At 46.1% G+C, this 143,560-nt stretch overlaps 5 protein-coding genes, 1 long non-coding RNA gene and 2 pseudogenes across 16 annotated transcripts; 1 reads left to right on the top strand and 7 right to left on the bottom strand.

The window, feature by feature from the left end:
- Positions 1–13,606: 13,606 nt before the first annotated feature.
- LOC114449580 (NLR family CARD domain-containing protein 3-like) lies at positions 13,607–21,504 on the bottom strand (annotated as a pseudogene).
- A 5,621-nt stretch (positions 21,505–27,125) lies between these two features.
- Positions 27,126–32,242, bottom strand: LOC114449584 (immune-associated nucleotide-binding protein 13-like). 3 transcript variants are annotated; one of them, XM_028427384.1, is made up of 5 exons: positions 32,193–32,242; positions 31,793–31,870; positions 31,256–31,335; positions 28,052–29,180; positions 27,126–27,853 (listed from the first exon to the last, which is right to left on the bottom strand). In XM_028427384.1, exons 4-5 carry the CDS (start codon positions 29,101–29,103, stop codon positions 27,433–27,435), a joined length of 1,473 nt encoding a protein of 490 aa, XP_028283185.1. In that variant the 5' UTR covers positions 29,104–29,180; positions 31,256–31,335; positions 31,793–31,870; positions 32,193–32,242; the 3' UTR covers positions 27,126–27,432. The 3 variants fall into 3 exon arrangements, with proteins under 3 accessions (XP_028283185.1, XP_028283182.1, XP_028283184.1); XM_028427381.1 differs by having other exon boundaries at positions 27,126–29,180; XM_028427383.1 differs by lacking the exon at positions 32,193–32,242 and adding an exon at positions 31,966–32,027 and having other exon boundaries at positions 27,126–29,180.
- A 1,441-nt stretch (positions 32,243–33,683) lies between these two features.
- Positions 33,684–34,549, bottom strand: LOC114449612 (uncharacterized). The gene is made up of 3 exons (XR_003672007.1): positions 34,221–34,549; positions 33,893–33,941; positions 33,684–33,773 (listed from the first exon to the last, which is right to left on the bottom strand). It is a non-coding gene; the product is annotated as an uncharacterized LOC114449612 (long non-coding RNA).
- A 1,908-nt stretch (positions 34,550–36,457) lies between these two features.
- Positions 36,458–49,602, top strand: LOC114449586 (neoverrucotoxin subunit alpha-like). Its single transcript, XM_028427386.1, has 3 exons — positions 36,458–36,562; positions 47,513–47,620; positions 48,030–49,602. Exons 2-3 carry the CDS (start codon positions 47,521–47,523, stop codon positions 49,496–49,498), a joined length of 1,569 nt encoding a protein of 522 aa, XP_028283187.1. The 5' UTR covers positions 36,458–36,562; positions 47,513–47,520; the 3' UTR covers positions 49,499–49,602.
- Positions 49,603–60,829: 11,227 nt separating this feature from the next.
- On the bottom strand, positions 60,830–124,459 carry LOC114449773 (uncharacterized). The gene is made up of 4 exons (XM_028427608.1): positions 124,430–124,459; positions 67,363–67,470; positions 63,749–66,969; positions 60,830–60,937 (listed from the first exon to the last, which is right to left on the bottom strand). Exons 2-4 carry the CDS (start codon positions 67,460–67,462, stop codon positions 60,830–60,832), a joined length of 3,429 nt encoding a protein of 1,142 aa, XP_028283409.1. The 5' UTR covers positions 67,463–67,470; positions 124,430–124,459.
- On the bottom strand, positions 84,783–88,945 carry LOC114449583 (neoverrucotoxin subunit alpha-like; annotated as a pseudogene).
- On the bottom strand, positions 122,671–140,934 carry slc39a6 (solute carrier family 39 member 6). Of its 9 annotated transcripts, none has more exons than XM_028427377.1 (13): positions 140,555–140,571; positions 139,493–139,859; positions 138,851–139,046; positions 138,263–138,755; positions 138,020–138,176; positions 137,832–137,933; positions 137,341–137,510; positions 137,056–137,244; positions 136,846–136,930; positions 136,165–136,569; positions 135,981–136,061; positions 135,659–135,849; positions 134,992–135,144 (listed from the first exon to the last, which is right to left on the bottom strand). In XM_028427377.1, exons 3-13 carry the CDS (start codon positions 139,042–139,044, stop codon positions 134,992–134,994), a joined length of 2,220 nt encoding a protein of 739 aa, XP_028283178.1. In that variant the 5' UTR covers positions 139,045–139,046; positions 139,493–139,859; positions 140,555–140,571. The 9 variants fall into 9 exon arrangements, 8 of the variants coding, with proteins under 8 accessions (XP_028283172.1, XP_028283178.1, XP_028283180.1 ...); XM_028427379.1 differs by having other exon boundaries at positions 139,493–139,772; XR_003671998.1 differs by lacking the exons at positions 139,493–139,859; positions 140,555–140,571 and adding an exon at positions 122,671–122,681 and having other exon boundaries at positions 133,220–135,144; positions 138,851–139,485.
- Positions 125,371–132,522, bottom strand: LOC114449771 (zinc finger protein 709-like). Its single transcript, XM_028427606.1, has 5 exons — positions 132,306–132,522; positions 130,293–131,617; positions 129,444–129,453; positions 129,184–129,384; positions 125,371–127,180 (listed from the first exon to the last, which is right to left on the bottom strand). Exons 1-5 carry the CDS (start codon positions 132,478–132,480, stop codon positions 126,027–126,029), a joined length of 2,865 nt encoding a protein of 954 aa, XP_028283407.1. The 5' UTR covers positions 132,481–132,522; the 3' UTR covers positions 125,371–126,026.
- Positions 140,935–143,560: the final 2,626 nt, after the last annotated feature.

Genomic DNA, 143,560 nt, shown 5'->3' with positions numbered 1-143,560 from the left:
CCTGGACCTGCTAGCTGACTCCACCGCTTCCAGAATTTATCAACCTCGATCTGGATCGCTCTCAGTCGCACTGCAAAGCTCTGACCAGAGCTTCCGTGGGTGACCCCTGAGGGCCGTGAAGCGCTGATACGTTTTTAGGAATCCTTCTGTGGACAGATCTTCCACTATATCTGCATGCATAGCTCTGGAAGCCATACAACTGAATACCACCCCCCACACTTTCATCTTTGTTCTCCGTTTTACGGCATCTCTGATGACATATGGGCCGAAGAGGTCCAGTGTCGTGAACTCGAAAGGTGCAGCAGGCTTAGTCCGTTCAAGTGGAAGCTCACTCATTACCTGTTTGCACATCTTTGCTTTGGTTTTCCGACAGTGCATGCAAGAGTCGATGATGTTCCTAGCAATCCTTGGCCCCTGTACTACCCATGCTCTAGTAGGGGTGGGCAATACTGAAGATTTCAGTATCGATCCGATACCAAGTAAATACAGGATCAGTATCGCCGATACCAATACCGATACCGATACTTTTACTTTGAAATTTCATGATCATAAATAATTATTTTTTGCCTTCTTTTTTGCCTTTAAATAGATTATCGTGATTAGCAGAATAATAATACACAAGAAACATTTGTTAAGTAAATCAAGCTGCAAACAAAAGTGCAGAACTGTTTGAAATTTTAACTTCACAATCATGTCAGCAATGCTCCTTGTGACAGCCATGGCTCTTTGTGAATCATGTAGGTGAAACAGCATGACTAAGATACTTTTATAAAAGTTTAACACCTATCTGCATGGAGCCTAAATATGAAGAATAAAGATCCTTCAACAGTTATCACCAAAGCATAATCATATTAATCATACTGAAATACATATCATTATATAAACTTATATAATTACATTATTAGATATATTTTGGAATTTGAGAAAAACGAGATTTATTTCAGGTGGTGATATGACAGTTCAGTCATTCTGCTAAAATTGCATGTCTTATTACTGCACTCAGAAAGACAATATTAATTCATGCTGCAGATTACTGAATCTAAACCTTCACTTTTTTAAATCATCTACCTGGATATTTATGAGTGTTTTGCAGTAAAGCCTTTGTCAGTGACCACTGTCTCTGGTTCATGTTTGGGGATCTGCCTCTTCCTCCTCCCTCTGTTTACTCTGCAGCTCGAGGTCTTTGGGCTGGGAAATGAGTTGTGTTTCCACAGCGGCAGGTCGCTTTCCTGCACCTCACAAGTAGCAGTTTCTTCTTCTCGTCTGTCGCTGTGAAATAACTCCAAACAGCGCTCCTCTTCCTCTCTGCTGTCTCCAGCACGCTAGCTGCACTTTACAGCCAATCAGGAGCTCCGTCTGCTCCGGCCGAGTGGAGAAGGAGGGGGAGGGGCGGAGTGTGCCTGCGCACTGAGCAGAGTGAGAGAGGAGCGCTGTTTGCACCGCGAGTAAAGTTGCTGAAGATATAGAAGAGAAACTTCCACAGAAATATCGATCTAATCACGCCAGTATCGAGTAATTACTGATCCTAACGTTGGTATCGATACTATCGATATTTAGATCGATTCGCCCACCCCTATGCTCTAGACCTTACCCGAAGAACTGTACCCGCAACACCTTCGTGGTTAGTTTCATGGGCCTCCCGTGTAAGAAGGGTGCTGACCCACGCGTTGTAGGGAAGTAGGGGTACTCCAACCCTCTCATGGGTAATAGCTTGAACCCTGCCATAGCATCTTAGGAGCCCTGAAGTTTCATCCCTGCTAACGACGAGCCTATCCAGTTTCGCCACAGGAAACGTTACACCTTCCTGGGCTGCCAGGCACAAGTCTTGGAATGCAGACTCGAGTTCTTCCACTGTCGGTACTACCTCCCACTTTGACGGTGCGGAGGCTCTCCCAATACAGGCCAACCACTTCTTCACAGCTCTGCGGACATAACCTACTACTACACAGAGTTTAACTAGAGAACTGAACCTCGATGGGTCTACTTGATCCACAAGACCAGCTCCCCACAGCATCTCTATCCTTTTTATTCCAGCTGAGATTTTCCCATCTCCTGAGAACTCAGAAGCTCCGTTACCACTATCAATACCCGCCGTAGCTTTGCTACCAGGGTCATCTGGGTTTGAAGCTTCCTTGATCTGAGCCCTGGTTAGGACTGCCGAGAATGCCTTTCTCTGAAGTTTGCTTACTATCTCTCTAGTACCGGCTGCCACCTCTGAGGCACATTTCATGGGCCAGGTTTCGACAGGAGTGGACAGGAAGTCAGGACCCCTCTGCCATACAGAGTCCATGTCCAATTGCTCAGGAGAGCATTCCCTCGTGACCATATCAGCCACATTGACTTCACCTGGGATCCACCACCAGTCACCAGTCACAATAGCATAGTCCTCAATCTCATCCTCAGGTGAGTCTCTCCACAAGAATCGATGCACATGGACCTCTTGCTCCTCCAACCATACCGAGTTATACATCTTTGTGATGTCCCCAATGGCTGCGTGCACACCCTCGCGGAATCTTAAAAGCACTGCTCTGATGGGATTAAGGACGTCTGGGCCTTTAAGTAAAATGCCGTTCATGCTAACCGCACCAAACTCCTGACTGCTGTTCCATACGAGACGTACTGGCGTAGTCACTGAGTGTGGATTAGGTGCAATTAGACGGCTCACCCACCACGCAGGTCCTTTCCAACTGTCCATCACGTTCTTGGTGAGTTTAATAGCGGCCCCTCTCGCCACCATCTCGTGGACTTGTTTTTTGTAGGCTTCTTTCCACAGGGGGTCTTTCTTGAGCCGTTTCTCTGTCCTTAGAAATGTTGCTTTCACAGCCTTCCGGTTGTTGGGAAGAGAAGCTGGGTCTTCTTTCCAAGGATACTTAGCATCCCAGTGAGGTTGGTTGCTGTGGGCGTCACTCTCCTTGAAGGTCAGGCCCGCCCTTATTATCTCCAGCTCCTTCTCGTCGGCTAGGGACATCTCCTTTCCTCCTGGTGGACATTTTCCACAACGACATCCTCCACAGACGGGAACACAGGAAGCTCCAATGCTGTCCCGTTTTAACCACTCAAGGACCTCCTTATTGCACGCCGCGGTTCTATGAACCTCCACTGAGTTTCCTTGCTTCTCGTGGTTTCCCATTTTTCTCACACAGTGCTCCTCCACTTTGACAGCGACTGCCCTCATGGAGTGTGCGAAGTGCGTCTTCGAGCGTTGTGTGGTCACCTCCACTCCTTCAAAGAGGTCAGGATGCGCGCCACTCACAGTCTTGCCTAGAGGACCATCCCACAGCACCAGGTCACCAGTTCTTTGCAAGCTTTGTGGAGCTAGGCGGCCTTCTCTTGCACTGATTAGTAGATCAATCTTCTCTGGGCGAGCTAGTTCTCCTGGCTTAACTTCAGGGAAAAACTGCTCCAGTTGTCCAGAGGTCACCACGTGATCCACTTTAGCAATGTCTTCCAACCCATAGCAGATCATCTCGTGGAACTTTAAGGTTCTTCGTGGGGTCCACACCTTTATCGTCACAAGATATCTTTTTGTTTTAACCCGCACCTTCATTTTGCCCACACCATACACAACAAGTGCGATTGTCTCGCCAACCAGTCCGAGTCTTTCTGCAGCATCATGTGTGATATAATTGGTATCAGAGGCTAGATCAAGCAAAGCTCCAAGGCTGTCCCCTCTCTTTGTCGTGACAGGTACGAGCATCATAAGGACTGGATGCTCCCTTAAACCACTCCGTTCTATCCGGCCTTTGCCAGAACATGCTTTTGACATTGCCTTGTTTGTGCAGGCTCTTCGGACAGCTTCCAACTGGTGGGGAGTCAATCCTAACTCGGCAAACACAGCCTCTTGTTCCTTTGTTGGACCACGAGGTCCTCCTTTTTCCTCTATTTTGGTTTCCCTCTCAGGGGTCTCCTTCCTTTTCGATGCTTTAGGACAGAGGAAATAGTGGTGATCTGCCAGCGTGTCACCTATATTGCACTCCTCCTTCCGGCAGAGAAACCTAGGAGTGCAGATGTCGTCGCTCTTGTGAACGTTCAGGCATTTTACACAAGCTTTTGCCCTTTCCACATGTGACCTTTTCTCTGACAGATTGGCCTTCCTGAAGGTTTTGCAGCGAAACAGTTTTCCTCCATGTTCCTTATCACCACACACAGAACATGGCACCTGCTTAGGGTTTCTTTTGGTTTCACATGCTGTTGTCTTAGTGAACGACTTCTTGACTTTCTTTCGTTCATCTAGCTTCTCCCGGTAACTTGGTCTCTCAGGAGCATTGGTAGACCATGGCTTGCTGGGTAGTAACTGCTCCAGTCTCACAAGTAACGACTTTTGGTCCCTCAAGAACAGCAAGAGTACGTTGAAACGGTTCCCTGGGTGAACCTGGTTAACAGGGTTACCTGCATACATGAGCCACTCTCTTTTCATGGTGTCAGGAAGCTTGCTTTCCACAGAACGAATCACTAACCGGTTATGTATGACGTCTTCACACCCCAGATCTGTGAGGTCCAGTACTGCCCGCTCCACTGCTAGGATTAACTCTAGCGTCTCTCGTGGCTGGTGATTCTTCACAACCGGGCGGGACTGTAGCTCCAACATGATCTCATCAGCCGTTTGCGCTCTGTCACCATAACGGTCTTCCAGCTCTCTGAATATCTCATTTGCATCTCTACAACGCAACAGTCTAAGTTCGCGTTTTACGTCATCACCCACACTGTCTAGCAAATGAAGCTTCTTACAATCCAGTGACCCTGTAGGTTCTGCTTGTGCCTGGATACGCTCCCACTCAGCTTTCCAACGCCAGTAGTCCCTCCTATCCCCGGAGAACTCTGGTAAACTTATAGGTGTCAACCTTACTTTAGGTCGAGCCCATTGATAGCTGTTGTCTACCCCAGTGTATACCCCCAAGCCACTATGAGGAAAGCTACACCCTTGCCCCATACTAATATCGACAGGTGGAGCTGTGTGAACACTCGGGAGTTGTGGCGTGCTAGTGCGGGCCGGAGGCTGGGCTAAATCATTGTTAGGCCCACGGCCAGCCTGCTGCGTCTGCCCGGTGGGTTGTGGGGTCTGTTGTGGGAGGCTGAACATGGCAGCTGCAAACCCACCTGGAGGTTGACCGCCAGGGGGCAGGGTTGCAACAGTAGGACAGGTGGAACTGGGTGGCATAGTAGTGGCAGGGGCTACTGGTTGGGTGAAGGCGGTGTTACCAGCAACTGTGATACTGTCGTTAGCTGGCCCGGCATGCCCACTGGCTACAAAGGCACTACTGTCGTCTTCATCATCCCACTTATCCTCCAGTAGCTCCTTTTCCTCTTCCAAACATAAAAAGAGCATCCATTTGATCCTCCCATGCGGTTGATAATCTTTCCATGCATACACAGCGCTCTTAAGCTTCTGGAGTTTCCTATTCAGTCTATAAACTTCTGGATCTTGCTTCTTCCACGAGTCACTCTGATCCTTCTTGAGCGCCTCAGCCCGATCAAAAGCTACCTTATACTGCGTCACAAGAACATCTATGTCTGGCTCTGCATACTTAGACCACAGGATTTCCAAGACTGAGCGCTCGGTTTCCGCAAACTTTCGCTCATTGGCATCTCTCTTCGCCAGGGCACCCTGTGACTCACTGTTGTCATCTGCTGGGTCTATTTGCCCCCATGCTTCAATGTACTCATTACTAGCATCAAGGAGTTTCTCGTATTCGTCTCTCAGTTTTGCTAATTCACCTGACAAATCAGCTTCATTTAAACGGCCAGCACTGACGCTGAGGCGGTTTACTCGTCTTGTAAAGCTCCACTGTGCGTTAGCAAGCACTTGCTTTAAGCTCTCTAAATCAGGTGCGTTATCCATCATTTTTCCTCCAGACTACTGACTTGTAGCTGAATGGTCTCACTGTTACTGTCCACAGCTTCGCTGTGGGCTGATATCCTTTTGCAGAGTTGAATCACTATGTCACAGTTTATTTTCAGATTAGCTACAGCTCAATAGCAGCCCTTCTGTCTAGCAATCGCCACGTTGTGAGCTCCGTAGCTTCCAGTAATCAACACAGCTTTACTCACTACTATGATGATTACTCCGCCTTCCAACGGTCCCGTTAGCTCTTGCCTTCAGCTCTCCCGTTGTAAGACGTATTTGACGGTAGTTTCCTTCCGGGTCTTCGGTCCCGTCTGGTGATCCCCGTCTGTCGCTCTCCGCTCGGGGCTCGTGTCTTCTCTTGCACGGCTCCGACCGCGGTTTTATAACTGTCCAGATTTACTCTTCGATAGTCTCCCCTCTGGATGGGTTGTCGGAACAAGCACGGCGGATACAACTCGTAGTTTCCTCACTCTTTATTTCACACTCACACACTACATGAATTGTGAGTTGGACGAACTTCCAACTGAACATTTAGTAACCTTTAGCTGAACTATTAGCAACGTTTAGGTTGCATTAGCTACGTTAGCTACGTTAGTGGTTAGTTTTTTAGGTTAGGTTACGTTAGGTTATAAAACCGACGCTTCGTGCCGGCTCCAACAGGCAATCAGAAATAATAAACAAACCGTTGCTACGGTTGCTCTTTTAAGCAACAACGTTGCTATGGCTACACTACAAACATTGTTGCCATAGCTGCACCACAACTGCACTTACTCCGCAGTTGCGTCATTCATGTATGTGTCTAACAGTCATGAACATCTATTACAGTCAAACACACTTTCTTTAACTTCCTACACTTACATCAGGAAATAAAGTTTCTACTGGAAAATCCTACAGTGAGCTGCTCTCCCTGAATACACTGTTCAGTCATGACCTTCATGAATACTCCATAACTACAGCAAAACACAGTGAACGGAAGTTAAGATGACTCGTCTGCAAACATCGCTTCAGGTTTGTTGTGTTTTTACCACTGATAGTCGCTCCACCGTCCTGTTTGTCTTGACATCAAACGTGTCCGTGTGTCTGTTCTTCTCCTGTTTTGTGTTACCATGCATGAGGATGCCTTCTTCCAGCATCGCGGGGTAACGTCCTTACGCAGAGAGATCACTTCTGATTGGCTCTGTGCCGCCGTCTCCTGATTCGTCCCTCCCGTCCACAAACAAAATCTGCTCTGATTGGATCTCATCTCCATCAATAATTTTGTCTCGTTTTTATTCGTTGATGAAAGTGTCAATACATTTCGTCTTCGTTTTTGGCACCGTGCGTTAGTTTTTATTTAGTTATCGTCTCGTTTTTATCAGCAAAAAAAGGTCGTTAACGAAAACTATGACGAAAATGATTCGTCAACAAAATTAACACTGGATCACAACAATATTATTAACAAAAAAAAAACACGGAAAAAACAAGGAACAGGGAATGGCTTTTTTTCCAAATTGAAACCGAGATCAGTCATAACTGTTACATTAAACACAGACATGATAATAATAACTAATAAATCATTTTCACTGTCACAACAGGATGTTTCTGAAAACCTGTTCAGCAGAACGCTGTGAGATTCTGAGGCTGATCTCTGGACTCTGAGAGGCCTCGGAGTTAGAAACGAAACCAAGATCATTGTTCAGATGTGACCTGTGTGAATTCCTCAGGTGTAGATGAAGCAGAGCATGAGTTCCTTCCTCATTCTTCACCACTCACAGAACACACCCTGTATAAAAACCTGTTTCACTGCAGTTTAAAGGAAACAAAAATAAGTCCAAACCAAAGCCGCCCTGCTTTAAGGTGATCAACATTCACAGTGCTGTCAGTAGTTAGAAAACATTTCTTTAAGGTCTTTAGGTCTTTAAAGTCTTCAGGGCTCAAATCTGTTCAAAGAAGACGCTTCATCTGCTCCTCCGATCAATGAGAGGGAGAGAGAATACAAAGGAAGCACACAAGTATGACTCGGGGTCATGATGCCTGCTCACCTGAACAGGTTTACTGACTATAACTCACATCAGGATGGAGCAGGAAGCAGCAGGAACAACAACCTTTTCTAACAGCTTTATTAATCATCATCAAGTCGACCAGCTTCCTGTCACACATGTAGCTCTTAGCGTAAGTTCAATCAGGAAGACTCCGTTTCCCATCATTCACCATTTATCCCGATCCGCTCCTAATCTCTCTCCCTCTATCCCTCACTCCACTGCTCCCCCTCTCTTCCCCCACTTAGTCAGACACTGAATAGAAAGCGCCTCCCTCACCAATCAGCTGTCACTTTCTGTCCCTCTCCTGACCAATCACAGCTTAGCACGAAATTTAAGTCTCCATCTCCTCTCCAGCTTTCTTCTGATCGAACCCGGCAATCCTCCTCCACCCCAAGCACCACCAGATCCACGCCAGTTCAGGCCTCCTATCTCCTGCCCTCCAGCTCTGCACCACCACCAGGCCTAGACCCCGGGGGGATCTTCTGATCCAGCGGCCTCCCCTCTTGCAGTTTCCCCCTCTTCGGATGTGGTCTTCATGGCGAGGTCTAGGACGCCAATGCACATTCAAACTCTGTACTTAATAAATCTTTCTCATTCAGTTCGCTGAGTCTCTCATGATTGAAATGTCTATGGGGGCGCCGCCATCTTGCATGTGGCAAAAGTGGAGCGAACCTCTGTATAGACGTGTGTGTGTGTGTGTGTTCATATGTTCGTAAATGTTCATCAATGTCAATATAAAAAATTATTTATGACAACGGGAATCAGATTATATAAAATAACAATGAGAAATGTTGTCTTTGGTGCTGGTTTGATTTCCAAATATGTTACTGTTTGTGTGTGAATGGATCAATGACGGACATCAGCTTAAACACTTCGTAGAACGCTTCATTGTGTTAGTTTAGTGGTAAATTTGCCACATCCAATATGGCGGTCAGGCTTACGTGCCGCAGCGACGGGCCGACCCGCTCAATGAGGCGTCTAGGAATATATGTCTGTGGGCTCCCCCTCCCCTTCGACATGTGCATATATCCACGTGAAGGCCCACGCCCTGTGCACTTCGGTTTTGGTCCTGCCTAGCTTTGCTTTCCCCGCTTGCTTTTATAAGGTCACATTGTTCTATTATTGGGATAGGTGGTGTTGAAGTAATCCAAAAGTAACTGAAAGTAATCAAGTTACATTACTTGAATATTATGCTTCTTGGATTGTCTTACTTAATACATGTTTTAACAGGTAACTAGTAACTGTAGCAGATACATTTTTAGGGTAACTGTCCTAACCCTGCATATCTGTTACATTAAACACAGACATGATAATAATAACTAATAAATCATTTTCACTGTCACAGCAGGATGTTTCTGAAAACCTGTTCAGCAGAACGCTGTGAGATTCTGAGGCTGATCTCTGGACTCTGAGAGGCCTCGGACTTAGAAACGAAACCAAGATCATTTTTCAGATGTGACCTGTGTGAATTCCTCAGGTGTAGATGAAGCAGAGCATGAGTTCCTTCCTCATTCTTCACCACTCACAGAACACACCCTGTACAAACCTGTTTCACTGCAGTTTAAAGGAAACAAAAATAAGTCCAAACCAAAGCCGCCCTGCTTTAAGGTGATCAACATTCACAGTGCTGTCAGTAGTTAGAAACCATTTCTTTAAGTCTTCAGGGCTCAAATCTGTTCAAAGAAGACGCTTCATCTGCTCCTCCGATCAATGAGAGGGAGAGAGAAAACAAAGGAAGCACACAAGTATGACTCGGGGTCATGATGCCTGCTCACCTGAACAGGTTTACTGACTATAACTCACATCAGGATGGAGCAGGAAGCAGCAGGAACAATAACCTTTTCTAACAGCTTTATTGATCATCATCAAGTCGACCAGCTTCCTGTCACACATGTAGCTCTTAGCGTAAGTTCAATCAGGAAGACTCAGTTTCCCATCATTCACCATTTATCCCGATCCGCTCCTAATCTCTCTCCCTCTATCCCTCACTCCACTGCTCCCCCTCTCTTCCCCCACTTAGTCAGACACTGAATAGAAAGCACCTCCCTCACCAATCAGCTGTCGCTTTTCCCTCTCCTGACCAATCACAGCTTAGCACGAAATTTAAAAGTCTCCATCTCCTCTCCAGCTTTCTTCTGATCGAACCCGGCAACCCTCCTCCACCCCAAGCACCACCAGATCCACGCCAGTTCAGGCCTCCTATCTCCTGCCCTCCAGCTCTGCGCCACCACCAGGTCTAGACCCCGGGGGGATCTTCTGATCCAGCGGCCTCTCCTCTTGTGTTTTCCCCCCTCTTCGGATGTGGTCTTCATGGCAGGGTCTAGGACGCCAATGCACATTCAAATTCTGTACTTAATAAATCTTTCTCATTCAGTTCGCCGAGTCTCTCATGATTGAAATGTCTATGGGGGCGCTGCCGTCATGCATGTGGCAAAAGTGGAGCAAACCTCTGTATAGACGTGTGTGTGTGTGTTCATATGTTCGTAAATGTTCATCAATGTCAATATAAAAAATGATTTATGACAACGGGAATCAGATTATATAAAATAACAAGGAGAAATGTTGTCTTTGGTGCTGGTTTGATTTCCAAATATGTTACTGTTTGTGTGTGAATGGATCAATGACGGACATCAGCTTAAACACTTCGTAGAACGCTTCATTGTATTAGTTTAGTGGTAAATTTGCCACATCCAATATGGCGGTCAGGCTTACGTGCCGCAGCGACGGGCCGACCCGCTCAATGAGGCGTCTAGGAATATATGTCTGTGGGCTCCCCCTCCCCTCTCGACATGTGCATATGTCCACGTGAAGGCCCACGCCCTGTGCACTTTGGTTTTGGTTCTGCCTAGCTTTGCTTTCCCCGCTTGCTTTTATAAGGTCACATTGTTCTATTATTGGGATAGTATTGAAGTAATCCAAAAGTAACTGAAAGTAATCAAGTTACATTACTTTACTATTATGCTTCTTGGATTGTGTTACTGAATACATGTTTTAACAGGTAACTAGTAACTGTAGCAGATACATTTTTAGGGTAACTGTCCTAACCCTGCATATCTGTTACATTAAACACAGACACGATAATATTAACTAATAAATTATTTTCACTGTCACAGCAGGATGTTTCTGAAAACCTGTTCAGCAGAATGCTGTGAGATTCTGAGGCTGATCTCTGGACTCTGAGAGGCCTCGGACTTAGAAACGAAACCAAGATCATTTTTCAGATGTGACCTGTGTGAATTCCTCAGGTGTAGATGAAGCAGAGCATGAATTCCTTCCTCATTCTTCACCGCTCCCAGAACACATCCTGTACAAACCTGTTTCACTGCAGTTTAAAGGAAACAAAAATAAGTCCAAACCAAAGCCGCCCTGCTTTAAGGTGATCAACATTCACAGTGCTGTCAGTAGTTAGAAAACATTTCTTTAAGTCTTCAGGGCTCAAATCTGTTCAAAGAAGACGCTTCATCTGCTCCTCTGATCAATGAGAGGGAGAGAGAAAACAAAGGAAGCACACAAGTATGACTCGGGGTCATGATGCCTGCTCACCTGAACAGGTTTACTGACTATAACTCACATCAGGATGGAGCAGGAAGCAGCAGGAACAACAACCTTTTCTAACAGCTTTATTGATCATCATCAAGTCGACCAGCTTCCACCTGGCCCTCACAACACAACATGAACATGGTGACATTTCTCAGTACAGCTGAGACACCACAAACACCGACACAGCTTTGTGTTCCTGTGGCTGAGTGCTGACGCCTCCTCTCAGGCTGTTCTTCTGTCCACACTGTAAACCAGCATGATGCAGGAGCACCCAGCACTCACAGCAGGAGAACATCTGCAGAGCTTCACTCACAGAGTCCATCGGAGAACAAACCTGAGTGTCTGTTCAGAGAAAGCAGTGGACATGTTGTTGTTGACAGTTGTGTCTCTGCTGTGTGTTTCTCCTGCACCGTCCATGCTGACAGCACAACAAACAGCCTTCACTGCAAACCTTCACACATCAGACAGCAGCTGAGCGTCTGCAGGTTTTCTCCACACACAACTTTCCATTTCATCCATTACAACCAACACAACAGCACCCCCTGCTGACAGAGTCTGTGCTGCACAGCCTGACAGCAGCTGAACTACTTCCAAGTCACAATGAGTTCAAAGAAGAAGGAGCTTTTTAAAGTGGTGCTTCTGTTCTGTCGAATAACAGCACATTCTGTGTGTTACTTCCTGTTTCAGACCCATGCTCTCCATGGGCCTTCATGTGTATCTCTAAGTTTCTGTGCAGTACGTCTAACCAGCACATTGTGAACACAAAGCAGGTTCACTCTGCCTTTCTCACTGTGTTCTAACCTTCTTCACTTACTGTAGAGACTGTAGCTGCTGAAAACTAAGCCGTACAGAAAACAAACATCCAAAACATGGCAGCAGGTCGTGGTCGTGGCAATAAACAACAATGATAGAATTTAATTAGAAACTATTTACATTTTATAAACAAGCTATTTAGACCGTTAGGCCTTTTCCCCTTTCCGAAGAAGCTCTCCAAAGACGTTTGTTTTTTATTCCTTTTTGCTAGCTTGTGGGCTTAATTTTGGGGGGCCGTATCCCGTGACCGAGACAAGCGTCTGGGCAGGTGCTTAAAGGCGCAGGCGGATGAATCTGATCGATTTATAAATGAAACAGCTTTCAGACTCAGATAATGAATAATATATTTTTTGCTCAGTCTTTCTGTGCGGCCCGGTACCAAATGACCCCGGTGGTTGGGGACCACTGGTCTAGAGGACCTGGTGTGAACAGAAACAGGACCGAGGCCCCAACACAGCTGAGCTGGACCAGAAGGAGAAGCCGGTCCTCTTTGTAGTGAACTCACAGTGTGAACACAAAGAGAACTGAGTCCTGATTCTGTTGCTCCTGTTGTGTGTTTTAACAGGACCCAAACACAGACATAAGAAGTTCAACAGAAGCTGAGCTTTATTCAAAGCCAGGATCTAAATCCAAAACCCAAGCACAACGATACAAAAGACCAAGTCCAGAAGTAGACCAAAATCTACAGGAAGACAGAAGAGGAAAACTGACCGACAAAGGTAATCCAGCGGGAGGACGGGAGGACAAAGGAGGATGACACGATGGGAAGACACAGGTAAGGCAGCAGCACAGGGTAGACAACAGACCAACGACCAGAACAAAGGGGAGCACAGGACTCAAACAGACCAGGGAGACAAGACACAGGTGAACACAATCAGGAAGGAGCCGGTCATCACAGGAGGCGGAATACAAGAGGAAGTAAATTCACAGAGGAGACACAGGGAGGACAGGACTGTCAAAATAAAACAGGAAGCACGATACATCAACACATGAGGGAGGTCAGGGCAGGAAGGAAAACAATACAAAGAACCAGGATGTAGAACTAAACAGAGAACTGGCAAAAATAAAAAAAAGACCGAGTACAAGATGAACAGCTGCACTTAAAGAGTGCTGGGTCGGTTCTTTTAACAGGGACCTGGTGTGAAAACAAAGACAGGGGGCGCCTCAGCTCGGCCTCCTTCATGTACGTCTGCTAACAGACCACACAGATATGTTTCCTGACTCGTCAAGTTCCCCTTTACTGTCTCAGATGTTTTACAGTGTAAATAATGACTGTAGCTCCATTCAGTTCTTTTCATAGAGGAGTGTCTCTAGCGCCCTCTAGATGAACTGCAGACACTTTCATCAGAGCAGCAGGGACAGGAAGTGGACAGGTTCTCTGCAGGACGGCCCAGCTGCTGCTTCTCCCTGTGTGATCATCAGGACACACTCCGTCCTCTTCACCACTCCCACCTGCTGAGAGAATGAGTGTGGAGGTGAGTGAGTGTTGACAGAGACTCCCTCCATCAGCAGCATCATCCAGTATGAAGAGCAGCAGGACTTCAGTCCCGTTCAGAGCAGCAGGACTTCAGTCCCGTTCAGAGCAGCAGGACTTCGGTCCCGTTCAGAGCAGCAGTGCAGCAGCTGCTTCCTTTCAGCTCTCATGTTAACGTGTTGGAGTGAACACACTGAGCTCCGAGCTCACAGAGCTGCAGACTTTTAGCATCAGGTCTGTGTCCTCTGCAGGTCTCTCTCACAGTGGAGACAGACTGCTGAGTCATCACACAGACTTTACTGAGGACGTCCTGCTGTCCCATTTAAAGACAGAGTCTCTGTGTGCTGATGGACGTCTCCTCTGTCTCTGACAGAGAGACATGGAGGTCACCATTCTCACAGCATCACTGAGGAAAGCAGCCAATCAGAAGGCAGCAGCTTCACAGGAAACACTGGATCTGTGATACTGACTGTATTTAGTACAAATCAGCTGAAAGCAGCACAGACTGACTCCGCCCCTCTACTGACCTCACAGTCTGCAGGCTGCAGGCTGGACTCTGCTTAAGGTCCAGCAGCTGCTTCACTTCTGACTCCTTCAGGTTGTTCAGACTCAGCTCCAGCTCTGTCAGATGGGAGGGGTTGGACTTCAGAGCTGAGGCCAGAGCAGCACAGCTGATCTCTGACAGATCGCAGTCCCTCAATCTGAATAAAGAAAAACAGATGAAATCATCTCATCATCTCAATCAGATGTTTGAGGTGTTCAGATCAGCATCACTGTGTCCTCATCAACATGTCAGCACAACATTCACACACCTATCCATGTCACACAGACCAATAACATGCTGCTGACCTCAGTCTGTCACTACAGGGTCAATACTGGATCAATACTTGAATCAGCTGCATGTATTCATCAAGTAAACACTGAAACTAATCAGAGTTCAGAGGATCAGAGAGGACAAACATTCCCTTTAAGGACTCACAGAGGGACATGTTCTGTAACAAACACTGGTCTTTGTGACCACAGACTGAATTTAGAACAACTAAAGATCATTTACAGATTCATGGATGAAGCTCTGTGTGAACATCCATTAAACATCAAACATCTACAACAGGAACAGAGAACTGACCTCAGAGTCTGCAGTCTGCAGTCTGGACTCTGCAGAAACCCACACAGCTGCTCCACTCCTGAATCCTGCAGGTGGTTCCAGCTCAGGTCCAGTTCTGTCAGATGGGAGGGGTTGGACTTCAGAGCTGAGGCCAGAGCAGCACAGCTGATCTCTGACAGACCGCAGCCCCACAATCTGAATAAAGAAAACCAGATGTGAGTTTAGAAGAGAACGTTCCTGCTTGAAATCAGTCAGAGTTTCATCATCAGCTCAGAGCTGAGGAAGGTTCAGAATGTACCAAAGTCCAAACAGCTGCACCCACCGGATGGGAACCTGAGTCCTTACAGCGGCAGAACACATAATGAGAGAGAGCAGAGAGTGCTGCTGGAGCAGCATCAAAACTAGAAACCCATAAGTAACAATTGATCAGAACATAGGATATAGAGAGGAACCAGAATAACATCAGATATACAGCTGAGATCTGTGCAGTGGTGTCTTTGCATCCTACATCATGAATATCTGCAACTTTATTTATAACATGCTCTAAAAACAGCAACATATAAAAGCAGCAGAACAAACACAGTTATGGTTTGGTTCACACTCATGCAGGCTACACACTGCTGATTCACTGATCTATATGACTAATAGAATAGAATAGAATAGAATAGAATATACTTTTCTATTCTTCGATTCTTCCTGAGTTTGTTTAAATACATTAGACACAGTGTGGTGTGGTCTTCAGTTTTGTTCGTCCTGTGAGCCAGGTCGTCACAATCATCCACTCCAAGGCCGAGCCAGTATGTGAACTGCAGGGGTCCAGCTTGGGGGAGACGTTGAAGCCACAGGTCTGAAGGGGTTGGGATCCCTGGCCTGTGTAGTCTGTGGGACTGATGCTCTTTCATGTAACCTGTTTGTGCTCCCTGTGATGTCTGTCAGTCCTGACAGCTGCTCTGTGCAGTCTGAGACAAACTGGACCTAAGTCCTTCATAAACCTGATCATCAATAACAACAGAGAACTGACCTCAGAGTCTGCAGTCTGCAGTGAGGACTCTGCAGTCCAGAACACAGCTGCTCCACTCCTGAATCCTGCAGGTGGTTCCTACTCAGGTCCAGTTGTGTCAGATGGGAGGGGTTGGACTTCAGAGCTGAGGCCACGACTTCACAGTGAGTCTCTGAGAGTCTACAGCCAGAAAGTCTGTGATGACAGAAAGATCAGGAAACATGTTATTATGAAAGAGGACACTTTATATGGACTTCACCTGAGGACAGCTGGACACGTCCTGTTGGACATGTTGCTCTGCACATCAGTGGCTCAGCTCATCTGGTCTGACTGTGTTTGACATGAAACAATAATCCTCATCAGACTGTTAATCTGTGTTGTAATCTGCAGATGAAGGCAGAGAATGTGGAGTCAGTGAGGTCTGACCCACGTCTGTCCACAGAGTTACATGAGGACGTCTTCATCAGAGACACATGGTGACTGAGCCACACATGGCTCACAGCCAGACATGGCAACGTAGACCAGAACCATGTTAGTGTTAGTTATTGGCGCAGCACGCTGTCAGTCCCGCCTGACCTGACATGTGATTGGACTGTACTTCAGAGAAACGGTAGAACAGGGGTTCTCAAAGTTTTTATAGCTGAGGGCCAATTAATAACCTAACATTGATCATTTTATTGGTTTTAAAATTATTATATTATTATAATAGTAATTACTAGTAATGGGGGGGGGGGTGAGTTATATCAGGTTCACTCGTGGCTTTGAGTGAACGCGGACTAGATGAGGCAGGTGGAGTGACGTGACATAAGCTTGTTAAACTCGTGTTAAGCTCGTGTTCCTGAGGTGGCAGAAATGAGAACAAAATCCGTTTGGACTGGATGAGAAACAAGTGTGTAGAACTCCTTGTACCTGAGCTGCAGTGGGAGAGTGTGAATGTGAAAAATTCATGTCAGCTAATTGCGGGCCACCAGAATTGTTTCAGCAGGCCGCCATTGGCCCACAGGCCGCACTTTGAGAACCTAAGCTGTAGAAGAATGATAGAACCTCCCTCGAGGAGCCGCTTTTTTCTTATTTTTCAGAGCGAGGGATTCACAGATTCAGATCAAAGCAGCGAGAGAACGCTGCCAAAAAAAATCATGTGATCGCAAGGAGCAGACAAAACTCTGAAACAGCAGCGCAAAAGTACATCCGCCCAGATTTCAAAATAAAACACCACCCTTTCCACCCTCAAGTTTCAAGCATTCAGCACTTTATCTGCACATGTAATGGAGGGAGACCAGCGACACATCTGAAACTCAAAACTCACAAACACAATGTCTGCAGAGATTTGAAATATTCAGCACTCAAGTTTCAAGGTTTCAAAAGTTTTCTGCAAACTGAATGTGGTGGGAGATCAATGCCAAATTTGAAACTCTGAAAATGTATATAAGGGTGAAACGAGAGGCTCGAACCTGAAGATGTGATGATGAAAGTCTGTAATAAGCATGTTGCACTTATGAAAAATAGAAATTCAAACATAAAAATGTTGAGGAGATTCAGAACTTTTTTCAGCCTTTCAAAATATTATTCAAGGTTCAGTCTCAGAGCTGAGCATGCTTTACACGTGGAGGACGGAGTGAGCCTTCATCAGGAAGGCGTTCTCAGCTCTCTGACCTCTGACCTTTGTGAGGTCTCAGGCTTGGACCTGTCTGCTCTTTACATTCAGAGCTGTGTGAGCCTCCTGCTGTGACTCTGCACACAGACCACAACAGGGGAGAGACCATGTGACCTCCATCTTTAAATGAAGCTCTGACTGCAGTCAGGCACTTTGAGTTTTCTGATTTTGAAAACATTGATTTCCTCTCATCTGAGGCGCCGCCTGACATTTTAGCATCTTCTTTGATAATAATATTGATCATATGTTTTAAAATGTTCCCTGCTGTACACGATTATTTCCAGGAAGCACAGGAACGTCCACCTCATGTAGAGAGTGGCGGTGCAGCAGAAGCATCCAGTGGAGCTGCCTCCATCATCCACAGAGTCCTCTGATCCACATCAGACCACCAGGAAGACCAGCAGCACCACAAAATCATCTGTTAGGTCTAATCTGACGCTCAAAGCAGGAATATGACAACAACATTGTGACCAACCCGTCCTCCTACAGATCATGTGACAGAGTGAAATGCTCCTTGAAAGTGTCTGAACTTGACTTTGGAGAAGCTGTGAGAACCCCGAGTCTCCTTCATCCTCTCTGTCCTGTCTCCCTCTTCTTATCCCCTCTCTCTCTCTCTCTCCTTCATCCTCTCTGTCCTGTCTCCCTCTTCTTCTCCTCTCTCTCTCCTTCATCCTCTCTGTCCTGTCTCCCTCTTCTCCTCTCTCTCCTCTTTAATAAAACTGAATGTGTTCAGATTTGTACAGAAACACAAACAGAAGAACATCTGTCAAATGGATCAATGATTAGAAACAATAATTCAAGTCTTCATTCATTGAGCAGCTTTAAGCAGCTGAAGAATATCTGAGACAAAGACACAGCTGACACATGGACCTCTGAAGAACCACACAGTGTGGATCTGTGAAGACCTGAACCACTAATCTACACTGATTCACAGTCATCAACACACCTGGACTCACCGAGCCTTCCTGCAGTTCCTCACAGCTGGAATCAGTCTCAGTCGTCCCTCCCATGATTGTACATGTTCAGGTCCAGCTCCTCCAGAACCTCCTCTGACATCTGCAGCATGTAGGCCAGAGCTGAGCAGTGGATCACAGAGAGTCTCTTCTCTGATCTGGTCTCTGACTGCAGGAACTCTTGGATCTCCTGATGGACTGAGAGCTCGTTCATCTCCATCAGACAGTGGAAGATGTTGATGCTTCTGTCAGGAGAGATTTTAACAGTGTTCGTCTCCTTCAGGTTGTTGATGACTGTCTGGATGGTTTCTGGACCGGTCTCTGTCTGACCCAGCAGGCCTCCTAAGAGCATCTGGTTGGACTGCAGAGAGAGGCCATGAAGGAAGCAAACCACCAGGTCCAGGTGGCCATGTTTACTCTGCAGAGATTTCTCCATGACTTTCTTCAGGAAGTCATCCAGACTGGAGTGTCTGTAGTCGTCTCCCAGGAAGTCCTCCAGCCCCTTGGTGGTCCTGTTGGTGTAACAGAAGATCAGGTGGAGAGCAGCCAGAAACTCCTGAACACTCAGATGAATGAAGCAGAACACCTTGTCCTGGTACAGGCCTCTCTCCTCTTTAAAGATCTGTGTGAACAGTCCTGAGTACACTGAGGCTGCTCTGATATCGATGCCACACTCTGTCAGGTCTGATTCATAGAAGATCAGGTTTCCTTTCTGCAGCTGCTCAAAAGCCAGTTTCCCCAGAGACCGGATCATCTTCCTGCTCCATGGACTCCAGTGTGGATCTGTCTCAGCTCCTCCTTCATACTTGACCCTCTTCACTTTGGCCTGAACCACCAGGAGGTGGATGTACATCTCAGTCAGGGTCCTGGGCAGCTCTCCTCCCTCTCTGGTCTCCAACATGTCCTCCAGAACTGTGGCAGTGATCCAGCAGAAGACCGGGATGTGGCACATGATGTGGAGGCTTCGTGATGTCTTGATGTGGGAGATGATCCTGCTGGCCTGCTCCTCCTCTCTGAACCTCCTCCTGAAGTACTCCTCCTTCTGGGGGTCTGTGAACCCTCTGACCTCTGTCAACAGGTCCACACAGTCAGAAGGGATCTGATTGGCTGCTGCAGGTCTTGTGGTGATCCAGAGGCGAGCAGAGGGAAGCAGCTTCCCCCTGATGAGGTTTGTCAGCAGCACATGCACTGAGGTGGACTCTGTGACATCAGTCAGGACCTCAGTGTTGTGGAAGTCCAGAGGAGGTCGACACTCATCCAGACCGTCAAAGATGAAGAGCACCTGGAGGTGCTGGAAGCTGCAGATTCCTGCCTCTTTGGTTTCAGGGAAGAAGTGATGAACAAGCTCCACCAAGCTGAACCGTTTCTCTCTCAGCACATTCAGCTCTCTGAAAGTGAATGGAAATGTGAAGTGGACGTCCTGGTGGTCTTTGTCTTCAGCCCAGTCCAGACTGAACTTCTGTGTTAGGACTGTTTTCCCGATGCCAGCCACTCCCTGGGTCATCACTGTTCTGATTGGTTCCTGTCTTCCAGGTGAGCCTTTGAAGAGGTCTGCTGGTCTGATGGGGGTTTCTGGTCTGTCTGCTTTCCTGGATGCTGTTTCAATCTGTCTGACCTCATGGTCCTCGTTGACCCCTGCAGCCCCCCCCCCCTCTGTGATGTAGAGCTCTGTGTAGATCTGGTTCAGAAGGGTCGGCTCTCCTGCTTTAGCGATGCCCTCAAACACACACTGGAACTTCTGCTTCAGGTTAGACTTGAGTTTACGTCCACACTCTGGAGCTGCAGATCCTGAACAAACAGTAAATGTGATGAGTGACTGAACTTCCTGACAGTCTTCAGTCAGAAGTGACAGATGTGCTGCAGATGTCTGCATCATGTTAACAGCAGAGTGTGTAGATGTAAACTTCATTTCCTCTTTCCATCATGTTAAAGCTCTTAAATCCTCTTACTGCTCTGCAGACGCTCAGCCAGCTCCTCCTGCTCCATCCTCCTCAGGAAGTCCACCGTGATCTGCACAAAGGACTCTCTGCTCCTCCTCTGCTCTTCATCCTCCTCATCTTCCCTCTGGCTCTCACAGCATTCTGGGTAATCTGGTCTCAGAAGCTTCTGGATCTTCTTCAGCTCGTCCTTCACAAAAGTGAGGATGTTGTCCTCCAGCAGCTGGAACAGAGAGACACAAACATCAGGTCCATGTTGGACAGACTGACAGTCCGCTGGTCCACAAAGTGTAGTATGGAGACACAACAACACAACACATGGACCAGCAGCTGTTCTACATGTACACACCAGAAATATGGAGTCCAGCTGTGTCTGATGCTGCTGGGCAGACGGACCACCGGGAGACTCTGAGCTCTGCTGGTGGACTCTGTGGACCAATCAGGAACAGTTAGCCACATAATGTCACATGACATGACGCTGGATGGTGAGCACACATGCAGAAACAGCAGCTGCTGACAGAGTGTGTGTTCTGAGCTGAGTACACACTGCTGCGGTCTCTGTGGTCTGAGACAGGCCGTCAGGTCTGGACCTGCAGACCGTCACAGGAAGTGCTCATGCTGGACTGATCAGCTGTTGGTCCTCACGCTGTCTGCTGCTGCTCTGCAAACATGAAGCTCATCATCACAGCAGCACAAGACCACTTCCCCACAGAGACACTAGGACGGCAGCCGGACCCAGAGCAGCTGTTTAAAGAACTCAGATCTTACTGCTCCAAGGAAGACGCCTTTCCTCCTTTAAAGTTAATGATCAGCCCTTTTGAGTCATTACTCTTCATGGACACACAGCTGGGTTCTGGTCCTGGTCCTGGTCCATGAGAGTCTGGTCTCTGATGGCTCCTGGTAAACAGAGAGGAAAGCTTACGTTGGAGGTCTACAGAGTGGTTTAAGCTGCACTTGTTTCAGCCTCCATCAGTAACACAGCATCACAGCTGGGTGTGGTTTAGAACAGTGGGGGTGAGGGTCCATGCTTCTCCCTGTGTGATCATCAGGACACACTCCGTCCTCTTCATGGCCTCCACCTGCAGAGAGAATGAGTGTGGAGGTGAGTGAGTGTTGACAGAGACTCCCTCCATCAGCAGCATCATCCAGTAAGAAGTCCTGTCTCCCTCTTCTTCTCTCTCTCTCTCCTTCATCCTCTCTGTCCTGTCTCCCTCTTCTTCTCCTCTCTCTCTCCTTCATCCTCTCTGTCCTGTCTCCCTCTTCTTCTCCTCTCTCTCTCCTTCATCATCTCTGTCCTGTCTCCCTCTTCTCCTCTCTCTCCTTCATCCTCTCTGTCCTGTCTCCCTCTTCTTCTCCTCTCTCTCTCTCCTTCATCCTCTCTGTCCTGTCTCCCTCTTCTCTTCTCCTCTCTCTCCTTCTTCCTCTCTGTCCTGTCTCCCTCTTCTTCTCCTCTCTCTCTTCATCCTCTCTGTCCTGTCTCCCTCTTCTTCTCCTCTCTCTCTCCTTCATCCTCTCTGTCCTGTCTCCCTCTTCTTCTCCTCTCTCTCTCTCCTTCATCCTCTGAGTCCTGTCTCCCTCTTCTTCTCTCTCTCTCCTTCATCCTCTCTGTCCTGTCTCCCTCTTCTTCTCCTCTCTCTCTCTCCTTCATCCTCTCTCTCCTGTCTCCCTCTTCTCCTCTCTCTCCTTCATCCTCTCTGTCCTGTCTCCCTCTTCTTCGTCTCTCTCTCCTTCATCTGGAGAAGGACTCAACTGGGTGTCTCCAGAGAGAGCAGGGCAGCTCTGCAGCTTGTGATTTCAACACTATCATTACAGTAAATTAATACTAATAATGAATCATCATAACATGATTGATGAGTGTATTTGTGTGGTTGTATGTACACAGATCTAGTGATGGGTTTTCGAGGCTTTGTTGAAGCTTCGACACCTGATTCAAGAAAAAGGTTCATTACTGGAGGCTTCAATGACACAGTGCTCGAGGAGGACATCTAGTGGTGAATCAAGTGAACTGCGGTGTGTCATGGACTGGTTGGGATTTGAATTTCGTCTCGTTTGACTTCACTACCTGGGTGAATGGTTTCAGACTGACACAATAAAATACATTAAACTTTCAGGTTCACTGCACACAGTTGGTACAAAGTCACATTTGAAGTGGAAACATAATAATCAGGGCTGATCAAACATCATGATTAATCCAATTAAAATATTTAACACAATTAAAGCATTTGTGGTGGAGAACGAAGCTGGATGGTGGTGTAGGGGAATCATTGTCAGGGTCCAGGTTCAAAACTTATGAGACGCAAATCAGCAGGAGGTCCTCCACACACACACAGACACACAAACAGAGAGTTTTGCCTATGCAAGAGAAACGTGATCAATAACTTTTCTTCTACTAAAATGTACACAATGACAAATTGCGATTAACTGCGTTTAATGATATGGAATTCTTAGATATAAATAATAAAAATTAAATGTGAAATAGTTTGTGCATCTAAGTAATATAATTCACTCATATCTAATAAAAGTATCAATGTAGCTAATATATTTCTAACTGATTGATCTATTACTATATATTGATATATCTACATTAATCATATCCCTGAACACACCCGGTCCCACCAAGCGATTCACAACCCGATCCAATCACATGACTCTATACCATTCGAAGCACTCACCTGCTTCAAACGTCACTGAAGTGGTTCAAACGTCACTAGTCACGTGACCGAAGCAAGCCTCGGCACAGTGGTTCGAGACAATCACTTCATGAGCTGCCGAGCATGTGTCGGGGCCTCGGTGTCAGAGGACCGTCCTTACACAGATCTATACTGTGGTGTCGGCGTGCTGACTGTGTTCTGATGAAGAACGGGGTTAAATAAGTTCCACTTCCTTCCTCGCCCTTTAGAGCAGGGGTGGGCAATTGTTTTTTGCGAGGGCCACATAGACTTCCATAAGAAAAGCAAAGGGCCACATTTTTCATAAATAACAATATAAATCAGAGACCACTGGCACAGTATCTACCTTTATACATATGCTCCTGTTACAGTTTCATCACTGTAAGAATCTGTTGCTGTCATTTACTGGTCCCTCCTCTGTCCTCTGTGTGTGTCCATGTCTGCTCTGAGTGTGTGCTGGTTGTATGTTGAAACACACACAGTGCAGAGCAGCACAGATGATGTGAAGATATTTTTACAGAAGAAACCCATTAGAGTTAATTATAGTTCTGACAGTCGGGCAGGATCTGAGCTTTTTAAGAGCAGATGACGATGAAATGTGTCGGCTGCAGCTCCGCGGTAACATCTGAATGCACCGTGGAGCTTCTGTGTGTGTTAACGTACATTTCAGCATAGTCAGCATTTTTAAAGTGTACACAGCGACCGTGTCTCTGCAGAGAGTAGATGGGATGACGCAGCGTGGAAGAGACAAGGAGTGTGCAAGCGGGCCGGGTGTGGCCCGCGGGCCGTGCTTTGCCCGGGTCTGCTTCAGAGTGTATAGTGTAGATGATGCATGTATGTGAATGTATGTCTCCCTTTATGTTGTGGGCACATCTACCTTCACATGCCTTTATATGTCTATTGACACATGTATGAGTGTGTACATACGAACATGTGTTTTTATATTATTTGCTTTTTTCTTCCATGTATTTTTGACCTTTTCTTCTCCTGTTTCTCTTTGTTACATAATACACTACGTACCACTTACAGCCTTTGAATAAATAACTCCAATCAATCAAACCCTGTAGGAGTGAGTCTCTGCGGCAGTCGTACAGCATCCCGAGGAGGAAAGGCTGGCCGAGCGCCGGCATCACCATGGCCCCCCCACCGTCCATCCCTCAGTGTGATTATTCAAACAACACAACACACACTGATGTCCTGAAATGAAGTGAAGGTGTTCAGTTAGGCAGCCGTCATGTAACATCATGACATGACAAGATGCTGTCTGCTCAGCTTCATCACACACACTAATGCTTATTATATTACTCATGTTATGAGGACAGTAGATGATAAACATGATGCTTGTACAGCATTAGAAAATGTTTCTTTACTTACCAGAGACAGAGAAAACCAGCGCACAGCAGTGACTCAGACACACACACTGCAGTATCCTCCTCTCCTCTTATATTGGCATGGCCACTCCCTTATTGATCCACCTCAGGACCCCAGGCTGCCCAAAAGTGCCTGCATAACTACAACCCTGTTTACTCACATCTATCTGACCATAACAGTACATGTAGAGATATCCCACATCATCACTGATCACAATAATATTATTAACAAAAAATAAAAAAATCAAATTCTAAAAACACACAGGGTTCACAATAAAACATAAAACTATTAAAAGCAGCTGCTCTCAGCCAAAGTACTGAGACCAAGTGAGTCTTAAACAACGATTTGAAAGTGGACAGGCTGTTGGCAGGCCACACAGCTAGGGGCAGCGTGTTCCAGAGAGGGGGAGCTGCCGCTGAGAAGGCTTGGTCCCCTTTAGAGCTCTGATTTGATCTGGGAACCTCCAGGACCCTCAGGTTGGCTGAGCGGAGGTCTCTGGAGGCCCTGTGCAGTCTGACAAGGTCTGAGAGGTACTAACCCGTTGAGACATTTAAAAACAAGAAATCTTAAAATCAATCCCGTGCCTCCAGCAGTCCGCGTCAGGCCCAGAGTCGCTATTTAGGAGATTCAGGAGGATTCCCGATTTTGGAGTTTGGAATTCCTCACAATAATCACAAATATCCAGTTTCAAGTACAGTAGGGACAGGTAGAGAGGATAACAGAATGAACATCGATATGTCACAAACACAGATGTGATGGATACCAACAGACCTGAACTAATAACAAGGAAATTTAAAAAGACCTAGCTGCTGTTTCGTTTGTTCAGATTCGTCCTCCATGGAAAAAGTGGCCCACTCCAGCCCTGAGTGTAACCATGACGATGCTTCGTCCAATAAAGAAGCAGCACGACAGTGACACACAGGAAGTTAGACTCAGATAATGAGAGGAGGCAACACGGGGTCAGAGAGAATCCAGACTGTAAAGAGGGCTAGAGTCCAACAGAGACAACAATGAAGGCCAGACCCCTGATGACCGAGGACTGCAGGGCCCTGAGTAGTCCTGCAGGGGGAGCAGATCAGTCCAGCCTGGACTCTTTACCATCTGCTGCCCCCTTCTGTCTCAAAAAGGAAACAGCTACAAGACAAAATAAATCTGTCAGATGTCGCCGCCCTGCAGGCAGTAAACATGTACTGCTGTCTCTGTCTGAGGACTCCAGCATGACGGGTACAGGACAGACACACACTGACACACAACACACACACAACTTGAACAAACTGTTCAAGTGTGTGACGCCTCACTCACTCTTTATGTTCCAAAACATTCTCATGATAAATGAAGGACATGATGTGAAGCTGTCTAACACAGACATGAGATCCAGATCCCTTCATGTGTTGTACTTTAGGAGCTTTCATGTTAAACTGCTGCAGCACAGGACTGTGAGGGGCTCCATGGTCCTGCAGAGACCAGCAGACCCACATTGAACTGTAAAGAAGCTGCAGGCTCCAACATGTGACTGGATGTTTGGCCTGGTCCATGTTGGCCCTCTGATGAAATATTTGATGTGTAGAAAATATCCAGCAGGCTCATTGTGTCCTGTTTACAGAGTCACTGCAGGAATCAGTCATTCTACACCACGTGTTGATGATGAAACACTGGATGGAAGTGACTGGATCTCTTGCGTCGCATGCACCTGAAGTCCTGTACATACTAATTTGCTTTTTGCTTATTTTTAGTACCTATCTATCATCAGAACAGAACTCATCAATGTACAAGAACACATCAAAGAATCAAATTTTATTTTATTTATATGGCACATTTTACAATCAGAAACTGCCTCAAAGCAAAGGTCACATGATCACTGTGATGACATGATGAAAACAATGATCACAAACTTCAATGATTCAAAGATACTGACAGCATGAAGTAATCAATAATAAAACATACCTGATCAATCAGAATATAAAGGATAAACTGTGTGCTCATTAAACAACTATTAATATTTGCCACTTATCGATTACGGCGAATAGTGCCTCGTCATGATGACGTATTTTTGCGAGCCCACAATAACAATAATAGCGGAAGGCAGTGGTATTCAGTTAAATGATGCAGAGCAGCACGTTCCTAACATAAGAAAGCGCAACGAGGACACAACGCCGGCTACAGCTGTATATAGTGCCACGACATGCATTAGGTGAAGCGTGGAGCGTTGGTTGTTGCCATAGTAACTTGATTTTTGCTCGTATCAAAGGAATGAACTCCGATCTTTATTTAACGGACTCCACAGCAAGATAGGAAACATTACAACAGCGAAGTCTCCTCCAGCAGATATTGGAAAGAATTCCACTCAGCCGAGAATCTGCGATACGTTTAGTCATTGTGCAGCTTACGACCAAACTAAGCGCTGGAAGAACGTAACGTAGGTTCATTTGCACAGACACATTTTTAAACTTGAAATAATCACTGATGTGACTTTTCTGAACTTATTTGTCCTGTTTAATTTTAATGTTGATATGCACTGCTCTGTGACCTTAAGATAAGAACATTTGAAGGACAAAGTTACTTTAAATGTTTGCTTCATTATTTTGAAGCAGTTTGTGCCTTGTGTATTTCCATGGCTGGTTGGTGACTAATCACTACTTTAACCTGTTAGAATGAAGGGGTTAACTTGACTGAGGATTTGTCGGTATCATGCTAGAACACTGCCGATTTAGAGTCAAAAACATGTAAGTGTAATTGTCATCAATTAATCGTCAAATTAATCGTTATCGGCTAAATGCCACAATTAATCGTGATTCATTTTTTTGCCAATATCGCCCAACCCTAGATTTGATCCGATCATCCGAACACTGCTGCTGCTGGTCTACACCTGATCCTGGATCTGCTTCTGTGTTCTGACCTACATTTGTTTTGTGGCTTTGACTTCAGATCAAATCTTCTTTTTAGGCCTTTTGCTGGATGCTGACAGGTACTGGTCCACACAGACTGGAAAGGAGTGTGGGGGGGGGGGGGGCTGCAGCACAGGACTCAGCTTCAGTCCATGGATACTCTGCCTACTGAGGAGAAGCAGAATCCAAAGATTCCTGATGATCTAAGAGCTTCTCTCCTCTCTCTACTCTGGCCATGTACTCTGCTTTTTGTCTCATGCTGATCAGAGACTGGACTCGCTGGTTCCAGCCTGGTTTGGCCTCAGATTTCTCTCCTTCAATCAGCATGTCAATATATTCAGGAGTGGAGAGAGGGTTTGGTTTCAGTGCGATCTCTTTGAGTCTGTTCAGACATTCGGCAGAAGTCTCCATCAGTCTGACCACCTCAGCTTGTACATCATCATATTCAGCCTTCAGCCTGTCAATCACTCCCTGAACAGTTAGCTTCTCTCCTTTAGCTTCCTCGTACTTTTCTTTCAGGTCTTGTATTGTTCGTTTTTCAGTCACGTCTTCATACCAAAACCTGTACTTCTGATTATGATGTACATTCCAGATACATTTACCTGGACACTGAGTACAGTATCCATTTGATCCCATTGCACAACAATTTCTTTTATCTGAATCATTGGCATAGGCACAGTCGTCGTGACAGGTCACATGACACTGCTGACAGTTGGTGATGTATTTTCCACTACCAGAGATATCTTCTTGAAAAGGTTTTCTGACTGTGACTGTAAACTCAAACTTCTCATTTCTGCTGATCTCTGCTTCGTGCTCTTTAAGTTTCTCACTTGTCTCTTTTATCTCCTCCAGCTTGGCTAACCCGAATTTAACCTGCAGCTGCAGATTGTCCACTGAGACCTCGAGCTGCTGTCTCTCTCTGAGGACCTGCTGTGTCAGGGTCAAACTTTTAGTTTTAATCTTAGTCAGAGCAGCAAAGAACTTCTTCATGCTGCTGGTCCCCATGTCCCAAAACATCTTATCAAAGCTTCCACCATCATCATCATCATCATCATCATCATCATCACCACCTGTGCTCTTAGCTTCAGATGGGTTGTTGTGTGCAAACAGTGCTGAATTGTTGAATTTGAAGTGGACTGGTAGTCCAGCTTTTGTTTTAGGACAGGGGACATCTGACTCTGTGATGGCCTCTAGGACTGGTGGACACTGACCGTCTGCAAACGTCACCAGAACTCTGATGTTCTCTGCCACATCTTTGCCAAAGATTGAGAGCACAGAGTCAAACACGTATTTCTGTGATGGTGTGAGTCGTGCTAAAGAGGCCTGAACCACAAAACACACAGCATCAATCTCACTGACACCATGTGGATCAGAGAAGAGGTTTCTGAGCTGCTCTGTGATCAGTTTGTCTCTGTCTATGCCTCTGGTGTCTCCAAAGCCTGGAGTGTCAATGATGGTCAGAGAGAAGGGCTCTGTGAACCCGACCTGGTGGTTGATTTTGTACACGGTGACCTCAGAGGTCTGACTGTGAGCCTGTGATGTGGACTGACCCTCATCAACCAACTTAAACCGATATGAATCCTCCCATTTAACACCTAGAATGTAATTGATCATCCCATTAATGAGAGTTGACTTCCCAGCACCAGTGGCTCCCATAACCATTATGGTGCGGTTAGGTTTGTGAGGCTCCTTTCCAAAACTGAAACGTTTGCAGCCCTTTCCTTTGATCTTTTCCTCTTTAAGTGGAATTTTATAAATATCTGGAGGTCCTTCCTGCAGCAGATTGCTTTGTTTGGGACCATCAGAACCTTTGAAAAACTTTAAGAAAGCCTGCATTTTCTTGGTGTCACCAGTCCTCCACCTCCTTTTTTGTGCGGTCTGTGTCTTCTGGGTCTCTGTTCTTAGATTCAAATCTGTAAGATATGGAAACACCATCATTACAATCACATAGATTAATGCTAGTAGTGATAACTTTATATTAACATTCACACAGATAATGTACATCAGGCTCCTCAGAGTGTTTAACCACAGGTTAGGTGCTTCTGGTCATTCAATGTGCAGTAATACGACTGTTAACTGTGATCTTTACTCACAGTTTGGGTAATAAAACATTAACAGAGTACAGAGTTAAAGATCAACTTTCACCCTAACAACACATACATACAGACAGTTACATAATTACAATACAAAATATGAGTAACTGTATTCCGTTACAGTTACACTCTAAAGAGATGGTAATCAGAATACAGTTACATTGTTCTAATCAGCGGATTACACAACGGTCTGCTGGATGAAACAAGTCATGTAAAAAAATCATCTTCTTACAACAAAGATCTTGTTTACCACAGATGTCTGACTCCTGACGGTAAATAGCCATTGGAGTGAGAGCTCTTATCATCAATACAACATCTTTGATCAAAGCTAAAGTTTTTGGTTCATGTCGGCAAACTGGACAGAAAGCTGCAGCTGCAGGGGACAGAGAGGACAGAGCAGCTGGACTGATGGGGGTCAGATTCTGGGGATGAAGCGCTGCGTCCTCAGTCATGATGCCGGTATACTGTAAGTGTCACTTGAATAAATGAACTAGTTAGCTGTTTCCTGCTAGCTAACTCCGTCCAAAACAGAGGCTGATGAACATTTAAGTAGGAACATGTAAGGATGGTCCTCTGACACCCGAGGCTTCGACACATGCGCGGTAGCTCATAAAGCAATTGTTTCGAACCACTGTGCCGAGGCTTGCTTCGGTCACGTGACTAGTGACGTTTGAACCACTTCAGTGACGTTTGAAGCAGCTGAGTGCTTCGAACCATGTGATTGGTTCGGTTTGTCATGTGAATCACCAATGAACCCCAAAACAGACTTTTCTATGCATTTCAAGTATTCTTAACACAACATATGTGATTATAATTATTATAATTATTATTTTATATTATCAGTAATTATCCATGTCAAATCCCATAGCAGTGCAACTGAAATGTGATATTATTTCTAGGTCCGTCATAGTCACACTTACAGTGAAACGTAAGTGCCTGCTTTAGGAAAAATCATGTGACTTACGTCATATGAAACACTTCACTCCTTTACACAGGATCGAAACCCTGTCACTAGGTTTGTGTTACTTACTGCAATTAAACATCTAAACAATATATTAGTATAATGGTAATAACATCTTTCTTTAATATATGTACTGTATTGTGTTCGCTTGAAACCAGTGAAACCTGTAGTGGAACGAGACTGTGCATGGGCAGTCAAATCCCAAAGATCCATGAACCAATAACACACACCGCAGTTCATTTTATTCACCACTAGTCCTACTAGTCCTACTCGAGCTACTGTGTCAATGAAGCCTCGAGTAATGAACCTTTTTCTTGAATCAGGTGTCGAGGCTTCAACAAAGCCTCGAAAACCCATCACTAGGAACATGTGGCTGCAGTTAGCTGGTTTTATACATGGTAAAATGAGTCTGTTTCATGGACGACTATTTTTTTGTGTAAAATGATTTTGGGTTACATTGTTTAAAAAATATATAATTCTGACATTACGTTATGTTTCTCTAGAATAACTAATAACACTGAATGCAATCTGGACATTTTCTATTGAATGTTTTATAGCATCCTCTGTAGTCAGCAGGGACTGATCGCTGCACTCTGTCACTTAAAATGCAATTCAATGTAATCCAAGTATTCAGAATACATTACTCACACTGAGTAATGTAACGGAATACATGACAAATTACGTTTTAAGGCATGTAATCTGTATTCTGTAACTGAATACTTTTTAAAAGTATTCTTCCCAACACTGCATACCACCTTGGGCCTGACTTCAAGCATTCAATGTTTGGAATGTATATAAAATGTGTTGAAGCCACAGCACTATTTGTCTTTTGCATCATATTAATGAACACATGAAGTGAAAAGCTGTTTCATAATATTGACAGTCAGTATAACAGTGTCAGATTTAAAAATGAAGCTGATAAAGTTCAACAAACCTCTGTCGGCCGTTCACAGTGCTGCTTTACGGTTGAAGAGCTGCTGTCCAAATGCTGCTCAGGATTAACATGTCCAAAATCTTTAAAATAAAAAGAACACAGTTAAAACAGCTTTTCTCATCCAGCGTTGTAATATTAAACACTAAATACAATTCAATTTTTCACTCTTCAAATTGTAATGTTGGAATTTTCTCATTTTCTGTTCAAAATGAAGAAAAGAAGCAGAAATTCCTTCAAGGATCTTGGTCTTGACAAACACAAAAAAGGCAACAGGACATTTATTACCAGGCTTGGCTGAGCTAGTTTCCTCAATATGACAGCATACATGCAGGATAACATAGGACTCAAACAACCAGGCAGTGGAAGGGTTCTAGACAGGGCAACCATTGTATCATTATAATTAAAAGCATTTTTAGTAGTAGTGGTAACAGCCAGTTTTACTGTCTGAGTTGAACAGTCCACACACTGAAAGTAAAGTATGTGAAGATTCTCTCTTTGTATTTACTGCAGTAATCATTGATAAGGTGAAACACTTACCTCATTGATCGATCACATCAAATGTCTGTGGGTCCACAGAGGAACACTTTGAAGTGAGAGTTTCCAAATCTGATGTTTCTGGTGTGAAAAAAACAGCAAAAAGGAAGGCTGGTGATGGACCACAACAACCTAACAGTCACATTATATTATTACTAATTACAGACTTTACTTACATTTGTTTTGTTAGTTAATACAATATATAAAGCTTCTGATGGATCGTGATGGAAATCCACTATTTAGTTAAATTTAGTTTCAACTGGAACTGAAAGTGTGAACTGTAAGACTTTGATATAGAATGCAACCTTAAAAACTTTTAGATGAAATATAATCATGCAGGTAAGACTGCTGCTAATTTTAACTGCAACTAAAAAGAGTACGGTCAGAATGTACAGCAACTTACCGCTCAGAAGGGAAGGACACGCTCTGCCTCTGCAGTCGGCTGCTGCTGGGTATTTATACTGAAGAGACACACGGCGCGCGAGCGGAGACACACGGCGCGTGCACGCACACACACACACACACACACACACACGTTTAACTTTTGATGTCTTCCAGTAATTATCTTTTATGCCCGGAGGGCTGGGCTGTGTAACCACAGACATCTTGAAAGTGAAAGCAACAAAACAAAGAATTAAATTGAAACTGAAATGGGCTGTTCAGCAGCTGATGCATGTTTGGATCATAGCCTTTAAAAGTCAGAACCTGAGCAAACATCTGGCTTTCATGTCATTCACACTGTCAAGACCTCCTGATGACAAAGGCAAAAAGGCTTTCTGTTTTTGAATGTGGCAGGACTGCTGAGGTTGGCCGCAGTAAGACAGTTATTTTAAATGTATTAAAGGTCGGGTAGGAGATATCGTTCTGATTCACTTTTTGCTAGATTAGTGTAACTTCTCTTTACAATCCGAACCAATTAGTTCGGCAGTTTCGCTTTAAAATGAAGAATATGAATCATCTGTGGAAGCTATAAAACATAAAAACATCAGCCAATCCTCCGGGTGGACCCTGCGCGGAGGATTGGCTGGTTGTCACTCTCTTCCTGCTCTGTGCACCAGAGAGGTACGTGCATGATGGCCGAAGTCACAGACTGGTTGGGAGGCGTGACTTCAGGGTGAGCTCCGAGAGAAAGGGACGTGTGTTTACTTTCCAAATCTGGCTGACTGTCACTGAGTTTTCAAAATCTCCTACCCTACCTTTAAGTGCCTGCTTAGGTGCACAGATTTATAATAACACAACTGATACATCAGTCACAACAGATGATTGGCCAGCAGCTATTACAGCCTCATCACATAAGCTGAGCAGCTCTGTCTGCAGACAGTGGTGAGGTGAGTCAAATGATGTCAATAACCTCACACTTCCTGTCCAACACACACACACAGGACTCGACTCACAGCCAGTAGTTTGAAGTTTTCCAGCCCTCAGGCCTCCTGCCGAGGGCCCCAAGCAGTAGCCTCCTTTGCCTGCCAGCAAACAGCGCCTCTGGGCTCCGAGTGGCACATCTCTAATGAAGTGCTGCATCTCTAAACGTTTGTAGGGGGCGCTGTAATTGCAGAGCTGCTTATTTTCATGCCAAAAAGTGACTGTTTATCTGACAAAACACCAAAGCATAAGCCCGTGTTCAGGCTGATAAAATGGTGCAGGCATTAGCCTCAGGAGAATCAGGACAGTGAAACAGAGGCGATGCTGTGACGGGAACGATCAGAACCCTCCTGAGGTGAAATTCAGCTCGTTACTGTCAAAGCTGCAGTTCTACCTATGGCCTGCAGGGGCGGTCTCTATAAACTACTTCATTCTTGAAGCCAAATGTCTTTAGTATAGTATAAAGGTTTAAATATATTATAAAACTCTAAATTTTGCATAATTACGTGAGTGACCCCGCTTCACCTCTTTACCTGTAGTTGGAGTCTAGGCAGACTTTGACGCTACCAACATGGCGACGATTGGACCCTGCCAGGAGGACTCGGAATGGCTCTTCATAAACCTCCGGGGTGAAATCACAGAAAATGTTACATACAGTCTATGGCTGTATGTTTAGCTACATGCTAACACTAGCATGCTAGTATACAAAAATAACTATTGTTAAAGGGTTTATGGTTCTACCAGAGTCTCAAGCCACAGAGGTCGTCCTCCTGGGGGCACGACAGGAAACCTGTGGGTCACCAAAGTAAGGTTTATAAACCTGAACTTAATCAGAGACTTGTTGGTGGACTGACAGTTGGGCGTCGTTATCCTGGAGTCATTCGTCTGCCAGCACGGCTAAAAAAATAACACAGAGGGAGGCTAATCAGGGCTGAGTCCTGTTCCAGTCACTGAAATCTGTCCAATTAGGCCAACAAAAAACCCTCAGCAGTCTTTCACTATTAGAATCACGAAAATGTTGAATTTTAAAAATATGGAATCTGCCCTCAGACCTCAAAGTGTCAATCACCTCCTCTGATGACTCCCAGTGTTTTTGCCTCTCAGCCATCAGCCCTGCTTCTCTCCACAAGTCATCCTGATCAATTTGCCTCCTTCTCGCCGTCGGCCTGTCTCCATGACCCCTCCCCCTCTGTCTGTTTTTCCTGTCGACTCCGTCAAACAGCGGCAGGCTGTGCGAGCAGAGTGCCCTAAACCCCTGAAACCATCGCGCCACAAACACTCTCTCAGCCTGAAGAAGGAAGTGGAGAGGCTGCCAAAGATAAAGTGGAGCACCACAAACAAATGGAGTAAGTGAGCTCATTAATGCAGCAGTGTGGTGGGTCAGCATCCTGCCCAGGCCCGATCAGCTTTCCAACTGATTTACTTTTTTGATTCTGATTTACTTTTGAACTCTTACTGAGTTTTCAAAATCTCGTACTCTACCTTTAAAAGGTTCCATAACCTGAGGGTTATGGAACAAAAAAGCCAACTGGTAGACCTAAGAAAATTTCACCTGCACTGAGCAGGAAGACCTGACGAGCTGTCCATGAAGACACAGGCTGATCTTCCACCCAAACGAAGGCCCTCACTGATGCTGACTGAGTCTGAGCCTGATGACCATCCCTGCCCTGTGGAAGACAACATGCCTTGTTCCTGTGTCCAAGACCAAACATCCAAGCACACGCAGTGACTACAGACAGAGAAACACATGATAGTGAGCAGCACGGGGGCACCCCAGGGCACAGTACTGTCTCCATTCCTGTTCACACTCTATACATCGGACTTCAGACACTGCTCACAGTCCTGCCACCTGCAGAAGTTCTCGGACGACTCTGCCATTGTGGGCTGTACCAGCAGAGGTTGTTGTCACTCAGGAATGTCACTGAGACAAAAGAGCTGGTGGTGGACTTCAGGAAGCACCAGACACTCCCAGACCCGGTCAGCATCAAAGGTACCAACGTGGACATTGTGGACAGCTACAAATACCTGGGTATCCACATTGACCGCAAACTGGACTAGTCCACAAATGGGAGTCGCCTGTATCTCCTATGGAGACTCAGGTCCTTTAACGTCTGTCAGACCATGCTGCAGATGTTTTACCACTCGGTGGTCTCCAGCGTCATCTTCTACGCTGTAGTGTGCTGGGGCAGCAGGATGAAGACGGCCGACACCAACAGACTCAACAAGCTCATTAGGAAGACTGGCTCGGTCCTGGGAGTGGAGCTGGAGTCTGTGGTCCCCTTATACTCTCTACTTAACTGCATTTAATATAACTTGATACCTCTGGCACAAGAATTTCCTTTGGGATTAATAAAGTTTTATCTTATCTTAAGAAAGGTAAGGTGGAAGATGCAGAGGTTAAAGTCTATAAAAGTTATTTTTCATCAAGAAATCTACCTGTCATCAGGTGGTTATAATGATATAAGGATAGGGAGGAGGCAAAGTCTTTTTGGCCCCTCGTAACTCTCAAGCAAGAAGAGTCAAGACCCTTACCTTACTTAATCAATCCTGTTAAATATGAGTAGGATCATTGTTGATATGGCAGGTAGATACTTAATAGCTCTAAGCTTCTGTCTGTTGTTCAGGTAATTGTTTAATTACCAATTAACGATGAGCCAGAGTTCACACTGTTATTTCTCACGTAATCATTTTTCTTTTCAACATTTTCTACTTTTCAAAATAAGCTTCATCAATGAGCTTCATCTTTTCAAATCCTTAACCGTGTTTCAGCAAAATAAATTCAGATTGCAGATTCACATCTGCATTTAAAGCAATGCTTCAGCTGCAGCAATCAAACTTGCATTTTCTTCAGGAAATTCTTTTCTAGTTTTTGTCTTGGTCTTTTGATTAGGAGTGTATCTTATACACAACAAAAGTCAGCTCTTCTTCCTGCCAGTGTGTTAACCCAAATCTCAGCACTGGGAGTCTGTGTTACATTTGAGTGCACTCTTGAAATCTTGCATTAAAACAGAGACCATGTGAGTCTGAGCGTTGAGTTTTGTGGGACAACATGAAGATATCAGTGTAAAGAGAAAGCTTAAAGCTTGATCAAAGATAAAGATCCATTTAACTAAAGTTGTTTTTTCTGCTGCTTTCTTCTTTCTTCAGTTTTCAGCCATGTTCTATCTCTTTACAAGAAGTGAGACATTTCCAGGAAACTCAGTACAGTAAACCTGAAAGTGAAAGAAAGACACACCACCACCATTGTCGTATGTTTCCGGGAATTATCCTCTTTTATGAGCAGAGGGCTGGGCTGTGTAGCCACAGACATCTTGGGAGTGAAAGAACTGCCCCCTGGAGGTGTGTCTTGTTCACAGAGGATATAACATCTAAACGGCAGCACTCCCTCAGCAGACCGAACACATTCACTCTGTGAGTAAACAAGCTTTTTGTGTCTTTTGCATGCACCTGTTGTGTATCTGTGCTGAGTCCTTCATTTTCTGCTTACTAACCAAAGACTGACCTAAATATGTCACAAAGAGAAGCTTTTGTAGTGTGCTGGGACCTGGGAGTGTTCTGTCAGGAGGACTGGCTGACACCTGGTTCACCTGGTGGTTGCTCTATATCTAGATGCCTGGGCTGTCAGAGGCTCTCCTTCCTTTTCTCCTACATTTTGGGTTTTGCTTTGATTCCCATTCATGCAGGCCAAGCTGCAAAGACCTCTTACTCAAATCTACAGGTCATTAACTAGCTGGACCAGCTTGTTGATAGTTTAACAGTACCAGTATCAGTTCACATGTGATCAGTACTGAACCCTACCCCTGTCTGTGTTTTTACAGAAAAACTGCACATCCACCAAACTGCTGCATTTCTGTCTGCTTTTATATCAAAGACATACTGTTATAAATGTACTTTTAGTGGTTGTTAGGTTTGAACTGTGGCAGATTTTATTGACTGTTTTGTGTTTGTCTTATTTTTTTTATCATGAAATACTGTGTATGATTTAATGATTAACCTTTTATTATTTTCCTGCCTCAGCCCCTCCTCAAACAGGCTAACATACATCTACAGCTTCTACTGGCTTTAATTTGCCTCTCTGTCCAACACTTCTCACACTTCTAACACTGATGCTTCCATCTAGAACAGGGGTGTCCAGAGTCCATTCAGATTTTTTATAGTCTTAACCCCTTCCACCCCAAGCCCATTTTATGACACTTTTGGTGTCATAATAAAGGGGACACCTGGGAGATTTGCACAGTTGTGTAAGTATTAATTTGTATGCCTCTGCCTTATTGTAAATTAAGATGGCACAAAGCAGAAATGATAAAAAAAATGTCCTCGTCTGTTGAAAATTTACACTTTTACAATGAATATCTCCCTACAAATGATGTAGAGCTATGTGAGGCCATCTTTGAAATTTTTAAAGGTCTTAAAATTTAATGAACCAAACTATATATTTCAGTCACTATTGGTGTTCATCACTTCCATTTACATCATTTTTTACTTGTATACATATACATTATTACACATCTATAGGTTATAACAGATGTATAAAGCAGGGCCACGCCCACCTAATGCTAAGCTAATACCTCGACAAATATGCAGGCTCATAACTTCACAATAGACAGGTTGATTAGGATGATTGACACCTCTATCAAGGTCAGAATGGCTTATATGTGCTTGTAGTAAAGTTTCTCCTGTTTAATTTGATATGCAATATGATTGTTTTTTACATGGTTAGTACAGTGTTATATGGCTTTTATTTTTTGGGTGCATGAAAAAGCCCCCAAATTTGGGGGCCGTTGGGTGGATAGGGTTAAATGGTTTGTCTTAAAATGTGTTATTTTTGGCCAACCAGCTAAACAGAATAAATCATATAAAATCAACAGGCGATGCTTATTTATATATGACTCATTGTGTAACATGATGTTCTGAGCAGACCATTGTCAGTCACTGCCTGCGTCGTCACAGTGCGTCACACCATTGGTTACAGCAACACAGAGGGCTCTGAAGGTGTACAGCATCGGTTCAACACTTAGTCACAACTCACCACTAGACCAAAAGTGCTTATACACTGTCGTGACCTTCCCTGGTCACCCCGGATTGTCAGATTCCGTCTCCTGTATTCAGAACATTGAGTGAAAGAAAATACCCTGGGTTTTGTAGTTTCGCCTTTTGCAAAAGGGAGAACACAGTGAACACAGGCCTTTCAGTCTGCTTCACTCCCGTCCATACGTGTTCTGCCCTTCCCTAGACACAGGCTTGTTTTATTGAAAGTTGAGGTACATTTGCATAACAGATAAACAGTTCTTCAAGACCCTCGTTGGTATTCCCATATTGGGACATGTTGCCCCTTTATCTCCACCTACTAATTATCATAATTGGTCTAACATATTTATGACTATGAAACACTTTGTCCCTTCTATGTTGGATGATTTATCTTACGTCCATGCCTCCTAGTGCTTCGGCCTTCACCGCATCAAAGAGTTCCTCCCTAACTCTCTGTAAGAGTTATAGATGTGTTTTTCTCTAAGTGTAAGCATATATAATCAAATACATATGTGGTCTATATCATGTCATTGCGTAAATAACCTTGTATACTTCACAATTCCCCCTTTTGGACTCTACTAGAGTCCAACACCTAAAGAAAACCGTGACAAAGGTTATATGTATCAAAAATATAAATAAAAGATCATGAGCAATCAAACAGTAAACATGTGTTCAGAGCTAATAAAAAGTTAGTGAAAAGTTAGTGATCATTCACCATGTCTCGTTAATCTGTCCTAAGCTTGCACGCGTACCAGTAAGGTTTACACAAGAAAAATCTCCAGAGGCCACATTTGTGGAAAACACAGGACGTTTCTCAGATAGCTTGGTGATGGGGAATATAACATCCCATTCCATGCATTTTTTTTAGGGGGAACCGAGCGAGTCATAACTAGTATAAAACAGTCGGTGGTCAGAGAAGTGCCAGCTTCACCTGTAACAAAGGTCTGGGTCCCAAGCAGACCACACAATCAACTTGGAATGCATTAGCTGACTTGTTCAGCTAATAAAAGCCAATTATTCCTGTAGCCAGTGACTCCTGTAGCAACCTGAAACCATTGATCAGTAGACAAACCTTCTGTTCCTGATACAATGACAACCCCTCCTAAATTAGCATTATTCTTACCAGTCACTAAGCTCCCCTGCACTGCTGAACTCTCTGGGATTGTGGAGGTGGTTGTATTAGGCCAGGGGTGTCCAAACTACGGCCCGCGGGCCGCAGTTGGCCTGCGGCTTCTATCTTAAAATGTGTTATTTTTGGCCCGCCAGCCAAGTAAATCATACAAAATCAACAGGCAATTCTTATTTTTGTTTTTAACTCATTGTGTAACGTTTGCATCATGATTCTCTGAGCAGAACATTATCCCTCTCTCTCCGCATCATGGTGCGTCAGGCGGGGCTGCAGGGCTTGGTTGTTGGTTCCAGCTACGCTACGCAGCTAGGGCTCCGAAGGTGCAAAACACCGGTTCAGCACACAATTCACTACGAGACTAAACATGCTTCTGCATACAACCTGCTATCAGAGAGCGTCTGTACAAGTCCTCCAAAACTACGGAGCCCCTCTGTGACATGGTAAAAGAAATAAATTGTGGCCACGAATAACGTGCGCACTAAATATTATTATTATTAGTTGTAGTATAGTAGCCCTATTAGAATTCTTGGACGGGGCGCATGGGAGCGGGCTGCCCGGCCAGAGAGCAGCCTCCCCGTGCAGCAATGAGCGTCCCTCTCTGGGGAACGTGCCGGAGTACTGGGGGGCTCCAGGAGCGCAGGGGAGTGGAGCGGAGCGTCCCTCTCCCTGTGCATCGTGTCGCTCCCTGCTGCCCGGCGCGGGCAGGAGGAGTGCACGGGGAGGCTGCTCTCTGGCCGGGCAGCCCGCTCCCATGCGCCCCGTCCATGAATTCTAATAGGTGGAGCCATTAGCCATTGCTGGAGCCATTAGAGAAGTTAAAGCGACATGATGGACAGGGAGGGGGACGCTCGTTGCTCCCTGCTGCACGGGGAGGCTGCGTCCTGGCCGGCAGCCTGCTCGGGCCTTTTTACCGGCGGCTGGATAAAAGCAACTCCCCAGAAATGCGAACATTTGTAAATCATGAATTAGTTTGTGCCGTGTGAGCAGACTGTTATAAACTTTGATGTTTTACTGGAGCAGCAGAGCAGTCCGTCTTTGCTTGTTAACGTTCTCTGTTGTTAAACTGTACAGAGACTCGGCACTTCTCCCAAACTGACTCCGTTATTCAGTACGCATCTGTCGTAAGGCACGTCATCACGTTTTTATGTCTCGTTGACATGCACTACAAACAAATTACAGACCCTTTGAGATCAGCACTAAATGGCTCCCACCTAGTCTACCTGACATTTTACTGATGTCTGCTGCTCCTAAACCAGACCTGCCACATATGATCAGATCTCACCTTCACAGTAGAGTCGATAACTTGCCTGTTGCTCTGTTATCACAACCACACAGTGTCTGAATGTTTTAAATTTATGCTGTATATTCATATACATTTTCTGATCTGTTCATCTGAATGCTAAGATGTTATTTTGTTTGTTGTGTAAGATGTAACATATTACAAAACAGCATACACAGTTTTTACTGTTTAAAATAATGACATCGGGGACTGTTGGCCCTCGGAGAGTTTCGCATTATCGAATCTGGCCCTCCCTGAAAAAAGTTTGGCCACCCCTGTATTAGGCGGACTATGTGTTCGCCAAAATCCCACCTTCCAACAGGGGTCATGACCTACAAACATAGCACAGACAAGGAACCATGTGCCATTCTGTGTTTCGGGAAGTATTAGTGGAGTTAGTGCATGGATCGAATATTGCAGTGTGTTGACCTATCTGTAGCAACACATAGACCGTCAGGAGGAATAGAACCACAACCATGATTATAACCAATAGGATAATATAAAAATAATATAAGTGACGAGTAGAACAGTATACAGATTAATATGAAAATTAATATGTAGTATTACACCTCTGTCCAAGGAACTCGCAGTGTAACCAGAAGATCAAAGAAACTATGAACAACCCTAATATGGTTATTCCGTTCCGATAAACAGTACCAAAGGCATGCTTCAGTCCCAACATAGCCTCCACCTGCTGGAGGTCTTTATGTTTGAAATGTGTTCCATTGTCAGATCTGATTTTTTCAGGAAAACCATGTCTAGGGATGTAGGTGTTAATCAGAAATTTAATGACAGTTATGCTGTCCTCCCTTTTCGCAGGACAGGCTTCTGGCCATCCTGAGTATGCATCAACACACATCAAAATGTATCTGAATCCCCTCACAGAGTTAATCATGTCAGTGTAATCAATGATGATTTCTTTGCCCGTCTTGGCCTCTAGTGGGTAGTGTCCTGCTTTGGTTTGATGGTTAGTCTCGGATTGTATTTAATACACTGATCACATGTTCAAATTAAATACCACCAGTGCTCCAGATTTCTTAACATCTGAGCTACCCCCACATGGCCTACCCCATGTGCTTCTTCCATAGCAGTTTGTCTCAATCCAGGTGGCAGTATGGGTCGTCCATCCTCCATACTCCTCCTGTGTCAGTTGCCCCCCTCGCTCTCCACAAAGTCTTTTCCTGTGGAGAGGCTTTGTTTTGTAGTTGTGTTAAGTCATTCCAGTCAACAGGGGGAGGTAAGTCCGTTTCTGAGCACATCAAAATCATCTGTTCAACATAGCCTGCTGCCTGCTTTGCTGCCTGATCTGCTGCATTATTTCCTCTGGTGATCCCTGTCAGCGCCTGTTCCATGACCTTTGCATTTTATTACAGCTAGCTTGCTAGGCAACAACAGGACTTCTGCAAGTTCTCTCATTTCTGCTTCATGTTTTATGGGTTTGTTATCTGCAGTCAGAAATCCTACTCTCAGCCACTGGCCCAACTCCACATGTACTGCTCCTGCTGCATATGCTGAATCAGTGAAAATTAATGTGTTGTCCTTCCCCTATTTTGAGTGCTTCGATCACTGCTCTCACCTCTGCTCTCTGTGCTGACTGCTGTCCCTCCAGTCTTTCTGCTTTTAGCGTTCTCATCTCTTCCCGTGTGTCTTCAACAACTGCGTATGCCGCTCTGAGTCCTTCTGTGTCATGTCTGAAGCACCCGTCTGTGAACAGATTTCTAACCTCTGTTAGTGGTGTGGCCTGTAAATCCATTCTGACTTTTTCATCTCTGATTACCCTCTCTACACATGTATGTGGCTCTCCAGCTCCTATCTGCTCTGCCATGTTTATACCATCATGTGTGAAGGTAATGTTTGGTGCTTCCAAAATCTTGCTCATTCTCCTCTGTCTCAGTGGGGTGAGTGTCTCTGAGTTTACATATGAGACTACACTATGTGTTGTGAGTACGTACAGCTGGTGTCCCATGACCATGTGTTCAGTTTTCTGAATTAGCTTAGCTATTCCTGCTGCATGTTGTGTGCACTGAGAATGTCTTTTTTCCATGTTGTCTAAGAGGACACTAATGTACCTCAGTATTACTCTCTCTCCCCCTTTTCTCTGGAACAGGATGCCGTTTGCACAGGTATCCGTTCCAGAGACATCTAAATAGAATGGTAATGTGTAATTCGGCATGGCTAGGTCTGCTGCTGTAGCCAAAGATTGTTTCAGTTCAATAAAAGAGCGTTCAGCTTCCTGTGTCCAATTTAGGTGGGCTGTTAAATTACACATGCCATGTTCTCTGACTGGGTCTCTAAGTGGCTGTATGAGACCAGTGTAGTTTGCAACGTAGTTTAAAAAATATCTCTACATTCATGAGCCAGCGGAAGACAAAAGAAAGCATTAGCCAAATCTAATCCACAAAGGTTCAGATGTGTAAACCCGGAATGTCACAGGCTCACAGTTCACTAAGCCCACATCAGTGGGGCCCTCTGCCCATATATGTGTCGGCAAGTCATTAATCAAAGCCTGAGCAAGAGGGTGATCTGTTTTTTCTCTTCCATGATATCTGGCAAGCTGTTCGTGTGCTAATGTAACAGTGTTAGTAGCTGAAACATGTAGGTCTAGGTTGGCAATCTGTTTGAGCTATGGCACGTTTAACCATGCCACCTAATTCTTTTGCCTGATGTTTTGGATGTACAGCTAATGAGACGTGGGAATGCCCTTCGTCACTGATCATATACCAAGCCTGTTGTTCTAGTGTGAGATCCACACCAGCTGCTACGCCCTCAGATGCCACAAAAATATCTCGGACTAAAATCAACCAGTTTTTCTCCTCTAGGGAGCATGTGAAGTTATCATGATACCAATCAGTTTGCCGCCTGTCATAAAACAAAGTCACATGAGGGGGGTCAGGGGGAGTGACATATGGCTCGAGCTGGGCTATCCAGGGCTTCCACTGCAGGTAAGCAGAGAGGATTCCTGGTCGTGTGGCGTTTCTGCATGTAACAGACCCCAGTAGATGTCCGCACAAGGGTCAGCTACAGGTCTCACAAGATACTGTCCACCTGTGTCAGAGGCATTACAGTAGAACATGGTGCCGTCCGGCAGTGTCACTGTCAACCCGTCAGGGCTGCATAAAATAGATGCTCCAAGCTTAATCAGCAAGTCTCTCCCCAGTATATTCAGAGGCACTGTGGGTGAATATACAAAACAGTGTGACACAGTCTGATGTCCCAGCTGAGCAGTCATTGGAGTGGTTATAGGCAGAGTCTGTTTCTCCCCAGAGAAGCCCATCACTGTGATAGAGTCATTTGACAGTTTCTTTGAAGATGTATGAATCAGAGTAGAACAGGTGGCCCCTGTGTCTACCAGAAAAGGCAGTGTCTCATCTTCTACTCGCATAGACAACATCGGATCTGCCGTAACAATGTCATCAGAGCTGCTCTGTGGGGAGTGTCATTGTCGGGAGGTGTTATCCCCTCCCTGTTCCCAGCCGGAAACAGGAAACTGCCCCTTCCATGGAGCTCCAGCAGGGCGGAAAGAAGCCCCTTATGGACCAAATGCTGCACGCCCTCGACTGTGCTGTCCCTCTCGGCTGTACTGCCCCATAATGTATGGACAGTCCTTTGTCCAGTGTCCGAGCTCCTCACAGTAGTAGCAGCGGTCACGACTGAAGTCTCCCCTCAGCTGTCCCCTAGGCGGTCTACCCCTTCCGCGCCGGCCTCCCCAGCTGCCCCTCCCTGGTCCCTTGCCCCTGTATGACCCTGTGGGCGGCTGATCATTATTAGGATAAGATGGCTGTGGCACCCAAGGTGTGTCAGGCGGTGAAGTGGAGCCCTCAGTGGCCACCGTGACTTTATTAGTTTTGTCTTTCTTTTTGTCATTAACCTTTTGTCTAGCCTCAGCCAGTTGCATTTTTAATAATTGAGTCTGTAATTCCTGTACATCCTTGCTTTCTGTGTGTGCTGCATCCTGGGCACGAGTCAAATGATGCACTAAATCCATGTATCATATATTGTCCCCATACTGCGTACTGTACTCTGATTTGGATTATAGTGACACTTATACACTCATACTCTGTAGTTAACTACATTTAATGTAACTTGATTCCTCTGGCACAAGAATTTCCTTCGGGATTAATAAAGTTTTATCTTATCTTAAATGTCTCTCCCACACATTGGAATCACAATCTGCCATGTCTAGTTTACTTTCCATGGCATTTTTCACATTCTCTGGGACCCCGTTTAGGACGGCGGTCCTGTACCACACCCTCTGAATCCATGTGTCTTTGCTTTGATTAATATCTTCTCTTGGACTCTGTTTCAGATCCCATTTTAAGGTGGGGCAGGCTGCTCCACTAGGCAAAGGATATAAAGGGCAGTATATTAGATTGTGTGTAGGGGGGAGGGTCGCTACTCTTTTCTGTTTTCCCTTTCTTTGCTTTGGGCTTTCCTGTCATGAGGTGATTTACACCCTGACATAACAAAGCCCATCTCGCCAACTGAGTTCTTTGCTCCTCCGCCTTCTCCTGCTCCTTTCTGAATTTTCCTCTCTTAGTCCAACCACACTGCTCTGCACTTTCCTTGGCCCTCTCTCTGTCTTACCTCGCTTCTCCCTCTTTTCTCCAAAACTCCTTCTGCAAACTTCCTCTATCTTTCACCATCAACTTTGACAACATTTTTCTGCCAACAACTTATCTACAGCATCCTTTATAAGAATCACTTCTGCCGCTGCAGTCTTAGAGTCAGAAGTCTGGTTCAGTATTTCGCCTAAGACCGCCAGCTGTTCTTCTACCGTCTTTAGTGGGCTGTGCGGACCCCACCCATCGTCAGTCATGTCTCGGTGCACACTTAAGTCCATGTCGTCAGTCATTAAAGTCTTAATCTCGTGGTCACGTAGGAATTACAAAGCTATAGTTTAAATTCAAATTTACAAAACTGCAGTTACAATGTTTCTATCCTCTACCAAACTATGTACACATCAGAAAAAACAACTAATCCAGTTCGTGAGTGAACCTACTTCAACAGACCACTGCTTTACGTTAGCACCAGTTAGGTTTCCAGCAGTGCTGCTGCTTCAGCTCACACGTCCCTGGCACTCATCCACATTTCTCATTCATGCATTACCCGTAATATGAGCGCTCAATATGTGTGTTTGTGTTACAGCTTCACTCTCAGCTATGTGTCTCAGTAAGGGGTGCTTTTGAACTCACAGGACTTTCCTCTGTTCTTGTAGCCGGTCCGACTACTCACAGTTCATCTGTTCTTGCCGTCTCTCTTTTAGACGGCTCACAGTTATAACAGTGTTCTTCACTGTCTAGATTCAGGCCAACTGAGAAATATGGCACGCTATGTCCCTAGTACTCAGTCCAGTGGATTTGAGACTAGCCTCTCTTCCACGACACCAGAATCTCATACGTCTGTAATTTGGAAGCCTGCAGACTTACTACAACTTCCGCCTAACTAGTGCGGTCATTGTTTCAGTTTCCAGTCATTCCAACATTCATACCATGTGTTTGCCTGTTGTTCTTTTCCTCTCTCTTTTTTTAGCGATTTAGGGTTCCTCAAGCCCCGGGACTCAAACCCAGCTTTTCCGGCCTCTCGTCAGAGCACCGGTGGAGTCGCCACACTCAGGATTTTGCAACCCCTTTTTTCCTTTTCCTTTCTCTTATTCTTTATCTTTACTCTTACAAGAATTCTTTAACCTCTTTTTTTCATTTCTCTTATTCTTTATCTTTACTCTTACAAGAATTCTTTAACCTCTTTTTTTCATTTCTCTTATTCTTTTGTTTCAGTCAATGTTCGTATAATTTACAGGCAGATTACTACTAAGGCTCGGGACACGTTAAACTTAAGAGTAGTCAATGCAGATATAAAAGGTCTGCTCACCTTATTGTTGGCACGCCACATGTCCTCTGTCTGTTTGTAATCAACCCCTGTGTTCAATTGACGGATCTGAGAAGAATATAATTACCTTTTATCCCGGACGAGCCCCCAAAATGTTGTGACCTTCCCTGGTCACCCCGGATTGTCAGATTCCGTCTCCTGTATTCAGAACATTGAGTGAAAGAAAATACCCTGGGTTTTGTAGTTTCGCCTTTTGCAAAAGGGAGAACACAGGCCTTTCAGTCTGCTTCACTCCCGTCCATACGTGTTCTGCCCTTCCCTAGACACAGGCATGTTTTATTGAAAAGTGGAGTTACATTTGCATAATTTGCATAATAGATAAACAGTTCTTCAAGACCCTCGTTGGTATTCCCATATTGGGACATGTTGCCCTTTTATCTCCACCTACTAATTATAATAATTGGTCTAACATATTTATGTAACTTGATACCTCTGGCACAAGAATTTCCTTCTCAAGAATTTCCTTCGGGATTAATAAAGTTTTATCTTATCTTATCTTATCTTATCTTATCTTATCTTATCTTATGACTATGAAACACTTTGTCCCTTCTATGTTGGATGATTTATCTTACGTCCATGCCTCCTAGTGCTTCGGCCTTCACCGCATCAAAGAGTTCCTCCCTAACTCTCTGTAAGAGTTATAGATGTGTTTTTCTCTAAGTGTAAGCTTATATAATCAAATACATATGTGGTCTATACCATGTCATTGCGTAAATAACCTTGTATATTTCACAACACACAGCCTGCTATCAGAGTGTCCGTGCTGTACAAGTGAAGTTCTCCAAAACAGCTCCAATGTGACAGCGAATGCTGCAGCCTAGACCAGATACTGTATTAGTAAAAGTGATCTGTGCTTCTTTAACTTTCCAGAAATGCGAACATCTGTTTGGCTCCACTGCTGTGAGCAGACTTTCTGTTATAAGCTCTGATGTTTTTGTCCATCTTTATTGTCATCCTATAGAAACACAGAGGACCCAGGTCTAACATGTCAGTGAGTCTGTGAGCTGAATTAACACACTGTACATATTCTGTATTCTAGAATACAATATGACCTCTGAAGGCAGCAACATGATCGAGGTGGCAGCACTTGGCCGGCCCTTTCGCCTCGGCATGCTGTATGATTGCCGCCAAGAATCACTTGTCCCCGGTGAGTGCACTTTGTCTTTAAAATACTCTGGACTCCCTGTAAGCTGTGGACTGCCTGCAGTACACTTGTGCATGAATAATGTCAACAAAAAAGAACCCATGTACACAAATTCAACCTCAGAGAAGAACTATGGGTCAAATCTTTTTCAGGGAACATTTAGTCCACTCTAGGTAGAGATGCTTGTCCTGCTGCAGGCTGAGATTAAACATGTCCTATTATTATGTAAGAACGGGACACAGCTGATTGTGGATGATAGGAGAGAGTGGGACATCTGTGTTATTAAAGATCTTTGCAGCACCATGAGAATAGATGAAACATTTTTAAAAAGGCAGACTTGCTTCTTGTATTGTTTGATGTAAAAACACCTTTTGTGAACAGGAAGCTGAACTTTCTTCTTCTTCTTCTGCAGGTGTGACACTGTGGGACAGTGAAGACCTGATGAAACATCTTATAGAAAGACCTCAGACCTCTAATGATTTTGAAACAGTTGCGTCTGAATCAATTGAGGGCAAATCTTCAGCCCTCAATGTTGAAGCTTCTTTGAAGGCCAGTTTCCTTAGTGGACTGGTTCAGGTTGAGGGTTCAGCCAAATACCTGAATGACAGTAAGACCTCCAGAAACCAGGCTAGGGTAACGCTGAAGTACAAGGCGACCACAAAGTTCCAGGAGCTGTCGATGAACCATCTTGGAAGAGGCAACGTGAAGCATCAAGATGTGTTTGATAAAGGCTTAGCAACACATGTGGTCACAGGTATTCTTTATGGGGCACAGGCCTTCTTCGTGTTTGACCGCGAGGTGTCTGAGAAGGAAGATCGTCAAGACGTTGAGGGGAACCTGAAGGTGGTCATCAAGAAGATCCCTCTTCTTTCTGTAGAGGGTGAAGGCTCCCTGAAAATGAAAGACGAGGACACAGTAAAGGTTGATAAATTCTCCTGCAGATTCTATGGAGACTTTTTACTGGCGAAAACTCCAACAACCTTCCAGGATGCAGTTCAGGTCTACCAAAGCCTGCCAAAACTACTGGGAGCTGACGGAGAAAAGGCCGTACCAGTGAAGGTCTGGCTGCTGCCTCTGACTGCTTTAGATTCTTCTGCTGCTAAACTTGTCCGTGAGATCAGTGTGGGACTAGTTCAAGAAGCACAGAGCGTCTTGGAGGACTTCACAGAGCTGGACATGAGGTGCAATGATGCTCTGAGCACCCCCACAGCACAGCAGTTCCCACAGATCTCCGACAAGCTTCGACACTTTAAAGAAATGTGCTCTGAGTTCAAGCTGGTATTCCAACAAACTCTGGCAAAGAAACTTCCATCAATCCGAGGAGGAGGCGAAGAGGAGGCCGAGCTCGCAGAAGTCCTGAAGAAGAGACGTTCTTCACCTTTCAACAGTAAAAACCTGAACGCCTGGATGGACTGTAAAGAGGGAGAAATGGACACCTTGATGTCTTTCACCAACATGATGAAAAACACCAAAATCCTCCCATCCAAGAAACACCTGAACTCTCTGAGTGCAGAGACGGCTGTGTGTTTTGTTTTCACCTCACTGGGACGTGCTGAACCCTTCCTCTCAGCTTTATCAGACTACTTAAGAGGAGGAACCAAACCAGACGACCCCCAACATCCACACAGTCATGATGTGGAGAAGGAGCAGTGGTACCTGTCAAGAGAAACGGCAGAGAAAATGAGGAAGAATGCAAAGCTCTTCAGAGACATTGCAGAGGCCAACAAAGAGAACCAGAACATCAAGTTCCTGACTGTGGGTCTAACAGATGAGACACACCAAGGATCAACCATCTACCTTTATAAAGACGGCTTGTCTGACAGTGAGAACTTTGAGCCTCCTTCAAAGCCTGAAACTGTGGCAGCAGGTGACAAACCATGACAGTGTGTCGCTGAAGGTTTCTCCTCCCAGATGTGGAGCAGAGAACATCACCTCCTACTCTGTGGAGTTCTGTGTGAGTGGAGAGGACGGATGGCAGCAAAAGACTGAACCAAAAGCTGAAGAGGTCACAGTGAGCGGCCTGAGGCCAAACACAGAGTACCAGTTCAGATGCAGAGCAGTGACCTCAGCAGGTGTCGGGCCGGCAGCTGTTCTCAGTGATCCCATTAAAACCTTACCCTGCAGCCCTCCTGGAGAACCTCATGTTGAACCAACCTCGTGTGACATATCAGTGACCTGGGAGAAGCCGGCTGAGCTTGGACAGGATGTCCAGATATCGAGCTACGTCGTGGAGTACGCAGAAACAGACCCTGCGAAGAAAGAAGATCTTCAGTGGAAACAAGTGATGTCAAGAGGTGAAAGGGGGGTCATTTCAGGGCTTCAGTCAGAGACCAGATATGCAGTCAGGGTCAGGTGTGATTGTGGAGCAGCTGGCAGAAGCAAAGACAGCATCACTGTCATTGTCTGCACAAAGAAACGTGAATTTGCACGTCTTCCTGACTATCTTAAACATATTAGCAAAATGATAAACTCAAACCCCCCCTCAGTTTACAAGCTGCCCCTGGAAGATGAAGATATGGACATATATGGGTGCAGGAGGTTTAAAGTTGGCAAAGAAAACATGAGACAGAATCGCACAATAATGCTTCTTGGAGCAACCGGATCAGGAAAGTCCACCCTCATCAATGCAATGATCAACTACATAGTAGGTGTGGAGTGGAAGGACTGTTTCAGATTCAGACTGATTCATGAGGATCAGTCCACATCACAGGCTCACAGTCAAACCTCTGAGGTCACTGTGTACCAGATCAACCACCAGGACGGGTTCAGAGTGCCCTTCTCTCTGACCATCATTGACACTCCAGGCTTTGGAGACACCAGAGGAGTAGCAAGAGACAAAGAAATCACAGGACAGATTCGGAGGCTTTTCACCTCTCTTAATGGGGTCACCGAGATTGATGCAGTGTGTTTCGTTTCTCAGGCTGCTCTTGCTCGACTAACACCAACACAGAAGTACGTGTTTGACTCTGTGCTCTCGATCTTTGGCAAAGATGTGGAAGAGAACATCAAAATGCTGATAACTTTTGCTGACGGCAAGCAGCCCCCAGTTCTTGAGGCAATAAACTCAGCTGGGGTTCCATGTCCAAAAAATGAGTTAGGGCTTCCAGTTCACTTCAAATTCAACAACTCAGCTTTGTTTGCAGACAACAGAAGCAGGACCTGCGATGAAGATTCTGATGATGATGGTGGCAGCTTTGATGAAATGTTTTGGAAGATGGGGGCCAAAAGTTTGGAGAGGTTCTTCACTGCTTTAAGCAAAATGACAACCAAAAGTTTGCTAATGACTCAAGAGGTTTTAAAGGAACGAAAGCAGCTTGAAACAGCCATTGAAGGTCTGCAACCACAAGTTAAAGCTGGATTAGCAAAACTGGAAGAAATTAAGACCACCAACGAAAAGATCAAAGACCACGAAGCAGCCCTGGCTTCAAATGAAAACTTTGAAATTGAGGTGGATGTCATTCAGCCGGTCAAAAAGACACTCACAGAGAAAGGAGTGTACATCACCAACTGTCAGGTATGCTCAATAACGTGCCACTACCCATGTGGAATACAACAGGATAATGAGAAACATGGCTGTGCATCCATGGACAGAACAGGGAAATGCACCGTCTGCCCTGGAAAATGCAACTGGAAAGTGCATTTCAACCAAACATACAGGTGGGAGTATGTTCAGGTGAAACAGAAGCAGACACTGCAAGACATAAAAAGAAGGTATGAGAAGGCAACAAAGGAGAAGATGACTACTCAGGAACTGATCGAGAGGCAAGAGGAAGCGATTGTTCACCTTCAAGACATGATGGTATCCCTAATGGATCAGTCAGCTCGCAGTATAACTCGTCTGCAGGAAATCTCCCTGAGGCCAAACCCTCTGACCACTCCAGAGTACATTGACATGCTGATAAAGGGAGAACTATCAGAGGCAAAGGAGGGTTACCTTGCTCGAGTACAGGCCTTGGAGGCAATGAGGGAGAGGGCAAACCTGATCTCAAAGGTAGTCCAGCAAGACAAGTTTGCAAAGACAGATGAGGAATTATCTGTGGAAAGACAGAAAAAGCAAAATATATTCCAGAGATTTTGTAATAATTTAGGATTGTAAGGAAAGGATTAACTCGGTCTACACACTTACACGTGTTTACAGTGATGTGAGATTATGACAACATGACCAAGCTCAATACAACTGGTTGGGCGAAGATTTCATTATAATAGAACTTTGCTAGCATTCTGCAAATTATAATTATCCAAACTATATATGCTATGTTGCCAATAAAATCTAGCTAGATGATGCTAAATAGATTTGCATGCTTATGCTTAAAAACTAAGAACCTTACAGGTCCTAAACATTGTTTATGAAGGTTTGGCTGCGCTTTAATCAATAAAACATTTTATTGCTATATATTATTTTTCTGTAATTTGAGGTTTATGATGTTAAATGCCGGCTTGAAGTACAATGTTCATTCTGTTTTACATTTTTGCTGTAAGGAGATTTGCATAAAAAAGCAGAAAATCAAAAACAATGATGATGTCAATAATATTCATTGATGCTGTGTGCGCCATGTTTTGATTAAGAGCTAAAAAATAAAGGAATGTATGCCATGTATTATTATTGTTTTATGGTTTTATGGCTAAATCCATTATTTTTCTGTATTTGCTCTTTAAGTATAGTGCTTTTCAAGATATTCAGACACTGTACTGTGGTCATAACACGGTAAGAACATATTTTAAGATAGAATGGAAAAGTAAAAGTATAAAGACAGAAATTAAGCAATTAAAGGTTAAAAGTAGTCTGGGTGAGATGGATTTTAAGCATTGTTTTAAATCCATGTCAGTACAGTAACACGTGTGTTTTGTTAAGAGGGAGGGAGCAGCTGTGGAGAACGCTCTGTGTGTCGTCAACTGTAGCTCAGGGCTTTCTCTGATTACATCAGCTGCAAAATGAAAATATTACTCCTAAGCCGGGGTTACACTACAGGACTTTCACAGTTTTAACAGTTTCTGAGAAGACTAGGAGGACACACACAGAGACTGGCTTCAGCAGGTTTCTGTGTGATGATGGGGGTCACACACTAAACTGCTCCTGATGAGGGACCACAGACTACAGGACTCATCAAACCAGCTAAAGACAAATGAACACAGCAAACTCTCATAACGACCACAGTTTAAACAAACACACCGTTGGGGTGGTAATGGGTTAATTTGTTCTTTGCAAACCAAAAAACTCAACAAACACTGAGGACAGTCGGCTCGCTGCAGCTGTTGTCTGTGCAGCTATCAGCTCGGAGAAGTAGTCATTGTTTTGATATCCCCGTTACTTCCCATCTGTGCCTCACCCTCTCTTTTCATTGGCTGTTGGCAACACAAGTTGGTAACTTTAATACTGACCCTTTAAAATACAGACAACTCAGAATAACAGTTATTCTTATAAACATGGTGGTTTGGGATTAGACTATACGTGATTAAAAGACCTTCTCTTATGCCTTCATCTAAGAAGGTTTCCTAATCAAACTGCTCATAACTGCTAGTTAACCATAACTGAATAAGTAAATCAAATATCAGGAGTAGCTAGCTCTTGGTTAACAAGTCTAAAATGAACAACTAAATATTTGGGAAGGGATTATTTACACTGAGGTTCTCTCCACAGGTCAATTATCAATCAGTCCACTCAGGTGGCTTAGATATGTTGAATATGGACACAAGCTGACTATTCCTGAACCGTTTTCTACTTCTATACAAAAAAGTAGGGCTGGGTGGTATGACCAAAATTATATATCACGGTACTTTTATATCATTATTATTATTATTATAACGGTTTCCGGTATTTGACAGTATTTTCTCTCCTCATGCATGAAGTGTTAACTGCACTGATTGTGAGAAGAGTTACTGCACTACAGACCCTATTCCAGGTCATGAGAATTGTACAAAATTAGAACATTAGTGTTACATGTAATACAGGAGGACTTATTATTGAATATCCAGTAGCATCATTACTTGAGGCTTTTTAAAAATAATTACAAATGATGTGTGTGTGTGGGGGGGGGGGGGGGGGGTGTCTTCACTCGTGGCTTCGACTGAACGCAGACTAGATGAAGGAGGCGGAGTGACATGACTTAAGCTTGTTAAATACTCCAGAGGACAGAGAAATCTGTTCGTGTTCCTGAGGTGGCAGAAATAAGAACAAAATCTGTTTGGACCGGACTTTTCATACTCAGCAAGTGTGTAGAACATACGGCTCCACTCACACACATACAGGTTTTGCCGCTATTTCGCAGCTAATAATCGGCAGAAGCAGCAGTTCAGGTGAACATGTATGAAGCTGAGATATTTGGGAAAACAGGGAAAGCCGTGAAATACCAAACAGTAGCACCAATGTCCTCCTCCATGTCAAACATAAACTAAACATGAACTGCTGCTTCTGCTGCTGTTCAGCGTGTCAAAACCTGTTTGTGTGTGTCTGAGTGTGATTTGCGCTGCAGTGGGAGAGCCACGTGAAGAGTTCTACACACAATCCTGGTTCAGAACTTTCCCTGTCCATTATTACCAACACCACCAATACCTGTGCTCTATACTATCTTACTACTGCGCTGAATTCCAGACATTTTAGGCCATTTAAACCAGTTTCGCTGGTATATGACTAATTCATATCATAACGCAAAAAAAACACCGCTCAGCCCTACAAAAAAGCTCACATTTTATTTCACTGGTGGCTAATAAGTATTGATTATGTATCAATACTGATTATTTTTACGCACAAACGGATTATTCAAACAGCCTTGTGGATTGTGATGTAAATTTTAATATCTGTATATGCAGCCTCTCCTTTAATCATTGTTACTTCCCTGGGACACCCGACCTCCTGTTTCTCATCAAAGTAACAAATCCTGTTGCCTTTTGCCATTCAACATTGATGTCTGGGACCTTCCCAATATACAAGAGACTCCGATGTGGAGAGAGTCCTCGGCTGTGTCCCACACTCCAGGGGGGCAGCTCTGGGAGTGATCGGGAGACGAATGGCTCTGTTACATGCTGGACTCCAGGAAAATATCATTAGGTGTGAACTAGCAACTTCAAAGTATAATCAGGAGACAGTGGGTCTATGACCGGCTAGAAGAGGGTGTGACTTGATGGGGGGGGGGCTGCTGCAGGTATAACTGTGACATGTTCCCCATGTTCGGGGTCTTTCATTCATTCTGACCGCTAGAGTGTTTTTGATTGACCTTCTTTGCAAAGAATAAATCCTTGTCGGCCGGCAGAAGTCACAGCTGCCAACACCTAACTCTAGAGCAGGCCCCAAATAACGGTCACCTGAAGTGAAGCGCTGAAGTGAAGCGCTTTGAGACAATGTCTGATTGTAATATGCGCTATATAAATAAAACTGAATTGAATTGAATTGAATTGAAGTCAAAGAAAAGGGGAAGTAGTTTTGCCACCAAGCAACCATACCTTGGATAAATGTTCACAGTTTAAAGTAAAGGGACACCATGAGAACATCAGCTTTATTAAGGAGAAGAGGATTTGTTTTGGTCCACATGGGACCTCCACATCGAGAGGAGAGTGGCTCAGGCATCTGGTTCGGATGCCTCCTGGACGCCTCCCTGGGGAGGTGTTCCGGGCATGTCCCACTGGGAGGAGGCCCCGGGGAAGACCCAGGCCAGCTGGCCTGGGAACGCCTCGGGATTCCCCCAGAGGAGCTGGAGGAAGTGTCTGGTGAGAGGGAAGTCTGGGTGTCCCTGCTTAGACTGCTGCTCCCGCGACCCGGCCCCAGATAAGCGGTTGAAGATGGATGGGTGGATGGATGACTAAAATGTCATTTGATTTTAGTCACATGTTAGTCATCAACATTGTTTAACTTTTAGTCTAGTTTTAGTCGACTAAATATCAAAGAATTTTAGTCGACTAAATCTGCCGTGGTTTTAGTCGACTAAAATTCTATGATATATATTTCTTATGAAATAATTAAGGTTTGAAGTGCAATAAAAACAGGCACAGCTTTAACTTGTGTTATTTGAAACAAACATCTCTTTATTTAATTTCTATGACCTTTTCACAAAGACCCAGTGAACAGTGAGCTGCTCTCCCTGAACACACTGTTCAGTCATGACCTTCCTCATGAATCCTCCATAACTACAGCAAAACACAGTGACAGCTTAGAAACAGTACGCATGCTGTAAAACCATCAGCAGCAGTGTCTTCATTTATAGATTTTGTCACGTGTATCTGTGAACGGAAGTTAAGATGACTCGTCTGCAAACATCGCTTCAGGTTTGTTGCGTTTTTACCGCTGATAGTCGCTCCACCGTCCTGTTTGTCTTGACATCAAACGTGTCCGTGTGTCTGTTCTTCTGTGTTGTGTTACCATGCATGAGTACGCCTTCTTCCAGCATCACTGGGTAACGTCCTTACACAGAGAGATCACTTCTGATTGGCTCTGTGCCGCCGTCTCCTGATTCGTCCCTCCCGTTCACAAACAAAATCTGCTCTGATTGGATCTCGTCTCCATCAATAATTTCGTCTCGTTTTTATTCGCTGACGAAAGTGTCAGTACATTTCGTCTTCGTTTTTTGGCACCGTGTGTTAGTTTTTATTTAGTTATCGTCTCATTTTTATCAGCAAAAAAAGGTTGTTAACGAAAACTATGACGAAAATGATTCGTCAACAAAATTAACACTGGATCACAACAATATTATTAACAAAAAAAACACAGAAAAAACAAGGAACAGGGAATGGCTTTTTTTCCTAATTGAAACAGAGATCAGTCATATCTGTTACATTAAACACAGACATGATAATAATAACTAATAAATCATTTTCACTGTCACAGCAGGATGTTTCTGAAAACCTGTTCAGCGGAACGCTGTGAGATTCTGAGGCTGATCTCTGGACTCTGAGAGGCCTCGGACTTAGAAACTAAACCAAGATCATTTTTCAGATGTGACCTGTGTGAATTCCTCAGGTGTAGATGAAGCAGAGCATGAGTTCCTTCCTCATTCTTCACCACTCACAGAACACATCCTGTACAACACACTGCAGTTCAAAGGAAACAAAAGTAAGTCCAAACCAAAGCCGCCCTGCTTTAAGGTGATCAACATTCACAGTGCTGTCAGTAGTTAGAAAACATTTCTTTAAGTCTTCAGGGCTCAAATCTGTTCAAAGAAGACGCTTCATCTGCTCCTCTGATCAATGAGAGGGAGAGAGAAACAAAGGAAGCACACAAGTATGACTCGGGGTCATGATGCCTGCTCACCTGAACAGGTTTACTGACTATAACTCACATCAGGAGGGAGCAGGAAGCAGCAGGAACAACAACCTTTTCTAACAGCTTTATTGATCATCATCAAGTCGAGCAGCTTCCTGTCACACATGTAGCTCTTAGCGTAAGTTCAATCAGGAAGACTCAGTTTCCCATCATTCACCATTTATCCCGATCTGCTCCTAATCTCTCTCCCTCTATCCCTCACTCCACTGCTCCCCCTCTCTTCCCCCACTTAGTCAGACACTGAATAGAAAGCGCCTCCCTCACCAATCAGCTGTCGCTTTCTGTCCCTCTCCTGACCAATCACAGCTTAGCACGAAATTTAAAAGTCTCCATCTCCTCTCCAGCTTTCTTCTGATCGAACCCGGCAACCCTCCTCCACCCCAAGCACTACCAGATCCACGCCAGTTCAGGCCTCCTATCTCCTGCCCTCCAGCTCTGCGCCACCACCAGGTCTAGACCCCGGGAGGATCTTCTGATCCAGCGGCCTCTCCTCTTGCAGTTTCCCCCCTTTTCGGATGTGGTCATCATGGCGGGGTCTAGGACGCCAATGCACATTCAAACTCTGTACTTAATAAATCTTTCTCATTCAGTTCGCCGAGTCTCTCATGATTGAAATGTCTATGGGGGCACCGCCATCTTGCATGTGGCAAAAGTGGAGCGAACCTCTGTATAGACGTGTGTGTGTGTGTGTGTTCATATGTTCGTAAATGTTCATCAATGTCAGTATAAAAAATGATTTATGACAACGGGAATCAGATTATATAAAATAAGAATGAGAAATGTTGTCTTTGGTGCTGGTTTGATTTCCAAATATGTTACCGTTTGTGTGTGAATGGATCAATGACGGACATCAGCTTAAACACTTCGTAGAACGCTTCATTGTATTAGTTTAGTGGTAAATTTGCCACATCCAATATGGCGGTCAGGCTTACGTGCCGCAGCGGTGGGCCGACCCGCTCAATGAGGCGTCTAGGAATATATGTCTGTGGGCTCCCCCTCCCCTCTCGACATGTGCATATATCCACGTGAAGGCCCACGCCCTGTGCACTTTGGTTTTGGTCCTGCCTAGCTTTGCTTTCCCCGCTTGCTTTTATAAGGTCACATTGTTCTATTATTGGGATAGTGTTGAAGTAATCCAAAAGTAACTGAAAGTAATCAAGTTACATTACTTGAATATTAAGCTTCTTGGATTGTGTTACTGAATACATGTTTTAACAGGTAACTAGTAACTATAGCAGATACATTTTTAGGGCAACTGTCCTAACCCTGCATATCTGTTACATTAAACACAGACATGATAATAATAACTAATAAATCATTTTCACTGTCACAGCAGGATGGTTCTGAAAACCTGTTCAGCAGAACGCTGTGAGATTCTGAGGCTGATCTCTGGACTCTGAGAGGCCTCGGACTTAGAAACGAAACCAAGATCATTTTTCAGATGTGACCTGTGTGAATTCCTCAGGTGTAGATGAAGCAGAGCATGAGTTCCTTCCTCATTCTTCACCACTCACAGAACACATCCTGTACAACACACTGCAGTTTAAAGGAAACAAAAATAAGTCCAAACCAAAGCCGCCCTGCTTTAAGGTGATCAACATTCACAGTGCTGTCAGTAGTTAGAAAACATTTCTTTAAGTCTTCAGGGCTCAAATCTGTTCAAAGAAGACGCTTCATCTGCTCCTCCGATCAATGAGAGGGAGAGAGAAACAAAGGAACCACACAAGTATGACTCGGGGTCATGATGCCTGCTCACCTGAACAGGTTTACTGACTATAACTCACATCAGGATGGAGCAGGAAGCAGCAGGAACAACAACCTTTTCTAACAGCTTTATTAATCATCATCAAGTCGAGCAGCTTCCACCTGGACCTCACAACACAACATGAACATGGTGACATTTCTCAGTACAGCTCAGACACCACAAACACTGACACAGCTTTGTGTTCCTGTGGCTGAGTGCTGATGCCTCCTCTTAGGCTGTTCTTCTGTCCACACTGTAAACCAGCATGATGCAGGAGCACCCAGCACTCACAGCAGGAGAACATCTGCAGAGCTTCACTCATAAACATGACAGAGTCCATCGGAGAACAAACCTGAGTGTCTGTTCAGAGAAAGCAGTGGACATGTTGTTGTTGTCGACAGTTGTGTCTCTGCTGTGTGTTTCTCCTGCACCGTCCATGCTGACAGCACAACAAACAGCCTGTTGTCAGTTCAACAAAGACAGCAGCTGAGCATCTGCAGGTTTTCTCCACACACAACTTTCATTTCCATTCCATTCTCCATTTCATCCATTACAACCAACACAACAGCGCCCCCTGCTGACAGAGTCTGTGCTGCACAGCCTGACAGCAGCTGAACTGCTTCCAAGTCACAATGAGTTCAAAGAAGGAGCTTTTTAAAGTGGTGCTTCTGTTCTGTCAAATAACAGCACATTCTGTGTGTTACTTCCTGTTTCAGACTGAACAGTGATGGTGAAGCCCTGAAGGATCCAAGTCTCACAGACTGTTTCCCTCCAGATGTTCCTCCGCCGTGCTCTCCATGGGCCTTCATGTGTATCTCTAAGTTTCTGTGCAGTACGTCTAACCAGCACATTGTGAACACAAAGCAGGTTCACGCTGCCTTTCTCACTGTGTTCTAACCTTCTTCACTTACTGTAGAGACTGTAGCTGCTGAAAACTAAGCCGTACAGAAAACAAACATCCAAAACATGGCAGCAGGTCGTGGTCGTGGCAATGAACAACAATGATAGAATTTAATTAGAAACTATTTACATTTTATAAACAAGCTATTTAGACATCCAATAATCAATAGTTCTGTTATTTTGTGCTCGTATGTAATCAATAACTCTGTTTTCCCTGAATGTGCACTAATATAACCAGAAACACAGGAGGAGGCAGCACAGCAGCAGACATGTTGCTTCAAGTGAAAACTACCCAGAATTCAGTGCAGTGTGGGTCTGAGAGCTCTAGAGGACCTGGTGTGAACAGAAACAGGACCGAGGCCCCAACACAGCTGAGCTGGACCAGAAGGAGAAGCTGGTCCTCTTTGTAGTGAACTCACAGTGTGAACACAAAGAGAACTGAGTCCTGATTCTGTTGCTCCTGTTGTGTGTTTTAACAGGACCCAAACACAGACATAAGAAGTTCAACAGAAGCTGAGCTTTATTCAAAGCTAGGATCTAAATCAAAACCCAAGCACAACAATACAAAACACCAAGTCCAGAAGTAGACCAAAAGACCAAGTCCAGAAGTAGACCAAAAGACCAAGTCCAGAAGTAGACCAAATTCTACAGGAAGACAGAAGAGGAAAACTGACCAACAAAGGTAATCCAGCGGGAGGACGGGAGGACAAAGGAGCATGGAGGACGACACGATAGGAAGCCACAGGTAAGGCAGCAGCACAGGGTAGGACAACAGACCAACGACCAGAACAAAGGGGAGCACAGGACTCAAACAGACCAGGGAGACAAGACACAGGTGAACACAATCAGGGAGGAGCCGGTCATCACAGGAGGCGGAAAACAAGAGGAAGTAAATTCACAGAGGAGACACAGGGAGGACAGGACTGTCAAAATAAAACAGGAGGCACGATACATCAACACATGAGGGAGGTCAGGGCAGGAAGGAAAACAATACAAAGAACCAGGATGTAGAGCTAAACAGAGAACTGGCAAAAATAAGAAAAAAGACCGAGTACAAGATGAACAGCTGCACTTAAAGAGTGCTGGGTCGGTTCTTTTAACAGGGACCTGGTGTGAAAACAAAGACAGGGGGCGCCTCAGCTCGGCCTCCTTCATGTACGTCTGCTAACAGACCACACAGATATGTTTCCTGACTCGTCAAGTTCCCCTTTACTGTCTCAGATGTTTTACAGTGTAAATAATGACTGTAGCTCCATTCAGTTCTTTTCATGGAGCAGTGTCTGCAGAGCGCCCTCTAGATGAACTGCAGACACTTTCATCAGAGCAGCAGGGACAGGAAGTGGACAGGCTCTCTGCCGGACGGCCCGGCTGCTGCTTCTCCCTGTGTGATCATCAGGACACACTCCGTCCTCTTCATGGCCTCCACCTGCAGAGAGAAACAGCTGCACCCACAGGATGGGAACCTGAGTCCTTACAGCAGCAGAACACATAATGAGAGAGAGCAGAGAGTGCTGCTGGAGCAGCATCACAACTAGAAACCCATAAGTAACAATTGATCAGAACATAGGATAGAGGAATCAGAATAACATCAGATATACAGCTGAGATCTGTGCAGTGGTGTCTTTGCATCCTACATCATGAATATCTGCAACTTTATTTATAACACACTAAAAACAGCATCATATAAAAGAGCAGAACAAACACAAACAATACATGGAAGAGGTCCAGGTCCAACCCCTCCCATCTGTCAGACAGGGTTAGGGTTATGTCACAAGTTGAACACAGATGTGATGGATACCAACAGACCTGAACTAATAACAAGGAAATTTAAAAAGACCTAGCTGCTGTTTCGTTTGTTCAGATTCTTCCTCCATGGAAAAAGTGGCCCACTCCAGCCCTGAGTGTAACCATGACGATGCTTCGTCCAATAAAGAAGCAGCATGACAGTGATACACAGGAAGTTAGACTCAGATAATGAGAGGAGGCAACACGGGGTCAGAGAGAATCCAGACTGTAAAGAGGGATAGAGTCCAGCAGAGACAACAATGAAGGCCAGTTCCCTGATGACCGAGGACTGCAGGGCCCTGAGTAGTCCTGCAGGGGCAGCAGATCAGTCCAGCCTGGACTCTTTACCATCTGCTGCCCCCTTCTGTCTCAAAAAGGAAACAGCTATGAGACAAAATAAATCTGTCAGATGTCGCCGCCCTGCAGGCAGTAAACATGTACTGCTGTCTCTGTCTGAGGAGTCCAGCATGACGGGTCCAGGACAGACACACACTGACACACAACACACACACAACTTTAACAAACTGTTCAAGTGTGTGACGCCTCACTCACTCTTTATGCTCCAAAACATTCTCATGATAAATGAAGGGACATGATGTGAAGCTGTCTAACACAGACATGAGATCCAGATCCCTTCATGTGTTCTACTTTAGGAGCTTTCATGTTAAACTGCTGCAGCACAGGACTGTGAGGGGCTCCATGGTCCTGCAGAGACCAGCAGACCCACATTGAACTGTAAAGAAGCTGCAGGCTCCAACATGTGACTGGATGTTTGGCCTGGTCCATGTTGGCCCTCTGATGAAATATTTGATGTGTAGAAAATATCCAGCAGGCTCATTGTGTCCTGTTTACAGAGTCACTGCAGGAATCAGTCATTCTACACCATGTGTTGATGATGAAACACTGGATGGAAGTGACTGGATCTCTTGCGTCGCATGCACCTGAAGTCCTGTACATACTAATTTGCTTTTTGCTTATTTTTAGTACCTATCTATCATCAGAACAGAACTCATCAATGTACAGAACACATCAAAGAGAAGAGTCAAATTCAGTTTTATTGTATTTTATTTATTCTATTTTAGCAAATCTTACAATCAGAAATTGTTCAAAGCAAAGGTCACATGATCACTGTGACGACATGAATACAGGAGAACACAGTAATAAAAGAAAACAATGATCAGCAGTGATTTTCCCTCAGTTTCACTAAGACTAAATCTAAACATTGTTTACTAAATAAACTGCATGTCATATTCCTTAATGAGTGATTTATTCTACCATTGGGGATACAGTACAGACAATGACATTTATGTAGAATAACAAAATCAACTGTGAATAGAAATTCAATAAAATATGTCCAGCTGCTTTAACATGAAAATAAGTTCAGTGTCTCCTCACACAGACACATGTCCAGGAGTCAGCTTGTTTACAGTGAGGGCAGCTACTGAGAACACGGGTTCTGTTCAACCAGCATCCTGATTAAAAAGAAAGAAAGAAACTCCAAGTACTTCATGAGCTGCGTATTCACAGCGAGCACAAATGAAAACGCTGATTAACACGCGGCAGTCTCCTGGTTTGATCTATTCTGGGACTATATTCTGACGGAGCACTGCTACATGCACACAGAGATCACACAGCACCTGAACACACACACCGTCAATATACCGGTGAAATACTAAACATGCATGTGAAATACTGACTGTTTACACACTGCCTGTTTACATGCACATTTATGTATATAGCTCTACTTATTCATAGTTTATATTTTGTGTTGCATGCTCTTTCAAATTGCCCTTCTTGTAAATGATTCTCAAATGATGAGTCAGAGTTTCATTGTACAGGGAAACCTGTTTCCTTACTGTGCACAGGACAATAAATGCTTTGAATCTTTGAATCTTGAACAATATAAGTGAACATCCTGGTACTTCAAACATGCTCAGACCACAAATACCATCATGGTGTATACTGAAAGCATGAAGCCTCATATTACATCTTGATGGTGATACTCTTCAGCTTATATTACAGATATATGTCAATACTAGAAATGGATAATATCATAAAAGCATCCAGACCTTTGACAGACTGAATCCTACAGACAAAAAATTCTCTCAAATACATTTATACAGCTCTTGTCTTCCAAGCACTGAACTCGTCTCTCCCAGCCCGGTTTGGTCTCTGATCTCTCTCCTTCAATAATCAGTTTTGTGTACTCTTCAGTGGAGAGAGGATTTGGATTCAGTGACATCTCTCTAAGTCTGTTCAGACTGTTGGCAGAATTCTTGATCACTTTGTTCACCTCAGTCCACAAACCATAATATTGACGTCTCAGGCCGTCACTCAGAGCATCATCAGTTGTCATGCTGTTTTCTTTCGGATACTTTTTCTTCAGCGCTTCCAGACTTGGTGTTTCTTCCACTTGCTTGTACTGCCATCTGTACTGCTGTATAAAATGTACACTCATGAGGTGACATTTGCCTGGACACTTGGTGCAGAATCCATCTTCTCCTGCTGCAGTGCAGCTTCCTCTACCAGCATCACTGGATCGTTCACAGGTCACATGACACTGCTGACAGTTGATGAAGAAACTTCCAGAACCTAAGATCTTCTTTTTAAAGGGCTTCATGATGGTGACTTCAAACTGGAAGGTCTCATTTCTGTTAATCCTGTCTCTATGCTGAAAACATTTCTTAAATGTCTCATTTAACTCGTCCAGCTTGGCTAACCCGACTTTGATCTCCTCCTGCAGATTCTCCACTGAGACCTCGAGCTGCCGTCTCTTTCTGAGGACCTCCTTTGTCAGGGTCAAGCTTTTAGTTTCAATCTTAGCCAGAGCAGCAAAGAACCTCTTCATGCTGCTCGTCCCCATGTTCCAACATATCTTATCAAAGCTTCCATCATCATCATCATCATCATCATCACCACCTGTGCTCTTAGCTTCAGATGGTTTGTTGTGTGCAAACACTGCTGAATTGTGGAATTTGAAGTGGACTGGTAGTCCAGCTTTTGTTTTAGGACAGGGGGCACCTGACTCTGTGATGGCCTCTAGGATTGGTGGACACTGACCATCTGCAAACATCACTAGAACTCTGATGTTCTCTGCCACATCTTTGCCAAAGATTGAGAGCACAGAGTCAAACACGTATTTCTGTGTTGGTGTGAGTCGTGCTAAAGAGGCCCGAACCACAAAACACACAGCATCAACCTCACTGACACCACGTGGATCAGAGAAGAGGTTTTTAAGCTGCTCTGTGATCAGTTTGTCTCTACGTATTCCTCTGGTGTCTCCAAAGCCTGGAGTGTCAATGATGGTCAGAGAGAAGGGCACTCTGAACCCGTCCTGGTGGTTGATCTGGTACACGGTGACCTCAGAGGTCTGGCTGTGAGCCTGTGATGTGGACTGATCTGCATTAATCAGTCTGAATCTGAAACAGTCCTTCCACTCCACACCAACTATGTAGTTGATCATTGCATTGATGAGGGTGGACTTTCCTGATCTGGTTCCTCCAAACAGTATGACTGTATGATTCTGCCTGTTGCTTCTTTCTCCAAACTCAAACCTCCTGCAGTCCACTATGTGGTCTTCTTTCAGAGGCAGCTTGTAAACTGAGGGCGAGTCAGAGTCCATCCTTTCACTGGTACATCTGAGGGATTCTGGGAGTGTGACTGCTGTGGTGCAGACATGGACAGTGATGCTGTCTTTGCTCCTGCCAGCTGCTCCACAATCACACCTGACCCTGACTGCATACCTGGTCTCTGACTGAAGCCCTGAAATGACCCCCCTTTCACCTCTTGACATCACTTGTTTCCACTGCAGTTCTTCTTTCTTCTCAGGGTCTGTTTCTGTGTACTCCACCACGTAGTTCGATATCTGGACATCCTGTCCGAGCTCAGCTGGCTTCTCCCAGGTCACTGATATGTCACATGAGGTTGGTTCAACATGAGGTTCTCCGGGAGGGTTGCAGGGTAAGGTTTTCATGGGATCACTGAGAACAGCTACCGGCCCGACACCTGCTGAGGTCACTGCTCTGCATCTGAACTGGTACTCTGTGTTTGGCCTCAGGCCGCTCACTGTGACCTCTTCAGCTTTTGGTTCAGTCTTTTGCTGCCATCTGTCCTCTCCACTCACACAGAACTCCACAGAGTAGGAGGTGATGTTCTCTGCTCCACATCTGGGAGGAGAAACCTTCAGCGTCACACTGTCGTGGTTTATGTCACCTGCTGCCACAGTTTCAGGCTTTGAAGTAGGCTCAAAGTTCTCACTGTCAGACAAGCCGTCTTTATAAAGGTAGATGGTTGAACCTTGGTGTGTCTCGTCTGTTAGACCCACAGTCAGGAACTTGATGTTCTGGTTTTCTTTGTTGGCCTCTGCAAAGTCTCTGAAGAGCTTTGCGTTCTTCCTCATTTTCACTGCCGTTTCTCTTGACAGGTACCACTGCTCCTTCTCCACATCATGACTGTGTGGATGTTGGGGGTCGTCTGGTTTGGTTCTTCCTCTTAAGTAGTCCGATAAAGCTGAGAGGAAGGGTTCAGCACGTTCCAGTGAGGTGAAAACAAAACACACAGCCGTCTCTGCACTCAGACTTTCCTTGTACAGGAGGTTCTTGGATGGGAGGATTTTGGTGTTTTTCATCATGTTGGTGAAAGACATCAAGGTGTAGATTTCTCTCTCTTTACAGTCCATCCAGGCATTCAGGTTTTTACTGTTAAAAGGTGAAGAATGTCTCTTCTTCAGGACCTCTGCGAGCTCAGCCTCCTCTTCGCCTCCTCCTCGGATTGATGGAAGTTTCTTTGCCAGAGTTTGTTGGAATACCAGCTTGAACTCAGAGCACATTTCTTTAAACTGTCGAAGCTTGTCGGTGATCTGTGGGAACTGCTGTGCTGTGGGGGTGCTCAGAGCATCATTGCACCTCATGTCCAGCTCTGTGAAGTCCTCCAGGACGCCCTGTGCTTCTTGAACTAGTCCCACACTGATCTCACGGACGAGTTTAGCAGCAGAAGAATCTAAAGCAGTCAGAGGGAGCAGCCAGACCTTCACTGGTACGGCCTTTTCTCCGTCAGCTCCCAGTAGTTTTGGCAGGCTTTGGTAGACCTGAACTGCATCCTGAAAGGTTGTTGGAGTTTTCGCCAGTAAAAAGTCTCCGTAGAATCTGCAGGAGAATTTATCAGCCTTTACTGTGTCCTCGTCTTTCATTTTCAGGGAGCCTTCACCCTCTACAGAAAGAAGAGGGATCTTCTTGATGACCACCTTCAGGTTCCCCTCAACGTCTTGACAATCTTCCTTCTCAGACACCTCGCGGTCAAACACGAAGAAGGCCTGTGCCCCATAAAGAATACCTGTGACCACATGTGTTGCTAAGCCTTTATCAAACACATCTTGATGCTTCACGTTGCCTCTTCCAAGATGGTTCATCGACAGCTCCTGGAACTTTGTGGTCACCTTGTACTTCAGCGTTACCCTGGCCTGGTTTCTGGAGGTCTTACTGTCATTCAGGTATTTGGCTGAACCCTCAACCTGAACCAGTCCACTCAGGAAACTGGCCTTCAAAGAGGCTTCAACATTCAGGGCTGAAGATTTGCCCTCAATTGATTCAGACGCAACTATTTCAATTTCATTAGAGGACTGAGGTCTTTTTCCCAGATGTTGCATCAGGTCTTCATTGTCCCACAGTGTCACACCTGCAGAAGAAGACAAAACACAAAAGGTGTTTTTACATCAAAATGACCAGAAGCAAGTCTGCCTTTTTAAATCTATTCTCATGGTGCTGCAAAGATCTTTAATAACACAGATGTCCCACTCTCTCCTATCACCCACAATCCACCCATAATCACAGCTGTGTCCCGTTCTTATCTAATAATAGGACATGTTTAATCTCAGCCTGCAGCAGGACAAGCATCTCTACCTAGAGTGGGCTAAATGTCCCCTGAAAAAGATTTGACCGTAGTTCTTCTATGAGGTTGAATTTGTGTACATGGGTTCTTTTTTGTTGACATTAATCATGCACAAGTGTACTGCAGGCAGTCCACAGCTTACAGGGCATCCAGAGTAATTTAAAGACAAAGTGCACTCACCGGGGACAAGTGATTCTTGGCGGCAATCATACAGCATGCCGAGACGAAACGGCCGGCCAAGTGCTGCCACCTCGATCGTGTTGCTGCCTTCAGAGGTCATATTGTATTCTAGAATACAGAATATGTACAGTGTGTTAATTCAGCTCACAGACTCACTGACACGTCAGACCTGAGTCCGCTGTGTTTCTATAGGATGACAATAAAGATGGACAAAAACGGTCAGAGTTTATAACAGAAAGTCTGCTCACAGCAGTGGAGCCAAACAGATGTTCGCATTTCTGGAAAGGTAAAGAAGCACAGATCACTTTTACTAATATCTGGTCTAGGCTGCAGCATTCACTGTCACATTGAAGCTGTTTTGGAGAACTTCACTTGTACAGCACGGACACTCTGATAGCAGGATGTGATGAAGTCTCTGGAGAGACAAGATGGCGCCGGGTACGGACGCCCTGGTGTTTTGGTGTGCTCTGTTTTGTTTGTTTTTGTGCATCTGCTGCCGATTTACTACACGTTTTAGTTAAAAAGGTGAGACGCCGGCGCAGAGGGAAGAGAGCTGGTGCGCCTCCGGAGACGTGGGACGCGCACACCGTTACCTGGGATTTTTCTCTCTAACGTCCGCTCACTTAGCAACAAAATGGACGAGCTGACACTGTTGATGGGAAGGAACAGGGACTTTTCTTCATCTTGTGTGTTGTGCTTCACGGAGACCTGGCTTTGTGAACAGATACCGGACTGCGCGCTGCAGCTGGAGGGATTCCAACTCCTCCGAGCGGATCGCCACAGGGAACTCTCCGGTAAAACCAAAGGTGGAGGTGTCTGTTTCTATATCAACAGTGGTTGGTGTACTGATTGACCACTGTTCTCCCAGCACTGCTCTCCTGCTCTGGAATACTTATTCATTCATTGTAAGCCATTTTACTCTCCACGTGAGTTTGCTTCATTCATTCTGGCCGCTGTTTACATCTCGCCCGGTGCGGACGTGCACGAGGCTCAGCGTGCACTCGCGGATCAGATCCTGTGTTTGGAGCAAACATATCCGGACTCCTTAATTATTGTCCTTGGTGACTTTAATAAAGGAAACCTGAGCAAAGAACTCCCGAAGTACAAACAGCTGATCAAATGCCCGACCAGAGAGGAGAACACACTGGATCACTGTTACACCACAATAAGCGAGGCATATCGCGCAGTGCCCCGTGCTGCTCTTGGACTATCTGACCACGTGATGGTCCATCTGATTCCTGCATACAGACAGAGGCTGAAGCTCTCCAAACCTGTGGTGAGGACATCTAAAAAGTGGACCAGCCAGGCTGTGGAGGAGCTTCGCTCCTGTTTTGAGACAATGGACTGGGAGGTGTTCAGGGCTGCCACTGATAGTCTTGATGAGTATACAGACACTGTGGCGTCATATATACAGTACTGTGAGGACAGTATTGTGCCAACACGCACCAGGGTGAGTTATAACAATGACAAACCCTGGTTCACAGCTAAACTCAGACAGCTGAGGCTAGAGAAGGAGGCTGCTTTCAGAAGTGGGGACAGAGACTGCTACAAACAGGCCAAGTACAGGTTTAGCAAGGAGGTGAGAAGTGCTAAATCACTGTACTCTGAGAAAATCCAGCAGCAGTTCTCTGCTAACGACTCTGCCTCTGTGTGGAAAGGACTGAGGCAGATCACCAACTACAAGCCCAAAGCCCCCCACTCAGCTGACGACCTGCAATTAGCCAACAGTCTGAACGAGTTCTACTGCCGCTTTGATGGACTATCAGCCAGCCCTGACACCTCTCCACACCCCATCAACACGGACATCCACATCAAAGATACCCCATCAGAGTCCTCCTTGCCCCCCTCCTCCTCCCCCTCAGCTGCCCTCTCAATCCTGGAGGAGGATGTTAACAGGCTGTTCAGGAGACTGAACCCCCGCAAGGCTCCTGGACCTGATGGTGTGTCCCCCTCCTCCATCACAGTGTGGTACGCTGGGGCCACTGCCAGGGACAGGCACAGACTGCAGCGTGTTGTGCGCTCTGCTGAGAAGGTGATCGGCTGCAGCCTGCCATCTATCGAGGACCTGTACGTCTCCAGGACTCTGAGGCGTGCAGGTCGGATCACAGCTGACCCTTCTCACCCTGGACACGGACTCTTTGAGCCACTCCCCTCAGGCAGGAGGTTACGGTCCATTCGGACCAGAACCTCACGCCACAAGAACAGCTTCTTCCCCTCTGCTGTTGGACTGTTGAACTGTAATTAATGCACTGCTCTGCAATGTCTTCAGAAGGTCACTTTAGTATAGTCACTGCACAATGATGACTATTTGCACTGTTTACTCCATCTTGCACTACTTGCACACGAGTACCACCTCACCGACCCATGTGGTACCTGCTACATTATTACATTATTACACTGTTCCATTCGATCATATAAGGGTCTATGTTTACCATTTCATCTGCACAGTATTTTATGTTCTGTTCATTGTATGTCTGTTACGCCATGTCTGTCATGTAAATTTAGCCTTACTCTTAGTTTATTTACTTAATTTTATCTTAGTTTTTATCTTATTGCATGTTAATTATTATATGTTCTTTGTATGCACCAATCACTAAGGCAAATTCCTAGTAATGTGAACCCCCTTCACTTACATGGCACTAAACATGATTCTGATTCTGTATAAGCACTTTTGGTCTAGTGGTGAGTTGTGACTAAGTGTTGAACCGGTGCTGTGCACCTTCAGAGCCCTCTGTGTTGCTGTAACCAATGGTGTGACGCACTGTGAGGATTTTATATGATTTATTCTGTTTAGCTGGTTGGCCAAAAATAACACATTTTAAGACAGAGCTTTTAAGACCATATAAAATCTGAATGGACTTTGGACACCCCTGTTATAGATGGAAGCATCAGTGTTAGAAGTGTGAGAAGATTAAGATTAAGATTAAGAAACCTTTATTAGTCCCACAATGGGGAAATTGCATTTTTGCAACGGCATACAGACAGCAAGGGATAAGTTAAGAAAAAGATATATACATTATAAAATAGACTACCAATAAAAAGATATATACATTATGAACAGTTTACATATTAACAGTTATTGCACAGGTGAGTGGAGGTAGAAGTGGTTTATAAACTGTACAGAGTGCATCAAAAACTAAGTAAATAATTTATTGTACACTGTGGTGTGTGAGTATTCCACCTATCAGAAGTGTTTATTATAGAGTCTGACAGCAGCAGGAAGGAAAGACCTTCTGTATGTCTCCTTCACACAGCGAGGGTGGAGCAGTCTGCCACTAAAGCTGCTCTGCAGGGCTGACAGGGGGTCCTGCAGGGGGTGGGACTCATTGTCCAGCATGGAGGTCAGTTTTGCCAGGACCCTCCTGTCCCCCACCTCCTGCACTGAGTCCAGAGAGCAGCCCAGGACAGAGCTGGACTTCCTGATGACTCTGTCCAGCTTCTTCCTCTCCCTCTCAGTGATGCTGCTGTTCCAGCAGACCACACCGTGCAGGGTGACCGATGCCACCACAGAGTCATAAAAAGTCTTCAGGAGTGCCCCTTTCACTCCAACAGTCTCCTCAGCAGGTAGAGCCTGCTCTGGCCCTTCCTGTACAGTGCGTCTGTGTTGTGAGTCCAGTCCAGTTTGTTGTTAAGGTGAACACCCAGGTATTTGTAAGAGTCCACCTGCTCAATGTCCATTCCCTGGATGTTCACCGGTGAGGGGGGGGCCGAGTGTCGTCTGCGAAAGTCCACCACCATCTCCTTGGTTTTCCCTGCATTGATCAGGAGGTGGTTTCACTGACACCAGTCCACAAAGTTCTGCGTCAGTCCTCTGTACTCCGCGTCGTCGTCATCTCTGATGAGACCAACAATCGCAGTGTCATCAGAGAACTTCTGCAGCACACAGCCGTCAGTGTTGTGTCTGAAGTCCGACGTGTAGAGGGTGAAAAGGAAGGGGGCCAGGACAGTCCCCTGAGGGGCACCCGTGCTACAGGTGAGCAGGTCAGACACACAGTTCTGGGCTCTCACAAACTGTGGTCGGTTTGTGAGGTAGTCCCTGATCCACTCTGACAGCAGGTGGTCCACCACTGTCTGCTCCAGTTTGTCCTTCAGGGTCGCCAGCTGGATGGTGTTGAAAGCACTGGAAAAATCAAAGAAGGTGATTCTCACAGTGCTGCCGGGCTTCTCCAGGTGAGAAAGAGCTCAGTGTAGCAGGAAGGTGACAGCATCCTCCACTCCAACATTAGGCCTGTAGGCAAACTGCAGCGGATCCATTGAGTAGCTGCTGTCTTTGGGGTGCGGAGTTTTAGGCACTGGTACCACACAGGAGGTCTTCCAGAGCTGTGGTACCACCCCCAGCTTGAGGCTCAGATTGAAGACGTGCTCCATAACTCCACACAGCTGGTCTGCGCAGGACTTAAGGAGCCTGGAGCTAATGGAATCTGGTCTGTCTTGGTTTTCCTGAGTTCTTTTCTCACCTGGGCTGCTGTGAAGGACAGGGGTGGGGGTGAGTGTCTCTGTGTGGGTGTGAAGTGGTTTGATGTGATGAGCTAAGAGTGTGGGGGGCTGTGGGAGAGGAACAAAGGCCAGGAGTCAGAGAGTGGAGGTGCGACTGCAAGGGGGGAGGAGTGGGTGCTACATCAAACCTATTGAAGTGTAGGTTTAGGTCGTTGACCCACTTCTGATCCCCCTCAGCCTGTGAGTGGGGTGTGTTGTAGCCAGAGATGGTTTTCAGGCTTCTCCACACCCGCTGACGTTCTGTTGCTGCAGCTGCTCCTCCATCTTCTTCCTGTAGCTGGCTTTTCCCTCTCTGATCTTCCTCCTCAGCTCCCTCTGTGCAGCCCTCAGCTCATCCATGCTCCCTGACCTGAAAGCTCTCTTCTTCTCCTTCAGGAGAGCTTTAATGTCAGGGTTAATCCACGGCTTGTTGTTGGAGAAACACCGCACCTTCTTGGAAGGAACAGTGTTCTCAACACAGAAGTTAATATAGTCCGTTATGCAGTCTGTTATTGTGTTGATGTCCTCCCCATGTGGGTCATAAAGCTCTGTCCACACAGTGGTGTTGAAGCAGTCCATGAGAGCAGCCTCACTCTCCTCGGTCCATCTCTTCATTCTGCGTGAGACCGCCGGTTGCCTGTGCACAACAGGAGTGTACACAGTCTGCAGATGGACTATGTTATGGTCAGCTCTTCCCAGGGGAGGGAGGGGGGATGCAGAATATGCCTCCTTGGTGTTGGCATAAAGCAAGTCCAGTGTTCTATTGTCTCTAGTGGGGCAGGTGACATACTGAGTGAATGTGGGCAGAACAGATGAGGGAGACGCGTGGTTAAAGTCTCCAGAGATGAGGAAGAGGGCCTGTGGGTGCCGTCTGCAGCCTGCTGGTGACTGAGAGCAGGGTGTCACAAGCTGTGTCCGCGTTAGCAGAGGGAGGGACGTACACCACAGTTACTATCACATGTGAGAACTCTCGTGGTAGATAGAAAGGCCTCATGCTAACTGCTAACAGCTCGATGTCCCTGTTGCACAGTTGTTCTTTAATAGTGCAGTGTCCCGGTTTGCACCACCTCACGTTCACATACACAGCCAGCCCCCCTCCTTTTCCCTTACGGCTGTCCGCCGTTCTGTCCGCCCGCAGCAGATGAAAGTTTTCCAGCAGAAGAGCAGAATCCGGGATGTTCTGTGTGAGCCAGGTCTCGGAGAACAGAAGGACGCTGCTCTCCCTGTACTCACGCTGATGGCGAGTTAGTGCCGCTAGCTTATCCATCTTATTGGGAAGAGATCTCACATTTCCCATAGTGATGGTGGGGAGAGCCGGTCTGAAGCGTCTCTTCTTATCCCGACGTTTCTTCCCGGCACTGCAACCACGGCGGGACTTCCGAACCAGTTCCGGGGGTGTTTGGTGTCTGTCCCTGGGGAACACTACAGCGCTACGCAGCGCAATCAGCTGTTCCCTACTGTAAACAACGTGAGCCACTTCATGCATTGTTTCTCTGGAAGTTGTTGAAAAAGCAGAAAAACAGCAAGAATCCTGATAAAAAAAACTGCAGGGACACGGTACCATACTCTACAAGTGTGTAGAGAGAAGTTTTGTACAAAAATAAAAGTGAAAAATAGCAAAATGTAGGAAAAAAAGAGACAGTAAGTTGGAGCCGTTGCAAGCAGCAGCCGGTCTCCACCAGCGCCGGAAGTAGAAGTGTGTTGGACAGAGAGGCAAATTAAAGCCAGTAGAAGCTGTAGATGTATGTTAGCCTGTTTGAGGAGGGGCTGAGGCAGGGAAATAATAAAAGGTTAATCATTAAATCATACACAGTATTTCATGATAAAAAATAAGACAAACACAAAACGGTCAATAAAATCTGCCACAGTTCAAACCTAACAACCACTAAAAGTACACCTATAACAGTATGTCTTTGATATAAAAGCAGACAGAAATGCAGCAGTTTGGTGGATGTGCAGTTTTTTTGTAGAAACTCAGACAGGGGTAGGGTTCAGTACTGATCACATGTGAACTGATACTGGTACTGTTACAGGTCCGAGGCTCAGACCATGTTGACAGTTGATAATTATGCCTGTGTCTGATTCCTGTTAAACAGTAAGAAAGAGGAGAGACACAGAGACGTGATGCTCATTGCTTCGCTGCACTGCATACAATGAAGGTAAGTAGACGCCTCCACTGTATACACGCCACGCTGACACTGAGCCCATCTCGTACTGCCTCCTACTGCTCAAACAGTGCACAACAGGCTTGTGTTTACAGATCACAGAAACCTTAACTATTATTTTAAATCACAATCAGAAAACAGAAGTATGCCTTAAAATAATAAATAAAAATAATAATACCCCACCTGTGACCACACATTAGTGAGCGTCACACACTCCCCAACAATTAAAAGAATGACTCCGGGCATTGCAGGTAGATAGAGCTACACCCCCTTTTCTCCACTACTCAATATACCCCTACAGACATATCATAAGGCACAAAAGATGTACAAGGCAACCACTGGCATGGTACTGCAATGCAGCTAGAGTGATAAGGGCTGTATTGTGGCTGTGTTCCCCATACTGGCATATGTACCCCATTGACACTCATAACATTAACTCTACCCTGTGGCTGGTAAGAAGGTTCACCGAGAGTCTCATAAGTCAACCTTAGAGCAGGCTTTACACTGCGTGTGGATTTCCTGACCATTGCACCATGACCCACTGGCATGTCCCACATGGCCCATCTCGTCATGGAGATGCTTCAGGGCGAGAGCTTTGTACTTTTCAGGCAAGACCAGTTGCCGTCTTTGTAATGTCTTTCTCCACAGCAAGCCATTCTCCAGGTGAAGCCTCTCCCACTCATGGAGGAGTCTCTTTACCGGACCCCTGGCACCCCTTCTCGTTTGACTTGTCAGGTTGTTGTACTGTTCCTTTAGTTTGATGACTTCGTGGATGGTGGTATCCTCTCTCTGTGCCTTCATGAGATCTTCATGACTAATGGTTGACTGGGAACCAGGGTTGTGTAGCCCAGTTCCCTGGGACAGGTTCAAGATAGCAACGTAAGCCACATCCTTTTCCTTTGCTACCTGACTGCCATCCCATGTTGCTTGGACTGCATCCCCTGACAGTTCTTCCGTGCAGGCAGCTACATACTCAGTCATGTCTAGCGGCAGTCGAGAGAGAGTGTCAGCATCAATGTTGACCTTCCCCGGCCTGTACCGGACCTCGAATCGGAAGTCGGATAACTCCCCAACCCATCTGTGGCCTACTGCGTTAAGCTTTGCAGTGCTCATCACATAGGTCAAGGGATTGTTGTCCGTATAGACCGTGAAATGGGGAGCATAAAACAGGTAGTCCCGAAATTTCTCACACACTGCCCACTTTAATGCCAGAAACTCGAGCTTCCCTGAGTGCATGTGATAGTTCTTCTCTGCAGCAGACAGTGTTCTCGATCCATAGGCAACAACCCTCAACTTCCCATCCTGACGCTGGTATAGGACAGCACCCAAGCCTTTTTCTGATGCATCTGTGTGTAACACAAATGGCAAGTCAAAGTTGGGGTACGCTAGCACTGGTGGGCTAGACAGAATGGTTATCAGATGGTCAAGAACCCCTTGATGTTCTGGGGCCCACTGTATGGGAGCTCTGGAGGATAATTGGCCTCCCTTCCCCTTCACAAACTTAAGTGGCAGTGGCGTGGTCTGACTTCCCTTCACTTGCAACAGGTCATATAATGGTTTTGCAATTCTAGCGAAGTCCTGCACAAATGCCCTGTAATAGGATAAGAATCCCACTAGCTTACGGATATCGCCTGCAGTGGTTGGAGTCCTTTCCCTTAATGCTTGGACAGCTGCGAGATCCTTGGGATCAATCCTCACGCCTTCAGCTGAAACAAGTCTCCCGACATACCGCACCTCCCTTTTGAATAATTCACACTTGGTGGGCCGGAGCTTGATGCCATGCTGTTGAAGGGCCCTCAGGACTTGTCTCAGGCTTTCCAGATGGTCCTCAAAAGATTTTGCATAACAAAGTATATCATCCAGGTAAGGGATACAACATTCATCCCGTAGGGAGTCCAATACCTCTTCCATACACCTTTGAAATGCAGCTGGGGCATTTGAGAGGCCAAAGGGAATGCGGACCCACTCATAGAGGCCCCAGGGTGTGATGAATGCCGTCAGGTGTCTGGATCCCTCTGCGATGTACCCCTGGTGATACGCTTTGCCCTGGTCCAAGATGGAAAACCAGCTGTATCCCCCTAGTGTATTCATCAAATCTTGTATCCGCGGAAGCGGGTGTCTGTCGGGGACTGTTTTTCGGTTAAGAAGACGATAGTCCACACAAAGCCTTAATGTCCCATCCTTTTTGCGCACACACACCACTGGAGCAGCATAGGGTGATTTAGACTTCACCACCCACTTTTTGGCCAGCAGGTCTTGGATGTATTCTTTGACCTCTTTATAGAGTGGTTTTGGTATGGCTGCATATGACCTTTGGACAGGGATGTCATCCTTCATGGTGATGGTCATTTGAAGGTTGGGAATACAGCCAATGTCATCACTTTCGCGAGCAAATGCATTGGACTCTTCATAGAGCATCTGTCTCACTGCTTCCTGTTCCTCCACCCGCAGATGGCCGATGTCAACTGGTGGATGCCACAATGCTGCTGCGGTGAGGGAGGGTGTGCCCACCTCATTCACCTGAACACTATTTACCCGGTCTGTCTCAATAATCCTGTCAATCTGTTGGATGTTGCCCAGGGCTGTGCGGCTGGCTAGAACTACGTCGTGCTTGGTGGGGTTCGCTACCGGGATTTCAACGTACGGTCTCTCTGTGTGATGCACTTTTACCAGACAATCACCCATATCTAATTGTTCCAGCTGTGGATCATCAGGGCAGATTTCAAAGAGGGCGAGGGATTGGTTGAAACTGACAGGTACTGGGAACTTTAGGTGGGCTGTCTGACCTGGGTGGATTACACGGCCATGGTAGCCTACCTTCGCTGACACCTGCTCATACTCATCATTCTTTCTCCCTGTCTGGATGAAGTTCACCACTGCTTCAACTCGGTCAGCATCAATCTGCATTGCCCCTTTAAGAAGGTTGCAAATAATGGGAAGGGCTTCAGTTTCATCTCCCTGACTTAGGATGATCTCTTGGATGACGTTAAAGCCTAGCAGTGGGCGTGGCAGGTCGACTCGGCTCACCAGGAATGGGACCTTAATGGCGTAGTTTGGGTTCTCATTCCCAGGTAAGTTGACTACCACCTCCACCCATCCATCATAGGGGATTGCTTCCCCATTGGCTGCCGTGACCTTGAGATCACAATCCCCCACCAGCTCATTCAAGGGGTGGATCTCTTGAGGGGTAGATATCTCTGTCTCCAGTCTCTGTCTATCAGGCTGACCTGGGCACCTGTATCAAACAGAGCGGTTACGGCATAACCATTCATACTACATTTTAATAGACACTTTTTCCCAATTAACTTTGCCACTCCCTCAGAGGTGGGTTTGTTATCAGCTGGCGAAGCGAGGGGGATGTCAGAGTGACTGCGTGCTGTTTGCTGTGTGCCACTGGCATTTGGCTGGGACTGGGTGGAGTCGCTGGTCACAGGTCGTCCCTCGTCTGTGACCGCTGCTGGTTTCCCGCTGGCTTGTGTCTCTTTAAACACCCCACTGCACGGTGCCCCTCTCCCCCACATGTGAAACAATGCTGGCAGTTTGGCCGTTTATGCTCAATGCAGGATGGGCAGCCATATGGTTTCGCCTTTCTCGGTGGTGGCTGTTTTGTATATGTACTGGCACAGTGACATGATGGCTGATGGGGATTCTGAGTTTGTGCCTCTGGCTGCAGCTTTGATTGTTTTAATGACTCCACCATTTGTGTCAGGGCTTGTACCTGTGCTGTCAGCTTCTGCATTTCTTCTTCTTTGCCCTTACCATGAGAGTCTTCTTTAGTGTTCACTGGTTTTTCTAAGTTTACCTCACCACTTTGGGCATAAATGGCTTTGGTGCGTGTGTTGCGACCCAGGCGCTGCCTTCTCTCACTCTCTTCGCTGGTGGTCTTGTTGACTTGCCTCAGTAGAGCTTCATCAGTGACTGATGGGTCGGAGAGGAGCGGCTTTAATTCCCTCCTGATGTCTTCATGTTTGTCACTCAGCCCCTGTCTAATTGAACGTAGGAATGCGTTCTGTACTGTATGTGCTTCATACTTAATGTCTGCATCTCTCTGTCTTGAGGTGATGATAACCCTCTGTTTTAACCCCACCATTCTATATATGAACTGTTGTGGTGTTTCAGTTTCTAGCTGTCTGGCTAAAACAAGTTCTTGAAAGAGCTCCGCTGTGCCCTTCTCCCCCATGTGAGACCGTAAGAAACTCTTTAACTCAGTTACTGTCATCTCATCTTTACTGATCAACATGTCTTTGAAGTGACCTGGCTTTATGACCCGCATGACCGCCCGAATTACCTCGCGCTCTGTGTGTTGTTCTTTCAACCCCTCATCTATCTGTTTGCAGATGTTACTGTAACTAATATCTGCTGAACTGTCACCAATCTGACCACCATGAACTTTAAACTCCTTTCTGTTGAACAGTGCTAAATCTCTGAGGGTCAGTAGACTCTCACCCTTATGAGAATGTGACTGTTCAGCCATTAAGTGGACCTCTCGGGTCACCGGTGTGTGGGCTAACTGATCAGAATCAGCATAGTCACCAGCAGGCGAAGGGGGTGAGATACTATGGCCACTGTTTTGACGTAGCTCCAAAGCTGCCGCATTGTAATTCACATTATTGGGTAAGGCACTGACCTCAACCCGGGTGTCAATGTTGCTTGTGGTTTTAGCTGTTACATTTTCTTGTGGATGAGTCATAGTACCTGCCCTTTCCTCTGCTTTATTAGCCTGGTCAGAATTACATTTCATCATTTCATCAATTATATCTTTCAAACTGAGTAACTGAGCCATCCCCTCATCTTCTAGCTCCAGGAGGGATGTGGAAGACATATAGGAACAAACATAGTCAAAGCATTCATCTTCATCATGATTATCCCACTTAGCTCGTTCTCCTTGGCGGGAAACTGAAACCAGTCCGGCAACTTCAAAGATCTGGTCCACTGAAAGGCACAGTAGACCCTTCTTAATGGACCGAACCAATTCCTTCCTTGTACTGGTTGCCATGGTCCACATGTGCAGAAGACTATTCTCTACAGATGTCGAGCCCCTCTCTGGCTGTAGGCAGACGTACTGGACCGCTGGACACGCTGGATCCCTCACTCTGACTGTAGACAGACGTACTGGACCGCTGGACACGCTGGATCCCTCACTCTGACTGTAGACAGACGTACTGGACCGCTGGACATGCGGGATCCCTCACTCTGACTGTAGACAGACGTACTGGACCGGCATGACCCCTCTGCTCTGATGTCTTTGTGGTCCACAGGTTCAATGATCTCTGGACTGACAACCCATCGTGTGTTGATGGCGTCAATCCCGGACGAGCCCCCAAGAAACTGTTACAGGTCCGAGGCTCAGACCATGTTGACAGTTGATAATTATGCCTGTGTCTGATTCCTGTTAAACAGTAAGAAAGAGGAGAAACACAGAGACGTGATGCTCATTGCTTCGCTGCACTGCATACAATGAAGGTAAGTAGACGCCTCCACTGTATACACGCCACGCTGACACTGAGCCCATCTCGTACTGCCTCCTACTGCTCAAACAGTGCACAACAGGCTTGTGTTTACAGATCACAGAAACCTTAACTATTATTTTAAATCACAATCAGAAAACAGAAGTATGCCTTAAAATAATAAAAAAAAATAATAATACCCCACCTGTGACCACACATTAGTGAGCGTCACAGTACTGTTAAACTATCAACAAGCTGATCCAGCTAGTTGATGACCTGTAGATTTGAGTAAGAGGTCTTTGCAGCGTGGCCTGCATGAATGTGAATCAAAGCAAAACCCAAAATGTAGCAGAAAAGGAAGGAGAGCCTCTGACAGCCCAGGCATCTAGATATAGAGCAACCACCAGGTGAACCAGGTGTCAGCCAGTCCTCCTGACAGAACACTCCCAGGTCCCAGCACACTACAAAAGCTTCTCTGTGACATATTTAGGTGAGATCAACCATGTTCACAGTCTTTGGTAAATAAGCAGAAAATGAAGGACTCAACAGGTGCATGCAAAAGACACAAAAAGCTTGTTTACTCACAGAGTGAATGTGTTCGGTCTGCTGAGGGAGTGCTGCCGTTTAGATGTTATATCCTCTGTGAACAAGACACACCTCCAGGGGGCAGTTCTTTCACTCCCAAGATGTCTGTGGCTACACAGCCCAGCCCTCTGCTCATAAAAGAGGATAATTCCCGGAAACATAAGACAATGGTGGTGGTGTGTCTTTCTTTCACTTTCAGGTTTACTGTACTGAGTTTCCTGGAAATGTTTCACTTCTTGTAAAGCAGGGGTGGCCAAACTTTTTTCAGGGAGGGCCAGATTCGATAATGCGAAAGTCTCAGAGGGCCAAGAGTCCCCGATGTCAAATTTAAACATTAAAAACTGTGTATACACAGTTGTAACATATTACAAAACAGCATTCATGCTGTTTTGTAATATGTTACATCTTACACAGCAAACAAAATAACATCGTAGCATTCAGATGAACAGATCAGAAAATGTTATCTGAATTTACAGCATAAATTTAAAACTTTCAGAAACTGTGTGGTTGTGATAACAGAGCAACAGGCAAGTTATTGACTCTACTGTGAAGGTGAGATCTGATCATATGTGGCAGGTCTGGTTTAGGAGCAGCAGACATCAGTAAAATGTCAGGTAGACCAGGTGGGAGTCATTTAGTGCTGATCTCAAAGGGTCTTAATGTTTACACAGGTTTGCAGTGCATGCCAACGAGACGTAAAAACGTGATGACGTGCTTACGGCAGATGCGTACTGAATGACGGAGCCTTTTTGAGAGAAGTGCCGCGTCTCTCTGTACAGCTGACAGTTTAACAACAGAGAACGTTAACAAGCAAAGACGGACTGCTCCAGTAAAACATCACAGTTTATAACAGTCTGCTCACACGGCACAAACTAATTCATGATTTACAAATGTTCGCATTTCTGGGGAGTTGCTTTTATCCAGCCGCCGGTAAAAAGGCCCGAGCAGGCTGCCGGTCAGGACGCAGCCTCCCCGTGCAGCAGGGAGCAACGAGCGTCCCTCTCTCTCTCCATCATGTCGCTTTAACTTCTCTAATGGCTCCAGCTGCCTGCTCCTGCCCGGTGTGGGCAGGAGCGGGCAGCAGGGAGCGACACAATGCACAGGAAGAGGGACGCTCCGCTCCACTCCCCTGCGCTCCTGGAGCCCCCCAGTACTCCGGCACGTTCCCCAGAGAGGGACGCTCAATGCTGCACGGGGAGGCTGCTCTCTGGCCGGGCAGCCCGCTCCCATGCGCCCCGTCCAAGAATTCTAATAGGGCTACTATACTACAACTAATAATAACAATATTTAGTGCGCACGTTATACATAATTCGTGGCCACAATTTATTTCTTTTTTACAGAGGGGCTCCGTAGTTTTTAGAACTTCACTTGTACAGACGCTCTCTGATAGCAGGTTGTATGCAGAAGCACGTTTAGTCTCGTAGTGAATTGTGTCGAAGTGCTGAACCGGTGTTGTGCACCTTCGGAGCCCTCTGCGTAGCTGGAACCAATTCAATTCAATTCAGTTTTATTTATATAGCGCATATTACAATCAGACATTGTCTCAAAGCGCTTCACAGGAACCCCCCTAAGAGCACTGTGGCAAGGAAACACTCCCTTTAAGAGGAAGAACCTTGAGCAGGACCCGTCAACTTAAGGGGGAACCAGTCCTGCTGCTAGTCAGAGAGGATGAGGGAGAGAGAGAGAGAGAGAGAGAGAGGAGAGAGAGAGAGAGAGGATGAAGGAGAGAGAGAGAGAGAGAGAGAGGATGAAGGAGGGAGAGAGAGAGAGAGAGAGAGAGAGAGGATGAAGGAGGGAGGGGAGAGAGAGAGAGAGAGAGAGAGAGAGAGGATGAAGGAGAGAGAGAGAGAGAGAGAGGATGAAGGAGGGAGAGAGAGAGAGAGAGAGAGAGAGGATGAAGGAGAGAGAGAGAGAGAGAGAGGATGAAGGAGGGAGAGAGAGAGAGAGAGAGAGGATGAATGAGAGAGAGAGAGAGAGAGAGAGGGTGAAGGAGGATGAAGGAGAGAGGATGAAGGAGAGAGAGAGAGAGAGAGGGTGAAGGAGAGAGAGGAGCAAACATGACAGTGCTGTAAAGAGAGAGAGAGAGAGAGAGAGAGCGAGGCACAGAACTACGAGGAGGACAATAGGAAGACAATATTACCCAGTATGAGCCAGACCAAGGAGAGGAGAGGAGAGGTCAGAGGGTGAGGGGGAAACAACCCCCAACCAACAACCAAGCCCACGCACCACGATGCAGACAGAGAGTGATAATGTTCTGTTCAGAGAATCATGATGCAAACATTACACAATGAGTTAAAAACAAAAACAAGAATTTCCTGTTGATTTTGTTTGATTTACTCTGTTTGGCTGGCGGGCCAAAAATAACACATTTTAAGATAGAAGCCGCGGGCCATAGAAAATCGGGGCTGTAGTTTGGACACCCCTGTGGTAAAGAGATGAAGCAAATTTGGATGTCAAAGAAAAATGGGATTTGGAAGCGAATATTATAATGACAGATGAACAATGGGAAGAAACATTCAAAGCAGGACATAAGGTAACTAGTAGCCCCACATGGAGGGTTTTGACTGGAAGATCAAAATGAGATATTTTATCACTCCATCTATCGCCTCAAAGTACAGTATATATATATACGCTGTTCATGTTGTTGCAAAAGACTGTCTTTGGGTTTGAACCTCTGTCCGGTGTTCACATTCAAACATATATGACAGAGTCTGTGCTGCACAGCCTGACAGCAGCTGAACTGCTTCCAAGTCACAATGAGTTCAAAGAAGGAGCTTTTTAAAGTGGTGCTTCTGTTCTGTCAAATAACAGCACATTCTGTGTGTTACTTCCTGTTTCAGACTGAACAGTGATGGTGAAGCCCTGAAGGATCCGAGTCTCACAGACTGTTTCCCTCCACAGATGTTCCTCCGCCGTGCTCTCCATGGGCCTTCATGTGTATCTCTAAGTTTCTGTGCAGTACGTCTAACCAGCACATTGTGAACACAAAGCAGGTTCACTCTGCCTTTCTCACTGTGTTCTAACCTTCTTCACTTACTGTAGAGACTGTAGCTGCTGAAAACTAAGCCGTACACAAAACAAACATCCAAAACATGGCAGCAGGTCGTGGTCGTGGCAATAAACAACAATGATGAAACTAGAAACCCATAAGTAACAATTGATCAGAACATAGGATAAAGAGAGGAATCAGAATAACATCAGATATACAGCTGAGATCTGTACAGTGGTGTCTTTGCATCCTACATCTTGAATATCTGCAACTTTATTTATAACACTCTAAAAACAGCAAGATAATAAAGCAGCAGAACAAACACAAACAATACATGGAAGAGGTCCAGGTCCAACCCCTCCCATCTGTCAGACAGGGTTAGGGTTATGTCACAAGTTGAACACAGATGTGATGGATACCAACAGACCTGAACTAATAACAAGGAAATTTAAAAAGACCTAGCTGCTGTTTCATTTGTTCAGATTCTTCCTCCATGGAAAAAGTGGCCCACTCCAGCCCTGAGTGTAACCATGACGATGCTTCGTCCAATAAAGAAGCAGCATGACAGTGATACACAGGAAGTTAGACTCAGATAATGAGAGGAGGCAACACAGGGTCAGAGAGAATCCAGACTGTAAAGAGGGCTAGAGTCCAGCAGAGACAACAATGAAGGCCAGACCCCTGATGACCGAGGACTGCAGGGCCCTGAGTAGTCCTGCAGGGGGAGCAGATCAGTCCAGCCTGGACTCTTTACCATCTGCTGCCCCCTTCTGTCTCAAAAAGGAAACAGCTATGAGACAATATAAATCTGTCAGATGTCGCCGCCCTGCAGGCAGTAAACATGTACTGCTGTCTCTGTCTGAGGACTCCAGCATGACGGGTCCAGGACAGACACACACTGACACACAACACACACACAACTTTAACAAACTGTTCAAGTGTGTGACGCCTCACTCACTCTTTATGTTCCAAAACATTCTCATGATAAATGAAGGACAAGATGTGAAGCTGTCTAACACAGACATGAGATCCAGATCCCTTCATGTGTTCTACTTTAGGAGCTTTCATGTTAAACTGCTGCAGCACAGGACTGTGAGGGGCTCCATGGTCCTGCAGAGACCAGCAGACCCACACTGAACTGTAAAGAAGCTGCAGGCTCCAACATGTGACTGGATGTTTGGCCTGGTCCATGTTGGCCTCTGATGAAATATTTGATGTGTAGAAAATATCCAGCAGGCTCATTGTGTCCTGTTTACAGAGTCACTGCAGGAATCAGTCATTCTACACCATGTGTTGATGATGAAACACTGGATGGAAGTGACTGCATCTCTTGCGTCGCATGCACCTGAAGTCCTGAACATACTAATTTGCTTTTTGCTCATTTTTAGTACCTATCTATCATCTGAACAGAACTCATCAATGTACAAGAACACATCAAAGAGTCAAATTCAATTTTATTTTGTTTTATTTATTCTATTTTAGCAAATCTTACAATCACAAATTGTTCAAAGCAAAGGTCACATGATCACTGTGACGACATGAATACAGGAGAACACAGTAATAAAAGAAAACAATGATCAGCAGTGATTTTCCCTCAGTTTCACTAAGACTAAATCTAAACATTGTTTACTAAATAAACTGCATGTCATATTCCTTAATGAGTGATTTATTGTACCATTGGAGATACAGTACAGACAATGACATATATGTAGAATAACAAAATCAATTGTGAATAGAAATAAAATAAAATATGTCCAGCTGCTTTAACATGAAAATAAGTTCAGTGTCTCCTCACACAGACACATGTCCAGGAGTCAGCTTGTTTACAGTGAGGGCAGATATTATGTGTTGCATGCTCTTTCAAATTGCCCTTCTTGTAAAGGATTCTTTTTTGTTATTGTAGCTTAAACCTTTCATGGCATTCAGTGTGAACAGCAAAGTAAGAGTTTCATTGTACAGGGAAACCTGTTTCCTTACTGTGAACAGGACAATAAATGCTTTGAATCTTTGAATCTTGAACAATATAAGTGAACATCCTGGTACTTCAAACATGCTCAGACCACAAATACCATCATGGTGTATACTGAAAGCATGAAGCCTCATATTACATCTTGATGGTGATACTCTTCAGCTTATATTACAGATATATGTCAATACTAGAAATGGATAATATCATAAAAGCATCCAGACCTTTGACAGACTGAATCCTACAGACAAAAAATTCTCTCAAATACATTTATACAGCTCTTGTCTTCCAAGCACTGAACTCGTCTCTCCCAGCCCGGTTTGGTCTCTGATCTCTCGCCTTCAATAATCAGTTTTGTGTACTCTTCAGTGGAGAGAGGATTTGGATTCAGTGACATCTCTCTAAGTCTGTTCAGACTGTTGGCAGAATTCTCGATCACTTTGTTCACCTCAGTCTTCAAATCATAATATTCACATCTCAGGCCGGGTCTCAGAGCATCATCAGTTGTCATGTTGTTTACTTTCGGATACGTTTTCTTCAGCGCTTCCAGACTTTGTGTTTCTTTCACTTCCTTGTACTGCCATCTGTACTGCTGTATAAAATGCACACTCTGGTGACATTTGCCTGGACACTTGGTGCAGAATCCATCTTCTCCTGCTGCAGTGCAGCTTCCTCTACCAGCATCACTGGATGGTTCACAGGTCACATGACACTGCTGACAGTTGATGAAGAAACTTCCAGAACCCGAGATCTTCTCTTTAAAAGGCTTCATGATGGTGACTTCAAACTGGAAGGTCTCATTTCTGTTAATCCTGTCTCTATGCTGAAAACATTTCTCACGTGTCTCTTTTAGCTCCTCCAGCTTGGCTAACCCGACTATGATCTCCTCCTGCAGATTCTCCACTGAGACCTCGAGCTGCCGTCTCTCTCCGAGGACCTCCTTTGTCAGGGTCAAGCTTTTAGGTTCAATCACATTCAGAGCAGCAAAGAACGTCTTCATGCTGCTGGTCCCCATGTCCCAAAACATCTTATCAAAGCTTCCACCATCATCATTACCACCTGTGCTCTTAGCTTCAGATGCTTTGTTGTGTGCAAACAGTGCTGAATTGTTGACTTTGAAGTGTTCTGGTAGTCCATCCTTTGTTTGAGGACAGGGGACACCTGACTCTGTGATGGCCTCTAGGACTGGTGGACGCTGGCCGTCTGCAAATGTCACCAGAACTCTGATGTTCTCTGCCACATCTTTGCCAAAGATTGAGAGCACAGAGTCAAACACATATTTCTGTGATGGTGTGAGTCGTGCTAAAGAGGCCTGAACCACAAAACACACAGCATCAACCTCACTGACACCACGTGGATCAGAGAAGCGGTTTCTGATCTGCTCTGTGATCAGTTTGTCTCTGCGTATTCCTCTGGTCCCTCCAAAGCCTGGAGTGTCAATGATGGTCAGGGAGAAGGGCACTCTGAACCCGTCCTGGTGGTTGAGTTTGTACACGGTGACCTCAGAGGTCTGAGTCTGTGATGTGGACTGACCTTCATCAACCAACTTAAACCGATATGAATCCTCCCATCACACCTAGAATGTAATTGATCATCCCATTAATGAGAGTTGACTTCCCAGCACCAGTGGCTCCCAGAACCATTATGGTGCGGTTAGGTTTGTGATTCTTTTTCCCAAAACTGAAACGTTGGCAGCCCTGCACTTTGATTTTTACTTTTTTAAGTGAAATCTTATAAAAATCCGGAGTCCCTTTCTGCAGCAGTTCACTTTGTGCCTTAATAGTATCAGCCAGCTGGTTGGGGCCATCTGATCCTTGGAAGAAGGAGGTTTTAATGGGATCACTGAGAACAGCTGCCGGCCCGACACCTGCTGAGGTCACTGCTCTGCATCTGAACTGGTACTCTGTGTTTGGCCTCAGGCCGCTCACTGTGACCTCTTCAGCTTTTGGTTCAGTCTTTTGCTGCCATCTGTCCTCTCCACTCACACAGAACTCCACAGAGTAGGAGGTGATGTTCTCTGCTCCACATCTGGGAGGAGAAACCTTCAGCGTCACACTGTCGTGGTTTGTGTCACATGCTGCCACAGTTTCAGGCTTTGAAGGAGGCTCAAAGTTCTCACTGACAGAGAAGCCGTCTTTATAAAGGTAGATGGTTGAACCTTGGCGTATCTCGTCTGTTAGACCCACAGTCAGGAACTTGATGTTCTGGTTTTCTTTGTTGGCCTCTGAAAAGTCTCTGAAGAGCTTTGCATTCTTCCTCATTTTCTCTGCTGTTTCTCTTGACAGGTACCACTGCTCCTTCTCCACATCATGACTGTGTGGATGTTGGGGGTCGTCTGGTTTGGTTCCTCCTCTTAAGTAGTCTGATAAAGCTGAGAGGACCGGTTCAGCACGTCCCAGTGAGGTGAAAACAAAACACACAGCCGTCTCTGCACTCAGACTTTCCTTGTACAGGAGGTTCTTGGATGGGAGGATTTTGGTGTTTTTCATCATGTTGGTGAAAGACATCAAGGTGTAGATTTCTCTCTCTTTACAGTCCATCCAGGCGTTCAGGTTTTTACTGTTAAAAGGTGAAGAATGTCTCTTCTTCAGGACCTCTGCGAGCTCAGCCTCCTCTTCGCCTCCTCCTCGGATTGATGGAAGTTTCTTTGCCAGAGTTTGTTGGAATACCAGCTTGAACTCAGAGCACATTCCTTTAAAGTGTTTAAGCTTGTCGGTGATCTGTGGGAACTGCTGTGCTGCGGGGGTGCTCAGAGAATCGTTGCACCTCATGTCCAGCTCTGTGAAGTCCTCCAGGACGCCCTGTGCTTCTTGAACTAGTCCCACACTGATCTCATGGACGAGTTTAGCAGCAGAAGAATCTAAAGCAGTCAGAGGCAGCAGCCAGACCTTCACTGGTACGGCCTTTTCTCCGTCAGCTCCCAGTAGTTTTGGCAGGCTTTGGTAGACCTGAACTGCATCCTGAAAGGTTGTTGGAGGTTTCGCCAGTAAAAAGTCTCCGTAGAATCTGCAGGAGAATTTATCAGCCTTTGCTGTGTCCTCGTCTTTCATTTTCAGGGACCCTCAACGTCTTGACGATCTTCCTTCTCAGACACCTCGCGGTCAAACACGAAGAAGGCCTGTGCCCCATAAAGAATACCTGTGACCACATGTGTTGCTAAGCCTTTATCAAACACATCTTGATGCTTCACGTTGCCTTTTCCAAGATGGTTCATCGACAGCTCCTGGAACTTTGTGGTCGCCTTGTACTTCAGCTTTACCCTGGCCTGGTTTCTGGAGGTCTTACTGTCATTCAGGTATTTGGCTGAACCCTCAACCTGAACCAGTCCACTCAGGACACTGGCCTTCAGAGAAGCTTCAACATTCAGGGCTGAAGATTTGCCCTCAATTGATTCAGACGCAACTATTTCAAATTCATTAGAGGACTGAGGTCTTTCTCCCAGATGTTTCATCAGGTCTTCACTGTCCCACAGTGTCACACCTGCAGAAGACGTTCAGCATCCTGTTCACAAAAGGTGTTTTTACATCAATCAAGACAAGAAGCAAATCTGCCTTTTTAAATCTATTCTCATGGTGCTGCAAAGATCTTTAATAACACAGATGTCCCACTCTCTCCTATCACCCACAATCCACCCATAATCACAGCTGTGTCCCGTTCTTACCTAATAATAGGACATGTTTAATCTCAGCCTGCAGCAGGACAAGCATCTCTACCTAGAGTGGGCTAAATGTTCCCTGAAAAAGATTTGACCCGTAGTTCTTCTATGAGGTTGAATTTGTGTACATGGGTTTTTTTTTTTGTTGACATTATTCATGCACAAGTGTACTGCAGGCAGTCCACAGCTTACAGGGCTTCCAGAGTATTTTAAAGACAAAGTGCACTCACCAGGGACAAGCAAGTCTCGGCGGCAATCATACAGCATGCCGAGACGCAATCATACAGCATGCCAAGTGCTGCCACCTCGATCGTGTTGCTGCCTTCAGAGGTCATGTTGTATTCTAGAATACAGAATATGTACAGTGTGTTAATTTAGCTCACAGACTCACTGACATGTCAGACCTGAGTCCTTTGTGTTTCTATAGGATGACAATAAAGATGGACAAAAACATCAGAGCTTATAACAGAAAGTCTGCTCACACCAGTCGAGCCAAACAGATGTTTGCATTTCTGGAAAGTTAAAGAAGCACAGATCACTTTTACTAATATCTGGTCTAGGCTGCAGCATTCGCTGTCACATTGAAGCTGTTTTGGAGAATTTCACTTGTACAGCACGGACACTCTTATAGCAGGTTGTGTGTATAAGCACTTTTGGTCTAGTGGTGAGTTGTGACTAAGTGTTGAACCGGTGCTGTGCACCTTCAGAGCCCTCTGTGTTGCTGTAACCAATGGTGTGACGCACTGTGACGACGCAGGCAGCGACTGACAATGGTCTGCTCAGAACATCATGTTACACAATGAGTCATATATAAATAAGCATCGCCTGTTGATTTTATATGATTTATTCTGTTTAGCTGGTTGGCCAAAAATAACACATTTTAAGACAGACCATTTAAGACCATATAAAATCTGAATGGACTCTGGACACCCCTGTTCTAGATGGAAGCATCAGTGTTAGAAGTGTGAGAAGTGTTGGACAGAGAGGCAAATTAAAGCCAGTAGAAGCTGTAGATGTATGTTAGCCTGTTTGAGGAGGGGCTGAGGCAGGAAAATAATAAAAGGTTAATCATTAAATCATACACAGTATTTCATGAGTCAGTCTTTGGTTAATAAGCAGAAAATGAAGGACTCAGCAAAGATACACAACAGGTGCATGCAAAAGACACAAAAAGCTTGTTTACTCACAGAGTGAATGTGTTCGGTCTGCTGAGGGAGTGCTGCCGTTTAGATGTTATAAACTCTGTGAATACAACACACCTCCAGGGGGCAGTTCTTTCACTCCCAAGATGTCTGTGGCCACACAGCCCAGCCCTCTGCTCATAAAAGAGGATAATTCCTGGAGACATAAGACAAAGGTGGTGGTGTGTCTTTCTTTCACTTTTCAGTTATTGTACTGAGTTTCTTGGAAATGTCTTACTTCGTGTAAAGAGATAGAACATGGCTGAAAACTGATAAGAAGAAAGCAGCAGAAAAAACAACTGCAGTTAAATGGATCGTTATCTTTGATCAGTCCTGGTAAATATGAGTAGGATCCTTGTTGATATGGCAGGTAGATACTTCATAACTCTAAGCTCTAAGCTTCTGTTGTTCAGGTAATTGTTTACTCACCAATCAACAATGAGCCAGAGTTCACACTGTTCTTTTTTATTTCTCTCCTATTCATTGTTCTTTTCAACATTTTCTTCTTTTCAAAATAAGAGCTTCATCCTTTTAAAGTCTTAACCATGTTTCAGCAAATTAAATTCAGATTGCAGATTCTCAGCAAATTCAGAGCAATCCTTCACATCAGCGTTCAATCATTGCTCTGAATGCTGATGTGAAGCATTGCTCTGAATTGCTGGAGATGTCAGGGTTTGTATGGTGGAGTGGACACAGGTGCAGAAGGCAGAGCGGTTTAAAAATCAAAAGTCTTTTCTTTTGTGTCAGGAGGGCAAAAAGCAAACAATCCAAAAATAAAAATCACACTTATAGTGGAAAAACGTCACGGCAAAGCAAAAACTAGAATAAGGAGGTCACGGGGCAAGGCAGGGCAAAACAAGGACTAAACACAAGGCAAGGTATAACCTGGGTTTCATGCCTGTGGCAATGCAAGGCAGGAACAAGGATGAGACGAACACACAATCTCCTTGGGTGTCGAGGAAGCAAACTGGACAAGAGTGCAGGGAAGACAAAGACTAAATACACAAGGACCAAAGAAGACAACGAGACACAGTAGGGCAGGGCAGGTAATCACACAAGGGGGGAACCACAGGAAGTAGAACTCAAGACAAACACAAGGTAGATAGGACTATCAAAATAAAAAAGGAAGCACAAGACAAGGAACGACAATGTCACATAAACAGAAACCCAGAGAACAGAACAACAACCTAAGGAAGATAATGTGAAACAGAAAACCCAAAACAAGGAAACAAAACCAGAACTGAACACCAGGTCGTGACAGGAGAATCTGCAAACTGAATTTAATTTGCTGAAACATGGATAAGAATTTAAAAGGATGAAGCTCTTATTTTGAAAAATAGAAAATGTTGAAAAGAACAATGAATAGGTGAGAAATAATGACAGTGTGAACTCTGGCTCAGCGTTGATTGGTGAGTAAACAATTACCTGAACAATAGAAGCTTAGAGCTTAGAGTTATTAAGTATCTACCTGCCATATCAACAATGATCCTACTCATATTTACCAGGATTGATTTATCAGTAAGGGTCATGGCTCTTCTTGCTTGAGAGTTACGAGGGGCCAAAGAGACTTTGCCTCCTCCTTATCCTTATATCATTATAACCACCTGATGACAGATACTTTCATAGACTTTAACCTCTGCATCTTCCACCTTACCTTTCTTAACTTCTGCAACAATGCAATTCCGAGAACTCTACCATTAATTACCCAATAAAGGGACCAATAAAAACCTTATCCTACTGTTATCAGAAGATGAAGTGCAGCAGTGATGAGTCGTGGTTATTATGGTCTTTTTGGTCTGTTCACTGACAAACACACAATCCTGCTCTCAACATAACCTTGTTCTTTCAGCTGAAGCTTTGCTTTAAACGCTGATGTGAAGGATTGCTCTGAATTGCTGGAGAATCTGCAATCTGAATTTAATTTGTTGAAACATGGTTAAGACTTTAAAAAGATGAAGCTCTTATTTAGAAAAGTAGAAAATCTTTTAATATTAGGAAGATGCTTAATGTGCTTAAAAACTGATAAAGACTACAAATATGGCAGCTTTGTATGCTTCTTGTGTCAGCCTGTCACCATGGTAACAGCTCTGCCTCACTGGTGAATTAAGCTTTATTAAGGTTGGAGAGATATGTGCTCCTTTCACTCCTCTCAGGGCAGATCCCATGTATTTTAATGGGGGTTGCACCCTCCAAACAACTGCTTCCTGTGTCCAAACCGCCTTCAGACAAACAATTTAAAACCCGTGAGCATCAAAGTGTTTACTTTACAAATGTGTGTGATTTCATATTGATCCAGTAAAATATGTGGAGATGGCGGCGAGTTAGAAAATAGGTTTGCTCTTTTCCAGTCGCTTCACCGTTTCTATGGGCTGTGAATGAAGAAAAGAGCGGCACTCTCCCCGAACAGCTGGCTCTACAGGCAAAACGGTTTGGTGTTGTCAGAGTGGCACCAGTTTTTCCCCTCCCACAATGTAGGTGATGACATCATCCACTCCGAGACTGTTGTGGATCGTCATGTTTATTCTGTTCCCTCATCATTTGTTATGATTTTCTGTTATTAGTCCTCCTCCTCCTCCTCTGATCCCTCTTTCCTCCCTCTTGTCCTCAGTGTTGCTGTACCCTCCTTGTCTTATTCTGTAGTCCTGTCTTCCCTGTATGTCTCCCTGCCAGTTTTTACCTCCTCCCAGTTCCCTTCTTCTGATTACCAGCTCCTCCCTAATTGTGTTCACCTGTGCTGTCTCTCCTCTATTTTAGCCCTGTGCTTCCCCTTTGTCTTTGTCAGGTCTTCCCTTGTGAGCCCCGTGTGAATCCTGCTTGTCTCCGCTTGTGATTACCTGCCTTCCACCATCTCGTCGTCCTCCTTTGTCCTCCGTGTTTCCTTGTCCTCCCATCTTCCTCAGGTTTTGTTTTGTTTTTTCTTTTGTGTTTATTTGTACTTTTGTCTTTTGCATTTTTGACCTGCACCGTTTTTCAGTAGCCCTCCTTTGTTCTCCCGCCCCTCTGGTCATTGTTGTAGTTTAGCTTTAAATAAAGCTCCCTTTTGTTGAACTTAATTTTTGTCTGCGCCTGGGTCCTGTTAAAAACCTACACCTCACATAACAGAGCCACGCAATACACACTAATGTTAACTTCAGAAAGAGGCCAAAAACCACTCCAACTTTGAGAGCCTGGCGTGCGGAAAGGATTCGGAATTAGAAAATTCTGAATACAAGTTTGATAGAGCAGCATCTAATGAGCGTTTCAAGACTTTCATAGACTTCAATGTTAAATGGCTTTTGAATTTTTATTAATATTTTGAAAATTAAATATTTTACATATTTAAACAAATCCGAATACAACTTTAACAGCCCATGAAGAGCTGAACAGAATGATGTTTGAACGGTTTCTGTAGCTGAAAGCATGTGGAACTAGTTACATGTCAAAGAGAACCGCAAGTGCTGGTCAAAGCTTGTATATTATTTTTTAAATTATGCACAGCACAAATCCTGTATAGGAATTAGTATTATACAGTAAAAGAGTACTTTTACCTTTCACTCTTCCCTTTGTGTCGCCGTTAATGATGTCATTGCTGTCGCCAATCATCGAGCCGGTCTCTGCCGGCTAAACAGACTCTGTTGTTAGCAGTTATAATTTGTTCCGTTACAGCCCAATAAAGGTTTTAATAAACATTAATAAACAAACACAGCTGCTCATGCTGCTTCTTTAAACCATCACTATATTTACACTCAACAAAAATATAAACGCAACACTTTTGTTTTTGCTCCCATGTTTCATGAGATGGACTTGAAGATCTAAACTTCATTCCAGATACATAATATTACCATTCCTCTCAAACATTGTTCACAAATCTGTCTAAATGTGTGATAGTGAGCACTTCTGCTTTGCTGAGATAATCCATCCCACCTCACAGGTGTGCCACATCAAGATGCTGATCTGACATCATGATTAGTGCACAGGTGTACCTTAAACTGCCCACAATAAAAGGCCACCCTGAAATGTGCATTTTGTTTCTGCTTTATTGGCGGTCTGGGGACTCAGAACCAGTCAGTATCTGGTGTGACCACCATTTGCCTCATGCAGTGCAACACATCTTCTTCGCATAGAGTTTATCAGATTGTCTATTGTGGCCTGTGGAATGTTGGTCCACTCCTCTTCAATGGCTGTGCGAAGTTGCTGGATATTAGTGGGAACTGGTGCACGCTGTCGTATACGCCGGTCAAGCACATCCCAAACATGTTCAATGGGTGACATGTCCGGTGAGTATGCTGGCCATGCAAGAACTGGGACATTTTCAGCTTCCAAGAATTGTGTACAGATCCTTGCAACATGGGGCCGTGCATTATCTTGCTGAAACATGAGGTGATGTTCATGGATGTATGGCACAACAATGGGCCTCAGGATCTCATCACGGTATCTCTGTGCATTCAAAATGCCATCAATAAAATGCACCTGTGTTCTTCGTCCATAACAGATGCCTGCCCATACCATGACCCCACCACCACCATGGGCCACTCGATCCACAACATTGACATCAGCAAAGCGCTCACCCACACGACGCCACACACGCTGTCTGCCATCTGCCCTGAACAATGTAAACCGAGATTCATCCGTGAAGAGAACACCTCTCCAACGTGCTAGACGCCATCGAATGTGAGCATTTGCCCACTCAAGTCTGTTACGGCGACGATCTGGAGTCAGGTTAAGACCCCGATGAGGACGACGAGCATGCAGTTGAGCTTCCCTGAGACGGTTTCTGACAGTTTGTGCAGAAATTGTTTGGTTATGCAAACCAATTGTTTCAGCAGCTGTCTGAGTGGCTGGTCTCAGACGATCTCGGAGGTGAACCTGCTGGATGTGGAGGTCCTGGGCTGGTGTGGTTACTCGTGGTCTGCGGTTGTGAGGCCGGTTGGATGTACTGCCATATTCTCTGAAACGCCTTTGGAGACGGCTTATGGTGGAGAAATGAACATTCAATGCACAAGCAACAGATCTGGTTGACATTCCGGCTGTCAGCATGCCAATTGCACGCTCCCTCAATGCTTGTGGCATCTGTGGCATTTTGCTATGAGACAAAACTGCACATTTCAGGGTGGCCTTTTATTGTGGGCAGTTTGAGGTACACCTGTGCACTAATCATGATGTCAGATCAGCATCTTGATGTGGCACACCTGTGAGGTGGGATGGATTATCTCAGCAAAGCAGAAGTGCTCACTATCACACATTTAGACAGATTTGTGAACAATGTTTGAGAGGAATGGTAATATTGTGTATCTGGAATGAAGTTTAGATCTTCAAGTCCATCTCATGAAACATGGGAGCAAAAACAAAAGTGTTGCGTTTATATTTTTGTTGAGTGTATAAGTCAGGTGACTTCACTTCATGTTCTTTTAGCCGGTCTGTGCAATGCATGATGGGACATATCACTGAAAGTACTGACCATCGAATGGACACTACTTTTCATGATGCATTGTGGGATACATTGAGGGCCCTATAGGGGGTCTATAATTTCTCACTAAGAATTCAGACAGCACTACTGTCCTCCGCTTCCATAATGGAAGGCGTGTTGGTGGGATTGAGGAGACCCTCAAAGTAACCACCCCCTCGAGGTCAACCGCTCCCCAACTCGACTGAATACAGTGTTGGCAGAGTACTGCTTCCACCTCCTGAGGCGCCGGACGGTTTGCCAGAATCTTTTTGAGGCTGACCGATAGTCCTCCTCCATGGCCTCCCCGAACTCCTCCCAGGCCCGGGTTTTTGCCTCTACAACTGCCCTCGCTGCAGCACACTTGGCCTGCCGATACCTATCAGCTGCTTCAGGAGTCCCACAAGCCAACCAGGCCCAATAGGACTCCTTCTTCAGCTTGACGGCATCCCTGACCTCTGGTGTCCACCACCGGGTCCGGGGATTGCCACCACGACAGGCACCAAAGGCTTTGTGGCCGCAGCTTCGGACGGAGTTGCTCAGCCCCTCTCCTCAACCGAGTGTCCAAAACACAAGATCATTGACCTCCGGCCTAGGGTGTCCTGGTGCCAGGTGCACCGATGGACAACCTTGTGCTCGAACATGGTGTTCGTTATGGACAAACCATGCCCAGCACAGAAGTCCAATAACAAAACACCACTCGGGTTCAGATCGGGGAGGCCGTTCCTCCCAATCACGCCTCTCCAGGCGTTACTGTCAATGCCCACGTGGGCGTTGAAGTCTCCCAGCAAGATGACAGAGTCCCCGGTTGGGGCGCCATCCAGCACCCCTCCCAGAGACTGTAAGAAGGTCAAGTACTCTACACTGCTGTTCGGCGCATACGCCGAAACCACAGTGAGAGACCTCTCCCCAACCCGAAGGTGCAGGGAGGCGACCCTCTCACATACTGGGGAAAACTCCAACACATGGCAGCTAAGCTGTGGGGCTATGAGCAAGCCCACACCAGCCCGCCGCCTCTCACCATGGGCAACTCCAGAATAGAAGAGAGTCCAACCCCTCTCAAGGAGTTGGGTTCCAGAACCCGAGCTGTGCGTGGAGGCGAGCCCGACTATATCTAGTCGGTACTGCTTGGCCTCCCGCACAAGCTCAGGCTCCTTCCCCCCAGCGAGGTGACATTCCATGTCCCCAGAGCCAGTTTCTGTGTCCCGTGGTCAGGTCGCCGAGGCCCCCACCTTTGACTGCCACCCAATCCACTCTGCACCGGCCCCTTACGGTTCCCCCACCGGTGGTGAGCCCATGGGAGGTTGGCCCCACATCGATCCTTCGGGCTAAGCCCGGCCGGGCCCTGTGGGGAAAGGCCCGGCCACCAGGCGCTCGCATTCGAGCCCCAAACCCGGGCCTGGCTCCAGGGTGGGGCCCCGGCTGCGCCATACCGGGCGACGTCACGGTACTTGTTTTTCTTTTCTTCATAAGGGGTGTTTGGACCGCTCTTATTCTGGCCCATCACCCAGGACCTGTTTGCCTTGGGAGACCCTGCTGGGGGCATTAATCCCCCGACAACATAGCTCCTAGGATCATCTGGGCACTCAAACCCCTCCACCATGGTAAGGTGGCGGTCCATGGAAGGGCTCCCACAGTGCAGATTCATCAATTCATGTTTTGATAAGTAAAAGGAAAAGAAAGCCCCATCATCCAAGAAATGTACTATCAAATTTAAAATCTATTCCATGTCAGCCACAGTCTGTCCCCGACCATAGACAGGACACAGTTTTTAATACATTAAATTTAGCACTCTTAAATGTTAGGTCTTTGGCAGGCAAATCATTCTTAATAAATGATTTTATTCAAAAGAACCATCTGGATTTTATGTTTTTAACTGAAACTTGGTTGGGGCAAGACAATAGTGCAGCAGTTCTTATTGAGTCTACTCCTCCTAACTTTGGTTTCATGAGTGAAGCAAGATTGCACAAGAAAGGAGGAGGAGTCGCCATTTTGTTTAATGACTGCCTCCAGTGCAAAAAGGTGTCCTATGGAAAGTTTGACTCATTTGAATATGTTGCTCTTCAGCTAAAATCCTCCTGTCAAGCAACCTTTGCAGTTATTTACAAAACCCTGAAATACAATGCAAAGTTCTTCGATGTTATGTGCCAATAAACTCAGGATCCAAATGCTGGTCTCAAAAGTGATCGGATTTATTTACAGAACAAAAAACAGCCACTAGCGCGAAAAGGTCTCTCTGGAGATAACGAAAAACAACCACAACGGCGAAAAGGTCTCTCTGGAGAAAAACGTAACACAACCACAAGGGTGAAAGTCTTTGCGGAAAACAAAAGTCCACGACGGTGGGAATCCTTAAAGGCGCTCTGGAGACTGCAGCGAAAGATTGGACGGGACCAAGGCTGAGGCTCCTAGTAGGCGGAAGGAAAAAAGGATGAGTACGAGCGGTTGGAGAAACAAAGTTTCAGGAAGGTCGGTCTAGTTACCACGACGTGAGTTGAAGAACTGACGAAGGCAGGTAAGTGAGGTCCTTAAATAGGCGGGGAACTTAATGTAGATGGAGAACAGGTGAGACCAATCAGCCCAGTACTCCGCCCAGAGGAAGCTGCAGCCCGAACAGAGGGCCTGAAAGAAAAAGCAAAGGGAAAAACAAAACAACAACCAGGAGGCCAACAGAGGGTGCTCATGCGTCTCACCACAGTACCCCCCCTTCAACGGACGCCTCCTGGCGGACCTCCGGGCTTGTCAGGGTGGAGACGGTGGAACTCCTGAACCAACGCAGGGTCATAGATGGCGGACCTGGGGACCCAGGAGCGTTCTTCAGGTCCGTAGCCCTCCCAATCCACCAAATACTGCAAACCCCTGCCTCGGCGGTGCACATCCACCAGCCTCCGGACCGTGTAGGCGGGGGCGCCATCGATAATGCGAGGAGACGGAGGGGGGGAACAGGCGGCTGCAGAGGGCTATGGGTAGCAGGTTTGATGTGGGAGATGTGAAAAACAGGATGGATCCTCATAGATGTGGGAAGTGCCAGTTTGACTGTGACCGGGTTAATGAGTTTCAGGATGTTGAATGGACCAATGAACCGGGGGGAAAGTTTGCGGGACTCTGTTCGTAAGGGGATGGTCTTGGTGGACAGGAGGACGGACTGACCTTCTTGGTAGGGGGGGGCAGGTGTGCGGTGGCGATCGGCTGACCTCCGGTTCTGGTCGGTGGAACGGAGCAGGGCTCTCCTGACCAGCTTCCAGATCCGGCGGCAGCGCCGCAGGTGGTGTTGCACTGAGGGGACGGCCAATTCCTCCTCCTGGTTTGGGAAGAGGGGGGGGGGGGCAGATAACCCAAAGAGGCCTCGAAGGGGGACAAGCCGGTAGCCGCACAGGACTGGGAGTTGTGAGCGTATTCAACCCAGGGCAGGTGGGAACTCCAGGTCCCTTGATTAGAGGCCACAACACAGCGCAGGGTCGACTCCAGATGTTGGTTGGCCCGCTCCGTCTGTCCGTTCATCTGGGGATGGAAGCCTGACGATAGGCTGACGGAGGCCCCCAGTGCCCGGCAGAATGCTCTCCAAACACCGGAGGTGAATTGAGGACCCCTGTTGGAGACGGTGTCAGTGGGGATGCCATGGAGCCGGAAGACGTGGGTGACCAGCAGTTGAGCTGTCTCGAAGGCAGAGGGAAGCTTGGGGAGAGGTACAAAATGTGCAGATTTGGAAAAGCGGTCCACAATGGTGAGGATGACTGTGTTACCTTCGGATGGTGGGAGACCCGTGATGAAGTCCAATGCAATATGGGACCAGGGGCGACCGGGCACTGGGAGAGGACGGAGCGGGCCAGCAGGAGGACAATGGGAGGACTTGCCGTGGGAGCAGGCAGAGCAGGCAGAGACGAACTCCTTAGTGTCCCGTTCCAAAGAAGGCCACCAGAAATGGCGTCGAAGCAGGTTGACAGTGCGGCGGATTCCAGGGTGACAGGACCAGCGAGAGGAATGGGCCCATAGCAGAACTTGGGATCACACTGTAGAGGGAACAAAGAGGCAATTAGGCGGACCATCACCTGGGTCTGGTTCCTGGCGCTGGGCCTCCCTGACGGTGGACTCAATCTCCCAAGTAAGGGAACCAATAACCCTGGAGGCAGGTAGGATGGACTCCGTCTCAGGGGACACACCAGGACTTTCGTGCTGACGGGAGAGAGCATCAGGTTTGATATTATTGCTACCAGGTCTGTAGGTGAGAGTGAAATCAAACCTGGTGAAAAACAGCTGCCAACGAGCTTGGCGGGAGTTCAGTCTCCTAGTACCCCTTATGAATTCAAGGTTCTTGTGGTCAGTCCAGACCACGAAGGGTTGCTCGGCACCCTCCAGCCAATGTCTCCATTCCTCGAGAGCCAACTTGACGGCGAGCAGCTCACGGTTTCCCACGTCATAATTTTGCTCTGCAGAGGTGAGGCGGCGAGAGAAGAAAGCACAGGGGTGAAGTTTATCATCCTCTGCCGAGCGCTGAGACAGGACTGCCCTTACCCCTGAATCGGAAGCATCTACCTCAACGATAAATTGTCTGGTGGGATCAGGCTGGATCAGGATCAGGGCTGAGGTAAAACGAACCTTTAACTCACAAAAGGCCTTCTCAGCTAGAGGGGACCATACAAACGGCCTAAGAGTGGAGGTGAGCTGAGTTAGAGGGAGTGCAACGCGACTGTAGTTGCGGATAAATCTTCTATAGAAGTTGGCAAACCCTACAACTGTTGAAGCTTACGACGAGTAGTAGGTCTGGGCCACTCAACTACTGCCCTGATCTTCTCTGGGTCTGCCTCAACTTGTCCCTCGTGGATAATGAAACCCAGGTAGCTAACAGACGGGGAATGGAACTCGCATTTCTCTGCTTTGGCAAAGAGTTTATTCTCTAACAGGCGTTGAAGGACTGCTCGGACGTGTGCCACATGTTCCTGAAGAGAGGAAGAAAAGATCAGGATGTCATCTAGATATACAAAGACGAACTGGTTAAGGAAATCCCGAAGGACGTCGTTAACCAATGTTTGAAAAACAGCAGGGGCGTTAGTTAGACCAAAAGGCATGACGAGATATTCGAAATGACCCAGAGGAGTGTTGAACGTGGTCTTCTATGGAGCCAAATCGGAGTCATAAGTTTTGTTAACCTGAAAAAATAAAATTCATTCAAACACTAAAACTTGAAACTGAAAATTTATGTTTTGATGTTGATTTTTTTCAGTTCAAAATTTGTTTGGAATCAACTTTGAAATTCTTTTGAATTTTCAGGTTTCATGTCAATAATTATTTTCATATTTACCATTTTATTTTTTAAGTTTCAGAGTTTTTGTTTTCAGATTCAAATCTTAATTTTTTACAGTTTTACATCTTCTTTCTTCAGGTTCAAATCTTTTTTTCAGCTTCAGATTTACTTTTCAGGTTCAAATCTTTTTTTCGCTTTCGCCTCTCCTTTTTTCACCTTTGAGGTTTTGACCCCGATTTTGCAGGGGGTGGGACATGGGTGTGGCCTGCTGAGTGACAGCAGGACAACGAATGCTGAGGCAGAGCACGCTCTGGGCTGAGGCCTTAGCTCGGCCATGGTGCCTTCAGGGAACATCGGACGTGTGGTCAGTTAAACTCAACATGCGCTATCTATCGTATTGACGTGACTGGCTGCAAAACACTGACACCAGGCAAAGTTGTAGACAGTGTTGCATCAAAAGCGAGAATATTAATAATTTGTGGAAGCGATAAGACGCTAAACACATCATGCAGGCCTCCTGGCGAACCCTGTAAGGAACTACCTTTTTTACCAACGAAGAAAAAGCCGGCAGCGACGGGAAAGGAGGAGGGACGAATAATGCCTGTGGCTAACGAGTCGCTAATGTATTGCTCCATTGATTTTCTCTCGGGGATCGACAGATTATATAAACGGCTCGAGGGGAGCGGAGCTCCCGGGAGAAGATCAATGGAACAATCATATGGTCGGTGAGGTGGCAAAGCTAGAGCTTTGGACTTGCTAAAAACCTCGCCTAGATCGTGATAGTCAGTGGGTACAGTGTCAAGACAAAGAGGTTCTGGACTAGTTACCGTTTTAGTTGAGGCCGGTGTGTTAGCAGAGCGAAGGCAGTTAGCGTGACAGAACGGACTCACACTGAGGAGCTTGCGGGTGCGCCAATCAATGTGCGGGCTATGTAGCTCGAGCCAGGGATAACCGAAAACTAGCTGCGCACTCGGAGAATCAATAACAAGGAACGAAATCACTTCCCAGTGGTTACCGGAAGTGATAACCTCTAGCGGAAGAGTTTCGTGTGTTACCGTGGTGATGAGACGACCATCCAGAGCGGTAGCGCGGACTGGCTCCCCTAGTGGCACGGAGGGGAGGTCGTGCTGTCGCAGGAGACTGGCATCAATGAAATTGCCGTCGGCCCCTGAGTCGATCAGCGAAACTACGGAGATAGAGAGAGAGTGAGACCACAGAACAACAGGAAGAGACATTCTAGGGTTAGAAGTATGCGTAGCTTGGCCCACCCGTAGCCCTTGTCCTACTGAAGAGCCCTGTCTTTTGGCCGAACCTGACAGGAAGACAAAGTGTGATGGTCATCCCCACAATATAAACACCTTCCCTCCCTGCGTCTACGGTCTTTCTCCTCAGGAGTGAGGCGAGTCCTGCCCAGCTGCATAGGCTCAGGTTGGTGTGTGTTCTCAGCAGTAGGGGGCGCTGGCAGCGTATGTGTGACGGAGCTCAGGAAGGGAGGGGAAAAGGGTGCTAACAATGCCACCCGGGGAGGCGAGGGCCTCAACCCAGGAAATGAAAACAAGGGCACACAGGTTTGACTCACACACAGGGCAATGGTCAAGTAAAAAGAAGATTTATTCAATTACAACACGAATAGGATCCATATACCATGTTTAAAATTAAGTATAAAATATGTTGCCAGTTCAGTAGGTAAGATGGGTCGGGATGGCCCTGCAAAATGAAATAAAAAAATAATACTGACAAGACTGCGGCTCACCAGGGCAGAGGGACAAACCAAAAGGGATCAAACTACACCTGTGACGCTACACTCCAAACGAAAACCCGTGAAGAACACCCACCACCAGGAATGGGGGGACCACCACCGCTGGGCCGCAGCTCCTGTAGAGCAACAAAAGAAAATTAATCACAGGCCACAGGGACCCAACCACATCGACAGCATGGCAACATAGGAACACCCATCCGTCCACACACACACACACCAAAACAAAGAAAACCCACAACACAACTTGGAATATCAAAGAAAAGAAAAAAATAGAAATAACCCAATAAACCAACCCGATAACCCAGAGATAAATAAAAAAACACTAAGTACAGAATCTATCACAACAAAAATATAACCTAATAGGATACAAAAAAAAAATAATAGGCACAGGCCTATAAACTAATCAAAACAGTCAGAATGCCCAAACCAAAAATTAACTCGACGCAGAGATCCAAGCGCCCAGCACCACAGGCAGGAGGTAATGCGTCTGTGTTCAATCTGCTGGCCTAGATTCCACCAGCGAGGACCAAAAATCCTGCGAATATAATTAAGTCCCGGACCAGAACAGCAACACCCGCCGGTGCAAAGATGAGACAGGTGTAGGAAACTCCCCACCACGCTATGCAGCCACGCTGTACAGCCACACTGATTCCAGGTAAGCCGATCCTGTCGCCACCACTGCTGCAGATCAGAGAGCAGTGTCAGCACAGGGAGATCTAATTTAATGACAGGGATGCGGCATCTTACCGTGCCAACGCCACAGGTGGAATCAAGGTAACAGAGGACGTCAGCCCCGTGGCACACACGCCGCCACCACGCTCGCTGCAAAAGGCATGCGGTATTGATTTCAGTTCCCCTGGTACACAGGCACAACAAACCGAGCCTACCTGGATGCACAACCACCACGGCCCCACGTTCACCGCAGCCAGCTACCGCTGCAAGCTTCTGCCGCACAGGAGGAAGGAGAGAGAGGCAGGCGCGCAGCCAGCTGCCTGCTTAAATAGCTACAGCACCGCCCCGCAATCAGCACGCAGGCTGGGAGGAGATAACTCGCCTGGTCTCACATGTCTGATGTTAGATGGAGAGCTGGAGGAACTACGGGGCCCTGTACTTGGTTCTGGATGAGGCTTCGAAACCGACTTCTCTCATATGATTGTCCAATTGAATAGCCAGGGAAATGAGAGTCTCGAGGGAAGATGGCTCCCCACAGCAGGCAACTTCACGCCTGATGGTTTCATTCAGGGACTTCAGGAAAACCCCTTTCAAGGCCGGCTCGTTCCAACCAGCCTCCAGCGCGAGGGTTCGGAAACGAACAGAGTATTCTGCCACAGAATCGGAGCCTTGAGATATAGAAAGCAGGCACTGGGAGGCATCCCCAGCCCGATTAGGGATATCGAAAACCTCTTTAAATCGGTAAAGAAAATCGTCTAAGGTACGACCTGTCCAAGGTGCCGCCGCGTCTTCCGCTTGGGCCCATTCCAGAGCCCGGTCCCGGAGTAGGCCCACCATGTAGAGGACCTTGGAGCATCAGAGTCAAATGAAATGGGTTTGAGAGCGAAGACATTCAGGCACTGGAGGAGGAAACCCCGACACTTGCCCAGCGTTCCGTCGAAAGGCTCGGGGTCGACCACGTGATGTTCACGGGGAGTGCTGGGAATGGACGGTCCCGACGCAGCTGCGGCAGGAGGGAGAAACTGTGCGGCAAACGCCTGGAATTGATTTCGGAGTTCATTGACTTGTTCGAATGTCACATTCCGATCGTGTTGAAGAGCTTGGATGTCGTGTTCATGTCTGCCCAACAGCACCCCTTGGCGGGACAATACCTTTGAGGGCGACGGTGGAGATGAGGCTGCTGGATCCATGACTGGTCAGTTCTTCTGTTATGTGCCAATAAACTCAGGATCCAAATGCTGGTCTCAAAAGTGATCGGATTTATTTACAGAACAAAAAACAGCCACTAGGGCGAAAAGGTCTCTCTGGAGATAAATAAAAACAACCACAACGGCGAAAAGGTCTCTCTGGAGATAACGAAAAACAACCACAACGGCGAAAAGGTCTCTCTGGAGAAAAACGTAACACAACCACAAGGGCGAAAGTCTTTGAGGAAAACAAAAGTCCATGATGGTGGGAATCCTTAAAGGCGCTCTGGAGACTGCAGCGAAAGATTGGACAGGACCAAGGCTGAGGCTCCTAGTAGGTGGAAGGAAAAAAGGATGAGTACGAGCGGTTGGAGAAACAAAGTTTCAGGAAGGTCGGTCTAGTTACCACGACGTGAGTTGAAGAACTGACGAGGAAGGCAGGTAAGTGAGGTCCTTAAATAGGCGGGGAACTTAATGTAGATGGAGAACAGGTGAGACCAATCAGCCCAGTACTCCGCCCAGAGGAAGCTGCAGAAAGAAAAAGCAAAGGGAAAAACAAAACAACAACCAGGAGGCCAACAGAGGGTGCTCATGCGTCTCACCACATTCGATGAGTTTGCCAAACTATTGTCTATTATGTGCATTGACTTTGATTGTGTTGTCTTAGTGGGTGACTTTAACATTCATGTTGATAATCCTAATGATGGAAGTGCCAAAGAACTCTTTAACATCTTAGATAGCTTTGGGCTTTCACAGCATGTAACAGACTCAACACATAACAAGGGACATATTCTGGATCTAGTTATTTCCAAAGGTCTGAACATCTCTGAGGTTGTGGTGACCGATGTTGCTCTTTCTGATCATTACTGTGTTGCGTTTAAAACGACCACCCCTGCTAATCCCAATAAGGTAGAAGGAAAGGTGATCAGAAAGTGTCACATTAATGATCTGTGCACTGTTCACACAGGCTTTTGTACCATCACCAACCCTGCCCACAGCTCCTGTTGATGACCTTGTAAACAGTTTCAGTTCCAAAGTTAGGACTGTCATTGATTCAATTGCCCCAATCAGAACCAAAGTTCTGTCAGGAAGGAAAAAGTCACCTTGGAGAACTGCCACACTGGTTAAAGCTCAAAAAAAGAGTCTGCAGAGAGAACGCAGATGGAAAAAACTAAACTCCAGGTCCATTATACCGTTTACAAATAGAGCCTACAGAACTACAACCAGGAACTGAAACATGCAAGACAATCCTATTTTTCAGAGATCATTGATAGGAACAGCAACAATGCTCGCACATTGTTCTCTGTTATAGACAGACTGACAAACCCAGGAGTGTCAGTCCCACCTGAACTGCTGTCTAAAAAGTCATGCAATGACTTTGCGGATGATATATTAACTTGTATAAGTGAACCTTATACCTCATTGGTAACCCTGATGATTAACCCGAGTGAATATGGGGAGATATCAGGATACCTGACCAATCAAAGTACAGTATATATATATACACTCTTTATGTTATTGCAAAAGACTGTCTTTGGATTTGATCTATTTGATCTAAGAGCCATTTATTTTGGGTAGGGCTACAAAGGATTTCATACATGGATGATGTTTCTAAATGAAGAAAAAACAATAAATCATATATTATCATGCATGCCTCAGTAACTCTAATAAACAAAGGAAAACAATACTCTGACATGTTAATGCATCCATCAAAGGATAAGGGGAGTACATCGTCTCTGGTGTGGCAGCATGTCAGGAAACAAAGGGGGGAGTGTGGAGAGCACACAGCCTCTTACTACTTCCTGTCTCCTCCCCTTTGTATGTTTGACGTTTTTAACTGCAGATGTGTTGCAGATAACATTTCTCTTCAGTCAGGGCAGTTTCACTGAGCCCTGAAGACCGCAGTAATCAAACCTCGACTCAAAACATCTAATCTGGATGCTTCAGCTATAAATAGCACAGTCTGACAGCAGCTGAGTGTCTGCAGGTTTTCTCCACACACAACTTTCCATTTCATCCATTACAACCAACACAACAGCGCCCCCTGCTGACAGAGTCTGTGCTGCACAGCCTGACAGCAGCTGAACTGCTTCCAAGTCACAATGAGTTCAAAGAAGGAGCTTTTTAAAGTGGTGCTTCTGTTCTGTCAAATAACAGCACATCCTGTGTGTTACTTCCTGTTTCAGGCTGAACAGTGATGCTGAAGCCCTGAAGGATCCGAGTCTCACAGACTGTTTCCCTCCACAGATGTTCCTCCGCTGTGCTCTCCATGGGCCTTCATGTGTATCTCTAAGTTTCTGTGCAGTACGTCTATCAGCACATTGTGAAAGCAGGTTCACTCTGCCTTTCTCACTGTGTTCTAACCTTCTTCACTTACTGTAGAGACTGTAGCTGCTGAAAACTAAGCCGTACACAAAACAAACATCCAAAACATGGCAGCAGGTCGTGGTCGTGGCAATAAACAACAATGATAGAATTTAATTAGAAACTATTTACATTTTATAAACAAGCTATTTAGACATCCAATAATTAATAGTTCTGTTATTTTTGTGCTCGTATGTAATCAATAACTCTGTTTTCCCTGAATGTGCACTAATATAACCAGAAACACAGGAGGAGGCAGCACAGCAGCAGACATGTTGCTTCAAGTGAAAACTACCCAGAATTCAGTGCAGTGTGGGTCTGAGAGCTCTAGAGGACCTGGTGTGAACATGAACAGGACCGAGGCCCCAACACAGCTGAGCTGGACCAGAAGGAGAAGCCGGTCCTCTTTGTAGTGAACTCACAGTGTGAACACAAAGAGAACTGAGTCCTGATTCTGTTGCTCCTGTTGTGTGTTTTAACAGGACCCAAACACAGACATAAGAAGTTCAACAGAAGCTGAGCTTTATTCAAAAGCCAGGATCTAAATCCAAAACCCAAGCACAACAATACAAAAGACCAAGTCCAGAAGTAGACCAAAAGACCAAGTCCAGAAGTAGACCAAAATCTACAGGAAGACAGAAGAGGAAAACTGACCGACAAAGGTAATCCAGCGGGAGAACGGGAGGACAAAGGAGTATGGAGGACGACACGATGGGAAGACACAGGTAAGGCAGCAGCACACGGTAGGACAACAGACCAACGACCAGAACAAAGGGGAGCACAGGACTCAAACAGACCAGGGAGACAAGACACAGGTGAACACAATCAGGGAGGAGCCGGTCATCACAGGAGGCGGAAAACAAGAGGAAGTAAATTCACAGAGGAGACACAGGGAGGACAGGACTGTCAAAATAAAACAGGAGGCACGATACATCAACACATGAGGGAGGTCAGGGCAGGAAGGAAAACAATACAAAGAACCAGGATGTAGAACTAAACAGAGAACTGGCAAAAATAAGAAAAAAGACCGAGTACAAGATGAACAGCTGCACTTAAAGAGTGCTGGGTCGGTTCTTTTAACAGGGACCTGGTGTGAAAACAAAGACAGGGGGCGCCTCAGCTCGGCCTCCTTCATGTACGTCTGCTAACAGACCACACAGATATGTTTCCTGACTTGTCAAGTTCCCCTTTACTGTCTCAGATGTTTTACAGTGTAAATAATGACTGTAGCTCCATTCAGTTCTTTTCATAGAGCAGTGTCTGCAGAGCGCCCTCTAGATGAACTGCAGACACTTTCATCAGAACAGCAGGGACAGGAAGTGGACAGGCTCTCTGCAGGACGGCCCGGCTGCTGCTTCTCCCTGTGTGATCATCAGGACACACTCCGTCCTCTTCATGGCCTCCACCTGCAGAGAGAAACAGCTGCACCCACAGGATGGGAACCTGAGTCCTTACAGCAGCAGAACACATAATGAGAGAGAGCAGAGAGTGCTGCTGGAGCAGCATCACAACTAGAAACCCATAAGTAACAATTGATCAGAACATAGGATAAAGAGAGGAATCAGAATAACATCAGATATACAGCTGAGATCTGTACAGTGGTGTCTTTGCATCCTACATCATGAATATCTGCAACTTTATTTATAACACACTAAAAACAGCATCATATAAAAGAGCAGAACAAACACAAACAATACATGGAAGAGGTCCAGGTCCAACCCCTCCCATCTGTCAGACAGGGTTAGGGTTATGTCACAAGTTGAACACAGATGTGATGGATACCAACAGACCTGAACTAATAACAAGGAAATTTAAAAAGACCTAGCTGCTGTTTCGTTTGTTCAGATTCTTCCTCCATGGAAAAAGTGGCCCACTCCAGCCCTGAGTGTAACCATGACGATGCTTCGTCCAATAAAGAAGCAGCATGACAGTGATACACAGGAAGTTAGACTCAGATAATGAGAGGAGGCAACACAGGGTCAGAGAGAATCCAGACTGTAAAGAGGGATAGAGTCCAGCACAGACAACAATGAAGGCCAGATCCCTGATGACCGAGGACTGCAGGGCCCTGAGTAGTCCTGCAGGGGGAGCAGATCAGTCCAGCCTGGACTCTTTACCATCTGCTGTCCCCTTCTGTCTCAAAAAGGAAACAGCTATGAGACAAAATAAATCTGTCAGATGTCGCCGCCCTGCAGGCAGTAAACATGTACTGCTGTCTCTGTCTGAGGACTCCAGCATGACGGGTCCAGGACAGACACACACTGACACACAACACACACACAACTTTAACAAACTGTTCAAGTGTGTGACGCCTCACTCACTCTTTATGTTCCAAAACATTCTCATGATAAATGAAGGACATGATGTGAAGCTGTCTAACACAGACATGAGATCCAGATCCCTTCATGTGTTCTACTTTAGGAGCTTTCATGTTAAACTGCTGCAGCACAGGACTGTGAGGGGCTCCATGGTCCTGCAGAGACCAGCAGACCCACACTGAACTGTAAAGAAGCTGCAGGCCCCAACATGTGACTGGATGTTTGGCCTGGTCCATGTTGGCCCTCTGATGAAATATTTGATGTGTAGAAAATATCCAGCAGGCTCATTGTGTCCTGTTTACTTATGAAGTCCAGCTTCTCTTTATGTGGTCTTTCTGCAATTCTGAAGCACTCCACTAACTTATGGTTCTTCTTGCAGAACATACAAGGCTTAATAAAGGCAACATTGTTTGATGAGCTGATTGAGCTTGCTGACTCTTCGTCGGCCGCTTTCTTGAATTTCAAATGCCTGCACTCTCCATCTTTCTCTGATTTTGTAGGGCAGCTTTGAGATGATAACTCTCATGCTTGTTGGGTTATCTAACTCGTCCATATAGTCTACATCTTCCAGGGCGTTACGGCAACTCAGCAGGAACAGCGAGAAGTTACTGAGTGCCTGAGGGTCTCCTGTTTTTACCTGTGGCCACTTAAACAGCCTTTCCATCAGAGCAGCAGCAATTTTCATTTGATTGCCATAGCGGTCCTCCAATAGACGCATGGCCTCCATATAACCACGACCTGGTGGCATATGTTGACAACCTTTCACAAGGTCTCGTGGCTCTCCCCGTGTATACTGCTCCAGGAAGTATAACTTGTCTGCACTGTTGTCATTTTTAGAGTCCTGAATGCTTTGAGGAATTACCTAAAATCAAGAGGGTCTCCACCAAAAACTGGGATATCTCGATGAGGCAGACCAGCCAGCTGCTGGTGCTTGACCAACATTTCTGTAATGTAATTTTGCTTCCTCATAACCTCATACATTTCCTTAGCAGCATCATGCTGCGGCATCCTGTTGGCTCTTGATTCAGACTCTTCTCTCTGCAGCACTTTAGCTCCAGATGTGTAGGATGGCATGTGCATTTGTCTTTCATACTTATGGGGACTGGGCAACTCATCTTGCTCCGTCTCTTCCTTAACTGCTTTCATCTGACCAACTTGCGCATGCCCTGCCCTTTCCACATTGGTGACCGGCTCACCCTTACTGCTGCCACAATGCTCTGTGTGATCTCCGTCTTGTGAGTCATGTGCTTTATATATTTGAATCTTAGCCTTTGTTACCGCTAAGGCAGTTTCAATCTCCAATGCTTCCCTCTCCGCCTTTAGCTGCGCTTCCTTCAGTGCTAACTGCTGCTTCTGCCTAAGTGAAGCTTTGGCTTCTAAAGCAGCATACTTGGCTTCCTCTCTTAGACGTGCTGAAGATGCGGAAGATGCACCAGAGCGTCCACAGCTAGATCTGGAGCCTCTCTCTGCTGCTCAGCATCTTTAATCCACAAATTAATAATACATTTCAGAGCATAAACCTGATCCACTACCGAGCACAAAAAGAAGGCTTATCCATCTTAATGTCCTTAAACATGCTCCTTATATTGGCTTCCAAACAGGACTTTACACGTGGTTATACACAGTCAAAAACTTATTGCGTTCCACACTACCCTTTTTCTGCTGCGCAGTTGCTGCTCTATATATTGTGACTGCTACCTGTGGAATACGTCATATCAATGCTCTAATGAAAATGCACGCTGTCACAGCAGTTAAATAACAATACGCTTACAGATAAAATAAACCCAGAAGCCATATAAACTCAAACAATTGGCTCTTACAAAGATAATGTGAAACAGAAAACCCAAAACAAGGAAACAAAACCAGAACTAAACACCAGGTCATGACAGGAGAATCTGCAAACTGAATTTAATTTGCTGAACAATGGTCAAGACTTTAAAAAGATGAAGCTCTTATTTAGAAAAGTAGAAAATCTTTTAATATTAGGAAGATGCTTAACGTGCTGAAAAACTGATAAAGACTACAAATATGGCTGCTTTGTTTGCTTCTTGTGTCAGCCTGTCACCATGGTAACAGCTCTGCCTCACTGGTTAATTAAGCTTTATTACGGCGTTGGAGAGATAGGTGTTCCTTTCACTCCTCTCAAGGCAGATCCCATGTATTTTAATGGGGGTTGCACCCTCCGAACAACTGCTTCCTGTGTCCAAACCGAAGCCTTCAGACAAACAATTTAAAAACCGTGAGTATCACAAGCGTTTACTTTACAAATGTGTGTGATTTCATGTTAATCCAGTAAAATATGTGGAGATGGCGGCGAGTTAGAAAATAGGTTTGCTCTTTTCCAGTCACTTCACCGTTTCTATGGGCTGTGAATGAAGAAGCGGCACTCTCCCCGAACAGCTGGCTCTACAGGCAAAACGGTTTGGTGTTGTCAGAGTGGCACCAGTTTTTCCCCTCCCACAATGTAGGTGATGACATCATCCACTCCGAGCCACGCAATACACACTAATGCTAACTTCAGAAAGAGGCCAAAAACCACTCCAACTTTGACGTTGCTCTCTCTGATCATTACCCTGCTAATCCCAACAAGGTAGAAGGAAAGGTGATCAGAAAGCGTCACATTAATGATAACACCTGTGCACTGTTCACACAGGCTTTTGTACCATCACCAACCCTGCCCACAGCTCCTGTTGATGACCTTGTAAACAGTTTCAGTTCCAAAGTTATGACTGTTATTGATTCAATTGCCCCAATCAGAACCAAAGTTCTGCAGAGAGAACACAGATGGAGAAAAACTAAACTCCAGGTTCATTATACCATTTACAAAGAGAGCCTACATAACTACAACCAGGAACTGAAAAATGCAAGACAATCCTATTTTTCAGAGATCATCGATAGGAACAGCAACAATGCTCGCACATTGTTCTCTGTTATAGACAGACTGACAAACCCAGGAGTATCAGTCCCACCTGAACTGCTGTCTAAAAAGTCATGAAATGACTTTGCGGATGATATATTAACTTATATAAGTGAACCTTATACCTCATTGGTAAATGATAAGTAACCTGAGTGAATATGGGGAGATATCAGGATACCTGACCAATGAGGCTAAATCAGTAGCTATGCTGGTCTCTGGTCAATGCCCAGCAGGTTTAAAAGACAAATTCAAATTTAAACAGGCTACTACAGGGTTTAGATATCTGGGTATCTTTATCACTTCTGTCACATCACAGCTATTTGAAGCGAACTATGGGAAATTGATAACGGAAATAAAAAGATTTGGCTAGGTGGGAGGTTTTACCTCTGACTTTAATAAGAAGGATTTATCAAAGTCTACATCAGCAGCAGAGGCATCACTGGGTCCAAACAGTATGACCTCTGTCTTAGAGTCTTTAAAATGTAGCAGGTTTGCTGACAGCCAGGATTTAATCTCCTCAACACAGTCTAAGAGTTGTTGAACAGAATGAGTTTTCTTTCGTTTTAAGGGCATGTAGATTTGTGAGTCATCCGCATAAAAATGGACAGAGACACCATGTTTACGGAGAATGGACCCGAGAGGAAGGAGGTATAGGGAGAAGAGGACTGGGGCCAGAATAGAACCTTGGGCCACTCCACAGGTGAGAGGGGCAGCAGAGGACTCAGCAGACGGACATTAAAACCTCTCCCTGTCAGGTATGACCTAAACCACTGTAACGCACTGCCCTGGATTCCCACACAGTCCTTCAGTCGAGACAGGAGGATGTCATGGTCCACTGTCAACTGACTAAAAACAACTTTTTCTAAAATCTTTGAGATAAAAGGAAGTTTTGAAATTGGTCTAAAATTTGAGAGGACAGAAATGTCAAGACCAGGCTTCTTGATTAAAGGCTGCACCATAAAAACCATCAGGGACCGTACCATTTATCAGACTGCTGTTTATAACATTGAGCACATCTGGAGCTACTGTTGGAAAAACCTCTTTAAAGAGACGGGGTGGAAGGAGGTCCTTAGGGGAACCAGAGGGCTTCATATGACCAACAATGTTCTTTAGCAGATGCAGACCAACAGGCTCAAATTGGTCTAATGCAGCAGGGGGGGGGGGTGATCGGGTTTGATGGGTTAGATAAAGGGGGGTGTATGAGGGCTCTGGTGCTCTCAACCTTGTTAATAAAAAAGTGCAAAAATGTCTCACACAGATCATCTGAAGCTGCCAAGCAGGCTGTTTTTGGGGCATTGATGATGTTGTTGATGGTTTTAAACAGAACACGGGGATTGTTACAGTTGAAGCAATAATGTCAGAGAAATATTTAGTTCTTTCAGTTTTTACAGTTTTCTGATAGTTGCGCCAGCTGTCTTTTAAAATTTTTAAAGACACCTGCCTGAAATATTGGTGTCTGTGTCAGTCTTCATCATAATTTCACCATCATCCTTCCAAGATTAATTCCTGGTGGTTATTCTACAACAAATAGAAAAACAAATCCATCCATCATCTGAACCTGCTTTGTCAGGGTCACTGGAGGCTGGAGCCTATCCCTGTATCTATAGGTGAGGGGCGGGGTACACCCTGGACTGATGGTGAAAAAAGATGGTTAAATACAAACGTAAGTTTGTCCAAATCTGAGATAATATGCCTACTGGGTGTGTAGTGTATATACAGCCTATGTATATAATTTACAACATTTATACAACAAATAGAAACAAATACATAGATACAGTCACAAAAATGTCTTTATTTAGTGTGACATATTGCACAAGTCACAGCTCCAAGGGGTCTCTTCTTTTGGAACTTGTGCAGCATTTAGTCCAAGGCAGTGTGTGTGAAACCACCGTTTACATGTGTCACACTGGATCTATAAGGGGATAACAACAAAGACAACTAACTGAAAGTAGGAAAGAATTCTGTTTGTCCAAGTTTGTGCAAATCTGAGATAATATGCCTACTGGGTGTTTAGTGTATATACAGCCTATGTATATAATTTAAATTCTCATTTTCACCATACTGGTTTATAATGTGCAACAACAATTCAGTACTGAAGTCACTATCCTGTTATTTGATGATGCATCCATCCATCTTGTATTCATTTTTGTTTATCCATTTTTATAGTTTTTTATATGCTAGTTTGTTCATCTGACATGTGCTTCTGCTGGAACACTGTGAATTTCCCTCATGGTGGACTAATAAAGAATTATCTTATCTTGACTTTCAACCAATCAGTGGAAGACACTGTGTCCCTCCTCTGCTCCACTGTCTTGCAATCAGAGTAAGACACCTATAGTGAGCAAATCATAAGCCATCTCAATCCATCTGCAAGTATGAACTGCTTGTTGCAATTACCTTCAGTGTTCAGTGCTAGGTGGTATGAAGGGTGGAAGTGAAGAGAGACAGGAACACTTCAAGACTATTCAGATATTTCAATCATGTTTTGCAGTTTTGCCTGAAGTCTTGGTACGTTGTGTCATCTCATTTATTGTCTTCTTTGAAATACTTGTGAACCTCTCATACTCAACTTGATCTGGTTCACTGTCACATGTCTCCCAAACATGACTAGTTCTGTCTCTCCCTCTTTGTCTAGAAGAAAATAGGAAGATTCAAAAAAGGGCACAAAGCCCAGAGAAAAGACATGTGGACAGAAGCTGGGGGAATAGAAGGCGTAGTCAACACATTTAAAAGGGCTGACATCAAAAATCAGGATACAAATTACTCCTCCAAAGTCTGGGGTGAACTCTCAATGATGGTATTTGGTCATGACCACAGCAACAACTGCCACTGGCTCTGGGTCATTTGGACAAAGAACAGGAATGGAGTCAGGGACTTAATCATGAACAACAACCCTGAAGAACACAGCTCAAACCATTTAAAGAGGACAGTGGCACAGAGGACCCATCTGAGAACATAAATTACAAACAGAATGACAATAAAAAGCAGACAAAAAATGAGAAGACATCAGGTCAGAGTGAGGCTCAGCCGAAGACAGACATAGAGAAGAAAATGTGTTAGCAGATAATGTGTTAGCACACAATGAAGAAGCCTCAAAAAATCAACAATGGAGAGAGATGCCAGTTGTTTCCAGGAGATTCAACATTTCAGTTAACAGTGAGACATGGAAAACTATTGTTGATGAAGATTCTCAGTCATCCAGGTCATCATACGTAGAGAAGATTGAAGCAAGGCGTCTGGACTTGTAGAGTTTTCTTGAAGACGTTTCGCTGCTCATCCAAGCAACTTCATCAGTTCTGTTTGGTGGGAAACATGGTTTATATGTGGTTACAGACCTCAGTGGGTGGGTCTGGGTAAAAACTTAAAAAACTTAAAAAACAATAGCACTGATTGTTTCCATACTTACCTGTGATGATCTGGCTGACTGGGCCAGATGTGTCTAACGACTGGCTAACGACTATGAAACTGCCGGAGGTGGACTGGTTGACAGCCCTTTGTTCTTACTGTGAGTATGTGCTAACTTCCTGGGAATGATTAAGATTAAGAAACCTTTATTAGTCCCATGATGGGGAAATTGCATTTTTGCAACGGCATACAGACAGCAAGGGATAAGTTAAGAAAAAGATATATACATTATAAAATAGAGTTTACATATTAACAGTTATTGCACAGGTGAGTGGAGGTAGAAATGGTTTATAAACTGTACAGAGTGCATCAAAAACTAAATAAATAATTTATTGTACACTGTGGTGTGTGAGTACTGCTCCTATCAGAAGTGTTTATTATAGAGTCTGACAGCAGCAGGAAGGAAAGACCTTCTGTATGTCTCCTTCACACACCGAGGGTGGAGCAGTCTGCCACTGAAGCTGCTCTGCAGGGCTGACAGGGTGTCCTGCAGGGGGTGGGACTCATTGTCCAGCATGGATGTCAGTTTTGCCAGGACCCTCCTGTCACCCACATCCTGCACTGAGTCCAGAGAGCAGCCCAGGACAGAGCTGGACTTCCTGATGACTCAGCTTCTTCCTCTCCCTCTCAGTGATGCTGCTGTTCCAGCAGACCACACCGTACATGATGACCGATGCCACCACAGAGTCATAAAAAGTCTTCAGGAGTGCCCCTTTCACTCCAACAGACCGCAGTCTCCTCAGCAGGTAGAGCCTGCTCTGGCCCTTCCTGTACAGTGCGTCTGTGTTGTGAGTCCAGTCCAGTTTGTTGTTGAGGTGAACACCCAGGTACTTGTAAGAGTCCACCTGCTCAATGTCCATTCCCTGGATGTTCACCGGTGAGGGGGGGGGGGGGGGGGGGGGGGTGCTGCCTTCCTTGTCTTTGTCTTCCCGAGTTCTGTTCTCACCTGGGCTGCTGTGAAGGACAGGGGTGGGGGTGGGGGATGAGTGTCTCTGTGTGGGTGTGAAATGGTTTGATGTTGTGATAAGCTAAGAGTGTGGGGGGCTGTGGGAGAGGAACAAAGGCCGGGAGTCAGAGAGTGGAGGTGCGACTGCAAGGGGGGAGGAGTGGGTGCTACATCAAACCTATTGAAGTGTAGGTTTAGGTCATTGACCCACTTCTGATCCCCCTCAGCCTGTGAGTGGCGTGTGTTGTAGCCAGAGATGGTTTTCAGGCTTCTCCACACCCGCTGACGTTCTGCTGCTGCAGCTGCTCCTCCATCTTCTTCCTGTAGCTGGCTTTTCCCTCTCTGATCTTCCTCCTCAGCTCCCTCTGTGCAGCCCTCAGCTCATCCTTGCTCCCTGACCTGAAAGCTCTCTTCTTCTCCTTCAGGAGAGCTTTGATTTCAGGGTTAATCCACGGCTTGTTGTTGGAGAAACACCGCACCTTCTTGGAAGGAACAGTTTTCTCAACACAGAAGTTAATATAGTCCGTTATGCAGTCCGTTATTGTGTTAATGTCCTCCCCATGTGGGTCATAAAGCTCTGTCCACACAGTGGTGTTGAAGCAGTCTCTAGTGGGGCAAGTGACATACTGAGTGAATGTGGGCAGAACAGATGAGGGAGACGCGTGGTTAAAGTCTCCAGAGATGAGGAAGAGGGCCTGTGGGTGCTGTGTCTGCAGCCTGCTGGTGACTGAGAGCAGGGTGTCACAAGCTGTGTCCGCGTTAGCAGAGGGAGGGACGTACACCACCGTTACAATCACATGTGAGATCTCCCGTGGTAGATAGAAAGGCCTCATGCTAACTGCTAACAGTTCGATGTCCCTGTTGCACAGTTGTTCTTTAATAGTGCAGTGTCCCGGTTTGCACCACCTCACGTTCACATACACAGCCAGCCCCCCTCCTTTTCCCTTACCGCTGTCCGCCGTTCTGTCCGCCCGCAGCAGATGAAAGTTTTCCAGCAGAAGAGTAGAATCCAGGATGTTGATGAATGGATGGAATCACTGCATTGTATGTGGTAGAAAGATGAACATTGTTGTTCTCAAAGGAGTGTCCTTTGTCTTTGAGGTGGAGGTGAACAGCCGAGTCTTGTCCTGAGGAGGTGGGTCTCCTGTGCTGAGCCATTCTTCTGTGGAGTGGTTGTTTAGTTTCTCCAATGTACAGATCAGAGCATTCCTCACTGCACTGGACTGCATATCTTACATGGCTCAACAAAGCTCAGACGGCCATGGACCGACATACTGTAGAGGAGTTTCAGAAAAAAGAATCCTCGCTGTACCCTTGCATTCAAGAGCCAAAACATCAAAACATCCACATAGCCGTAAAATCAATAGTCCATATCTAAACATTACAGCAGTCTGCACATTCCCCTCCTGCAAGTTAAGGTATATTTTCAAAAGGACATGTAAGCCAGAAGAGAACACTGCAGTCACAATTGCAGTGCTACAAAAAGGGACAATCACCCACAAGACAAATGAATGGAAATTCAGGCCATCAATGAGAACCAGAAGAGGGAGAATTGCTAAAGCTCTGCATAAAGTTGTTAGCAATTTTTTTTTACAGTAAACTTAAAACAACCCCAGCCCCTGAGCTAAAAGCAGGAAACATGACCCGCAGCCTGAACAAAAATGTGCTTAAAAGTATACATTATGAGGCTGGAAAAAGAGAAAGACTTCATGAGGATGTTTTTATGGAGATGTATCTCACCCAGTCTCTCGTGAAGGAATGTGATTTTAAGTATCACAAGGTGCCTGGATATATACAGCATTACCAGGTTGATCCATTTGGAGTACATATGTACACAGAGACTGGAGTAAGCATCCTCATGCAGCACCTTAGCACAGGAAAACATGTGGCTGTATATCTAGATGCTACAGGGAATGTGGTATCCAAGGTCCCTAATCAAAGTAAAAGACTGCTGTACTATGCCCTGACCCTTCCAGGTTGTGGTCAAAATGCAAACCCCCTCCCAGTCTGTGAAATGCTGACCAATGAACACTCCATCCCAACCAGCACTTTCTGGCTAATGCAGTTCCTCAGAAAAGTATCACAATACACAACCCTAAAAGTAAAACAGGTCCAAACAGACTACAGTTGGGCACTAATACAGAGTGTGCTGTTGTCATTCAATGGGGAGAGCATCGACAGCTATTTAAACAGAGCGTTTTCGATCTGTTCTAAAGGGAAGGCAGAGAAGGACATAACATTCACAGTCTTGCACATATGCTCGGCACATGTGATTAAAGCTGTCAGTAAGGCAATTGGAAAAAAAACTGCAGATAAGGACCTGAAAAATGTTGCAACATTTGCATTTGCTAGGTTGCAAAACAGTGCATCAATGGCTGCAGCACTCACCATCTTCTGTTCTCTCTGCCATGTCTTAACAGCCAAACGCAAGAGCAGTTCAATCATGAGAGACTCAGCAAACTGAATGAGAAATATTTATTAAATACAAAGTTTGAATGTGCATTGGCGTCCTAGACCCCGTTGTGAAGACCACATCCGAAAAGGGGGAAAAACACAAGAGGAGAGGCCGCTGGATAGGAAGATCCCCCCGGGGTCTAGACCTGGTGGTGGTGGAGAGCTGGAGGGCAGGAGATAGGAGGCCTGAACTGGCGTGGATCTGGTGGTGCTTGGGGTGGAGGAGGGTTGCCGGGTTCGATCAGAAGACAGCTGGAGAGGAGATGGAGACTTTTAAATTTCGTGCTAAGCTGTGATTGGTCAGGAGAGGGACGGAAAGCGACAGCTGATTGGTGAGGGAGGTGCTTTCTATTAAGCACCTGACTAAGAGAGCGGAAGAGAGGGGGAGCAGAGGAGTGAGGGATAGAGGGAGAAAGATTAGGAAGCGGATAGGGATAAATGGAGAATGATGGGAAACGGAGTCTTCCTGATTCAACTTGAGCTAAGAACTACATTTCAATCATGAGAAACTCAGCGAACTGAATGAGAAATATTTATTAAATACAAAGTTTGAATGTGCATTGACGTCCTAGACCCCATTGTGAAGACCACATCCGAAAAGGGGGAAAAACACAAGAGGAGAGGCCGCTGGATCAGAAAATCCCCCCAAAACAGAGACAGAGATGAGAATTGAGGTCAATACTTACATATCCGGGCTCTAGGTGGCAATCATGTAAAATAAAAGACAATTGTTAAAGAGAATGCATAATATCTATGACGGCAATCTACGGACTTGATGCCTTGAGAGGGGAAGGAGAAACAGAGCTTAGCAAGTTAGCGCTTGAGCTAGAGACAGCATAGGAAGAGGAGGGTTTAGGAAGTCGAGGAAGGTTTAGAAAGAGTTTAGCGAGCGTGAGCTCGAGCTAAAGAAGACAGAGAGAGAGTTTAGCGAGCATGTGCTCAAGCTAAGGAAGCACGGGAAAGCATGGAAAAAGGAATTTGTTTAAACGAAGCCCAACGGCTGAGATTGTGTTAAAATGAAGCCTAAAACGAAGCCCACAGGTTGAAATTGTGGTGTTTATACAGCCTAATCAGAAATTAAGCATGGTTCAAGATTTGCACCACCACCAGTAAATGATGAAAACTTACATAACAGGATCACCCCAATAATATGATTAATAAGCATATCAGCTAGGCCAGAAGGGCCGAAAGTTCAACGAGTGGTGAGATATGACAGAGTGTATTCGTTGGCGGGAATATCTTCGATATATTGCCTAGTATGAATTAAGCCCGCTGGCAATGATGGCGTTGATTAAGAGACCTGTCTGAAATAAAACATGCTGCTGTGATAGCATAGCTAAAGGGCCTTGCATGAACCGAAGCCCACTGGCTATGAATGCATTGATTTAAGGTCTTGCGAGAATGAAGCCCGCCAGTAGAAGGTGCATGATATGAAGGCTAGGGAATACTGTGAGAATGAAGTTAGCAGACATGAATTGACGATACAGCAGTAATAGGTGAAACGCACCAGAGACAGAGAGATTTATGAGATGTGAGCACGTGTTCTGTGATTTGGTGAGTACGGGAAGTGAAGACCATCACCAAGTGATTGCAGAGATGAAGGGGATACCTTTGAGCTGACAGAATGAAGCCCACTGGCTGAGATGCATGGATATTGCCTTGAATGAAACGAAGCCCACTGGCTGTTTGATGTACGTATTCAAACAATGATTATGTGTGTAAAATGACTTTGGTTGCATCGTTTAAAAATATTGTTCATTACATTCATCATTATGTTCAGTTTCTGTTTCTCTAAATAGAATAACATTGATGGAACAATCTGGATGTTTTCTATTGAATGTTTTATCGCATCCTTTGTAGTCAGCAGGGGCTGATCGCTGCATTCAATCACTTAAAATGCAATTCAATGTGTGAGTAATCCAAGTATTCAGAATACGATACTCGACTGAGAAATGTAACGGAATACATTACAAATTACATTTTGGGCATGTAATCTGTATTCAGTTACCGAATACATTATTATATATATTTTTAAACTAATATTTATGTTAATGAATAAGAATAGAACCGTTTGACCTGTCAAACCATATGAATTTAAACGTAGCACAATAGCTATTAACGACAGCATAGCGAACTCGCTTGTCTAATACATGTAAACACGAGCACATGGCTACTTAATATGCAGCCAGTTCGACTACGTCATCGTCATGATAACGTTGGACAGTGGATCGACGCTCCATGCAGCTGATCCGAAATGACTAAACAGGGATGTCTGAGGAGGAAATCATCCAGCATGTGACCATAGAGGGAACTCTAGCTTCTTCAGCAGGATCTGGCATAAGGCTTTTGACGCGAGATTGAAGATGCAGGTACTACGAACGGTGAAATATATATTTATATTTTAAATCCCACTTAATGCCTAAAAGATTCCATTGCAACGGGTGAATGGAGGAATGTAAATGCATCAGAAGTCGGCTCCCAGGCCCGTGAATAGATCAGTTTAAAGCGCTATCCGCTGGCATAAAGAGGGGACAAAGGTTCCGGCATAATCAGACTAATTGCTGAAATGGGCCGGAGCGAGGAGCGGACAGATCGAATAATGCCATTCTACAGGAGTATTGTACGAGAAGAGCGGAGGGGATTTGTGCTCAGAGACTATTGAGTTTTCATATCGTGCTGATTGGATCATTATTATTTTTATTTATTTATTTATTTTTTTATACCTGTGAAACTGAGAGGAGATAAAACTCAGACATGAACCAGAGAGACACGAAACATCTGAAAACCGTACTGCGCACTGACCTGGGGTGCGTATCCTTGTAGGCGCTACAGATGTGGAGAGGTGACAGCCATTCAAAATTGCATTTTTTTTTTGCACGCCTGACGGCCTGGTATATCCGTGGCAGATTGAGAAAAGGTTAAATGCTGAATGTGACGGCGGTAGGCTGAAGCACAGAGGGACACGGAGCAGTGAGCCCACAAGCGCCACATGAATTGCTGAGATCATTTTCTGATGTTTTCCGGCTACTTGAGATGGAGGTCTCCGGTTAGAGCTAGATAGTCCATTCTTGGCGTCTCTCCGGGAAAACTGAGCACATACATCCTGAAAGACGCTGAAAGACTAGAAACTGCCCGATGGATCAGATCGCTGACAGCCGGGGATCTGCAGATGAGGACGGCTGAGAATTTAGCTAGATGCCACAGATTTATGACGCTGAGGAGATTGCGGGATGAGGTTTACTGAAATATTGTCTCTGCCTGCAGAATTAAGCCCTCATATGTTAGCGGATTGCGAAATGAAGGGCCTACCTATAGGAGGAGCAGGCCCAGCGGACGCCAGAGTGTAGCAGGAAGATGGTGGAGGAGAACGGAAGACCGGCGGCTGAGATCGAGTGGCTGGATCGGCAGGGACCGCAGGAGCAGGAGATGTGGACTCTACGACTGCATTCAGGTGGAGGTCGACTGATTGAAGAAACAAAGACTGGCACTGGCAGTGTTTGATTGAGCGTGTCGAGGGAATAAGTGGAGTAGCGGCAGCAGGAGAGTAAGCGTTCCTTCGTTTAGCCCTGGGAGCAGAGGAGGCTGACTTCTCGCTCCTTTTACCGGCCGCGGGAGCCGCTGCGAGAAGAATTTGGATCTGAAGTTTATTAAGTGAGTTCAGGAGGAGGAATAATGCCAGTTGATTGCAGCGTAGAGCAGCGCAGAATCGTTGCCGGGTTCGATCAGAAGACAGCTGGAGAAGAGATGGAGACTTTTAAATTTCGTGCTAAGCTGTGATTGGTCAGGAGAGGGATGGAAAGCGACAGCTGATTGGTGAGGGAGGTGCTTTCTATTAAGCACCTGACTAAGAGAGCGGAAGAGAGGGGGAGCAGAGGAGGGACGGATAGAAGCAGAGAGATCAGGAAGTGGATCGGGATACATGGTGACTGATGGGAAACAGAGTCTTCCTGATTGAACTTACGCTAAGAGCTACATTTGTGTCCAGAAACATCTTGAGACATTGACATCATCACAAGAATCTCTTCAAAACTTGCGAAGAGATATGACAGAAGAGATTCTCAAGGCATCAGGTGTCATAATAAATGATTATATTGGGCACTTCCTACAAACTATGTTGTAATACCTGTTATTGTCATTATCTTACATTTTTCAGATTCCAGGGAAAGCTTCTGTTCCTTCTGTGGAAATGAAGACTTGCCAAAAACAGCTGAAGATGCTATTTGGGTAGGAATTATTCCTTTATTGTTAATTGTCAAATGCCAGTCCAAGTGGTGGATAATTTATACTCACTGGACATGGCCAACATTCCAATATAATGTTAAACAAACTTTCTTTCCTACTTTCAGTTAGTTGTCTTTGTTGTTATCCCCTTATAGATCCAGTGTGACACATGTAAACGGTGGTTTCACATACACTGCCTTGGACTAAATGCTGCACAAGTTCCAAAAGAAGAGACCCCTTGGAGCTGTGACTTGTGCAATATGTCACACTAAATAAAGACATTTTTGTGACTGTATCTATGTATTTGTTTCTATTTGTTGTATAAATGTTGTAAATTATATACATAGGCTGCATATACACTACACACCCAGTAGGCATATTATGTCAGATTTGGACAAACTTACGTTTGTATTTAACCATCTTTTTTTCTAACCAGTCCAGGGTGTACCCGCCCCTCACCTATAGATACAGGGATAGGCTCCAGCCCCCAATGACCCTGACAAAGCAGGTTCAGATGATGGATGGATTTTTTTTTTCTATTTGTTGTAGAATAACCACCAGGAATTAATTGTGGAGGGTTGATGGTTGAATTATTAACAGTCTGACACACACACATACTAATATTTCAGACTATAAGATTAAAAAGAGTCCAGTATTACCATGCGTTGCTTTAACATTATGTATTATGTATTGCAATACATGGTAATACTGGCTCTATTGAGCAAAACAGGCAATATAAATTCCCCCAAAACAGGCAACACCAAACTAATGGGTGTAGTGATGGTGTCTGGACCTGTGATGACGATTCGGTGGTCCAACATTGTATATTAAAGAAGCTATGCAATATTTCTGTAGCATTATTATTTCGGTATTGCACTTTGTAGACAGTCCCTAGACGCTCGACTCTCCTCCTCCGCTGCATAGACACACATACAAATGATCACGGCATGTTTGGACAAAATTTAGGCTGTAGCTTGTTGTCTACACTACCATGATGGGACACACGCATTTACGTGTCCTTACAATGTGTCTTGTGTGAGTTATTGAACCCGGAAGTTCGAATCTGTCAATCTGTTTCTAACTTTACTGAACCCCTCTACGTCTGCGGTACAAGGATCCGCAGCTGAAAGCAGTGACATCACTGTCCCACTCAGCTGCACATACAGCAGCTGCTGCTCTCTTCCTTCTCAGGCTTCTTCTTAATATTAATTGTAATCATGTCGGCTACGATCGGACATTAACTTAAACAAAGTCACACACGCGCACATTGTGTGACGTCGTGTCCTCTTCTGCGCATGCGGGTCACTTCAGGGCCGCAGTCCGTTCACACAGGAGAGTGACAGCAGTCTATAAAGCATATTATTTTGTAAACGCCAAAAAATCCGATTTTGGGCATTAAGACCTGCAGTCCACAAAAATACCCTGGGTCAGAACTAAGAACAGGGTGTGGCCGTGCTCGAGTGGGACCAACGACACGCTGTACAAGATTAAAGAGTCAATGATATTTAAAAAGTCTTTGGCCAGTAGTTTACACACAGACACAGTCCTCACTGAGACACACAGACACAGAGTCCTCACTGAGACACACAGACACAGAGTTCTCACTGAGACACACAGACAGAGTCCTCACTCGGACACTGAGACACACACACTGACACAGTCCTCACTGAGACACACAGACAGACGTCAGACTCACCTTCACGGAGAACTGCGCCACAACCAGAACTGAAACTGAAAGTGAACTGTGAGCAGTCAGCTGACCGGTCTGCTGCCAGATTGGGCGGGTTCGTAAAATCGTGAAATCCTACTGGTCAGAGGAGTGAAGAGTTCAACTAATCAACACGAACATAAACATCAGCCACATTCAGACCGGCAGGTGTTGGAGGTTTGATGAATCAGCTGCCGACCTGGCTCTACTGACGGAGCCTTCCCATAAATTTCGGAATATTGTCAGTATACACCCCCCCCCCCCCATCTTCTGGGTCAGTATTTTTTATATTTTTTTAATACGCCGTCGTACTAACATGTCTCTGCTCCTCCACAGTCAGACCCACAGAGAGATGTATTCATTTACATTAGATGGAAATATAAAAATGGAGACAGAGTAAACACTGCTTACACCAACACAAATGCTAACGCTACCCGGTAGCCGTGCTACATGAAAAGGTCGCACTGTTGATGCGCAGATTGATGATTTTTGTCACATTCAAACATGAATGCGATCGATCGAATGAAATCTCCACTTTTGCTGGAGTTTTCAGAGGAGACACTGTTTATGTAACTGAAGGCAGAAAGGAAGCAACAGTCTTGGTGTTTACAGATACCCTGTATGTGGAAACCAAACCATGTGACTCCAAGTAGGTCCCACTGCTGTGAAATCAGCCTGTGCAGTTAGGACCAGTGGTGGAGGAAGAACTGAAGCTGCCTCATCAGGAGCTCGCCCAGGCATTGTAGGGAGGTCATACAGACAGGTGGAGGCGCTTCATCTGCTCCTCTGATCAATGAGAGGGAGAGAGAACACAAGGGAAGCACACAAGTATGACTCGGGGTCATGATGCCTGCTCACCTGAACAGGTTTACTGACTATAACTCACATCAGGATGGAGCAGGAAGCAGCAGAAACAACAACCTTTTCTAACAGCTTTATTGATCATCACCAAGTCGAGCAGCTTCCACCTGGACCTCACAACACAACATGAACATGGTGACATTTCTCAGCACAGCTCAGACACCACAAACACCGACACAGCTTTGTGTTCCTGTGGCTGAGTGCTGACGCCTCCTCTCAGGCTGTTCTTCTGTCCACACTGTAAACCAGCATGATGCAGGAGCACCCAGCACTCACAGCAGGAGAACATCTGCAGAGCTTCACTCAGAGTCCGTCGGAGAACAAACCTGAGTGTCTGTTCAGAGAAAGCAGTGGACATGTTGTTGTTGACAGTTGTGTCTCTGCTGTGTGTTTCTCCTGCACCGTCCATGCTGACAGCACAACAAACAGCCTTCACTGCAAACCTTCACACGTCAGTTCAACAAAGACAGCAGCTGAGCGTCTGCAGGTTTTCTCCACACACAACATTCCATTTCATCCATTACAACCAACACAACAGCGCCCCCTGCTGACAGAGTCTGTGCTGCACAGCCTGACAGCAGCTGAACTGCTTCCAAGTCACAATGAGTTCAAAGAAGGAGCTTTTTAAAGTGGTGCTTCTGTTCTGTCAAATAACAGCACATTCTGTGTGTTACTTCCTGTTTCAGACTGAACAGTGATGCTGAAGCCCTGAAGGATCCGAGTTTCACAGACTGTTTCCCTCCACAGATGTTCCTCCGCCGTGCTCTCCATGGGCCTTCATGTGTATCTCTAAGTTTCTGTGCTGACTGAAGCTCATGCTGCACGTTGTGCAGGTGTACGGTTTCTCCACCGTGTGCTCTTTCATGTGATTTTCACAGGCTGCTGAGGTAGAAAACGACTGGCCACAGGTGTCACAGGTGAACGGCTTCTCACCTGCATGGAGCCTCATGTGGGCGTTCAGGCCGGTGTTGTGATGGAAACTTTTCCCACATAATTTACAAAAATACGGCTTCTCGCCTCTGTGAATCCTCATGTGGGCGTTCAAGCCAGCACTGTGACGGAAGCTCTTCCCACACACTTCACAGTAGAAAGGCTTCTCGCCCGTGTGAGATCGCATGTGACTCGTCAACAGCGACGTGTTGCTGAATCGCTTCCCACAGACGGGGCAGGGGCAGCACCTGTCGCCCGTGTGCAGCTCTGTGTGTCTTCTCAGAGTTGAGGAGTCGGTGAACGTTTTACCACAAAACTTACAGAAGTATGGCCGATCGCCCGTGTGACTTCTCATGTGGATTTGTAACGCATCATTTCGACTGAAACTCTTCCCACACATTTTGCATGAATACGGCTTCTCGCCCGTGTGAGTCCTCATGTGGACAGTCAGGTTGCTGCTGGTGTTGAAATCTTTCCCACATGTTTTGCAGGAAAAGGGCCTCTCTCCTGTGTGAGTCCTCATGTGGACAGTCAGGTTGCTAACAGTGTTGAAATCTTTCCCACATGTTGTGCAGCTGTGTGGCTGCTCTTTGTGTGTGGCTGCATGTTTTTTAAAGGTTGACAACGCTACAAATCGCTCCCCACAGGTGTTGCACAGGTAACACGCACGCTTTGAGCCTGGGTCCACATGCTGGCTTTCTTCCTGATCCTGAGAGCTGTGAGAGCAGAGCTGCTCTCTGATTGGTTCAGATTCATCACAAGGAGGAGTCACCACAGAGGGACCCGCCCCCCGCTTCAGGGCAAGCTGCTCTGCCTCCTGACTGCTGTATCCTTCCTCCTCCTCCTCCTCTTTAATTCCTGGAGGGTCCTCCTGGTCCAGACTGGAGACCCTCTGCTGGTCTGGCAGGCGCTCCTCCTCCTGACAGTCATGTTGCTGTGAGAGTTCTGCTGAACATGTGAGTTTTAGTCAGTTAGAATCATATTTTGACTTTAGAGTCATTTTGTAAGAAAACAGACAAAACAGACATGATACACATAACAGGAGAAACATGTTTGTACTTAGTAGTTGAGTGTTACACAAACCTTCACCTGACCATGAAGCTACTGAAATAAATTAAACTAAACAACATAAAAGGTGTGTGTCTCGTGCAGGACTATGATTCAGCTTAGTTTGGATTCACTTGATCACATGATTGAAGCTATTTAAAAATCAAACATTACAATCTACAAAATCTGTAGAGATGAAATAGAAGAACTTAAAGATCTGTTCTGGTTTGGAGTCACTGGGTCACGTGGTACATATTTAACCCAATTAATTAAAACATCACTGTGTTGGTACCGCTGTTCCAGTTTAACTGGGGATCATGTTGACTGGTGATATTTGTTTACATTCCAGGCAACCAGATGTGCTTGGTGTTGGCCTCCGCAGATTCGTCACAATCCGAGACCACTCCTATGCTGTGTGGCCGTCAAATGTTGCAAGATATAGATATCTGCGTTGAATAAAAACAGCCGTCCTGTCGATACCGTGCACAGAAAGTAATGAAAACGTGCTTATAAAACAAAACAGCCACATGTATAAATAAAGCCCCATGCGGGATTCGAAACTCTGCACAACAGCAATATGATTACCAACCCAGCGTTGTATTCTCTGCACCACGGACAAGCTACTGTCTCCTGTTGCTTTACCTGCACATATCTCTACTTGTACTTTTGTGTGTTTGTTTGATAACTACCGTAAACAATTTAAACAATTTGTATCGTTAGTGCATACATACAAACAAACACAAGTAACGATACATATTGTGTGTAGTTTCTTCTGGGGTGGCTGTGCATGCCACCTGCTCTTATTTTGAAAGGTGCATTTCGCTTCCGGTGTCTGTGGCTCAGCAGTGTAATCAAACAGAGCTTTAAACTAGCTCTAAATGTTTACACCGAACCCAAAAAACGCTGTCAGCCCACGGTCTGTGTCCTCGGTGGCCATGTCTGTGTGTTTTTACATCACCTGAGTTTGCTGTGTGAGACGATCGTTTGTTTTTGAGGATACAGAAGTCGGGCCATGTTAAGTTGTGACTGTCACTAGTTGACATGGGCGCGTTAACCTCGCCGCCTAAATGTGAGCGAGTGACAGAATCAACCACAGATATTGGGATAAAGCTGCATTTAGCTCCTTTATAGGGCACCATGGAAGATGATAACTGGACTCTGGTCACGTCGTGGTGGTTGTCTTTGAATGTTCTTCACAATACCAGCGTCGCTGTGACACACAGCGCTGCTTATGTTTTGAATGGTGGCTGTAGTTCGGTGGTCCGATCAAAAAGGCCAGAGTTACATATTTCACATGGTTCACATCAAATCCATTCAACGTGACGGTGTCCGTGCTTGTGTATTCTTCCCTATAGCTGAGTTTCGCTGTGTAAAACGCTGCTTTGTGTTGGTTTATTTCGCTTTTAAAGAGGGTCATCTGCACATGTTAAGTTGTGACTGTCACTGGTTAACATGGGCGTGTTCACCGCATCACTCACGTGTGTTGAACGGCCAACACCGTGAAGGAGATATGTGCAGGTAAAGCAACAGGAGACAGTAGCTTGTCCGTGGTGCAGAGAATACGACGCTGGGTTGGTAATCATATTGCTGTTGTGCAGAGTTTCGAATCCTGCATGGGGCTTTATTTATACATGTGGCTGTTTTGTTTTATAAGCACGTTTACATTACTTTCTGTGCACGGTATCGACAGGACGGCTGTTTTTTATTCAACGCGGATATCTATATCTTGCAACATTTGACGGCCACACAGCATAGGAGTGGTCTCGGATTGTGACGAATCTGCGGAGGCCAACACCAAGCACATCTGGTTGCCTGGAATGTAAACAAATATCACCAGTCGACATGATCCCCAGTTAAACTGGAACACCGGTCAGTGAGAGAGAGGCGGTGTCGGGGCTTCGTACCGGTGATGAGCAGCTGTACGTCGGGCTTGCTGATGACCTCCTCCAGCAGCCTGCGCTGGCTGTGCAGCTCCTGCTCGTACTGGACCACAGTGTGTTCGAAGAACGTGAAGATCTCCTCCACAGCAGCGGTCAGCCGCTCGTTCATGAACTCTCTCAGAGTCTGGACCGCAGACATTTTACTCACTAACACAAACACGGAAGCTGCTGACGGCACTTCCGCCGGACGTCACTTCCGCCTGAAGCCAGAGCCTGCTGTTCACGTAGAGGGCGCTGTGGGACAGTCAGGAGCGAGGTTATACTAATAATAATAATATATATATTATGTTATATAATAATATTTAATGATAATTTACAAACACATGATTGATTATCTATTAAAAACGAAGAAAGAAAAAACGTCCTTTCATCTTTCTGAAAGCTAAACTAGTGTAGCCCATCAAACACTAGCATGCTGCTAACGGCTGCTGATTGGTCAGTTCAGATTAGGACTGCCGGGGACAGGAGGTCCTGCCTCCATGGCAGCCTGGTTGGAGGTGTCCTATCAGGCTCGTGGTGACGTCACTGATAGTTATAGAACAAGTTGTTTATTGATATGTGTACACAATCTAAAAATGGAACTTTATGTTGTTTTTAAACATGAGTACGATCAGTTTTTCTTTGAACTCCATGAACTTTACATTTTTGAGCTCTTCTCATTGTGGACTGTCAGAAGAGCGCCCCCTATATGACAGGTTCTCTCCATATAGAACTTCTGTGCCTCCACACTGTGTTACCCAGTTATAAGACTCACCTCATAATCCCTCTCCCCTGGTCCTGGTTTCTTGTAAACTGTGAAGCTGTTTGACCTCAAGGTGATTTATTATAACAATACATAAATAATAATAACAACAAACTCAGGCACAGTTCATTCAAACAAGATACTTTATATAATTCATCATCAAATAAATAAATGATCTGCTTTCATGTTACTGAGCTCCTGTCTGACAGTCTCACTACATCCACACACACATGCCATCACTGTGTGTGGTCACAGTCTGTGATGCTGTAGGAAATAAAATGAGCCGATCGCTGCCTTTAATTTAACTCTTAAAGTTCATTCATGTTTTTAAACCTGTTTTCTTCACAGATGTTTCTCCTCCTCCTTCTGCATGGACTCTAATGTGTATTGCTAAACTGCTGCTCTCACTGAAACACATGTCGCACTTTGTACAGGCGTATGGTTTCTCCACTCTGTGCTCGTTTAGGTGATTTTTATACGCCGACATGAAAGACAGTGTTTTCCCGCAGGTCTCACAGGAGTACAGCTTCTTCACTGCGTGACTCCTCATGTGGGCATTTAAAGCTGTATTATGAGGGAAGCTTTCTCCACATGTTGCGCAGCAACACGGCTCCTCGTCCCTGTGAATCCTCATGTGGCTAATAAGGCCAGAATTGTGAAGGAAACTTTTCCCACATATTGTACAGGAGTGCGGCTTCTCCACTGAGTGAGATCTCATGTGACTTTTATAAGCTGACAAGAAAGAAAATGACTTTCCGCAGGTCTCGCAGGGGTACGGCTTCTCTCCTGTGTGAATCCTCATGTGGGCGTTTAAGCTGCTGCGGTGACTCAAACTTCTACCACATATTTTACAAGAGTAGGGCTTCTCTCCTGTGTGCGATCGCATGTGACTGTTCAAAAGCGACCTACTGATGAACCTTTTCCCACAGATGGAGCAGGGGCAGCGCCTGTCACCCGTGTGGATGGCTGTATGTTGTCGAGATGCCGATAAGTCGGTGAACGTTTTCCCACAGATCTTACAAAAGTATGGCCGATCACCCGTGTGTGTCCTCATGTGGACATTTAATGCATCGCTTCGACTGAAACTTTTCTCACATGTTTTACAAGAATACGGCTTCTCCCCTGTGTGAGTTCTCATGTGGCCTGTGAGATTCGTAGCTTTACTGAAGCTCTTCCCACATGTTTTACAAGAATACGGCTTCTCCCCTGTGTGAATTCTCATGTGGGCCGTGAGATTAGTAGCTTTGCTGAAACCTTTCCCACATATTGTGCAGCTGTGTGGCTGCTCTTTGTGTCTGGCTGCGTGTTTTTTAAACATCGACAAAGCTGTAAATCGTTCCCCACAGGTGTTGCACAGGTAACACACCTGCTTAGATCCAGAGTCCACATGCTGGCTTTGTTCCTGATCCTGAGAGAGGAGCTGCTCTCTGATTGGTTCAGATTCATAAGGAGGAGTCACCACAGAGGGATCCGCCTCCTGCTTCAGGACAAGCTGCTCTGCCTCCTGACTGCTGCATCCTTCCTCCTCCTCCTCCTCTTTTATCTGTGGAGGTTCTACTTGCTCCTGGTCCAGACTGGGGTTCCTCCTCTGGCTACAGAGCTGCTGGCTGAACAGAAGCTCCTCCTCCTGATGGTCATGCCGCTGCGAGAGCTCTGCTGGACAGACACAACAAAAATCAGTGTCAGGGTGAGTTGGGGTGCTAACACCTGGAATTTGATGTGCTGCCTAAACACAATAACTAATTGATTACATACAACAGTATAAAAATCAGAGAATTTGAACTCAGATCAGTGTGATAAAACTAGCTAACCAGCCATAAACCTTCTCATTTGAGGAGTCCTTTAGTTTTTAGCTGGGTCAGTTTGTCCCTCCTCAAGCATGACCTGTACTGTGGTGCTCCGCCTGTTTTGGAGCCGTCACGTCGTCCATGTTTATCCAGTCTTTGTTGAACTGTATTCCTGCATGAAGAATCCTCAGCATCTGCGCTGCAGGTAATGATCAAACAATAAACCAGCTGCGGTGATGGAGCAGTGAGAGGCTGGTGTCACTGTGAACGGTCTCTGGTCTGATGTTCTTTTTAAAGACACCACAGAGCAGAGACCCGACATGAAGCCACAAAGACTCACTGACGCACCTCAGTCTGTGGAAGCTAACAGCTAGCTCACAGTTAGCTGCATCACACTAGCCCTGTCAGCATGTCCGCGGGTGTATGTTAGGACAGCTTGTAAACTGGATCCGTCCAGACCTATTTTCAAATCTGGCTATCACACACACACAGCTTAACCCGGCGTCTGTGTATCCTCCGCTGGTCAGTGAGAGAGAGGCGGTGTCGGGGCTTCGTACCGGTGATGAGCAGCTGTACGTCGGGCTTGCTGATGACCTCCTCCAGCAGCCTGCGCTGGCTGTGCAGCTCCTGCTCGTACTGGACCACAGTGTGTTCGAAGAACGTGAAGATCTCCTCCACAGCAGCGGTCAGCCGCTCGTTCATGAACTCTCTCAGAGTCTGGACCGCAGACATTTTACTCACAAACACAAACACGGAAGCTGCTGCCGGCGCTGCTCTGACGTCACTTCCGCCGGACGCCAAACCACCATGTTCCGGTTTATGCATTTATAAAATATGTTTTTTTTTTCTTATTCTTGGCATATTTAAAGTTGTTTGTTATAAATAACGATGTCTGCTATTTGTGTTTTTTTATCTTATTTATGAAAAAATTATGGTCATTAAAATAACCCGGGCTGACATTTTGTTTTTTCTTTGTCCTCTTCTTTTCTAAAAAAGAAGTTTGTAACAGGACAGATTTATTCACATTTTCATAAAGTACCTCCAGCTCTCTGGGATGTAAACCCGGGAGGATTCACCTCCAACTGACTCTTCTGTACTCCTACATGTGTTTTTCTCCTTACTCCTTACATACTTCAGTATGTGGAGATTCGGTCTGCTCCTGCTGACGCAGCTCTGTCCTGACCTGAAGCCGCTGTGACATCACTCTCTGCTTTGAAGCCGTGACGGCTTGGCTTCCTGGTCTGTAACTGACAGCCTGATGTTCGTTGTCGCCACTTTAATGAAGACAATCTGCTGCAGTTGAATGAAACTTTACTGTAGAGCTGCTCGTCTTCCCTTCAGACACAAACATGTTTAAATCTACACAATTCCTTTGTGTTAAATACAACAGTAGACATCTTCACAACAGACAGCATGGTGGGTGAAACAGACCAGCACAGTAAAGTACAGTATATACACACACGCTATACACTATACCAAGAGGAAGAAAATCAAGATGTGTCTTCTAAGCTCCGGCTCAGAGGAGTCTGTTTTTACTTTGTGATTTTATTCTTTACCTATTTCTGTAACATATGGCCCTAATGTGCTGTCAGAGACAGAAAAACATCAAGCTGACATTAACATTCAGGCTGGACAGGAACACTGTAACAAAGACTAAAAGACGTGTTTTCTCTTCAGCTGCCACATTAAACGTAACCTCACACAGAAAAACAGGTGAAAACGGCTCCGGCTCCACAGACATGAAGCAAAAACAACGAAGAGTTAGACTCATCAACGCCTGCAGGAAGTGGATCCTCCCATGGTCCACACCCGGCGCCAAAATAAACATCAAAAATAAGTGCAGAGACCACAAACACAGGCCTCACAGGCTTCCGTACAAAGCCACCATCAGACGCTGCAGATCAGCACCCCATGAGGCGGCTAGAGAGCGGCGCACACTTACAGCGGTCACAAATGTCAAGAAGCAAAACTACAAACACGGCCTCACAGGGAGGCAAACCTGCACCAATGCCTGGCTGAGCACACACTTCATTTCCTTCATTTGTTCATCGAACAAGGAAACGTTTTCCTTTGAAAGAACAGCAGCACCACAGTCCTGCCTGGAACTGCGTCGTCTCAAACTGCAAAACGTTTCAGTAAATCAGGCAGCGACAGCTTCAGCTCATCATGACCCACATCCAGCCCCCGTCTGCTCCACCCCAGCAGCTGCAGTGAACGGACGGATTCCCGCTGCCTGAGCGGAACATAGGAGGCTGTTCAGAACTGGATCAGTACCACAGACGCCCTTCATCACACTCTTCCTCACTGAGATGAAGGACCTCCTGCAGTGACACGACATGGCTTAAAGCAGCTCCACCAAAAACACAACACACTGAACACAAAGAAGCAGCAACACAACGGCAGTCTGCTCAGACGTCCTGCTTCCAGCCTGTGAAGAGTTAAAATAATAAGAGCAGTCATTCGTTTGTCTCTCTCAGTTTTGGAATGTTGGAGGTTTCGCTGCTGAACTCGCTGAGAACAGAGTCACGCGGGCGGTTCTTCACCGGGCTGGACTTCACTGGACGTCCAGCTCAAGTCCACACAAGCGTGGTAGTCATGACGACAAAGGCCGACAGAGGAAAGCACAGAAAAATGGTGCAGATGTCTCCGAGGACAATATTTACAGATAAAACATCATCTCATGCTGGAGACAAACAAAGGATCGTGACGTGTGAACTTCCTCCTCATGCTTTGTCACAGCAGGTGGCGCTAATGCACAATCCTGCTGACGGTTACACATAATAAAGGGAAAGGTCACACTGACTGGCAGCCGGCAGCCATCCGGACGTCGACATCAGTTATTTTTCAAAAAGTTATTTTAGACTTGATGACAAAGAGAATGATTTCCTCACAAACGCAGACTGTGGTGTAGCATCGTTGTTGGGTCAGAGCGCCTCACCACACCGCTGTGACCCACTAACACAGATCAGGTGGTTCCACTCGCACCAGCAGAAACATAAAAACACATACATCAGATTCCACGCGGCTGCTGTCGTGTTTCAGACAAACTCCAGCTGCACGTTTAACAAAGAAAAGAGAAAAGTAGACGCTTCCGTTTCCTTGATCCACACCGAGGTGGTAACCACGGCGACGACCTCATGGCTTCTCCGGTTTGAACTTGATGTGAAAACTAAATAATAATAATAATAATAAAAACAGACAGGGCTGGAATGCAGGTGCAGCTCTGCTCCGAGCGCCGCTCGCTCAGTATCCCAGGTCCAGCTGGATTTTGTGCTCGAAGACGGCGATAAGCAGCATGATGCAGAAGCCCAGCAGGATGCCGGCGTTCTGGAGGAGGAAGAAGCCCCAGTGGCTGAAGCCGTGGTCGCCGGCATCATTGTGTAACATCTCAGGCACCTCGAAGACGGAAAGAAGAGAAGAAGAGAGAAAGAGTCAGCTCAACTGATCTGCATTCATGCAGGGCTGTCTGCAGAGCGCCCCCTGTGGGACAGGAGGTTCAGGTCACGTTATCAGCCCATGTAGTCATGGATGCTGACCATCCACTGCCCCTCTGCCTGCTCCACAGTGTCAGGTGGTTTTTACAGAAAAAAAACTAATTATGAATAATGAAAAAAATTGATGCAGTGTGAGGCAGCAGCCACCAGAAGTCAGCAGAGGCTGAAGCAGCTGACTGTGACAGCTCAGCTCTCCTGAGTGTGTGTGTGTGTGTGTGTGTGTGTGTGTGTGTGTGTGTGTGTGTGGGGCCACCTGGCCCTGAAGGCTGAGAGTTGGACCAGAACAGATGCTGCTGACTGGACCTCACAGCGCCGACACACAGCTCTTCCCGACTTGTATTTCTTGTCTTTCTTGTCTGTGCAGTGACAGATCACACACACTCGCTTCTGATTGGCTGAGCAGGAGGCTGACTCACCATGTCCACCAGGGCCACGTACATGAAGAGTCCCGCCGTGAGGGCGAATATCCACATGGAGATGTTCTCAGCGTAGTGTCCGATCAAAATGCCCGTCACCATGCCAAGGTAGGCCATCATGGCTGACAGCACGTTGTACAGGATGGCCTGACGCACCGTCATGCCGGCCTTCAGAAGCACCGCAAAGTCACCTGGGAAACACAGCAGAGTTACTCTGATCAGCTGTTTGGAGCAGCAACCAGCCCAGTGCATTCTGGGTGTTCACAGGCCTTTGATGACAGCAGCAGCATGACTGTAACACTGTAAGAGGCAGACATCTTACCGAGCTCGTGAGGCAGCTCGTGGCAGAAGACGGCCACAGACGTGCTCAGACCGCTGGACAGACCCTCCGTGAAGGCCGCGCCTGCAGCGACACATAAAGTTTATCCTGACTGGTAGCTTAACAACATGCTAACAGAGGCGCTAGCCCCATTCTGTGGGTGGTGTCTCCGTGTAGAGCCACTCACCGATGGCGAGGCCGTCACTGAAGTTGTGCAGTCCGTCCCCCATGATGACCATCCAGGCGAGCGTCGCCACGCCGGCCTGCTGGAAGTGCTGCTCCGAGTAGGAGTGGGAGTGGCTGTGCGGGTGGTGGTTCTGGGAGTGGTGGTGGTGCAGGATGTGGTGGTAGTCGTGGTGGTGGTGGTGCATGCTGTCAGCCTGGCCCACCGTGTCGTGGAAGTGGGAGTGGCACTTGTTCTCGCAGTCCTCTGCGGTGTAGGCGGTGGTGTCCGACGCCCGGCCGTAGGCCTGCGGCGACACCACGGACACCTGCGGCGCCAACATCACCTGCTCCTCCTCCGCCGTGCCGCCGCCACTGTGCAGGCTGCTCGAGTGGTCGCCAAACGTACCGGCGCCGTTCGTCTCCACATCTGAGGACGGAGAGAAAAGAGATGAACTCCTCCACCTGCGTCAGCTCCATCAGCTTCACCCTCAGCTGAGCTCACAGACGTTTCTGCAGCTTTTTGCTCTTGTACACGAAATGAGGCAGAGGGGTTCATGTGACCATCACCTTCTTCAAAACATGCTGCAAAAGTATTAGTCGAGTATTTAAAAAAATATGATGTTACATTTCTGTGATTTTATTTCTGCTGCTTTGTGGTGTGTTCAAAGTCCTGCCTTGGCCTGGAAACCTCAGTGGCTCTCACCTTCACTTGGCTTCAGGTCGTTCTCCCCCAGAGCAGGCTGCTTCTCTGGATCTGCTTTGTCGTTCTGCTCCCACTTCTTCTGGATCTGTGAGGACAGCAACGACACTTTCAGATAAACACGACGGTCCAGAAACACGTGGATTGTATAAAAATCAATATTACTGGACACATTGTATCAGTGTGAACATCGTCAGCGGTCTTCTTTAGGACCTTTTGCTTCTTGTCTTTGTACATCTTTCCCAGCGTCAGGAAGTGTTCGATAAGAAACATGAAGTAGACCCCGCTCAGGGCCGTCAGACCCTTCCACACCGCATCCAGGTCCTCCTCCCGCTCATCATGGAGGACATGATGTTCCTCCACCAAGGCATCCTCGTGGTGGTGATGGTGACCTCCCTGAGCCTGATGACAGAAGCAGGTGGTTAGCTTAGCATAGCTGGGGGGGGGGGGGGGGGAGACACACCGGCGCTTCACTTGACCTGACAACATGTGACTCACGTGGGGGATGAGGTGCAGGAAGGCGTCGCCGCTCAGCGTTCCCACGGCCAGCGCCACCAGGAAGCTGAGGAGGAACTTAAAGAAGACTCTGTTCATGAGCGGGATGAGGACGACGCCGAGCAGGGAGAGCAGGCTGATGATGGTGATGGAGAGGAACCCGCCAACCCACGCTGCAACACACACACACACACAGACACACACACAGACACACAAGAGCTTCAGGTAAGCTGCTTCAAAACCTCTGTTGACACCAGCAGATGTAAACAGTCAGGTGTTCAAGATTCCTGGTTATACAAGGTTCCTGAAAGCATCGTATGTTGAAACATCTGTTAAAGCACACAGAGCTGTCAGACATGAACCTCTTCCATGGTCTTTGAACGCATCACGTGATAAATCAAAAATAAAGCATGTGCACTCATAAAGCAGGAAGCCATGTTTGACCAGCGGTCACATGACAAACCTTCCTCCCATCACAGATGAGCGGATCCTACCTATCGTGATGTTCCTGCTGTTCTCGCCTCCGCTGCGCTCACTGTGGTCAGAGCGGTTGTGGTCTCCATGGTGACCATGAGCATGTCTGTGGTGCTTATGCTCTAAAAAACACAGAGACAGTAAATGAGTTTTAAACCTACAAAAACACCGCAGCTGGTGCCTCTGTCCCTGCTGAGGGGGTTCCCACCTCTCTCCTCGTGCTCGGAGGCGTCTCCGTGCAGGATGCAGGCTCCCCCGTCGATCTGGTTGAGGAGGGCGGGGCAGAGGAAGCTGAAGTCTCCGAGCGTCACGCCGGCCTCCTGAGACATCCCGTGTGAGGAGAGGATGCTGGAGGCGTTCAGACACTGCAGGGAGGACACAAGACACTGTGTGTGATATGTGGATGTGTTTATGGAGTATTTTAATCAATGGTCCTGACACCGTGCTGTACCTCTGCTCCGTCCAGGCTGTGGTTTTGGAGGTGATCCTGGTCCACAGCGGTTTCCTGTATGTGGCTCTCCGTGGTCGTCCCCGTGGTTTGCTCCCCTGCAGGACTCGGCCGGTCCTGCGGCTTCACCAGCAGCTTGGCGCTGTATGGCGCCGTGGTGCCGCCCTCCTGAGCCACCGGTGCAGTTCTTTTATCATACAGCTTGAGGTGACCGCCCGAGTCCTCGCTCTTCTTCCCCGGCACGTCCTGATTTTCAGTCTTCTTTGAAAATGTCTTGGACTGTGAAGAGTCGCCGTGGTCGTGCTTGTGGTGATGGGAGTTGTTGTCATGATGATGATGATGATGGTGGTGGTGGGGGTGGTCTTCATGGTCATGGTGGTCATGGTGTCCCGGTTGCTCGTGGTGCTTCACCATGACAGTGCGGATGCGGTCGAGGCCCACATTCTGCAGGAGGCGCTTCAGACCCGCCAGAGAGATGGTGCCGTTCTCTCCGTACCTGTCGGGTTAGATCACACACACCCATCACACCTGCGGCGCCCGCTCGGTGAACACAGGAAGCTCGGTGTCAGTGTAAACCCGCCGCCGGCTCACCTGTTGAACAGAGCCTCCAGGTGCTGCCTCTGGCTCCGCTCAGCTCTCTGAGCGTCCACCACGGCCGACAGGACGCGGGCGTCACCGCTCGCCTCCGTGGTGGACGGGCCGCAGTCTGAACTGGCCGACCCGGCGCTCACGACGAAGAGCAGCATCAGAGCGAGCGCCGCCGCTCTCATCGCCTCCTCCATCATCTCTGCAGAGGAAACAGGAAGCTTATTACACACAATGTAAAACATGTAACGTTAGAACAGCTGCTGCTGCACGCCAGCCCGACAAAGACGGGATTAAAGCTGCTGCAACAACTCCGACATAATCTGAAACTGTCCAAGTTAAGACAAAAGCCCGGAATAATCTGCTTCCTGCTTTTGTTTCAACTGCAAAACACCTGAAAGGCTTATCATGTGTTAGAGCAAAACATAATTCATTGAAATTATTTAAAGTTTACCAGAACATTTTTTAGGGAATTAATTATTTTCTGAGATTATGTGGTCATAAATTCAGAAACAGAAAGTCATACATTATCTGTAAGACAGAAAAACTATTCTCAGATTATAAAGGTGCAAATTTAAGCAAAGATATGTGAATTTTCTTTACATAAAGTTGTTGGTTTTTTAAAGAAAGACACAAAGTTCTACTCACAACCTTTAAAAAAACTTTTAAACCCAGAATAATAAAAAAATCTGAATATTCTGAGATCTCTGTTAGAGAATCTGTGCCGTCTGTATCTCTTCGGATTCACAGGTCTGAGGCGTTTGGGTCCCTGCCTGCTGTTGGATGAATCATGCACCTGCAACACTAATGTTGACTAATTCTGAAGTTTCCTGAAGGTGACGCCATGGTGCAGCTCGTCTGACCGGATCAACCGCCCACAGGTTCAGTTCCTGTTAAACCCTCCAACCTTCTGGTCATGTCAGCAGCTCTTTGAATCACAAAGAGTGGGATCAGGTGTTTATTTTCGGTGCAGGGAAGTGGAACAGCTGACTGTGTTTTTCCACTGACCACAGTCCTGTAAATCATGTGCAGACGTAAAGTTTAACTCTGAAGTGATGTAAAACAATAAAATGATGCCTAACGAGCATTTCAGGGTCAATATTTAATCCAATTTAATCCTAATCTGAACAACACACAGCACACGGTTCATTCTAAGAACCACCGAACAACCTAAAGACAGAACATCTGTCTCAGATAACAGGGGATCCTTTAAAGCTCCCTGGGAAGAGGCGTTTACGGACACAGATGTGTGACCGAGAACACAGTTTCCTGTGTGGAGCGGAACAGAACAACATGTTCCGGGGAACGTGTTGATCTCATGTCCACCGTGAACATCCTCTCACACGGACAGAAATGTCCAAATTAAACGTTTCGTGGACGGAGTTTGGGGAGTGGTGCGTTCAGGTGCAGCCACGTTAGCGGATGCTTCTGCGGGACGGCTGGCAGCTAGCTTAAACCCGCCGGACCGTGCTGCATTAGCACCGAATACACAGCCGCGCTGGTAATGTTAATGAACACTCTGAGGCTAGCGCTAGCTCAGCCCCTGGCCTCTGTGCGGAGGACTTAGCCCCAGCTAGCCCCGCGGACATTCCGCCGAGTTTCTCTGGAGGACGCCGACAGACGGCGGCTGCCAGGCGGCCGCGGCCCGGGCCCGGGCCTCGTGCTGCCGCCGCGGCGCGGCCTCAGTCCGCCGGTAAAAAAAAAACAAACCGTGGGAAAAACATCACGCTCATCTGCGCCGCCACGCATGTCCGTGTCGGTCCTGAAACACACACACTGGAGGTAAACAGTAACACGTTGCGTTTGTGCGCTCCGCACCAGCCCGGTGCCGTGTGCACAAAGGAGGCAAACCCGGAAACTGAACCCTGCCGCCGCCGCCGCGCGGGGCGGACCGGAGCGGGCGCGCTGCGGCTCTAAGCTCACCGGCAAAAGGCGTTTATCCACGGGGGAGGACTTCCAGCGAGTCCGCGTGGTGGGTGTGATCGTCTCCTGGGATGTGTGAGCTCTTCCCGGTGCCGCGCGGTCCACTGCTGTCCGGTAACGAAGGCTGATGGATGAGGACTGAGTGGCGCCTTCAGGGGCGGCCGGAAATCTGAGACACCTCCACGCAGAGACAAGAGGAGGAAGGAAGATCTGCAGAAGGAAGGAGCCGAACATGTGACATCACCAGACACGTGTCGTAAATAAATACAACACATTTAGAAACAAACAACACAAAGAGCATTTTACTAGAACGTAGAAACACAACCGATGTTTTATTATTATTATGTTTATTACTTGAAAATGTGTGTGTGTGTGTGTGTGTGTGTGTGTGAGAGAGAGAGAGAGAGAGAGAGAGAGAGAGAGAGAACAACACACACACACACACACACACACACACAGTAAATAAAGTTAAATGTCCACAAACATCCACAAACAAACAAACACACACAAACACAAATGTCCTCAGAGTCCGTGAATGCATCAGAGGACTTGCAGCCTGCTGTGAAGGAGGACATCAGTTGGCAGCATGTGACTGAGCTTTGGGAGCATGTGACAGTCCTGTCCTGTCCAGGTCTGACTGCAGGGACGGAGGATTAGACGGAGAAACCGCCAGCAGAGGTTTTTAGGGAGGAAAGAGGCCGACGGACACACCGTCAGCAGTTTGACACGTAATAACCTGAAGGCTGCAGACAGGAGTCGTGTCACCAGGAAGTTATAACGAGTTAACACAGTGATGATGAGGGGCGAGCTGCAGCGACCTCAACAAACACAGCCTGGCCCTTCAGGGCACATGTCTGTGGTTGTTAGCTCTGCATCATGTTTCAGAGCTGTGTTCATTTCAACATCAGAACACACAAAGCTGTAAACAACACGCAGGTCCGTCACTTCTCAGGGTCCCCTGGAAACGTTTCCTCAGATGTGTGTGTTGTTGTGTCCTCTGTGTGTGTTGTGGGTGTTTCTGTGTGTGTTGTGGGTCTTTGTGTTGCGGTTGTGTGGTTCTGATGTCTGGTTTGTGAGCACCACCCGCACAGATCCTGAACGGCGCCAGCTTCCTGGTTCAGAATGACCGGCTCATCACTCTTAGCTCATTCTGCATCACTTCTGTTGTGTGTGCGTCCTCCTCCTCTTGTTGTTGTTGTTGTTGTTGTGGCCACCTTGCAGTGTTAATGACGGGTGAAAGCCCAGCAGCTGTGGTGTTCTCCTGCTCCTGTGGGAGCAGATAAGAGTAGATGTGCTGACAGGACGGGAACAACCAGCTCGGAGATAAGCAGCGACCTGCAGCTGTGAGCCGCGGCCACCTGCGTACACCTTTTAAACCTGTTGGAGGTTAAAAATCCACTTTTTAGTGAACAGGTTCAAAGGGTATTTGTTAGGGACTGTTTTCAGCGGCGTATTAATCCACAGTTGGCCCTGTGTCTGTGGCAGCAGGATAAACACATCAGGTCTGCACATGAAGCATCAAAATGATTTTACAGAGCAGACCTGGGCTGAGTACGGCTGCAGCTGATATATTTCAGCTGCAGCTCCTAAAAAGCACATTTCTCCCCCGACTTTCAGAGCGCTGTGGTTTGGTTCTTCACTTTTTAGCTTGATCTCTAATGGCTTTGTTCAGTAGGCTGGTATTGACTTCACGCTGCCTGTGCTGCTCTGCACTGTGTGTGTGGAGAGACGCTTCAACGTTTCTCTGCACACTGAAAGTATTTATTTAAACATTATTGCTGTTTTACAGAGCTCTATGTGGCCCTCATAACAAACGAAGTGCAGCCTGTTACAGACGGTTGGAGCTGCTCTGAGCAGCGGGTGGAGCTCTTCGCTCCGAGTGGCCGAGCAGCTGATCAGTGTCAGGTGTTGCTGATTTAAGAGGAGGCTCAGAGGGATGTGAGGATCATCTTCACCCAGCCCTCAAGAACAATATTGTGTTTTGGTTCTGAGCGGAGGCTGCTGGGTGTGTTACTGTTTTTGTACAGCGTGAAACAAAGCTGCACCCACACACACACACAGCTGATCACACACAGTGTTGTGTTTAAAGTAAAACCTGCAAACCTTGACCGCTTTCAGCAGAATGGTCACTGAAGGTAAAGTGTCTTTCTCCTGAAGGGGGCGCTGTTGTTTCTGCTGTGCTCTCTGTGACTAACATCAGTGTAGAAGAAGAGACCTGGTCTGTGGAGTTCAGCCTCTGCTCCACCAGGGAGCAGCAGGAAGTAGAAGCTGAGCTGATGTAAACACAGCAGCCGCCACGGCGAGCCTCACCGCACAGAGCTGCACGTCTGTCTGCACCGAACCAGCCGGGCCAGCTGGACGGAGGCGTCCAGAACTCTGTCTCTGAGCCACGTCTCTGTGAGGACAAAGACGCAGCGGGCTCTGAACTCCCACCGCCGAGTCCGGATAGGAGACATTTATTCAGGGAGGAGACGTCAGAGCACAGGACGGAGCGGCCGGCCGAGCACGGAGCCTCCTCTTCCTCACACAGAGCCTCCTCTTCCTCACACAGAGCCTCCTCTTCCTCACACAGAGCCTCCTCTTCCTCACATGGAGACATGAGCAGCGTGGAGGACTAGAAGCCTGGTCCCTGCAGCCAGCAGAGAGCACGGAGCTGGACCTGCAGTCTCTCACACAGGCTGCTGCTGGAGGCTGCTGGACCACAGACATGAGGACTAGAAGCCTGTAGATGTACCTCATAAAGTGAAGGACATCTCACAGCAGCAGTCTCCTCAGAGACCAACTGGAAGTTAC

This window comes from Parambassis ranga, chromosome 17 (genome assembly GCF_900634625.1).
Source record: "Parambassis ranga chromosome 17, fParRan2.1, whole genome shotgun sequence".
NCBI lineage: Eukaryota > Metazoa > Chordata > Actinopteri > Ambassidae > Parambassis > Parambassis ranga.
Note: the sequence above shows the minus strand (reverse complement) of the source record. Positions and strands in the feature narration are given on the sequence as shown.

Coding starts and splice junctions, on each gene's coding strand:
- LOC114449584 (XM_028427381.1), bottom strand. CDS start 29,103: ATGCAGGCTTTCTTAAAGTTTTTCAAAGGTTCTGATGGTCCCAAACAA.
- LOC114449586 (XM_028427386.1), top strand. CDS start 47,521: ATGACCTCTGAAGGCAGCAACATGATCGAGGTGGCAGCACTTGGCCGG. Junction 47,621..48,029: donor CCAAGAATCACTTGTCCCCG/GTGAGTGCACTT, acceptor CTTCTTCTGCAG/GTGTGACACTGTGGGACAGT.
- LOC114449773 (XM_028427608.1), bottom strand. CDS start 67,462: ATGACCTCTGAAGGCAGCAACACGATCGAGGTGGCAGCACTTGGCCGG. Junction 66,970..67,362: donor CCAAGAATCACTTGTCCCCG/GTGAGTGCACTT, acceptor CTTCTTCTGCAG/GTGTGACACTGTGGGACAAT. Junction 60,938..63,748: donor GCAAATGTCACCTCATGAGT/GTACATTTTATA, acceptor TTCTCTCTGCAG/GTGGAGGCCATGAAGAGGAC.
- LOC114449771 (XM_028427606.1), bottom strand. CDS start 132,480: ATGTCTGCGGTCCAGACTCTGAGAGAGTTCATGAACGAGCGGCTGACC. Junction 131,618..132,305: donor CGTACAGCTGCTCATCACCG/GTACGAAGCCCC, acceptor GTGTCTGTCCAG/CAGAGCTCTCGCAGCGGCAT. Junction 127,181..129,183: donor CGTACAGCTGCTCATCACCG/GTACGAAGCCCC, acceptor TCACATGTTCAG/CAGAACTCTCACAGCAACAT.
- slc39a6 (XM_028427371.1), bottom strand. CDS start 139,089: ATGTTTTACATTGTGTGTAATAAGCTTCCTGTTTCCTCTGCAGAGATG. Junction 138,177..138,262: donor ACAGCCTGGACGGAGCAGAG/GTACAGCACGGT, acceptor TCCTCCCTGCAG/TGTCTGAACGCCTCCAGCAT. Junction 137,511..137,831: donor CAGCAGGAACATCACGATAG/GTAGGATCCGCT, acceptor TGTGTGTTGCAG/CGTGGGTTGGCGGGTTCCTC.